Below are 144,179 nucleotides of genomic sequence, written 5' to 3'. Positions count from 1 at the left end.
ATAAAATTTGAATACAGTATATGTTGAAATATGAATATCATGTTAAACCAGAGAGATAGTACAAGGTGTAAGGTGATTCTATGCATATGGTCAACCCCTATCGATTGTGGAACCTCTGATGATCCCTCAAGTATTGCTAGGAGTGATGTCTGAGAACAGAGTCAGGAGTAAGTCCTGAGCACTGTAACAGGGACCTCTAAACCCAAATAATAAATTGGCCTGCAGTTATAGCTGAAAAAATGACATAACATTGTTAGTTTTCTATATGTTGTTTTTTGCAGTTCTAAGGATTTAGCCTGGGACTCAGGCACATAAGCTTTTTACCATTGAGCCTGGTTTAGTTTTCTGGTGTGATAATAATCTTTGGTTATATAAAATATTATTACTGATAGAAGTTGGGTAAATGATCCAAAGATATTCTAATAATTCCTTTTGGAAGATGCTATTTGAAACTAAATTTTTAATTAACTTATTTCTTAGAAATGTTCACATATTGTCTCAATGTTTTGCTAGCATATTGCAAGCCTTCCAATACCTGCATGCATGTTATTTCTCTCTATCCAATTATAATCTTCCCATCAAGAGCAAGTTCCTTAAATGGACTTCAATTTATAATTCTCTAGTATAGTAACAGTCTTATAAAATATACATCTTTCTCTCACCTGAATCCTTCCAGTGAGTTTACAATCCTGCTTAGAAAAATACCATCCTTTCCCAATGCCATCCTATTGCTTTTCCCCATTGTAAAAGGCAGACTTCTTGAATACATATGTACACACTCACAGCATTTACCTACAACTGGTATTTCAGTCTGCATCAGTAATCATGTGCATTTCACAACCATAGTGAAAGAGTCTGGTAGAGGTATCTCATCAATAATGCTCACAATAGTCAATTCAGTGTATGTTGTCATACAACTACTATTTATGTCTTTTGTAGTAATACTTACCTCCTGGATTTGAACAGATTATAGTTTCTGTACTCAAGCCAGTGAATACTTAATTATCTAAACCTAATAATAGCATCTAAACATAATCATGCAAAAATACAATTCTTCAGTTCAGAAGAGCTTGTTATTGAAGAGACAAACACATAAAATACATTCAAAGATTATATACATATGCATATATATGGTTACTACATAGTTTATATATATTCCTTTGATATCTAGTTGGTAATCTCAAGGACAATTAAAACTTGAGATCAGTCTTTCTCCAAAAAATATTCATGTTCAGTATGCCTATTAAAGGATTATCACTCTCACGTATTCAGTTATACAAGTTATATCTCAAATAGAGCAGATTTTTCTCTTGATTACAAGTCAGGGTGTTTGGTTCTCAAGTTTATGAGCGTTTAAGCAATTGCCTGACAGTATTCCACAAACTGTACTATGAGCAATGCAGAATTAACTGTAATTGACTTTTTTCACAAAAGTGGTTAACACAATAGGCTTCTTTTATTTGTTCTCATCAGCGAGTTCAGATGTTCATGTGTGGGGCTGTGTGTGAGTCTGTAGCCTCTGGTGACTGAGATGTTTACAATCAATCGGAATCAAACACCTCACAACAAGTATTCTCCAAATGATGTTCATTAAGTGAAGCTTTTCTCCTCTCACAACCTGAAATAATCTTGTTTTGTAGAAATAAACAAGAACCGTGGCCTCGGGATATTCAGAGAAGATTCCATCACAGAAAACAGAATGTGGAAGTTAGTCTTTTTTGTCTCTATGAGCTGTTATGATACCTCGAGTTTAAAATAACAGACTGACAAAATCAGCTTACCAGGAGCATGGGTACTGAATGCAACATCTTGGTACCCTCCCACTAAAGCAGCTAAAAGAGCTTTGTAGGGTTGATTTAAAGTTCTCACATATTTAATTTGTAATTAAGGGATTTTTTTATCAGTTCAACTCAGGCTTTTTGCTTGAAATATACTAAGATAAATTTTTTACCGCTAGGGTATTCTTAAGGGAAATTAAAATTTCCTCTCCATTAATGAAAAGCATCTTTTTCCACAGAGATTTTTTTATCTTTGCATATTAACCTAATTGTAAAAATATTTAGTATTTTGACACTTTGTATCATTGACCACATATCATATCTAGGTAAGAGAATACTTAGCATGTGGCCTTTAGTAACTGTAAGTCCTAAATCATTATCAATAAATATTATTTCCATAGGTTTTTAATCACTTTTTCATATTTCTCAACTAAGGAATACTGATTACTTCAGGAAAAAAAGCAAATAGATACACAGAGATTTTATTTCCATTTACAAATCTATTTTTATATAAATCATATATGTGGGTGGGTAGAAAAATGGAATAGATGGAATAGATGATTTGACAGGTAGTTAGATAAATATATATGTAGGTTTAATGTTCATAGAAATAACATTTATCATTGGAGAAGTTTGGAGTTTCAATATTTTTCTCAGATTGAGGAATTCCATGTCTCTCATCATATTTTTTCCTTACCATCAGTGTCATATAGATCTCTACCTGGTAGGAATTTTGCATCATATGTTTTGCAGGAGAATAATGTTTTCCTCTAATATATATTATATTGGAGTTATATTTTGTATGCATATATGTATGCTATGATATATATATTTAGAGACTGCCTTTATTAATAGAAGTAGAAGAGATAAAAATTTCCTCTTTTTGTGTGAAACAGTGATGGCAATGTTGATTCTAAAAGTTAACAGTTGTTTTATATATATGTATATGTACTGTATATATAGGCTGGAGCAATAGCACAGCAGGTAGGGTGTTTGTCTTGCATGTGGCCAACCCAGGTTTGATTCCTCTGCCCCTCTCAGAGAGCCTGGCAAGTTACTGAGAGTATCTCGCCCCCACGGCAGAGTCTGGCAAGCTACCCGTGACATAAACGTATACTTAGGAATACATTATTGAAACCAATTACATTTAATATCAAGAACATTTGCACAGACAAAAATATATTTCTTTATAGAAATACCCAGAAGAATTCTTTGTAACTATCATGCAAATTTTCTTAAAGGTTTTACTGACTATATTGCAGATACTTTACTGTATTTTCAACTTTCATGTAAACATAACTTAGATTGTTGATGATAGAATACAAAATTAGATTTTACATTTTATTTCTTTTATGTTCCCTTTTATAAAGAAAATTTAATCTACGTACCACCAAAGTTCCAGTGCCAGGCTATTAATCAAAATCACCCCTCTGGTGGGGAAGTACTGGTCTCCGCCCACCGCGGACACTTAAGGACAGTGCAGCCACGTGGGCTTCCCAGTCGCTGCGCCCGCCGCTCCAGTATGACCGAGGAGGCCAAAAGAGCTACTTTGGACACTAGCAGCTCACTGAAAAACTTGTAGTATGTGAACTGAGCGTTTCCGCCAGGCTGCCCCTGCGGGGGCCCAGCGTTCCTCTCTTTTTTAATCTCTCTCTCTTTCTCTCTCTCAACCTCTCCTGGGCACAGCACAGCCTCCACACCACTTCTCTGAGCACAAAATGGAGACACGGACCCAAATGCGTGGCGCGGCTTGCAGGAGATGGAGGGAAGGGGAAGTACCGGTCTCCGCCCACCGCGGATACTTAAGGACAGTGCAGCCACGTGGGCTTCCCACTCCAGTATGACCGAGGAGGCCAAAAGAGCTACTTTGGACACCAGCAACCCACTGAAAAACTTGCAGTATGTGAACTGAGCATTTCCGCCAGGCTGCCCCTGCGGGGACCCAGTATTTCTCTAGGTTTTCCCATCTTATGAGCACCATAAAACAGTAAAAGATTGTAGCGATAGAATTTCAGGCAGAATTTTCCCTGGACTTTATACAGAAACCCAAAACCGCACGGCTGCTGCCGTGGCCACGCGACCTAATATCATCTAATCATCAGAAATATGAAATGGTTCCTTTTTAACGGGTCGGACTTTGGTGGGAAATCTTAACAAGAATAGTAAGTCTTTTGTTGAAATATTGAAGGCAATCAAAGTGGTAGCCATCTCTCTAGATTGAACTAAGCCATATCCCCACGCCGGCTGAGAAGAAATATCCTTCTTTCTCGGGAAGAAACACGGCGTGGCGTTAACCATAGTATGATGTCCATTAAGTTGACATGGACCTGGTGGCATGGGAATGGGATACAAGGGAATAAAGTATTATGTACATGGAACAGCGGGACGCTGGTGGAATCTTGAGCCGGGGCCGATTCCAGCGCACTACTTTTGGTTCCAGAAACTGCTTGCAGACTTTCTACCAGACTATCAACTAAGCCAGAACCCCACGCCGGCTGATGACGGGAAATAACCATCTTTTTTGTTTTTTTTTTCCCTTTGTCAGGCAGCGTGGTGATTATTAAACAGGCGTGAACTCGGTGGCACAGGACGAAGGGGGAAAAAAATAGAAAAGTTATGTAACAAACAGCGGGACTTAATATCTCTACATTCTCAGCAATGGAGAACTATCAAATGCTTCCTTGACAGTAGGACTGTCTTTTTCCTTTTGGGGGGAAACCCCAGCAACAATAGCAAGTTATGTGTTGAAACATAGAATGTATCTAAGATAAAGCGTAAACGAAGTGAAACTTATCACTTACAAGTGCAGGGACGGGGGGCAGGAGGGGGCGGGAGGTATACTGGGATGGTTGGTGATGGAATAGGGGCACTGGTGAAGGGAAGGGTGTTTGAGTATTGTATAACTGACATAATCCTGAGAACTATGTAACCCTCCACATGGTGATTCAATAAAATTAAAAAAAAAATCACCCCTCTACTTAGTCTTCCAAGCTTTTGTTTTGAGATACCTTTTAAAACTCTTAAAAATTTTTAATGTTATTTTGTATCTTATTTGAAATGCTCAATTGCAATTTTTTCCCACTAGTTAAACATGATTGTTTACAAAGTTGTTTGTGATGATTTGTTGTAGGCATTCAACATTCCAGCACCAGCCCCACCATCACTGTCACCTTCCCTCCACCATTGTCTCCATTTTCCCAACCATCCCTCAAGTCTTACCCCTGTACCACGCCCACAACAATTTATTTTATATTGCACATTATCACTAAATGGCTAAGAGAATGGTCAAAAAATACTTCCATAGAATAAAATTTGTGAAAATTGTTGTATCTCACCATGGAGAGAGTAAGTCTTGTCTGAGATTTCACTAAGTTGTTGTTGGTGCAATTTTAGCCTTCTGTGTTAATATTTTTGCTAGTTGAGATTGGCTTATGTGTGGCATTCCACCCAGTTTGGTTGCTACTATTGGGATGTCAGTTTTGTAGCATTTGGATAGGTTACTATAGAACATCCAGAATGTTTAACTTGACATTTCAGCTAGAGACATGGTGACAGCTTTGGGGTATGAGACTGGCTGCCAGGGCTTTGTAGGTCAAGAAGTGAGCCTAGCCCCTCCAGAGATTGCCCTAGAGGTCACAGCTGGGAATAGTATCTGAGAAATTTTGCAAAAGAAAAGGTGTCCTCTTTTGAGATTTATTTATGGGACCTATGGAGCAAGGCTGGTAGATGAGCTTACATGGAGGTAGTGGGACATGAGCATGGATACTGGTTCTTTCAGAAGTATGGGGAAGTGGATAGAGGTCACACATTCTGACTCCGTGGAAGCCTGAAGTTTTCAGCCAACCTCCTCCCTCCACCCCACCCCATGTACCTTAAATTTTCAGCAGATTAGATTTTCTGTGGAGTTCAGACCTGAGATGGTGCGTTCCAGCCATAGGCATGTTGATGACTTTGGGGTGTGGGAGCATCTGCCAGGGTATTTTTAGGGCAAGAGCTAGTGGAAGTGCCCCCCTCCTCTATCCCATAATTGCCCCCGGAGGTCTCCACTGAAATATATCTTTTGAGGTCTATTTATGAACCTCTGGATCAAGGCCAGTGGGTCATAGACTCAAATGCAATTTCTCTATCTGGTCTGAATAATTCTTCTTTTAGTAGGCCAGTTAAGACATTTTATATTTGTCATGTCAACAGTATGATTTGTCTCAATTCTGTAATTATTTTATCATATTAACACTTTTCTTCTATTTTAATATTTTATTAAAACATTTCATAATATTTTCTACAATCTATTGTAATTTTCCCCCTTATTTTTGCTGTATTTTCTTATTCTGCAGTTGTGTTTATGCCAATAGTAATCTGCAGCATTGCCATTTGGTAATATAATTGCCCCTTCCCTTTTTTGTTGGTCCTTGCTTATTGTTTTACTAGAATTTACTAAATGACTGCCATCCTTGTGTTACATTTTTATATAGTTGAAGTAGAGAATCTTATATGCCAAGTTATTGTCTTGAAACCCAACAGCAAAGTTACTCTTCATTTATATGTTTCACTCACCTCAAATCTTTCAGTGCTTCTACATTGACAAATATTAATTAGTCAATGTAGAAGCGCTACATGGCTCTTCCTTTCTCCTTTCTCCCACTGTACTCTATCCCTTTTTTTAATTTTTTTTTTATTTTTTATTGAATCACCATGTGAAAAGTTACAAAGCTTTCAGGCTTAAGTCTCAGTCATACAATGATCAAACACCCATTCCTTCACCAGTGCACATGTTCCACCACCAAGAACCCCAGTATACCTTCCACCCACAGCTCCCGCCTATGTGGCTGATGATTTTCACTTTACTTTTTCTTTACTTTGATTACATTCAATATTTCAACAGAAAACTCACTGTTATTATTTGGAACTTTCCCCCACTATCAGACCTACCAAAAAGGCATCATTTGATAATTTATTTTCCATTGCTGAGAATGAAGAGCATATGAAGTTGGTTTTGGATTTCTTGTATTTTAGTAATTAAGTCCAGAGATATTTCTGCCAGAAGTCGCATCACTGCAAGCTCGTACATCTGTTTAGTGGGCCTGATAAGATGGCGGCCACCATGCTGCCGGGGAAAGGAAAGGCCAAGAGAGAAAAACCTTTCCTCTACCCGGGCTGCACAGGGCTGTAGCTTAATTCACAGTTTAGAGGCATTTCTGCAGGAAGCCGCTGGGTGCCAAAAGTAGTTAGTTGGCCTCCAGGATCATGGACGTTCAGAAACGGAGGAGCCATTCATGTGTGTGCGGCTGCTTGGGGTCACATCTGGGTGAACTGTACTCTACTCCTCTTATCCCCTTTGTTTGGTCATTAGTCTTATGGATAAATCTATAGTTGATAAGTTTTTATTGTGAGTTGTATTCACTCTGTGCTTTGGAGTTGGTCCTGAAAGTGCTCAAGGAATCATATGTCGCATCAAGGACCAAAACATACCAGGCATGCAAGGCGAGCATCTTAACCCCTGTACTGTCTTTCTCTGTCACTTGTGTCTTAATATATGCAAGATTCCGATTTCTTTGACTGTATACATTCTCAAGTAGGTTTTTCTTTCATATTTATTATAGTTTGTACACTACAATATTGTGTGTGCATCACAAATATCAGTTTACCTGGATATAAAGTATTTAACTCACATGATATTTTTGTATATATTAAAAATATCACCTTTTGTTATATTTAGTGTCCCTGTTGAAAATTCTAATATAGTCTAGTATTTTCTGTATTAATAATGACTTGATTTTTTTGCGTACATAAAAATATAATTGCTTCTGTTCTTTTTAATTGTCTAGTTATTTCTTTTAACATTCTCATTATTGGTTTCATTTGGACCAACACTTATGGTGGCCTTTAGTATAAATTTTCAAGGGTTTTACCTTTAATATTAATTTAGAAAAGTTTCTTTTTTTTGCAAAGCATTGAAATTTTCTATTAAAAGAATCAAATGATAGGAAACTATTTTTTATTTTTTTATATTAATTTTAATTTAATTTTTTGAAGTATTTATTTTATTGAATCACCGTGAAAAAAATACAAAGCTTTCAGGTTTAAGTCTCAGTCATATTATGATTGAACCCCCATCCCTTCACCAGTGCACATGTTCCACCACCAAGAACCCCAAAATACCCTCCTCCCACCCAGCTCCCACCTAAGTAGCTAATGATCTTCACTTTATTCTCTCTGTACTTTGAATACATTCAATATTTCAATAGAGAACTCACTATTATTGTTTGGAATTTTCCCCAACAATCAGGCCTGCTGAAAAGGCATCATTTAATAATTTATTTTCATTGCTGAGAATGAAGACTCTATGAACTCGTGTGGCCGCTGTTTTGGCCACGTAGTTTTGGATTTCTGATATTTTAGCTCAGTTCACAGTCTAGATGCATTTCTGTAAGAAGCCGTTCTGGGTGCCAAAATGGGCTAGAAGACCTCTGGGATCATAGTCTTTAGGAGCAGAGGGTCCCTAGAGAAGTTTCTTGAATTAAAGTTTTCTGTATTCTTTTTCTGATACTTTGTCTTTTAGTCTTGGGTCCACACTTGGCCATGCTTATAATTTAGTTTTGATTCTGTGCTAAGAAATTTGGGAAGTGGGAACCATTTATGGTGCTGAGGATTAAAGCCACGTCCACCACATGCAAGGTTGTAAAAAACTATGCACGCTGAGGGGCATGTGAGTTCACAGGCTCTCTGGTCAGCTCTGTCTCACCGCCCAAGTTCGGTGCTCTGGAGCCGCTGTGTGTGGCTGTTGGAAAAGGGCAGGCAAAGGAAGGAAGAAGGCCAAACCGGTTGCTCAATCAGTTGTTGTTGTTGTTGTTTTTTTATTTCATTTTATTTTTTTTATTTTATTGAATCACCATGTGGAGGGTTACATAGTTCTCAGGATTATGTCGGTTATACAATTCTCAAACACCCTTCCCTTCACCAGTGCCCATCTTCCACCACCAACCCCCCCAGTATACCTGCCGCCCCCTCCCACCTCCCCAGTCCCCACCCTCGTAAATGATGTTTCGCTTCATTTACGCCTTATCACGATTACATTCCATGTTTCAACACATAACTCACTACCGTTGTTGGGGTTTCCCCCAAAAAAGAAAAGCAGTCCTATTGCCAAGGAGGCATTTGATAGTTCTCCACTGCTAAGAATATAGAGATATTAAGTCCCGCTGTTTGTTACCTAACTTTTCTTTTTCCCCCTTGCCCCGCACCACCAAGTTCACGCCTGTTTAGTAATCGCCACGCTGCCTGACAAGGGAAAAAAAAACCGAAAAGGGGGGTTATTTCCCGTCATCAGCAGGCGTGGGGCTTTGGCTTAGTTGATAGACTAGTAGAGTGTCTGCAAGCAGTTTCTGGAACCCAAGGGTCCTGCACTGGTATCGGCTCCGGCTCGAGATTCCACCAGCGTCCCACTGTTCCATGTACATAATTTTCCCCTTATATCCCATTCCCACGCCACCAGGTCTATTTGCTTAATGGACATCACACTATGTTTGACACCACGCCGCATTTCTTCCCGAGAAAGAAGGGTATTTCTTCTCAGCCGGCGTGGGGATATAGCTTAGTTCAGTCTAGAGAGATGGCTACCACTTTGATTGCCTTCAATATTTCAGCAACAGACTATTCTTGATAGGATCTCCCACAAAAGTCTGACCTGTTAAAGAGGAACCATTACATATTGCTGATGCTAAGATGACATTAGGTCGCGCGGCCGCTAGTGCGGCTGCGCGGTTTTGGGTTTGTGTATAAAGTCCAGGGAAAGTACAACCAGAAATAACATCACTACAAACTTTTACCCTTATATGGTGCTCATAAGATGGAGAAACCTAGAGAGAGACTCGGAGTTGAGAGAGAGAGAGGTTAGAGGAATTGGGGGATGCCCGGCTCCCACTGTTTCAGCGCCGTGAGGTCTCTGGTCCCGTGCCGGAATTAGTTCAGTGGGCAGCTTAGAGTCCAAGGGCGCTTCCTTGGGCTCTTCCATCGTGCTGGCTCCGCAGCAGGTTCCAAAAGAATCAGTTGTTGTTTATTTCATTCTCCTGTCTCTTCCTCCGCTTCTCTCCTGGCTCCAGATCTCTCCCCCTTCACTCTCTGGATTCCTCTCTGAATTCAGCTCCTTTCACTAGTCTCTCCCCCTACTTGTCTCTCTCCACCTTGCCCTTTAGGCTACACAGTCAGGTAGCAAAATCAACATAAGAAAGCCCTTCCTCAGGGCCAGGCATTCCAAAGCCCTTCCTGACAGCAGCAGGCAAAATACCTCTTAAGGTTTTTCTCCTTCTTTAGTCCAAGAACTCATTAACATCTTAATACTAGTTATTTTTGTATGGACACAGTAAGAAATACATTGAGGCTTGTAGGGCAGCTCTCCTGGCAACATCTTGCTACAGACTCAGACTGCAGCATTCAGGCCAGATTAACCATTCTACAAGGAAGTGATCATTAATGTAAAGAGAGGGGTGCGGCAGGGTGGTACCATTTCACCGAAACTCTTCAGTGCCACCCTTGAGAACATCATTCCATGACTGAAATGGGAAGGAATGGAAGTGAAGATAAACGGTCGGCAATTATACCACCTCCGTTTCGCTGATGACATCGTTCTTATAACGCCAAACATTAGCCAAGCGGCACAAATGCTGGCCGACTTCGACCACGAGTGTGGAAAGGTCAGATTGCAGCTGAATCTCAACAAGACAAAGTTCATGAAAAGAGAACTTGTCCCTGAAGCTCCATTTGCTCTCAATGAAACAAACATCTCCGAATGCAGCAGCTATGTGTATCTGGATTGAGAAATCAACATGATGATGACTTGGTGCCAGAACTGCGCAGGAGGAAGAGAGCAGTGTGGAATGTATTCAAGAGCGTCGAAGAGGTGGTTAAGAGAACGAAGGACCTCTGACTCCAGGCACATCTTTTCGATTCCACCGTTCTTCCTGCACTAACATATGCCTCAGAGACCTGGACCCTATGCAAACAGAATGAGAATGCTATTAGGATATCCCAAAGAGGAATCGAAAGAGCTATGCTGGGAATATCATGTCTCATTCAAGTGAGAGAAGGAATCTGGAGTTCTGACCTCCGTTGACAGTCAAAAATCATGGATGCTGTCTCGTTTGCCAAGGCATCAAAAATCAGATGGGCCGGTCATGTAATGCGCTTCAGAGATGACTGCTGGACTAGAGCCGTTACCGACTGGATTCCACGGGATGTCAGAAGACCTTGTGGCCGCCCACCAACTAAATGGTTAGATTTCTTCATCAAATCCCTGAATGAACGATTTGAGGCTCTTCCTGTTCCTGGAGCAAGCAGATATCATTGGGCTGCACTAGCACTAACAGGGATAAATAGAGATGTTACTGGCGCCTGCTCGAGCAAATCGAAGATCAATGGGACTACAAGTGATACAAGTGATGCAAGTGAGTACCAAATTATGCCTTTTATCAATTGCATTAATATTCTGATTAATAATTATTCTTAAATATTAAGTAATTGGAAGCCAGCCACAGCCATGCTCAAGGCCACTCTCCACATGCATGAGCCTCATGCATGAAAAAAACTGGCAGACAAACCCAGGTGTGTGAAACCGGAGCTGAGTTCTCCAAGCCTGGTCAGATCTGGACTGTGCCTCTTCCACCCAGATCCCCCATTTTCCAGCATCTAGGCAGTCACACCAAGATGCTGCCCCCAGTGCTGTGTAATCCCATCAATGGCCAACATCCAGACAATATAAAACCAAGCTCCCAGAAGCACAAAGCCGCAACATCTTATAGCCTAGTTCTCCAAGAACCTGGAAAGCTACTGAGAGTTTTCTGCCCACATTGGAGAGCCTGGAAAACTCCCCATGGTGTATTCATCTGCCAAAACCAGTAACAATGATGGGTCTCATTCCCCTGATCCTGAAAGAGCTTCCAATGCGGCATCGTTGGGAAGAACGAGTAAAAAGAGGTTTCTAAAATCTCAGGGCTAGGATGAATGGAGACGTTACTGAGGCCTCTCAAGAAAATCAAAGATCAACGGGATGATGATGATGATGATGATGATGATGATAATGATGGAAATTAAGTTGAATAAAATTGGGTAAATAATGCCCATGATAAAATATAAGGAAGTATGAGACCAGTACATAATGAAGTTATTTGTTAGAAAATAAGCTAAATTACAAATGTATAAAACTGATCTTAACTTGTCATAACTCTTCCTTTAAAGTCCATACTTCTTTAACAAAAAATAAGCAATGTTGAGGATAGAGTAAATCTGATAGTCGAGATAAAATTATTCAGTTTAAAATTGCTGATATTTCCATTTGTCCTACATTTCCTTGTAACTTTAACTTAAACAGAAAACTGCAGAATTTTTACTGAAACCCTTCTGTCTCCAAGGCTGATTATTTTGTAATCTGATTATTCACAGTTTGCTAATTTGTAATTGGGTTATTACAACTAGAAAACCTTTAGATTTCAGAGAAACTAATTTATTTTTTTCTTTGGTTAATTGTAGTGTTCACACTCAAAACAGTAGAGTGGGATTACTTCTAGCGGATTTTGTGCAGTGTTCTGGAACCAATAAAATACATTATTGATTGTCTAATGAAAAGCACCATGTTCATACAAATTTACTGTTTCTGGGCAGGGATACAACTGCTACTTTTATTCTGTTTAAAAAAATCTCCTTCCATTTTACTCAAGTCTATGGCTACATATCAAGCAAGCTTTAAATTAGCTTAGGGTTACCTACAGGGCACTTTGTAAGGTGCCCTTATCCTTTCCTTGCCTGCAGAGATGCCTGTTGCTTCTAATTTAGCCAAAAGATCATCACAATTAATTATGATTGAATGGTATTAAAATTGAAACAAGGTACAAATTAAGCAACTTAGACACTTTTGAAATCATGGAATAGAGTCTTTTATTCTGCTCTGAAAGACAAACAAATGGACAGTATAGACAGATTGGCATTGCTAAGTTGAATTGGCATTGCTGAGTTAAAATAACACTTAGATAATACAAGCAAAGCTGAACTTTAAGATAAAATGAAATTGTTAGAAAATTTAGATCTGATTTAATCAGAATTTTTACCAATCTGATGAAAATATGATCATAGAATTTTCACAGTTAGGAGAAAAACAATTCATTTATGCCACATGTCTAATGTAAATTTACATGGAACATCTTTTTGTGAGTTAATTCAGAAACCTACCTACTGAGTGCTGATAGGAGGTATAAAGAGCCTAACATAGAGGTTGGCTTGGTGGGGTTAGGGGAATGTAACTGCAGACATTGGTGAAAGAATTGGTGTTGGAGCATTGTATGCCTGAAACGCAATCATAAATGACTTGGTAACTTTGTAACTAACAGTGATTCAATTTAAAAACAAAACAAAAAAATGTGTTATGAACTTAAAACAGTCTTGGCAGTCTTGGGCTGCAGCCCATACTAGCTTGCGCTCCGCCAAGATTCGACCCAGGTGGCCACGCTTTTGTGCGGCCGCTTTGCTGCTGATTGACCAAGATCCGGAGGCCAGCTAGACTACTTTTGGTCCCAGCAAGTGCTTGCAGTCATGTCTCTAGACTTTGAACTAAGCCATAGCCCCACACTGGCCGAGGAGGGGAAATATCTTTCTTTCTCGTATTTTGTTTCTGTTTTCGGGGAGAAGCGGTGTGGTGTCTGCCATATTATGAGGACTATTAAGCAGGTATGAACTTGGTGGCACGGGAAGGAGGAAAAAAATAATAAAAAGAAAACCAACAAAAAACAGGAAAACAAAGAAACCAGCCTATTGTTAAGATGTTGAGGGGCTGGAGCAATAGCACAGCGGGTAGGGCGTTTGCCTTGCATGCGGACAACCCAGGTTCGATTCCCAGCACCCCATATGGTCCCCTGAGCACAGCAGGAGTAATTCCTGAGTGCAGAGCCAGGAGTAAATCCAGGAGTAAAGCCAGGAGTAAAAAAAAAAATAAGATGTTGATATATTTTTGTGTATCCTGAGCATTTTTCAAATTATCTTATGTTGAGAATAGGAAGGTTGTAGAATTATGGGATTTGGGGAAAATAACTTTGTAGAAGTTAAAGAAATTAAGTTACAAACGGGATTTGTGCAATAGTAAATTTTCCTTTTATTAGTAATTTCTCCCTTTTTTATGATACTTTAACATAATGTGGAGAGGGGTCTCCAGCACAGCTGCAGCTAGATTCCGGTGGTCTTCAGCTGCGGGGAGCTCTGCTCGGCGTGGGGAGGGAAGCTGGAGCCTGTCCCCTTCGAGGAGCCCCAGGGAAGACAGCCAGGCATGTGGGCAAGAGACTCTCTGCATTACTCTCTTCTGAGAGCTTGCTTTTAAGTCTCTCTCTCCACACGTTCAGACAGGCCTCATGCATGAAGGTACCAGCAGAAGAACCCAGGTGTGTGTAACCCCATCAATGGCCAAAATCCAGAGAGACTTAAAAGCAATCTCTCAGAAGCGATATCTTTTGCCTACTTCTCCCTCTGGGAGAAACTGGCAATACTCTGAGAGTTTCCTGTCCACATGGGACAGCCCTGCAAGCTTTCTATAGTGTATTCATATGCTAAATCCAGTAACAAGCTGGATCTCATTCCCCTGACCCTGAAGACCCCCAGTGCAACATTGTTAGGAGGGCCGAGTCGAGATAGACTTCTAAGATCTCAGGGAAAGGACGAAATGAGATGTTACTGAGCTTGCCCCAGAAATCGGTGATTAACGGGATATCATGATCGTGAACATAATAACTTAGACTTCTAATGCTCTAAGTTAAAGGAAATTAAAAATAACCTCTGTAATGTGACAAGGTTCCAGTAACTCCTGAGAAGGCAAAGAAAAATCCTATCTTATAGTTTAGTGGAAGACAGAATTTCTGTAGATGGCTGGCAAGGATTGCCTACTGGATCAAACACAGACCCTTCAAACTTCCTGTTAACCAACAACCTCATAAATATGATCTATTTGCAATATGTTCTGATGTATTTAGTCAAGTTGATGACAACATTCCGGATTAGAGTGGCTCCTAAATCCAACGTGATTTGTCTACTTAACAGCAGAGTAGGAAATCCAGGAGAATAAAGAATAAAACAGTGGGGCAAAGCTTCTGAAACACTTTCCGGAAGCCCTAGGAAGCATTCAAATAGGTTAATAATTAATAGGTAGATATTTCTGGCTACAAGGTTTGTATAAACAAGAGACTACTTACATATTTTTAGTAATTTATTTAGCTACCTAAATTCTTTTCTAAATTCTGAGTTCTGAGTTAATTGATTGATTTATATAGTGAATATATAAATTTATATAGTAATTTATATAGTGAATGGATTACTGTAATGTGTATTGCCTGTAGCCATTTACAAGACAATGTATAAATTTATGGGGTACAACTAAACTGATGACTGTTTATGTATTATTAGATAATTTATCTGTGCGAGGTTCAAACTGGCATTATAAAAACAGATTTAAAAACAGATGATATAACAAAAGGAATTTCAAAGAATAGAAAGACTTGTTTCCAGTATGGCCACTTCATTTATAGTTGTATGACTTCTGGCTAACCTACACATTTTTTCTTGTTCAGTGATCTAATGGTCAATCTCATAGAATCATTCAGAAAGTAAACAGACCATTCCCATAAAATTTTAAAATTATATGTTCTAACACATTTATTATTGATTAGAACAATACTATTTTGAAATTACCTTATTTGCTAGAATTTTCTATTTGTCAAAATTTTTAAGAGGATACTCAAATATGTGCAATCACACTTAAAAACAATGTATTTCAGTATGATAGCAAATCACTGTTCAATAGAGTATCTATATTCAAGACAGAGAAGAGCTTATCATGGACTATATTTATATAATAATTTATGATGCTATTCTCATAACATTCTCTAGAACTATTTTGTAGACCTGAAAAGAATGACATGAGTGGCATATGACCTGTTCTTTGTAATTTACTGGCTTCAGAGTCTGTGAATATAGAACCTATTATTTATAATATCTGCAATTTACATGCACCCTTTTTGAAATATCTCTGAAAAGTTTTTTTTCTCAATAGTGACAGAGTATCTTTCCAACTTGCTTTTTTAGAAAGAATGTAGATGGTGTATATGCTTGATAACCATTTCCTAGGAGAACTGATAAGATGACAGCCTGGTCATCTGGTTGCTCTTGTGATCATGCAGAGATCAATTTTTCCTGTTCATATTTAGACTTTTATAAAACTCCATGTAAAACATGACAAGTAGAAAGGAACAATAACATCTGCATGTATGCAAAATTCACAAAATTTAGGAATATTGGTACTTTTCAAAAGATAATTTGTCTCCATTTCCATCATTTTGTGTGTACTACTAGCATTTTGACACCTGCAGATTTTGGCTGGGCCTGTACTGAGCAGATGTGCTCTCCATGGCACATGGGTGTGGTTTTCAGACTTGGCACTTCCCTTCAGAAGCACTTTTTTCCCATGGTGCAGAGATGAATATTGCCATTTAGCATGTGTATTTTTTAGATCATTCTATGTAATTTCTGTTCAGTGATATGATAATCAGGAAATATATCTTCACAACCCAACCTCTGTAAAATCTAGGATTTAATATTACTTATCCCTCTCCACAGTTATTCCTTTAATTTCACTGATAAGGATTTTAAAATATAACTGAGTGAAAAATACATAAAATACCTTTCAGTTAAGAATATTCTTTATTCTCTTTTAGATATATAGTAACACGGAGAAAACTAAGTGCCATTTAATGTTAACCTACTTTATGTTGAATGTAATTCTTTGTTTTTATGACCTTGGTTCAACTTTATAGATATGCTGTGCTACATGATTTATAAACTTAAAGGGTATATTTTAAAATAACGTATTATTACAATGTAAAGTGTTTTATTAAGTAAACCTTAATTAGAAAGAACTGTTTGGGCAGGCATGTATGAAATCAATGTTTTAAAATATTTAATGAAATAGAAGTACTTTGCAATTAATATGGTTAAAAAAAATTTAAGTTAAATATCATTATAACTATATTGTTTAGGAGTTATAAGTACAGAATATATACCCTTCGATTCCTCTAGATGATCAATTTTTTTTTCTTTTTTGCTTTTTGGGTCACACCCAGCACTGCACAGGGGTTACTCCTGGCTCTGCACTCAGGAATTACTCCTGGCGGTGCTCAGGGGACTATATGGGATGATGGCAATCAAACCTGGGTGGGCCGCGTGCAAGGCAAATGCCCTATCCGTTGTGCTATTGCTTCAGCCCCTGGATGATCAAATTTTAAGAACCTTGAAATAACTAAATGTACCTTGTGTAATTTTTTAATGCATAATTTTTCACTTTTTAAAAATTAAGCTGCTTTAATAGCCAGTGTGGTAAAAATAATATCTGAAAGTTAAATATAAGGAAATACAAAGGAGGGGCTGGAACAATAGTAGAGTGGGTATGGCACTTGTCTTGTACAAACTGTCCAGATTCTATCCTGGTATCCCATATGGCCTGAGAGCACTGTCAGGAATTATTCTTGAATGCAAAGCCAGGAGTAACTCCTGAGCATCTTCAGTGTCACCTACAAACAAAACACAAAACAACATAGAAATACAAAATAGATTTTTGGATAAGGAATATAATGTCTACTAAAGAAACCACATAGTTATAGTGAACTAATTTTTATCTTGGTGATGGGAGGAAGTTGGAATACCTTCCCCTGTGTTATTTCTGATTTCAGCTGTTAAAATGTGGCATGATATGTGAAAGAAGGGATTGATCATGATTACTACTGATGAATAGTATTTTAAACAAAAATATCACTTGTAGTGACTGGCTTACTTTCAGGAACAGCCTTGGAGATAGATGCTCAGATTATCTGCCAAGTTTAGATTCCTTAGGCATTTTTGTCAAGGATGTGATTCAAAATGCACTTAGCATCATTAACAGGCTCTCTTTCTGATTGCTCTGGATTCTGCAAGCAATCCTTTGGTAGAACAGGGATGCTACAGAATGTACAGATGGTACATGCTTTGACTGAGTACTCTGATTTAGGATATTTGGCTATGACTAGGACAGGCTGAAGCAATAAGGCTAAATGATTGAAAGGGCCCTCTCTGTACCCAGATGGATTTAAAACCAAATTTCCAATTCCTTATTTAGCCACCTGTGCAACCTGGGACAGTTTATGAACCTATCCATAACATATCATAAGTTTATTACAATAATTAAAAGTTTAACTCAGTATTTAACATAGAGCAAATTTTACAGAATTACTGACATTTACTATTATTTATTTTAGAATTTTTTTTTTGCTTTGTCTTTTTGCTTGTTTGTTTTTGTAAGCATTACTACTGGCTCCGTGCATCATTCCTGCCAGGGCTCAGGGGACCATATGTGGTTCGGAGAATCAAACCCAGGTTGGCCACATGCAATGCAAGGGCCCTACTTGCTGTACTCTTGGGCTGGTTCTTATTTTTCTCTGAAATTAATGCGCATATACATATTAATCAGATCATTTATTTTGTACAATTATATGTTAAGAACCAATATGCTCTATTAAGCATAGCATTAGGTATCATGTAAGCTATTGCAACAAGGCAATTTCTAGCTACAATACTCTTTTGTAAGTTTCTTGTAAGTTCAAAATGTCATAGTTGCATAATTTTGAGAGTCAAACTATCCTGGACTGTGTAATTACAGCTACTAAAGACAATGTTTATAAGTACTGAAATAAAGAACAGAGGAAACTAGTGTATCTTAAGGAAGCTCTGTTATATTCCAGGGAAACCTCTGAATGAAGCCTTGTTGTACTTCTAGATCCTATTCTAGAGGAATTTCTTAGAATTTTATCATTTATATACTCAAAATACTAATTACAAAGAAGATAGATGTCTATCATTTAAAATATGCGAATATAAAATGCATGTTTTATGTGCCTTTTGGCCATTCGTATTTCTTCCTTGGTAAAGTTTCTGTTCATTTCTTTGCCCCATTTTTTGATGGGGTTGGATGTTTTCTTCTTGTAGAGCTCAACCAGTGCTTTATATACCATTGATATCAACCCCTTATCTGATGGGTATTGTGTAAATATCCTTTCCCATTCTGTGGATAGTCTTTGTATTCTGGTCACTGTATCTCTTGCGGTGCAGAAGCTTTTTAGTTTAATGTAGTCCCATTTGTTGATCTCTGTTTTTACTAGATTGCTTAGTTCCGTGTCACCTTTGAAGATACCCTTATCTTCAATATCGTGGAGGGTTTCGCCGACCTTGTCTTCAATGTACCTTATGGTTTGTGGTCTAATGTTGAGGTCTTTAATCCATTTTGATCTGACTTTTGTGCATGGTGTCAGGTCAAGGTCTAAACCCATTTTTTTGCATGTAAAGTGTTCTACATCACTAATCATCAGAGAGATGCAGATCAAAACAACCATGAGATACCACCTCACACCACAGAGACTAGCACACATCCAAAAGAACAAAAGCAACCGCTGTTGGAGAGGATGTGGGGAGAAAGGGACCCTTCTTCACTGCTGGTGGGAATGCCGACTGGTTCAGCCCTTCTGGAAAACAATTTGGACGACTCTCAAAAAATTAGATATTGAATTCCCATTTGACCCAGCAATACCACTGCTGGGAATATATCCCAGAGAGGCAAAAAAGTACAATCGAAACAACATCTGCACATGTATATTCATCGCAGCACTGTTTACAATAGCCAGAATCTGGAAAAAACCCGAATGCCCCAGAACGGATGACTGGTTGAGGAAACTTTGGTACATCTATACAATGGAATACTATGCAGCTGTTAGAAAAAAGGAGGTCAAGAATTTTGTAGTTAAGTGGATGGGCATGAAAAGTTTCATGCTGAGTGAAATGAGTCAGATAGAGAGAGACAGACATAGAAAGATTGCACTCATCTATGGTATATAGAATAACAGAGTGGGAGACTAACACCCAAGAACTGTAGAAATAAGTACCAGGAGGTTGACTCCATGGCTTCGAGGCTGGCCTCACGTTCCGGGGAAAGGTCAACTCAGAGAAGCGATCACCAACTACATTGTAGTCGAAGGCCATGTGGGGGAAGAGAGTTGCGGGCTGAATGAGGGCTAGAGACTGAGCACAGCGGCCACTCAACACCTTTATTGCAAACCACAACAGCTAATTAGAGAGAGAAAACAGAAGGGAATGCCTTGCCACAGTGGCAGGGCGGGGTGGGGGGGAGATGGGATTGGGGAGGGTGGGAGGGACACTGGGTTTACGGGTGGTGGAAAATGGGCACTGGTGAAGGGATGGGTTCCCGAACTTTGTATGAGGGAAATATAAGCACAAAAGTGTATAAATCTGTAACTGTACCCTCACGGTGATTCTCTAATTAAAAATAAATAAATTTAAAAAAAAAAATGTCAAAAAAAAAAATATGAGAAAAGAAAAGATACAGAAGTGTTTAATATTTCATAGTGTAGGTAAATACTGCCATAAATTCCAGCCATAATGGAAATTCATTTTTATTAAAATTTTATAACATTAAAAAAAAAAAATGCATGTTTTAGAGTAAAATTATGTATTTAATCAAATTCTGTAATTTTAAATTTAAATTTAAGTTAAAAAATTGAAAAATCAATCAAGATTGAAAAATAATGAGCAGATTAAAAATTTCATTTTTTTAAATGTTTTTTATTTCCTTGCAGGGGTCACACTCAGCAATACTCAGCGCTTGCTCTTGGCTGTATGTTTGGGAACAATCCAGGCAGTGGTTGGTGGGAGCACATGTGGTGCAGGGGATAAAATTTAGGTGAGATGGTTTTTTTTTTTAATTTATTTGTTTTATTGAATCACCATGTGGAAAGTTACAAAGCTTTCAGGCTTATGTCTCAGTTATACAATGCTCAAACACCCATCCCTTCACCAGTGCACATATTCCACCACCAAAAACCCCAGTATGCCTCTCACCCCCCTGCCCTCCCACCTGCGTAGCTGATAAATTTCACTTCACTTTCTCTTTACCTTGATTACATTCCATATTTCAACACAAAACTCACTATTGTTGTTGGAATTTCCCCCCAAAAAACAGCGCTGCTGGCAAGGAAGCATTTGATAATTAGTTTTCCATTGCTGAGAATGAAGAGATAAACAATAGCGGCCGCGCGGTTTAGGATTTCTGTATTTTGGTATTTTAGTAACTAAGTCCAGGGAGATTTATGTTAGAAATTGCATCATTTCCCTTCCTGGGGCAGCATAGTTCACTGTCTAGAGACATTGCTGCAAGCAACTGCTGGTACCAAAAGTAGTCTAACTGGCCTCCAGATCATGGTCGATCAGCATCAGAGCGGCCGCACAAACGTGTGGCCACCCGGGTCACAGCTCGGCAGAAAACTGGGTTAGACGGTTTCAAGGCAAGCACCTTAAGCTCTGTAATATTTCTCTAGTCTGGAATTTTCATTTATTAAATATTTCTTCAAATGTTTAATGATGGCTTACTGAATGTCCAACTAACTGTCCTTTAGTTATCTGCAAATACACTAGTGAACAAAACTGATCAGTGGCATAAAGTTTGTGTTCTACTAAACTATGCAAATAAATACCTACGGAAAGTTCCAGAGTAGTGTTTTCAGAAAAATGTGTCACAAAGAGGGAAACAATAGAAGAGATGAACTTGGTTGTTTCAAAGGAAACAACCTTTGTTATTAATAACCTTTTCTATAATAACTTTTTCTAGTTATTATGGCATCCGATGTATATTCTTTACTAAATCATCTGCCAATAGTGATAGTTTAACATTTTTTCCTAAGAATATCCCTTCTCACCTAATTGCTTTGACAAGGGTGTCCAAATACATATTGAATAGCTGTGAATAAAGTGGGCTTCCTTGCCTTCTACATGACTTCAGAATGAAGAATTTCAGTTAATTAAGTTTATTAATCATGATGTTGCTTGTGTATTTCTTGTATATGGTCATTACCATCTTAATATATATTCATCTGTCCAAGTTTAGTTTAGGGTTATCTAAACATATTTATTTATTTTTTATATTTAAGACACCATGGCTCACAAAATTCTTCATGATAGTATTTCAGGCATCCAGAGTGCCAATACCAAACTAACTACCATGTGACCTTTCTTCCATCATATACATAGGTTTCCTCCAGTCTGTTCCTTGACAGACACTTTTTTGGTTTAGTTATTATAGTTTGAATCTCCTGCTTCAAGTGTTGTTGTCTCTGCAATTAGCACATCAGTGGTACAAAAGTGAGATATATGTATCTGTCTAAAATTCTTGGGTCTTGCTCATGTTACCTCTCATTTGCCTTGCCTTACACCTTCTATCTCTTCTCCTTTCATGTCCTTCTCATACTTATAATCTAGGGTCTAGAGTAATATAGCCATCCCTCTTTGATAACCTGCCTTTCCTTTTCTTGTTGCTCTATATACCACAGATAAATGAGATCTTCTGGTAGTTGCCCTTCCTCTGGCTTATATCACTTAACATCAGAGCCTCCACTTCCATCCAAGTCTTAGAAAATTACATTAGTTATTTTTTCCAGCTACAGAGTACTTCGTTTTGCATATATATATATGTATATATATATATATATAACAGCTTCATTATCTACTCATCTGTAATTGGATACTGGGTTGATTCCATATCCTAGCTCTTGAGGTATTGTGTTATGTGCTGCAATGAATAATGGTGTTCATATGTCCTTTATTATTAATGTTTTGTGTCTTGAGTGTTGAATTTCTAGGCCAGATGGCAGATTTTTACTTTTCTTACTTTTCAAAGAAAAGTTCCATATGTTTTCCATAGGGATTAAACCAGGCATCATTGCCACCAGCAACGGATCAACTTTTCACCACATCTCTAATTTACATACTTTGAATATTAAGCCACTATTTCATGGTTTCATGCAAATACTCTCTTCTATATGATTGATTCTTTTAGTTTTAGCCTGAATTTCTTTTACCATGCAAAAGCTCTTTAATTTGATGTCCCTTTTGTGTGTTAGCTTTCTTTCTTTTTTTTTTGAACTATATGCCAATGGAATCATATGATCGAAAACCTTTGTGGTCTTACCTTGGAATGGTCTGCCTATATTTTATATATTTTATGTATTGTGGTCTGAATTCAAGGTCTTTAGTCTACTTTTAATTAACCTTTCTGTGAGATATGGATGGTTTCATTTTCCACATTTTTACCAGATTTTACCAGCACAATTTTCTAAAGACACTATCTTTACTACATTTTGTGTACCGAGCTACTTTGTCAAAAATTAGTTGCTCATAATTTGGGGGATTTATCTTTGAGTACTTGTTTCTAACCCACTAGACAGAGAGAGTCTGTTCTTATTCCAGTTCCATGCTGTTTTTATTACTATTGCTTTATGGTATAATTTGAGGTTAGGTAATGTGATACCTCTCAATGGTGAAAAAATTATAGCAAATCGTAATAGTTTGTCTTCTTCATTTTACAATATATGCCCCTTTTATTGCTTTTTATTGACTGATTACTGTTTCTAGAGCTATTAATCTATATTGAATAATAGTGGAGATACTGGACATCCTTGCTTTGTGCCTGGTCTTGGGGGAATGATTTTAGTTTTTCACACTGAGAATAATGCTAGCTGTGGGTTTGTTATAAATGGACTTTACTATATCAAGGAAAGTTGCTTTAACTATATATTTTGTTGATGACTTTTATCATGAATTAATGTTGCATCTTATTGAAAGCTTTCTTTGTATAGATTCATATAGTCATATATGTGATTTTTTAACCTTTATTTTTATTGATTTGGTGTATTAATTGGGATATGATAAGCCATCCTTGTAAGTAAGTCTGTTTGAAGGTGTTATAAAACTTATTGGTAAACCCATCTGGATGAGGACTTTTCTACTTGGGGAAATTCTTGATTCCTGTTTCATTTTTCTTGTGTGTGATTGGCCTGTTTGATTTTTCTATTCTTTAAATCATGAACTTATATTCTATCTTTTCTCTGGGGCGGGACAGTGTTCAGGAGTTACTGCTTTCTCTCCACTCAGGAATTACTCCTCATAGTACTTGGGGGACCATACAGTTGCCAGGGACAGAACCCAGATCAACCATGTGCAAGGCAAGCACCCTATTACTCTGGTCTCTGTATATTATATATATGTATTTTAGGTGAAGTTTTGGTTTATTTCAATTGTGATAGGATTGCTTAAAAACAGGATTCAACAATTATATTCAATAATTATAGAGATTATTTGGTGAAATATAATAAGCTTTTTTCTTTTTCAAAAAATTTTCTTGAATATCCATGAATTAGTTACAAAGTTATTTTTCATCATTCTTTTCAAGCATATGTATGTTTTTTCTTAACTTTTGCTATTCCTCTTTCATTTTATTTGAAATGTGATTTGCAGTACTATTAGCGATTAATTCCTATATATATTGTTTAGACACCATACCCACTACCAGAATGTCCACTTATTTCCACCAGTGTCCCAAGGACCCTTTCAACCCACTCTCTTCCCCCTCCAGGTAAGCTCAGTTCTGTAGACAAACCTCCAGTTCTATCTCCATTAGCCACTTGCTATTCTCACATGATATATCATTTATTGAATGCTCAAACCCTTTTCTAGAACCCCACGAAACCCAAATCACTATTTTTACAAAACTGTTCAAATAACTTGTAATAGCATCCGCTGCCCAGGTGGTAATTACTAGGAAGTTATTACAGAACCAGAACCAGAAGGAGGCTCTACAAGCAGAACCATGTTTTTATAAATTGTATATTATATTTTGTCAGAAATTTTCTCTGCACCTATTTATATGATCATATGATTTTTTAAATCTTTTGTTAGGTGTATATTGTGTTAATCAAATTGGGACTGGAGCGATAGCACAGCGGTAGGGTGTTTGCCTTGCATGCAGCCAACCCAGGTTAGATTCCTCCGCCCCTCTGGGAGAGCCCGGCAAGCTACCAAGAGTATCTCTCCTGCACGGCAGAGCCTGGCAAGTTACCCATGGCGTATTTGATATGCCAAGAACAGTAACAACAAGTCTCATGTGGAGATGTTACTGGTGCCTGCTTGAGCAAATCGATGAGCAACAGGTTGATAGTGATAGTTATAGTGATAGTGATTAGTCAAATTATGTATATTGAACTATCCTTGTACTCTTGGAATATATATCCCTCTTGATCCTGGTTCATGGTCCTTTTGATATATTGTTAGATTGATTTTTGCCAAGACTTTGCTGAAGTTCTTTGCATTAATGTATATTAGTGATATTGGCATATAATTTTCATTTTTAGAAATAATTCTGCTTTTTATATTAGAGAAATGTTGACTTCATAAAAGCTATTAGTACAAATTTTATTTCTCAGGCTGTAGTTTTTCTAGTGGCATAGCTTTTCACATTAACACCTTAATGATCTTTTGTATTTCTGAGTGAGGTGTCTGTTTTAATTTCTATTCTTTCATCTCTTAAGTGATTTGTTTATTTTCATCTTTTTTTCCTCATGAATCGAACTAAGGAATTATTTTTCTTGGTTCTTCATTAGATAATGCAACTGCATGCTTAATTTAATGTTTGTATTGCCTCAGTGTTTTACATATCCTCAATTTCTTTTTTATTTTTATTATTTTCTTTCTTCCTTCTTCCTTTGGGATTCTGTGGCTATCTTTTTCTAGTGGCTCAAGCTTTGAAGTTAAATTATGAATTTTATTGTAAAACTTTCCTTATAATAGTATTTTTGCTGTGGCGCATAAGTTTTGATAGTTTGTGTCATTAGTCACATTTGTCATGAGGAATATTTTAATTTATTATTTTTTCATTGACACATGATTTATAGTTAATTGATTAGTTTCCAAATGTTATGAATGTTTCTGACTTTCATTTTATTTCAATTTGTACTTCCTTGGTTTTGTGGTGTGAAAAGATATGTGATATGCTTTCTATTTTTGTGACATGATTTTTGGAGACATTCAAACTATACTGCTGTATGTAGTATATCCTGGAGAATTTTTCTTGTGTACAAGGGAAGAATTTGTTTTCATTCTTTGGGTGGTGTACATTTTACTTCTAGTTCTTCCAGTTCCTCATTTGAGGCTCTTGTTTCTTTACTCATGTACTGTCTGGTGGACAGGAGTGATAGCACAGCGGTAGGGCGTTTGCCTTGCAGGCAGCCAACCCAGGTTCGATTCCTCTGTCCCTCTCAGAAAGCCCAGCAAGCCCAGCAAGCTACTGAAAGTATCCCACCCACACGGCAGAACCTGGCAAGGTTCCCGTGGCATATTCGATATGCCAAAAACAGTAACAATAAGTCTCACAATAGAGATGTTACTGGTGCCTGCTCGAGCAAATCTATGAGCAACTGGACAGCAGTGCTACAGTGCTACAGTTCTTCTGCTTGCTATGTTAAATAAGGAGGGTGGGCAATTAAAATCTCACTTTAAAACTATATTGTCATTGATACATAACCTCTGATTTATTATTAGCAATTGCTTTATAACACTTCTTCCCCTTCAATAGTAAATATATTTATAATAGTTAAGTGCTCTCCATCTATTGATCTTTTAATTAGTATGTAATTCCTATTAGTATCTCTAATTATTTTGTAAATTGAGTTTTATCTGACCAAACATGCCTTCTATTATGGAAAACTCCCTATGCCTTTGAAAGGAATATATATTTTGTTGATGTTGTATAAGTTTCCAACTTTGTTCAGCTACAGATCTTTGGGGGTTTTATTACAATGTAATACTTCCCCTTTCTCATCTCTGCCTTTGTGTAAAAGCATGTAGAACTAAGAACTTAACTGTGGCTAGGAAGATTTCATTTAGTGGTGAATATTTTATATATTGAGACAACTGCAACATACTCTTTGCTTGAAGATAGTTATTTGAGAAGACTTATTAACTTGCTCTTAGAAAATGAACAAATTACTCATAAAATAAATCAAGTGACATATATATATATATATATGTATATATACATATTTTGGGATATACCCAGTGATGCACAGGGGTCACTCCTGGCTCTGCACTCAGGAATTACTCCTGACGGTGCTCAGGGGACCATATGGGGTGCTAGGAATCGAACCCAGGTCGGCCGCGTGCAAGGCAAATGCCCTACCTGATGTGCTATCGCTTCAGCCCTGCAGATGGCATTTCTGCTGTGTAATTTGGCAGCATTATTTTTGCACAGATTTTATGTATCTTGTATAAAATTTAAGTGAAGCAGATTTTAATTTTCCATAAGCTGAAAGATAATTTAGTAGAAGTAATTTTACAGGTAGAAATTTGTATATTGTAGGTCCAGATAGCAATGTTTGCCATTTCTTCAATATGAATGCCCATGTTGTCATCCCCCCTCATCTCCCCACTGACTAGAGTACCTGCCACAGGAAGCTATTCAGAAATTAATCACAGACCCACCTTTTAAAATGGAGCCCTTGGTAAACATAATCTTAATTTAAATAAGGTGTTATAAAACCATTATGTTCTATTTAAGATGTTGCTTTAAAAAATATGATATCCCAGAACCATATTTACACCAAAGTTGATTTGAGTTATAATGATAATTAAAAAGTAAATGATAAAATAGGAGTTTAAAAAAGGTGGCACTACCCTTTCAACATTTATATATATATATCCATCCTAATATTTATATATAATACCCGTCCTAATAAATTTTTTCTAAAAATGTACATATGTTGATTTCAAAATCAAATGAAAATTTTATTGTTGAGCATTACATAATTCATTGCAGATTTTCAGAACACATTGGACTAATCCTTAAAAGAATAAACTCTCCATTGTTATTGTAATTAATCTCTATCTTATGAAAATAGTCACTGTCACTATCACTGTCATCCTGTTGATTGTCAATTTGCTTGAGCAGGCCCAGTAACATCTCCATTCATCCTATCCCTGAGATTTTAGCAGCCTTTCCTTACTTGCCTTTCCCAGCGGTGCCGCATTAGGGGCTCTTTCAGGGTCAGGAGAATGAGACCCATTATTGTTACTGTACTTGGCATATGGATACACCACGGGGAGCTTGCCAGGCTCTCCTGTGCAGGCAGGAAGCTCTTGGTAGCTTGCCAAATTCTCTGAGAGGGAGAACTTAGGCTAACTAAGATGTCTGGGAGCTTGGTTTTATATTGTGTGGATATTGGCCATTGATGGGATTACACGGCGCCAGGGCAGTTTGTGAGTATGACCGCCTAGCTATTGGAAAATGGGAGATCTGGGCGGAAGAGGCCCAGTTTCAATCAGAGTAGGCTTGGAGATCTCAGCCCCAGGTCTCGCACCCCTCAGTTCCTCCTCGGATTCCCTCATGCTTGAGGCTCATCCAAGCGTGTGGGGAGTGGCCTTGAGAATGGCTGTGGCTGGCTTCTGGAGGTCTTTGGTTGTCAGGGCTCTGCTCAGGGCGAGGAGGGAGACTCAACCCACCCCCTCTGAGGGACTCTGGTGAAGACAACCAGGTGTGGGGGCAAGAGATTGCCAAGCTGGAGTGATAGCACAGCAGGTAGGGCATTTGCCTTGCACGAAGTTGACCCAGGTTCAATTCCCACCATCCCAGATGGTCCCCTGAGCACCGCCGGAAGTAATTCCTGAGTGCAGAACCAGGAGTAACCCCTCAGCATCGCCGGGTGTGACGCCCCCACCAAAGAAAATAGTGATGGTCATAAACAAGATATGGCTTATTGAAATAAATAGAGAAAGGGAGGCAGTTAGCTTCAGGTGTTTTATTCAGCAAAATGGTACTCTAGTTGACTAAACAGGAAATAAAGATGGTTCAAACCTTCCAGAGAGAAACTACTCAAATATGGATTGAAAATCTACACAATTCTTAGTCCCGGGTAAGTGAATGCTATGAACACTAACACCCATCAGTTCCACTGAGCAGGTTAAATCAGTTAGATGTTTACAGATGTCAGAAACCAGTTATTATACCCAGGTTTTTTACAGTATATCTTTATGAAAGGGTAAGAAATGGAATTTGAAATATATTCCAGATCTAGAAGAAACATTCAGGATAAAGAGTTATCTATATTGTCCAAGAGAGGTAATAGATTAAGCTACAAGTAGCTGTAAAACTTCTACCACATTGAAAGTGGTCTGTACAAGTCACATGACTAACTAAATTGATAGCTTCATTATGAAAATTGACTGTGTAATTAATGGCCAAACTGCAGCAGATTTTAATGAAAGTCAAATTAATTATTATAAGTAATATTGAAATTATTATGATGTGATATATAATTAATTTTGAATTTTATTGAATTATTTTAGGGTCATCTTATAAGAAAAACACTAGACTCAGTGATAGGCATCATAATAGTACATTTAAAATATTAGTATTACTGCATATACATTTTTATTTAAAAAAATTCATTTTTCTAGAGGAAAAAATAATGGCCTTTTAAGGACATTCTCTATTATAAAATATGAAATATAAAATGGATTTTTAGTTCTGCTTGTGGAGGACAGGATAATGGTTATTTTACTATGGTGACATCGATGTATATTAAAGACTGGAAGGATTTTTTGAAACATGCAAATGTAAAATAAAATGTAGTATCACACACATAAAATGTTGGTGTTGAATTTTCAGACATGTATTTCTCTATATCCACAACCATACTATATTACGTGATGGTGTTTAAAAATATTGTCTAACAAACAAACAAAAAAAATCAACAACTAGTTTGGGTTTGGGGCTGGAGTGTTAGTACAGGGGTGTTGGCAGTTATCTGGCAAGTGGGCTATCCTGTTTTAATTCTCAGCATCACCTATGGTTTTCCTGAGCGCTCATAGGTGTGATCCAAATCCCTGTCACACTGTAGCACTGATATCCTATTGTTGTTCATAGGTTTGCTCAAGTGGGCACCAGTAATGTCTCCATTGTGAGACTTGTTGTTGCTGTTTTTGGCATATCAAATACAACACGGGTAGCTTGCCAGGCTCTGCCGTGTGGGCGGAATACTCTCAGTAGTTTGCAGGGCTCTCCAAGAGGAACAGAAGAATTGAACCCAGGTCGGCCACCGTGCAAGGCAAATGCCCTACCCACTATGCTATCACTCCAGTCTGACCCAAATTCATACCCCATCAAAACAGTACAAAGGAAAAACATTGGGCTTGATTCTGACTTTCATGGGAGTTATTCACAGTCTTCCATGGCAGAGTAATCTTGTGGGGGTACACAAAGACAAAGCCATTAGGGTGTCACCATCACTTGAGCTTAGGAAGTATTTCCAGGTAACAGTCAGAACTAAGTTGCTGGCCTGGTTGGGCAGAATGCCTGACAGCATCACCAGTTTTTCCCAGTGGCTAGAAAGGAACCAGCATAGAGAAAATGGTGTGATTCCTGTCCATTGTCCCTTTTCTCACTACCAAAATTACTTTTTAAAGGGTACACGTGGAATATTTCTTGTGCCAGAATTTGACAGCAAGACACATTCTATAAACATATTATAATTAATGATACACAGAATCCAAGTAGTGAAGTAGTCACTGTTCAAAGAATTCAAAAATTATTTTTCTGGTTACATTATAAAAATACACAGTTTCAACAGATACCCAGTTTGCTTTTGCTTTTGTTTTATTTCATTTAAAACCAGTAACTCATGTTCCTTCAATGGTGACTCCACATCTGCCTTTGAATTGCAAAACACATTACTGCATATTAAAAATCTCTAGATCAAGTTTAATAGCATTTCTCTCTATAATAGTTTCCAAATATGTATGTGTTTTAGTGTTCAGTTGCAGACTATAAATATGAAATTTTTTATATGTATGTTAGGCTCTTCTAGTTTCCTAAGTCCATGGCAAATATGTCCATTATTATTGATAAGTAAGGGCTTTAATTATTGCAAACAGTATTTATATGCATGCACTTCTTATTGTAAACAATGAAAGTTTCATTTATTTAATATTTATATACGGATTAAAGAAGATACTTGTCTGAATGATTATTAGATGTCTATAAGATGATCTTTTTAATTTTTCAATTGACTCAATTTGTAAAAGAAATCTATGAAAATAAAACCTCAAATAATCTAAAAAAATAAAAATAAAAATATTGTCTAAACTACAAATAATTTAAAACTGATCAATCATAAATTAGAAAGCCAACTAATAATAATGAGACTAAACTGTTGCTAAAATTTCTAAGAATGTAATTATAATTATATTATTTATTATTTTATCCATTTAGTAAAAAAATTCTTTTAAAATATACTATTGCCTAATATTGTAGTAATTGTCTGGAAATAAGTTATATTTGCCCTGAAATACTTTTGACATTCTTATTTGATGATTATAATTTATTGAACCTACACTATTTTCTGAGGACAAAGTAAATTGAAAGGTAATTTAAATTTTTTCTTCTGATTAAAATAATTTGGCTAAAATACTTGTATATTTTGTATATTTATAAATAGTGACAGTGAACAATATAGCTATGTCAAATAATTATAGCATCACAAAAGAAGAGGAAATGCTTTCCTGCTATAACTATTGCAAACTGAATCCATTACATTATCCTTTAGCTTCTGTCACAGAAGTTCAGAAAATTCAAATGAAATAAGCATTTGTTCAATCTGTACACTGTATCACTGTATCACTGTCATCCCGTTGCTCATCGATTTGTTTGAGCAGGTACTAGTAACGTCTCTCATTGAGAGACTTATTGTTACTACTTTTGGCATATCCAATACACATGGGTAGCTTGCCAGGCTCTGCCCCTCGGGCTTGATACTCTCGGTAGCTTGCCAGGCTCTCCGAGTGGGGCGGAGGAATCGAACTCTGCTCGGCCGCGTGAAAGGCGGACGCCCAACCGCTGTGCTATCGCTCCAGCCATACCAATGATACATATGTGTCATATTTTCAATCTTTGTCGTATTAATAACTATAAGCATTTAATTAAAGCTAAATTTTTTCATGAATAGAGATGCCTATTTTATTTAACATTTTAAATGATAAATGCTATGAAGACCTGATTACCTACAATGAATACTGGTATTTTTAAAATTTTCCTATCTTCAGAAATACTTTTTATGAGAGAACTGAGTAAAAGCAACAATTGAGATTAGATCCTAAGATAGTATCTCAATTTGAAATTTCTCATCTTGCTTTAAGACTGGACATTGTTATGCTTTTATCTATAAAAGGGTCCTGAGTCACAGTTAAAATATGTCTGCTACATAATAGGTACTCAAGTTATACGTTTTAAATGAAGAATGCCTTTAAGGCATGAAAAGGTGCTATTGGGGAGTTCAGCTAAAGAGAATATTTTATATATTTTAATATGTTACATATCACTAAATTTTCTATCTGAAAAGTAAAAGCAAATTAACCTTTAAGCAGTAGTAAAATATTTCTCTTTGAACTTAGAGTCAAATATTTGATTCAAAAACTTAGATTCAAATATTTTTCCTATATATAAATGGTCACTTTTACACCTATATTTTTTAGATCAAAGCTACATTTCAGTCACTGTTTTTTGCTTCTCAACATTTATGATATCTGAAATTCTACAGTAATTTTGAGAATTAGGTGTTTTCACCCCTGATTTGAAAATGAAAATTAGTATTCACTTATTTAGGCTCATAGCCAGACTTCCTCCAATGCCCACCCTCAAAGTAACTTATAAATTAAGCAAAATAATACTACCCTGAATAATCATAATGTATAAACACAAATAATAGCAATAGGTAAAAAGCAAAAGGTGGCATACAAATGAATGTTTAAAAGTGTCAGAGGAGTCTTCAAGGAAGAATTAAAATGAAGAAGTATTTAGTTGAAGATAACTGGTTGACACAGAGGCTAAATTTTTGAAAGTTTAAAAAAATACTATGGATGTATTTGATGGATAATGTTGTACAGCAAGTATAGAAATCAGACTTATTTTTATAGCTGAAAAGAGCCAATAACATTTTTTAAGCAAACAACTTACTAAACTTTAGAGGACAAGTGGTTTCTGTTTATGCTCTTATGAAGCAAGTTTGGAGGTACACCACTTTAAGCAGGGATACAAAACTAGACTAAAAAGGGAAGAATGGTACTATGGAAGGAAAAATGGTACTAGGGACTGGAGATAGAGATAGGAGTATGGTGGTTTAGAATTTGCTCATCCAACATACCTAAAAGCCTGAATATTTCAAACAGGTATTAAAGCTCTCCCTCCCCGCTAGTTGGCAGTGACATGTTGCCAGCTGCTCCCTAGATAGTTAGGAACTATGCCAACATTTTTGTCTACTGCAGGAGCAGTAATGAATTTATTCCAGGTGTTTATGGAGTGTGATGGAGTAGAAATTAAGGTACAGAGAATGTCATCTAGAATGGCCACATTCAGTGAGGTGGTCCATTGTGGCTTGGATGTGATAGGAATGCTTTCTTTCTCTGTCTGGAAATGGAATGAAGTGAAGAAAGATCAGAATGGCCATTGGTGGTGGAGAATGAGCACTGGTGGAGGGATGGGTACTTGAACATTATTTGACTGAAATGTAACCACGAAAGTTTGCAAAACTGTGACTGTATCTCAGGGTGATTCATTAAAGTAATAATAATAAAAAGAATGGCCATTGTATTAAGTGAAGACCAAGCAAGTGTGCCCTGAATTTGTTACAAAATAATCTAGATTCCATACCCACGTATAGATTCTATTGCACAGGAGAATAAAAAATTTAATATGTTTCAAGATTTTGTGGTTTTTGTCTAGATATTCAGTTTGATTTTGTTTTTATTTCCTAAGTTAGAAAAACATGCAATTGGGAACTACAGACACAGATTGTTTTGGTCATATGGGATTATGTACTTAAAACTTTCCTATTCTTAAATAATGACATCAAATTTTATGATCATGACTGAAACTTCTTTCTTTTCCTCACTCTCTAATTCACTATACTTAGACACACATGCCCCAAAGAAGTGGTTTAAATATTGATCATATCTACTATGAAACAAGACCACTATAAGTCATCTGTGCTCTGTTCCCTAAATGTATAGTCCTCTTAGCAGCCACTTTTACATCATCATAGGGACATGCCTGAAACTTCAGAATACTAAGCTCTAGAATAGTGACCTGAATCAGTCTATGCTTGGAAAGATCCTCAGGAATTCATGTTTATTTTAAAACAGATGCAGGACATTCCTTAGGTTACTTTACTCATCACTTATTTCCAGCTTATATTCTCAACCAACATTCAGTGATATCAACAGTTTAGTTCACTTCTAACTTTCCTGAACACATTTTTAAAATTTTACCTTATTTTATTTAAATAAAGATGTAAGCTACACTTAAATAAAACTTTCATGTTTGAGTGTCAGTCATACAATGATCAAACACCCATTCCTCCATCAGTGTACATTTTCCACCACCAATTTCCCCAATATTCCTACCCAAACCCGCCCCATCCCTCCCTCTGCCTCTATGGCAGATAGTTTTCCTCTTTACCTCTACTTTATGGGCATTATGGTTTGAAAAACAGATAATGAGAGGCATCATGTTTGGTCCTTTATATACTTTCACCACACATCTCTCGTTCCAAGCAATCGCTTTAACCATTATTGGCTTAGTGATCCCTTCTCTATCTCAACTACCTTCTCCCCCAGCTCATATGGCAGGCTCCAGCCATGGAGCAATCTTCCTGGCCCTTGTCTCTACTGTCCTTGCGTGTTAGTCTCATATTATGATATTTTATATTCCACAAATGAGTGCAGTCATTCTAAGTCTGTGAGGTCCCTTCTTGAGGTATTTTACACTCTTATGACAGGTTTTATAGTACCGTTGCTGTGGTAACTCTATACTACCAAGACTACCAAGGATTGGGGCATAAGTTGCTTTTCTTCACACCCTGAAATGTCCTTAAATCACTAGAAAACTAGGTGCACATTATATGTAATTTTCAAAATACTTTATTTATAGATCTGGATTTTTAATATAGTAAGTCTCATAATTGATAAAATTGGAAATTTCTTTGAAGTATCAGCTAGATTCAGTGAATCAGCCCAGGGTATTTTATAGAATCATTTCTCAAAAGTAAAATATTTAACCTAAAATTATTTAAGAAAAAGTTATAGAATGGCTGGATGGATATGGATTGTGGTTAAATTAAGGCCCTCTTAACTACTAGAAGAAAAATACTTAACATTGCTTGTGACATCACATTAACAATGAATAATTCAACTGCATTCAGTGTAAGAAAGATGTTTAATTTGAAGCTTTGCACATGAAATAAAAATATGTGTCAAGGAAGTCAGTTCCAAATAGCAAACATCAAAACTGATCATTTTCCTAAAAGACTGTATAGAATTGGAAGACAATGCAAAATATATTAAAATTGATTAAATATGTTTCATATATATCAGTTATACATATTATTTCTATGGAGTTTTTAGCAAGCAGGAGTTTTATGCTATATTGCATATAAATCAGTATTTAAAGAACTATGTATATAGACCACAGAATTATGCATATAAACCACAGAATTACCAAATATATGTAGAACCAAATTCTAAACCATAAGACCCCACATTTCAAAACCGGCTGCTGCTAATTTGACTAGTTTATATTTCTCTGGCAACAGCAGCAGTTCTGCTAAGGCAAAGTAAATGTCATAAAATGTTTTGTTTTCCAGCAGCCATTGGCAAATAATTGGCATCTGTTTTCTGTTGTCTAGCTGCAGTTGTGTTTTCTGAAACAGAAGCTTTCATTCCTCATCTAATAACTTGTTGATTTAAGACCCTCTAGGGAAAAAAAATTCAAAAAAACTTGTGTGAAGGAAAGGAAACCATGAAAGCATGTGGGCTTTCGAAACATGGAGTGATGCGTAAAACATTCTACCATAAGATTATTTGGACTCATCCATGTCTTTAAAAAATTAACAAAAATAGGAAATGAGTACTTGATTTCCTCTAAAAATAAAACAGTGGAGATTTAATATTTTGAAGTTGAAATAAGGGAAAGCGTCCATTTCAATTACTTTTATTCTTATTCACCTTCTACTACTTTGATGACAACCAACCCTACTAATTGTTATGAAGAAAAGAAAGGGACAAAAACCTCCGCGTATAAATTGGTTTTACCCTGAATTTAAACATTTTTAAAAGCTCACTTAAGTGGGGGATGTGATTATTTGTAGAGCAGGAAAGGCACTTACAAATGCAACTGTAGGAGGCTCTGTTTTAATGTTGAAGAGCAGATAAAACACTTTCACTGACTTCAGGCATTCTCTGGCTGAGGACTAGGCCATTAATAGTCATTAACACTCTTTCAAATGTATTGCCAGAGTGGTAATGAAATCAACACCTTCTAATTTTTATACTGAAGCTCTGCCAAAGCGCATTTGGTCTTGTCACTACATAGCGATGTGCAATGTGCTTGTTACTTAAGATATCAACATAAACACTGAATAAAAACATAAATCTTTTATGATGTTGAGACATGATGCTATTTTATTGTAAATCAATGGGGATCAATTATTCAACCTTGCCCACTCTTTACTGAATAAAGAGAGGACAAAGCACTAGCAATGTAAAATGGGGTCTGTTATTTTGAGTTGACCATTTATTTGGATTTTTCCAACAAATCAGTAGCTAACAAGCTATACATAGAAGTTTGATTCAGTAACTTGTTGCCACCATTTGTCATTTAGGGGAAATTCTCACAAAATCACTTACCATTGTGTACATTTAATTTTCTCTAATACAATACCTTATGTAAAGTATTCATATATAAAGTGAAATGAACAAATTTAGCAGTTGATGCCCAAACTTCCTTAATAATTATGTTCTATAAGTAATTTATTTGAACTTATTTGTATCTCTTTCTGATAGAAGTAAAAGATAGATGTAGAAAGACATTAACAGGACAGATAGAAGGATGGAAAGAAAGATGGTTCTTTTTTAAGTAATTTTATTTGCATTTCATATTATTTTGTGTTGTTATTTTGGTGCTGGGGATCAAAAATAGGCAAGTACTCTACCACTGAGCCATAGCCCAGAACCCTAGTATTTTATATTTTTTCCTTCCTTCCTTCTTTTTTTCCAAGCTTTATTATTGAATCATAATTACAGGTTGGAGATATTTCTTTATGGAAGTCACCCTCTATGTGTGACTGGTAGAAAAAAGAAAAACAAGTTAATTATCAAGTGATATGTGTTCACCCCTTTACCACACTGATCAAAGGTACTTAACAAATTGTGATATTTGTACTTATTTCTTTCTGACCTCTTCTTCCCTCATTTCACCCTGGAAACTCCAATATCCACCTCTTTTAAGGAAAAATGTTTAGGATACTCCACATATTCGTATTGTCCTTAGAAGAAATTATGTTATCTTTTTTTCCTAAACTTTGCTTTCAAAGGCTAATAATCAGGAAGACTTTGTGCAAGCATAAAGTTTATCTCTGCATAGAAGGCTAAAAATTAAATAGAAAAACTCCAAGAACATAATATGAACGTTTTTCCCCCTCAACTACTATCCTCTATAGTAGATACAAATAATAACCTTAAGAAAATTGTTATTCTTATAGGTCATTTCTATTTATTCTTATTTCACCCTGAATGTTTCCAGGGTAAAATGAAGGAAGAAGAGGTCAAGAAAGATAGGACCCTTAACCACTGTCCTATCTTTACAGGCCTAAAAGTAAGCATTTTTATACTAGAATTTCATATTCTAGAGAAAAAAAATCAGTAACAGATTACAATATTTTAGAATTTAATATATAAATTCTAAATTCTAATTCTTACTGGTTTACTCTTACCACAGTAAGGAAGCAGTAAGAAAGGCAAAGGTCTCTTATGATATTTAACTATTCTACTGCTTTTAAATACTGATTAATGCATACATTGTCAGAGTCAATGAGGAGCGAAAATAGTCAGCTTTGAGGGGGGAGAAAATTGTTGAATTAGAAATATGAAGACATTATTTTTTGGAGGAACTTTATTGAGAAAAACAAAGTCAAGCATGGAGAGGACCTGGTAAAGAGTTTACATGCACAATTAAACCCTGTTCCATGAGTCTGCCACTAAACCAGGGTATAAAGTATCAATGATACAGGTTGACAAATTACTATAAACTTTTTTGTACAACTAGAGGTAGATATCAAAACTCATACCATGTTCTTACTTTATGGAAAGCCTGTAGTCACTATGCTACATGTCTTTAGAATTAATGCACTTGGGAAATAATTATAATAAGATTAAAGAAAACCTCTTCAGTATCTGTACTAAAAGGAAATAAGTCCCTTAAAGATTGATTATTAACTCACCAGAATATTAATTGCTATGATAGCTGGTCAATAGCATTGTACAATCTCAGACTGAAAATATTTTTAAGAGCAAATCTGTATATATGTCCTGTTCTAACAAGTATTATTTTAAAATATTATTATTAGTCCTCCAAGGTTTTCTAAAACATAAAAATAAGAAATATGAAACTAAATTGATTTTCTCTATAATGTAATATTTACTGTTTCCCTGTTAAGTAAAATAGATTTAACACAATGATCCCTTCCAAACACAGTTTTCCTGATTCCTCTTAGCTTTGATTTCAAGTATGTGCACTCTAAGTTAGAGTTTTTCCTTTTCTTGAACTGCCTAAGTGAGCAGAAGAGAAGAGTCCTTCAGGATAATCTTAGAGGATATCTACTTAAGTATGAAAAAGAGAATATAGCAACTCTAATATATTTCCTGTAATTATTAATACATGACTAAATTTCAAGGATCGCATAAAGATGTTTTCCATAGTCACAATATTCTTGTATGAATATTAGGTATATTAGATAATAGATGGATAGATCAATAGCTAACATTCTGGAGCAAGGGAGGGGACATGTGAATAATCACTATGAGTTATGCATTTGGCTACTTATCTAAACATTCTTATGAAAACATGCTGAATTTCATACATGTTTGAATGTATTCATGTGTGTGGTCATATTGTAGAGCTTATTTCAGATAAAACATTTCTATTTCATTTTTTTTAGAGAATACCATATTTAGAAAAATATTTTGATTTTTAATCATTCCCTGGTAACATCGTCAAAGTTTTAGACTAATCTTAATATTGATAGTCAATGATCAGAAATTGATATAAATTTTGATATAACAGAACACAATATAACTATTTTCAACTTTTACATTTCTACTACAAAGAAGCAGAACACAATTTCTTGCAGTTGTAAAAATGTTCCATATTATACTCATAATGCTACAATGCAAACCTATTGATCAATGAGATGATTTTTTAATCTTATTTTGACCATATTTTTTATTTTTTAATCTTAGTGTTTTTTTTTTTTTTGCTTTTTGGGTCACACCTGGCGATACACAGGGGTCACTCCTGGCTCTGCACTCAGGAATCACCCCTGGCAGTGTTCAGGCAGGAGACCATATGGGATGCTGGGAATCGAACCCGGGTCGGGCGCATGCAAAGCAAACGCCCTACCTACTATGCTATCTCTTCAGCCCCTAATCTTAGTTTTTTTAATGTATTTAAATTAACCTCGATATGGCAAAATGTAATGTAAAGTAAAAGAAATACAAAATGAACAAAAAAGGAGAGCTAGGGTATAATTTTGAATTATTTTGTTATTTTGGGGGGACTTTGAACATTGGTCAATGGATACTTTAAAGTTAAGGATTTTCATTTATGGATGTTCAAATGTCAATACAAGTAGGTATTTCTGACATCTGAAGAAGCAACACCAATTTTAGTCAGAATATAATGGAAATGCTATAATTTGCATTGAAAACAAAATGCTTTTACCATCTATCTTTGACTTTTATTTGTGTTTCTTCCCATTCTACGCAAGTTATGCGGTATTACAACATCAAGAAAACAGTGACAATTTAACAAGCAATAACAAAATTCTTGTTTAAATGAAATGAAATAGGAGTATGTGGTCAAATTCATCAACAGACACTTTGAGAAGCTAAGAGTATAAAGATGATTCCAGATATCTCCTTGGGGTATGGGATGGGGTGCCTAACAAGAGGTGCTTAGTCTAACAGATGGTTTACAGCAAAGGGCTGGAGGATGCAATGCCTCTGGGGTCCTTGTTGCCGGAGTTACCCATCAATCCTAACTGTGCTGGAGTTTCCAAGCTGTGTTGTCAGTGGCTACAGAACTGCCTTTAGTAATGTTGGTTTTATCAGATGGGGCCAGAAATCTAACGCAGGTTATTCGCAGGCCAGCCATTCACCCCCTCACAGTTATGTTATCTCCTAGACAGATGCCAGATTATTTTAAGGTAACCTTTAGCGCCACATTCAGTTATGTGAGTTTGTTCTTAAAGTCTTGGGCAAATTCTTGGTGGGTTCTAGAAACTAAGAAGACATAGTGTATGCTTAGAAGGATCTCATCCACAGCTAGTTGGAAAGGAAGGACTAAATCAGAATCACAAGCTGGCCTTGTGGGTATAAGCAGCAATTCTCCAAATACAGAGAATAGGGGCCTGCAACAGTGGTAGAATGTAGAGTAGGGGAAAGGAAGAGAGCTTAAAGAAGTGTCTTTTAAAATTTTTATTTTAGGCTCTGTAATTTGCAATATTGATAATGCAGCATTTCATTCATAAAATATTCCAACACCACACCCTCCCGAGAAGGTCAGCTTCCTTCCACCATTGTCCCAGTTCCCCCCACACCCAAGTCCTTCAATGAGATGCTTTTTACTAAGGATCAATTCTCTAAGTGTTATTATGTGATTTGTATATATCTCAGATACTTCATAGGAAAAATAGCATAAAAAATTATTTTATATATTTTCTTGGTGACAGGCATGGCCAAGTGTTATGTGACTATATAGATTGAGTTTCTCAGAAAGTATCTATATCTTTCATTGATTTTGTCATGTTTTTATGTTTTAATGTTAAAGGAAATTTAGAATGTTCAGTAGTGAATAATTTTGTTTAGAAATCACCAGATCATAGATAGTAAATTTTAGCTTAAGATTTTACACTGAGAATAGCCCTCAAGCACCTCTGGGTTGTGGTCTCAAAACCAGAGAAAAAAAAATTGAAGGCCAGAACCCAGATTTTTCATGCTAGAGGCCTGAGTTTAATCCTTTACCACATGGTTTCCTTGAGTATCACAAGGCCCCACCCCTGAGCACAGAGCCAAAAGTGGTCCAGCTTTAAGCAGTATGGAATGGAGTGTGACAAAAAAACCACCAAAATCAAAATAAAGAAAAATAAAATGTTATAACCAAATCTTCAGTTTCACATTTTTATATAATATTAAACTCAAGCTTGATAAATTTGGGGAGAAAATCATGAAGAACTGAAAGTATTCCTTTTTAGAAAAAAAATAAAACAAAAACAAGAAAGACTTTTTAGTGTAGTATGCTCGCTCAGTATTTCTAGGAATATACTATTTTATTATAGAATCTTAACTCTACTAAATTTAAGTTTTAGAATTATTTTCAAATAGAAACTGAATTATATTTTATATTATCTGAAGATTATTTTAAATGTCCTCTTTGCCTTTGCTCACATGTTTTCAAGCTTATGAAACCTGGTTGATGAGCAAGTTTCATTTATTGTGACTTTATATTTGTTCCTCTGTAAATATTGTGAGTGAAGTAGCTGGTTTTATTAAAATATTTTTATTGTGTAGGAAATTTAGTGTTTTATTTATTATGTCTAAAACTGATTTATAAATAATATGCTAATGAATGATTTGCTTCTCATTAGCATAATTTAGCCTGAAGGTTGTCTCTATTTCAAGACTTAAAAACTTTGGTTAAGTATTTATTATTTTACCCAAGGACAGTAGATACAAGGGCCAGGAGGATTGCCCCATATCTGGAAGCCTGCTTCATGAGCGGAGGGGAGAAGGCAGATAGAATAGAGAAGGAATCACTAAGAAAGTGATGGTTGGAGGAATCAGTCAGGATGGGAGATGCGTGCCGAAAGTAGATAATGGACCAAACATGATGACCTCTCAGTGTCTGTGTTGCAAGCCATATGCCTAAAACTAGAGAGAGAGTATGGGGATTATTGTCTGTCATGGAGGCAGGGGGAGGGTGAGAAAGGGGCACATACCAGGGATATTGGCAGTGGGGAATGTGCACTGGTGGAGGGATAGGTGTTTGATCTTTGTGTGATTGTAACCGAAACATGAAAGCTTGTAACTGACAGTGGTTCAATAATTTTTTAAATTATTTATTGTTTTGTAAATTTTTGTAGTTTTACCAAAATTTTCCTAAATCTACATACACAATTATTTATGTTCACTTTTCCAAATAGTTTCATCTTTGATAAAAAAATAATTATTTAAATCTATGTTATTTTACTTGTTAATTCCAGAAACTACTTGGGCATATAATATTAGAAACTATAATTGGTATTAGACATATAGTATTTGTGTAAATAATTTTTTTTATCAAGCAGGTAGCACACATCCCTGTCTGTCATCTTGCATAGATACTTCATTGATTGTACAAATATTTAAGTAGAAACTTTGAATTGGTGAAAAGTTCATTTAAGTATATTTGCCATCACGAAATTTATTCCAGCAGGAGAGAATTATACACATAAACATAATATATTCTATAACATAATTGATATAATTAAAATATGAATCATCATTATAGATGGTTATAGGTACCATGCAAAGAGAACAGGTTAAGAATAATTGAACATATTGGAAGAGTAGGCAGGAAGAGTAGGAAAGATATAGTATTAATAGAGTATGGAGAATAACTAATTGGAATAATACTTTAGACTTGACTGATGTGAGAGCTAAGAAGTTGTCATCTGAGAGATAAATATTTTAGGCAGAATAAATGGTCAAAGCGAAGAATTTTAGGTAGAAATAGTGACATGGTAGAGTAATATCAACGAAATCAGATTGTCTAGAGGAGAGTAAACAAGGTAAGAGTAGATGAGAAATCAAAGCCAAGGCCAACAAAACAAATCAGAATGAAAACCCTACAGGACAGTGTATACCTGTTTTTCCCAAGATCTCCTACTATATTTTATTTCTGTGTCTTGCATTTTGATCAGAAAAGTTGCTCTCTAAAGTGTTAGTGTGTTTCCTATTTTTGACTCTTCCCTCAATACAATGAACAACATGTTGCAGAGATGCCACTGATCACAAAGTCACCATCTAGTTAAAAATTTAATTCTAGCTGTATCACCCTATTTAAATTCTTAGAATTTCAAGAGCAACATCTCATAGTCTATTGTATAGACTTAATGACTCCAGTGTGATACAACAATCTTGACACATTTTACTCTTAGGAAACTTTTTTTGATCGTTTTTAGTGGATTATTCATAATAACAAATACAAAATAAATTATTTAGGCCCTGCTTTTGGGGAAGGATTTGGGGATAATGGTGGAATAATTCAAAATATGGTGGTGGGAAGGTGTAATGTTGGTGGGATTGATGTTGGAATATTGAATGTAGTAAATTATTGTGACCAACTTTATCGAAATAAAATTTTTAAAATGTTGAATGAATTTACAACATTCTTCAAACCTATGTAATCTGTAAACACAGAGTCACTGTCTAATAGTGTCTACTATTTGGTAGACACTAAATCAAAAAATCAAAATCAAAAAAATAGTTTGAATGAAATTAAATTAATGTGATTTAGTTTTAATTGTGCTCTCAGAACAAAATAGTTGTCAGGGTCTACTTCAAGAATCTATTTGTGCTGCTTCTCTTTTATTTGTTTCTTTGATTGGCCTGAAAACCAGCCAAAATGATAGTAGTTTCCAAATAGTTACAAAATAGGTAACTGATTTTTAAAAACCATGGATTTTGTGTCTTGCTAAGTCTGAGCCAACAATGACAAAGAAAAAAGATGATATATTGTCTGAAAACCTAAATAACATATTCTGGAACTTGGACAAAGAAATATTTTAATTCACTAATTTTTGAAAAAAAATTCACTGAGAGTTTATCCTCTTGGAGAACCCAGCAAGCTACCAAGAGCATCCTGCCTGCACGGGCAGTGCCTGGCAAGCTACCCATGTCGTATTCGATATGCCAAAAACAGTAACTATAGGTCTCATTCCCCTGACCCTGAAAGAGCCTCCAATCATTGGGAAAGATGAGTAAGTAGAGGCTGCTAAAATTTCAAGGCTGGGAGGAATAGAGAAATTACTGGTGCCCGCTCGAGTAAATCGTGAACAATGGGATGACAGTGATACAGTGACAGTGAGAGTTTATAGTAGGATGCTTAACAGAGTATCCATGGAGAAGTTTCTAGGAGGAATCACCTTACAATAATTCTCTAATCTCTTATAAACATTTCTTTAATTAGTATAGCAGAGTAACTTGTGGAAGAAAATCAAACTGGCCTTCACTCCAAGCTCTCAGTCTGGCTCTGAGGGCTATCAGAGCCTGCGTCAGGGTTGACCCAAGTTTGTCTTTAACTTTGACTTCCTCTAGAGCTTTTTAACTAACTCCTTCCTTTATGGCATAATGCAGTTCCTTCCCAAGTCCCTGATATTTCTAGTGAGGGTCACTGTATTTATTCAGTGCCAATAACTGAGGAATAAATTCTTACATGTGGGGTAGGATCTTCACTATTGTTTTGCAAATTAACTGACTGAAACAAAATAGTGATAATGTGTTATTATGGTAAAGGTTAATAAGCTGCTGATTACCTCTAAAGGATACAATTGCAGACACATTATTTAAAAGGCCTATTTTGTTGAGCTAACTGGTAAATGAGCAAAACATTGATCTGAATCATATGGTAATAGAATTTTGAGCCAGGTACAACTAGCTCAATTTCTTTTTTACTCCTCTCTACCCTCTCTCTGATGTCAACTTCATCATGAGATCTGGAACATTCATTGTTCATCTTTCCCTTAAAATTCATGTGATAACCAGCAAATTACTTTACCGTTCTGAACCTCAGTCAATTTAGTTTCCTAGTTTGGTAATATCTACCCGTTTACTGCTAATAAGAGAAATTGCTCTTTTTATGTTTACTTATAAAAGAAAATTTCAACTTCTTCACATTGATTATAATTTATTTGATATAACTAAATGATACCATCACCAGAGAAATCCTGTCTGTTCAATGTAGTCAAGGTGTGGTAAGTTCTTCCGATTTCTTTGGAATTTCTGTATTTTTTGTGTTTCATATCACAATTTTTTTCCTTCAGAATATAGTACTACTTCAAGTATTCTAGTGTACTTCAAATCTGGTCATTATAAGGTGAAAATGCATTATTTAATTGCCCCCAGAATAATCTTATGCCTACTAAATAATCTGTGCAAGTGACTTTTATTAACAATCAAATTTAAATTTGTGATGACATTGTTGCTCCAATAAATGAGCAACTGTTTAAGATCTATGAAAATAAAGAGTCAATAGGAAGTGTATCTACCATTGACCACCTTTAGTTTGGCAGAGAAACATACAAAGATTTCTCCTGAGTTGAAGGTAGATGTAACTATTATCTTTTGCTCTATGCTGTGTTGGAAGGATCTGTGAGGCAGGGGCATGCTTTAAAAAAATTTCCTAACAACTTTTTTTTTTCCATTTTGCTCACACCCAGCAATGCACAGGGCTTACTCCTGACTCATGCACTCCGGAATTACTCCTGGCGGTGCTCAGGGAACCATATGGGATGGTGGGAATCAAACCCGCATCAGCCATGTGCAAGGCAAATTCCCTACCCACTGTGCTATCACTCCAGCCCCAGCAAATACTTTCTTTTTTTTTAATTTTATTGAATCACTGTGAGATAGTTACAAGGTTTCATGTTTGGGTTACAATCACACAATGATCAAGCACTCATCCCTCCAACCAGTGCATATTCTCCACTACCAATATCCCCAGTATACACCCCCTTTCCCACGCTCCCACTGCCTCTATGGCAGACAATATTTCCCATACTCTCGTTCTACTTTTGGGCATCATGTCTTTCAACATGGACACTGAGAGGTCATCATGTTTTGTCCATTATCCACTTTCGGCACACATCTCCCATCCCGACTGATTCCTCCAGCCATCATTTTCTTAGTGATCCTTTCTCTATTCCATCTGCCTTCTCCCCTCCGCTCATGAAACAGGCAATGAGGCAAAATGGGACAAAGCTATGGGGCAATCCTCCTGGCCTTTGTATCTACTATCCTTGGTTGTCAGCTTCATGTGATGTTACTCTATACTCCACAAATGAGTGCAGTCCTTCTATGTATGTCCCTCTCTAACTCATTTCGCTTAACATGATACTCCCCATGTCTATACATTTATAAACAAATTTCATGACTTAATCTCTCCTAACAGCTGCATATTATTCCATTGTGTAGATGTACCAAAGTTTTTTTAACCAGTCATCTGTTCTAGGGCACATGGGTTGTTTCCAGATTTTGGCTATTGTGAACAGTGCTGCAATGAACATATAGGTACAGATGTCATTTCTATTGTGCAAATTATTTCTTTCTTCCTTTGATATATAGGCCAGACATCATTTATAACATAATGTCTATTGTTGAACTACACCTAGAATCTACTGTATCTCTTCACTTTAATATAATTTGGGGTTTCTCTTCACATATTCATCTTACTTAGATACCCTCTCTATTTCTGAAGATTGGCTTGTTGCTTTAAGTCAATCAGTTCACTCCATTTGCTGACCCCCATAATATCAAGTATTGACATGTCACTTAATTTATGTAGTTCATGGGCATAAATAAAGACCATCAGGAACATAAAATATAATTTAAAAAAAATTCCAACAATTCCTTTATGTGAACCTAAAGCAGCATAACAAATCACACTTTAAATATGGTCTGAGACAGAGAAGAGATTGAGATAAAGACCAAATTATTGATGATTTCTAGAGCCTATGCACCTTCAAACATCGAAATATACTATTATTCTAAAATTCCAGCAAGAAAATCACTTTAATTTCTTGAATATAACTGAACACATTTATTGGGACTTAAAAGCAATATTTGGTGTTATCAAGATTCAAGGGAAAATCCACCATCTCTCTGAATTTTTCTTAGGCTAAACAAGTAAAATAGTATCTGATGGATTAAGCAAAAGGAAAATCTATTTAATAACATATATATGTAAACTAGCTGTAAGTTCTGAAGTAAATGTAACAGGTGTCACAAACCAGAAAGGCTATATAGAGATATTTATATTAGCACAGACATATAATACTCTGAGGAAATATAAACATCATGTTTAGGCACTTGGGCATCAAGGAGAGGAGGGAGACTACAAAATGGAAAAACTTTATTTGTTTGCTTTTAGAATAAACATGAGTGTCTTGGTGTCAGAGCAATAGTACACTGGATTGGGCACTTACCTTGCATGTGGCCGACTCAGGCTCTGTACCAGGCATTCTATATGGACATCTGAGCTCACCAGTAGTAATTCCTGAGTACAGAGTCAGGGGTAACTCTTGACTACTGCCGGTGTGGTGCAAAACCAAACAAACAAATGAGTGCTTACTCAGCAAAGACATGCTCATGATAAAATTATACCTGGATGAGACTCCCCCAAGTGTGTCCTTCTAAGTTAAATATATATGTGTACATATATATATATGTATATATATATATATATATCTGTGGGGTTATGAGGTGGGGGAACAGTGGTTGCTAATTCAGTTAGGCAAAAGAAAAAAGGTAGAGAAAAGAACAGATTTTTTTCAGACCCCACAACGATCACTGCTCTTAAAATATCCTCCCTTTATCGAGCAAAAGTAACATTTCCCTGGCCAATTGCCATTCTTTCCCAGTAGCTGGGTGAAATGATCGAAGAGGCTTAGTCTAGGACTTTTGAGTAAAGCTGCTTTAACCATTTGTGGGAGACTATGGCATGGGGAGTTGTGCTTGCGCATGTGTATCGAGTGTGTTGGGGCAATGGTGTGACTGTGCAATGTAGGTCCTCCCATGTCGATAACAGTGTCCTCATAAATTCTCCCTATGACTTATGGAAAAATTATTTGGGAATATCATCGAGATTCATCAATGATTTCACCTTTTCCGGAATTGGGAATTATACAGCCTGCTTCCACAAAAAGCAACTCCATACGAAGATGAAAAGTGAAACCTCAGCACAATTTACAGAATTTTCCAAATCATTAAAGTGATCCTATTCACACAATTGTCATATTATTTTCATGAACACTCATGACATCAATATTTATTGAATTTCTCCTTATAAAAATAAGCCATGGCTTAGTAGTTACATTTTCAAACTGACCTGTGACTCCCGATGCAGCTGACACATCTTCATTTAGACAGATTCTCTGTGTGTTGCAACAGTGGCAACATCTGGTTTAAGGATTGGCCTGGATCTGTCTGCAGATAGAGGAATAGTAAGATTTAGACAATAATTGTAGCACAATAATCACCAAATTTGAAAAAAAAACTTACGACTTGTTAGTAGGTCAAATTTTGATAGCTTTTGTTATTAGAGCATCATGCACTACTCTTTCTTAGCATATATTTTGTGTAATTATGGTAATAATGCTTTAGTGACTTTTATCAACTAATTCTTATCTTCTAAAGTAAAAACAGTTATTTAGAAATAACCATCATTGGTTTTCCAAAGTCTAGCACAGTGGAAGACATTTCATAGACTTATTAAATACATAGGTTGAATAATAGGAAAAGGAAAGACTATACAGGAGTGTAGAATTTACTATGTAAATGTAGGAAGCTTACAAATAACAAAAATATTGTGCAAGAAGCAAATGTCAAGTGATAGATTCGTAACATAAAAAACCTGAATTGCTTTAGTTTAATAATTAGAACAATAACAATGTAAGAAAATACATTTTACTAATGATCTAGGTACAATGTGAGACAGTAACTATGTTAGTTTTAATTTCATGTGAATCTATTTTTCTTTTCTATTTTATATGTAAGTAGCAGTGATAGCTCTATATGGTTTAGTTTCACAGGTGTTATATTTATATGCAGTCCAATGGTCTTTTGAAAATTAAATCAAATGTGAAAACTGCATTTCTTACTAAAACTAATGCTGAAATTGAGCCAGAAGTCATTTCAAATGTAGAGACCGCTAGGTCCTTCCTTGATTCTTTCATATTGCAAAAGATTTATACTTTAATACTATTCAGGATCCATACCCCCCACCCTCTTCCTCCCTCTATCTTCAGCACACATCCAATCTAGATAATGTGCTTATTGTTTGGTTGGGGAGAGGGGACATGTCTACTGGTGTTTCGTGGCCCAAGGTTAGTCTCAGAAATATTTGATGTAAAAGTGAAGATCTTGTGATTTGGAGACTCTGTAACTGGGACAAGCGGTAACCAGCAAGACCACAATCAACAGCACTCAGAAACCATGAGAGCTACACCCATTGATACAAGATACAATTTACTATGATGTCAGGGATCAAATAGAGCACTTCTTGCGTGCAAGACAAATGGAAAACTCTTTGAACTTAGTCTACTCAGCTAAATCATTTATCTCATTTGTATATACAAACTAGTGGGAAAAGGTGAAAAAATAGTGAAATGAATTTTTTTTTTTTTGCTTTTTCGGGTCACACCTAGCGAGGCATAGAGGTTACTCCTGCCTCTGCACTCAGGAATTACCCCTGGCGGTGCTCAGGGGACCATATGGGATGCTGGGAATTGAACCCGGGTTTGCCGCGTGCAAGGCAAATGCCCTACCCACTGCGCTATGGCTCCAGCCCCATGAAATGACTTTTCAAATGTTACAGCAGCACTGTAGCACTGTTGTTTAGTTGTTCATCGATTTGGTCAAGCTAGTACCAGTAATGTCTCCATTGTGAGACTTACTGTTTTAGGCATATCGAATACGTCACAGGTAGCTTGCCAGTCTCTGCCATGCAGGCAGGATACTCTTGGCAGCTTGCTGGGCTCTCTGAGAGGGACAGAGGAATTGAACCTTGGTCGACTGCATGCAAGGCAAGTTAAAATACTTAAATAATACCCCAATTACAAGCCTCACATGGAGATGGGTAATTTCTCTTTTCATTAATTATTTAACATTTTTTATTGTTTAAACTTGAATTAAAAACTTTCCATAACAAGGGCCAGACAGCAGAGACTGGACTGATTAGATAATCCTTAGGCAAGAAGTAACAAATGTAACCTTGATGAACTCAAGCCCTTATTTCCTCATTGCAGTCACTCACTGTAATGGTTTTCACACACCAAGTCTATAGCGTCATTTCTGTGGACTATCTCAACCTCCAGTGAGTTGTATTTACATGGGCATATCAATGGGTTAAAAAAAATCTCACCAAGCTAGACATAAAAGACTTGTACAATGCCCTAAAAAGGAACTTGTTACAGTAGTAATAATGATACAGTAGTAGCTAAAAATGTTTCAATTTCCCTTGAGTTAAATTTCTCATTAGTTTTTTGTTTAGAAATATTTTCATCACAATGTCTGTATGTGTGAGTAATGATAAAAATAAAATTTGTTGCTGCTTGTATATGACACAACAAAAGTTGACTTTTAATTTGAGGTAGTAGTTACTGTAGTATAGGATTCCTTCCCATGGTAATTCTATATTTAGACATTTAAGAAGTACTCAGGTTCTGCAAAGGAGAAGGAGAAAGAGGTGGTCACAGAGAGTCTTTTATTCCTTAGATTAACATGCTCTATTCTCTTGTTACTGCCATTTACTTGTCAAAGCAGATAGTGACTACGCTGAATTACTGGCAACAGATTTTGAAACATCATTTGGGTTCCAAAATCTACCTTCCTTACTGTGGTTGCTATTATTTGTCTATTCTTGGCTCATAATTTTGATGTTTTGTTGCACAATTATTTTTATGCTTGATTTATAATGAAAGTTAATCTATTCATAATTTTTGGCATATTTCATGGGTTTTATATTTACTCAAATATATTTACTCATATATATGTAATACATATTTGCTTCCTGTTGTTTCTCCCTCTGGACGATTTCAAGTTAAATTAAAAGAAACAGAATCACATGCTTTTTAAATTATGGAGTAACTTTGCACTTTATGCACACTTAAGAAATCTAAACTATCAATAATGGCAAATATAATTCAGAGGATCCTTTAGATAATCATTCAGTATTCAAGGTATTTCTCAGATTAGAACTTTATGCCTTTTCACTTTGAGGTATCAACGTTTTTATAATTAAAAATCATTTCACCCTTTACCTGTCATATGTTTTAGTAATCCTTCTGTCAGTTTATCTACTTATGCTTCTATGCTAATTAACTATGGTGCATAAACATTATTCTATGCTGAAATAGGTATTCTTACTGACTCAGTTACTAACAGATTAGTTTTTTGTTTCAGGCTTGTCATAGGTAGCTAGCTTGCCTGTGGATTGACTTCTTTTATGACATATCCTTATTCCTCGTTCAAAGTGCATAGAAAGATCAACATTGCATGACTTTTTTGAATTGATCTCTAAGAGGTCATGAAATTGTACCCCCTCTCTCCCTCCCTCCCTCCCTCTTCTTTTCTCTTTCCCTCCCTCCCTCCCTCCGTCCCTCCCTCCCTTCCTCCCTTCCTCCCTCCCTTCCTTCCTTCCTTCCTTCCTTCCTTCCTTCCTTCCTTCCTTCCTTCCTTCCTTCCTTCCTTCCTTCCTTCCTTCCTTCCTTCCTTATTTCTTTCCTTCCTCCTTTCTTCCCTCCCTTCTTTCCTCCCTCCCTCCCTTCCTCCCTCCCTCCCTCCCTCCCTCCCTCCCTCCCTCCCTTCCTTCCTTCCTTCCTTCCTTCCTTCCTTCCTTCCTTCCTTCCTTCCTTCCTTCCTTCCTTCCTCCTTTCTTCCCTCCTTTCTTATTTCTTTCCTTCCTCCTTTCTTCCCTACTTCCTCCCTCTTCCCTCGCTCCCTCCCTCCCTCCCTCCCTTCCTTCCTTCCTTCCTTCCTTCCTTCCTTCCTTCCTTCCTCCCTTCCTTCCTCCCTTCCTCCCTTCATTCCTTATTTCTTTTTTTTATTTCTTTCCTTCCTCCTTTCTTCCCTTCCTTCCTTCCTTCCTTCCTTCCTTCCTCCCTTCATTCCTTATTTTTTTCCTTCCTTCCTTCCTTCCTTCCTTCCTTCCTTCCTTCCTTCCTTCCTTCCTTCCTTCCTTCCTTCCTTCCGTTCTTCCTCCCTTCCTCCTTTCTTCCCTCCTTTCTTATTTCTTTCCTTCCTCCTTTCTTCCCTCCTTTCTTATTTCTTTCCTTCCTCCTTTCTTCCCTTCTTCCTCCCTCCTTTCCTCCCTCGCTCCCTCCCTCCCTCCCTTTCTTCCTCCCTCCCTCCCTCCCTCCCTTCCTTCCTTCCTTCCTTCCTTCCTTCCTTCCTTCCTTCCTTCCTTCCTTCCTCCCTTCCTTCCTCCCTTCCTCCCTTCATTCCTTATTTCTTTTTTTATTTCTTTCCTTCCTCCTTTCTTCCCTTCTTCCTCCCTCCTTTCCACCCTCCCTCCCTCCCTTCCTCCCTCCCTCCCTCCCTCCCTTCCTACTTTCCTTCCTTTCTTCCTCCCTTCCTTCCCTCCCTCCTTTCCTTCCTCCCTCCCTCCCTTCCTTTCTTCCTTCCTTCCTTCCTTCCTTCCTTCCTTCCTTCCTTCCTTCCTTCCTTCCTTCCTTCCTTCCTTCCTTCCTTCCTTCCTTCCTTCTCTTCCCTTCATTCCCTCCTTCTTTCTTTCCCTCCCTCTCTCCCTCTCTTTTTCTATCCTTCTCTCTGTGGTGTTGTGAGCTACCCAGCTGTGATGAGGGCAGAAACAGGAGCCAAATCAAGCAATATTCAAGTGGGATGAACCACAAAGATACATATTATCATTTGTTTAAATTACAGACTTAGTATCTATAACACAAATTATTAGCAGATTCAAAAGAATGGAAGTTTATATTCCTCTTTGCAAAACATTTTTGCTAATATGTGTCTTTCTTTTCTTAAACTAAATTTGTTTTTTGTTTTTTACCTTGCTTTATCTTTTTATTATGCTCCTTAGAGTCAATGTTAAGTGAAAATTCTGATTTAAAAAAATTATTTGTTTTTTTAATGTATCACTGAGAGGTACAGTTAGAGACTTACAAACTTTCATGCTTATGTTTCAGTCATACAATGATTGAGTGGCCATCCCTCCACCAGTGCCCATTCTCCACCACCAGTGATCCCAGTTTCCCGCCCATCACCACCACCCAATCCCCAACCCCACCCTGCCTCTGTGGTAGGTGCATTCCCTGTTGCTCTCTCTCCTTTTGGGTGTTGTGGTTTGCAATACAGGTAGTAAGTGGCCATCATGTTTGGTCTATAATCTAATTTCAGCACACATCTCCCATCCCGAGCAAGCTCTGCAGGCATCCTTGACTTGGTGGTTCCTTCTCTTGTTAAGTGAAAATTCTGGTATAAAAATATGATAGTAGAGTTCACAGATGATGGTATGGGCAGATATATGATAAATAAAGAATAAGGGGCTTTCATGCTAATTCCTTTTACTGGTAGGCACAATAGGATCAGCCTACTTCTATCATGCACCTGGACAGTACCAGGTCTGATAAATGATAAATCTTTGAAAAATGGTTTTTAAATTTCTGTATAAGGGGCTTTCATGCTAATTCCTTTTACTGGTAGGGACAATAGGATCAGCCTACTTCTATCATGCACCTGGACAGTACCAGGTCTGATAAATGATAAATCTTTGAAAAATGGTTTTTAAATTTCTGTATAGACATTGGAATATCATTAACTTGTTTTGATTCAAGTAATACATTTTTACACTTAAAGAAATAATTTAATGTTCTAGTTCTTTACTTCTTTAGAACCAGGATGTTTTCACTCAGGGCGCCCCAGAAGGGGGCAGGTGAGAGCCCTCCCCACCCCAAGGGACCCAGCCCTGGCAACCGACCTCCACAACCCAACTGCCGCCATGCTCCAGGCTGCTTTCCACACCCTGGGGCTTAGCATCACACATAAGCTCCACTGGACCCAGGTAATGCAGAACTTTGTGACCTTGGACTCTGGGCTCAACAAGACCCAGGAGAAGAAATCCTCTGCCTGCTTTCCCCAGTCTCCAGCGGCCCAGTGGTCATGTTCATAAGTCACCTCCTGCTAGCACCAGATAATCTCATCATCGGCCACTGTCCAGAACTTGCATCTGCTTCTCCTGGAAAGAAACATAAAACGAGGCTCCCATAACCATGCCACCAGACTCTACACCAGGCTATTTTCACTCGGGACACACCAGAGGGGTGTGGGTGAGAGCTCTCCTTGCCCCAAGGGACCCAGCCCTGGCAGCTGACCTCCACAACATAACCACTGCCATGCTCCAGGCCTCTTTCCACACGCTTGGGTCGAGCTTCATGTATGAGTGAACATATTCCTAAACACATAATAAGACACTCCCTACTGATTTCCCATAATTACCACACCATATTTGATTGGAGGCAAGATGGCACTGATGCTGCCTGAACCCCTTGCACTCTCCCAAACCCAGCTTACCATCTCGCTTTAGACAACATGTGGCTCAGCATGCCAGGCATGAGTGATCCCTGCTGGAATGCTACACAAGATTCCTGATGGACATCGTCAGCAGTTTTGCAAGATTCAGACAGAATCATGTCACGGGCATGAGGAAACTGCAGCAGCGGCTGCAGAATCACTACCTGCACTGGCCAGGCCAAGTCGCAGCACTGTCAGGCATAGAGATGTTGCATCAGTGGGGTGCTGTCAGCAGAACGCCAGGTGACCTGGGACTTTGCACAGGTGTTTGACCTGGCACAGACCCTCTTTGATAGGGTCCTGCCAGCTGCTCAACAACCTCCAGATGCATTGCATCAACCTCAAGGATATCAACCTGAGGCTGCACATGTCCCAAGTGCTGCCCAGAGATGCAGTCAGGTGTGTGTTTGTCAGTGTGCAGATCATTACAACATGCCAGTGGACCAAGAGCTTATGTTCGTTAGACTGAGAACACCAGTAACGGCGATTAGAGGCCACCCAAAAAGCCTCTGTCCCTTTTGGAGAGCCCGGCAAGCTACTGAGAGTATCCCGCCCTCATAATAGAGCCTGGCAAGCTACCCGTGGCATACTCAATACGCCAAAAACAGTAACAATAATGGTTCATATTCCCCTGACCCTGAAAGAGCACCCAACATGCCATTGGGCTACACTAGCACACAATAGGGACAAATGGAGATGTTATTTGTGCCCGCTCGAGCAAATAGATGAACAACGGGATGACAGTGATACAGTGATACAGTTCTTCAATTATCATGGTCATGTTTTCATATTTGTCAATTCCTTCTTGTTTAAATGAATTAGTAGTCTTTTAATTTATCCTACCACTTCTGGGTTTTAAGATAGTATGGTAACTTGTATTCAGTAATTATACCTACTATTTTTATTATGAATCACATAATTTAAATGTTATTAATGAATGATTTCTAGAAATATTGTATTCTGCTCTGAGAGATGTTCTCATTTACCAATTACTTGGTACGCTATAATTAAAATAAGTAGATTTAGTTCTATGACCTAGAATATTTGAATCAGAGATTCCAAAACTGATTTTGTCTACTCTCACACCTTTGCAGAATTAAATGCTATCTAGATGTTGCTATAAAGTTATTTGCTGAATAATCTAATAAAACAGTAATAATTAATAATCCAAACTAAGGATTTTTGAAAGGACTAAAAAAAGGACAAATATTTCTTAAGAATAGTTGTAAAAAGAAGAAAACCCAAAATTTTGTAATATAAAAGCAAGAATCTCTAGTTAATGGAATTATACTGAGAATTATAATTCAGCTTGTTTGCATAGTTCTAGCAATTTGGCAATCATGATAAATTTATTTTTATTTAAATGTAAATCATCTAAATTGATCTAGTAAGTTAGAAAATATAAGTTCATCTATAAACATAGTGCATATTGATGAAGGGCAACAGGACCAGATGGATTTCCAATTCAGTTCTATTTGATCTTAAAGGACAATTTTTAATTGGAGTCATTTCACAACAAACCTTAAAAAAATACTTAGAACTTATTCTATTGAGCAATGTAACTTCAAAATAATAATAATTTTAAAATGGACAAGACAAAAATAATGACAATATTTTTAGCTTTAGAATTTTATTTGAACTTCTAAAATATTATCATTTCAACATAAAATCTAAGGCTAGGAATTAGTAAAATGATTACAGTTCTAATTAGCCTACCAGGTTCTCTTCCAAGAATCCTATGATCTCTCAATATCTCTAGTTGCAACCTTGGAGGCCACCATCACCACTGGGATTGTCCATTAATATCTGATACCTCAGACCCAAGCAACATTATATTCATAGGATCTTGAACTGAACCCTAGGACTGGTTGGCTAAGAATCTTTGATGGGACCCCTGGATCTCTTGAACGTCACTTGATAGGCAAGACCAAAATGAAATTACATCAAAATGGTAAGTGGGATATGATCTATCTTTTTCTTCTTTATGAACCTCAAAATACTTTGTTTTTCAGCTATAGGACATTTCAATCCAAGTTAATTATTATACATTATTTATAGTTACACACTATATATATATACTAGGATTTTATAATATTTGACTTTATCAGAGAACATTAACATAACCATGTTGTCCAAATAATATTTAAAAATATTCTAATAGCTGAATCAAGGATTAATTTTATAGTAGAATTAATAATAGTTCAGATAAATTTAGTAAAAAATAAAATCCCATCACAGATAAAGTTGAGTAGTATTCCATTATTTGGAGTCAACACTTACAAACAATTCAGTCTTTGAAAGACATTTGTGTTCAATCCAACTTTTTACCATTATGAATATGGCTGTTAAAGATCATATTTCTATTTTGTGGTAATAAGTTTTTCTTACATAGACTAAATTATCTCAGCAGCCAATCTCATGTTTGATTAATATATTAAAAATAGTTAATAGAATTCAACAATAATATTAAGCCCAATGATTATCATCCAAAACAGGCAAGGGGTGTTCAAAATTAAGATATTAGACTTGCAATCAAGATTGAAGAGTTATATACATATCAAGTGTCTTGCTCCAACTCATTTGTGGAAATAAAACAACATAATATGAGACTGATACCCAAGAAAAGTAGAGACAAGGACCTGAAATATTGCTCCATGGTTAGAAGCCTACCTCATGAGCTGGGAGAGAGGCAACTGGAATAGAGAAGGGATCACTAAATCAATGATGGTTGGAGGGATTGCTTGGGATCAGAGACGTGTGCTGAAAATAGATAAAGGACAAGTATGATGGCTTCTCAGTATCTGTATTGCAAACCATAATGCCCAAAAGTCAAGAGAGAGCATGGGGGAAATTGTCCGCCATAGAGGCAGGGAGAGAAGTGGGATTGGAGGTGAGGATACTGGGGACATTGGTGGTAGAAGATGTGTACTGGTGGAGGGATGGATGTTCAATCATTGTATGACTGAAACTCAGTCATAACAGCTTTGTAACTATCTCAGGATGATTCAATGAATTATTTTTTTAAAGTGTCCTCCTCAATACTTTGCATATAAGTGGATCAACATGGAAAGTATCATGCTAAGTGAAATGAGTCAGAAAGAGAGGGACAGACATAGAAAGATGGCACTATCTGTGGAATATAAAATAACAGAGTAGGAGACTAACACCTAAGAATAGCAGTATATAATACAAGGAGGTTGGCTCCATGGCTTGGAAGCTGGCCTCACATGCTGGGGGAATGGCAGCCCGGATAGAGTAGGGAACACCAAGTAAAATGTGGTTGGGGACCCGGCGAAAGAAGAGAGAAGCATACTGAAAGTAGACTAGAGACTGAACACGAAGGCCGCTCAATACCCCTATCGCAAACCACAACACCCAAAAGGAGAAAGAACAAACTGGAATGCCCTGCCACAGAGGCAGGGTGGGATGGGGGTGGGGGACAGGAGTGGAGGGTGGAAGGGATACTGGGTTCTCTGGTGGTGGAGAATGGACACTGGTGGAGGGATGCGTTCTCAAACATTGTATGAGGGAAACACAAGGACGAAGATGGGTAAATTTGTAACTGCACCCTCATGGTGACTAACTTATTAAAAAATAAAATTAAAAAAAAAGAAAAAGATGTGTCTTGCTCAAATTAAAAATGAAACATGAAGAATAAAACTATTTGCATCCTTAATGTTTACTCAAAGTCATAGTAAATGTAACAAATGAAAATGGCATCACTAAATAGATAACTTGTGAGGAAACCTCTCTGAATTCTTAGAAGTTAAAAGTTTTATCTTAAAATTTTGTTTTCAGTTATTTAGTGTTAGTTAAAGAAGACACTTGAAATTCCATTTATACCAGGAATAAAATAATTTCTTATTTTAATTGCAAAATAAAATGGTTTCTTCTAATAAATATGAGTAAGTGAGTAAAAACATGAGCAAATAGAGACTGTTTAGAATTTGACGTGAGAAAGATAAGACTGGGTACTAAACACATGATATACACTCAGCAAAAGTAATAGAGGAAGAAAATATACAAGAAAAGGTTTTCCAAAAAGTCAAGGGCTAGGCTAAAGAGAAGCAGAAGTGGCAGTATTATCACTGTGGAAGATGAATGTAGTGGCACTTCTAATTTATTTAGTATTCAGGATTTCAACCTTAATTAGGATTCCTTTGTCACATCATTCATCAAATATACTTGAAGAAATGGAAATTAACCTCAAAGTTTCTGTCGCCTCAGGCATGCTTTTTAATACTTTTACTCATTTCAGTGTATTGCAAAGTATAGTGAGTTGACTTGGAAATGTTTTAGTTGGAGTAAGTAACATCCAAATGAAGAAATCACACATTATAAGCAATTCTGGCAAGGATATGAAAATGAAAAAGCAACCATTTAAATGGTTACTAACTTGTCTTTCTTTCCAACGGTGCTAGAGAACATTAAATTTTGGTTCCAAAATAGTCTTCTTTCACCATCTTGATAATTTGGTTTTTCAAAGGTTTTTTTTGCTTATGATATTCTAAAAATATTTATTTATTAACAAGACTTTATATTTTTACATTTTATTTTTTTTTAATTAGTGAGTCACCGTGAGGGTACAGTTACAGATTTATACATTTTTGTGCTCATGTTTCCTCCATACAAAGTTTGAGAACCCATCCCTTCACCAGTGCCCATTCTCTACCACCAGTAAACCCAGCATCCCTCCCACCCTCCTCAGTCCCATCTCCCCCTACCCCACACTGCTACTATGGCAGGTATTCCTTTTTGTTCTCTCTCTCTGATTAGGTGTTGTGGTTTGCAATAAAGGTGTTGAGTGGCCATTGTGTTCAGTCTCTAGTTTACATTCGGCACACATCACCCTTCCCCCGCATGACCTCCGACCACATTTTACTTGGTGTTCCATTCTCTGAGTTTCCCAGAATGAGAGACCAGCCTCCAAGCCATGGAGTCAAACTCCTGGTACTTTTTTCTACTATTCTTCGGTGTTAGTCTCCTAAGGACTTTATTTTTTTTAAGGGAATGTGTCTATTTAATTTATCAAATAATGTAAAATTAGTATCATTAAATTAATAAACATCTTTATCATATACAGAATTATTTCAGACACAGGGATAATTCCCTTTTAATTTCTCCTCTAGCATAATTCCACCTGTCCATATATATTTTTTGTTTGTTTGTTTGTTTCCCTCTTTGATAACTCTGATCAAGCAGAATGGATTATTGTAGACAATTAGTGACATTACTCTTTAGTGCACACATTTTATATGATTCATCCACATGCATAAACTAATGACACATTTGTTCTGTATGTGGATCCACACATAATCTAAACATTAAAAAGGTAGAGAGAGTATGATGCACCACATTCAAATCACCAAAACTAGAACTTCGTAAACATTCAATATTTTTGTCATCTTTTGATTAAATGAATGTAATTAAATTCTTAGCACTCTCAACCATTATTAGCATAGTAATACCATACTTGTTTTTCGGATTGATGTAGATCAAAAAAAATTTTGGTCATTTAAATTTTATATCAAATTTTGTTGGTTTCATCCTGAGTGTTTTTGAATTTATGCTGTAATCGCATAATTAATGCAACAGTTGTCTTATGATTAAGTGCAGGTTCAGAAACAGTCTGGAGCCCTGGTTTGCTATTCACGAGCTATGGTGTCACCCTGAACATACTTTCAAACTTTTCTGCAATTAGTTTATGTGGACAATATAAGCAATATATTTATGTGGACAACAAGCAATATATTTAACAAAGCTATTTGTTAAAATAAGGGAGATGTTTCACTTATTGTAAAAGCACTATAGCACTGTCATCCCATTGTTCATCAATTTGCTCACGCGGGCACCAGTAACATCTCCATTGTGAGACTTGTTTCTGTTTTTGGCACATTGAATACTTATTAAAATTAGTAAATGTGTAAAATGTTAGATATGTAAAATGTTATTAGTTTTATAACAACTAATAAGAATATTAGTTGTTATTTTTATAGATTTAGCAAGTACTGCTAGGTAGATTCCTTCTTTCACCTGTATATTAGATTAGATTACTAATGTCTAAAACATAAGAAATGGTATTTCATGTCATTTTAGAAAATATGAGAATTCTTTCCCTCCTGAATTCTTACATTTTGTCCCCATAATTGATAAAATCATAATGGCAAACAAATTGACTAATTTTCTTAAAAGAACTCTGGAGCCTATGTGATTATTTCCAAAATAGAATAGAAGCTTTATGTATATGATTATCTAGTGGAGAAAAGCTCTTAACTAACTTTGTGGGGCTCTTAAAAACTTTGAATATTGGCTTAAGAAACTCTGAGAATATTCTCACTCCTCTGAGAATATTCCCTGTGTCTTATACTTCAGAGCTGTCAGTCAGTATTTTTGATCATTAGCCATCTGTGATTATTTTAATTTTTGCCAGCAGGAGAAGGAACTCTTTGCCACCCAGGAGCTCTGTTATTACAATTTAATTTATATGTAAAGAGCTCATTTCATCAGTGAGAGAAACTTTTACATAGTTTTATTTTTTTGAGGTTTGACAGAATTTCATAGCATTTTTTTTCCTTTCTCCAAGTCTACATTGCTGCATTCAGCCATGCTTCACATTTATTCTAGCATTGCTCCAGATAGAAAATTTCCCTCACTGAGCTAACAGTTAAGAGAGCAAGATGAAGCTAAACTGATCTCCATGTGTTTAGAAATAAAACCTCATATTTATTATGAGGTCACTATGATTTAAAATGTTCCAAATGCACCAAGAAACTGTTTTTTCTTGAGATCATACTATAGGTTATTAAGAATTACAAAAATGATGCTATAGGTAAAATATGTAACAAGGACAGGCTTATAGGAAGGAGGAAAAGATACATTACTTTTTTAATTTTGATTTTTCTTTGTTGTAGTTAAGAGTTAAAATCATGGAATTACATTCATACCTCATTTTCTTCTAATTTCAGTTTGACCTTCAGCAAGGCAAAAAACTCAATTACTTTACCTATAATGTGAGATAATAATATTTAACTGAATATGTTACTGGAGAGATTAATGTGTTATTGGTCATAGGATGCAATCCATGACTCAAAATCTTGAAAAGACAAATCTCTGCATCATTATTACACAGTATTTTGCGAAGTGAAGTGTATTATCGATCAACTACGCACAATTTTAGGCTTGGGTTTTTGAACTTTGTGTAGCAACTTTCAAATATCAGAATAGATACTTACTAGAAACTAAGCCATCCGTTAGGTTCCATACTAGTATCATGGAATCAGAAAATATATAGTTGTTATATTTTCTGGTAAAGAACACATTACATACTTAGCAGAGTTGATTTCTTAGGAAACAATTAATGATCTGTATTTTTCTTCTCTTATATTGACTTTTTCCTTTCCCATTTTTTAACTAAAATTTGATTACTTCTTTGTCTATACTTTTATTCCAGAAAATAAACTTTCAGAACTTACACAATTTCAAAGCAGTAATCTCAGTGTACTACACAAAAAATACCAAGAACAAAATATATTTTAGGGGCTGGAGCAATAGCACAGCGGATAGGGCATTTGCCTTGCACAGGGCCAACCCGGGTTCGATTCCTAGCATCCCATATGGTCTCCCGAGTACCACAAGGAGCGATTCCTGATTGCAGAGCCAGGAGTAACCCCTGTGCAATGCCAGGTGTTACCTAAAAAACAATATCTATCTATCTATCTATCTATCTATCTATCTATCTATCTATCTATCTATCTATCTATCTATCTGTTATTTCTTCATGAACTCAAATGTCGAGTTTAAAAATTAATTGAAAAGTGGCAGCAAGGGGCAAAAGTATATTATAGTGGGTGAGTTGCTTATCTTCTTCTCCCACTAACCTGGGTTCAATCCCTAGCACCCCAGATGGTTTCCTGGGGATCACACTTCAGAAGTGATCCCCAACCACCTTAAAACACACAGACACACACACACACACACACAAAGTGACATCAAGTGTTTCAGGAAATTTTAGTTTTTGTGTTTTTGTTTTTTGTTTTTTGGCTAATTGCTTCTCAGATTCATTCATGAGTCTCTGGATCAAGGCCATTAATGTGCTTAAATGGCAGAGAGTCTCTCGCCCCCATGCCTGGCTGTCTTCACCGGAGCCCCTTGGAGGTGGTGGGCTTCAGTTTCCTTCCCTGCCCAGAGCAGAGGCCCCACGGCTGAAGACCTTCGGAACCCAGCCACAGCCATGCTCAAGGCCCCTCTCCACACATTCGGACAAGCCTCACGCATGAAGGAACCGGCAGAGGAACCCAGGAGTGTGGGACCGGGGGCTGAGATTTCCAAGCCTGCTTGGATCAGAACTGGACCTCTTCCACCCAGACCCCTCATGTTCCAGTAGTTAGATGGTCAAACCCAGAAACTACCCCCGGCGTTGTGTAATCCCACCAATGGCCAATATCCAGAGACTATAAAACCAAGTTCTCAGATGAACTTATAGTATAGTTCTCCCTCTGGGAGAACCTGGCAAGCTACCGAGAGTTTCCTGCCCATATGGGAGCGCCTGGCAAACTCCCCGTGGTGTATTCATATACCAAAACCAGTAACAATGATGGGTCTCATTCTTCTGACCTGAAAGAGCCTCCAATGTGGCACTGCTGGGAAGGACAAGTAAGAGACTTCTAAAATCTCAGGGCTAGGACAAATGGAAATGTTACTGAGACCTCTTGAGAAAATCGACGATCAACAGGATGATGATGATGATGATGATGTTTTTTGGCTATTTGGGTCACACCTGGTGATGAACAGGGGTGACTCCTGGCTTTAGCACTCAGGAATTACTCCTGGCGGTGCTCAGGGGACCATATGGGATGCTGGGACTTGAACTGGGTTGGCCGTATGCAAGGCAAACGCCTTATCTGCTGTGCTATTGCTCCAGCTTCTATTGAGGAAGTTTTTACCAAGAAGCTGAATCAGTTCCAAGAATAGAGTATCAATATATCTTAGTTCATTTGTTACCTGCTACTAAAATAATGCCTTCCTCTTAATCAAAATATTAATTTCTAAAAGAGTGATCAGTTGGTGAGGAAGCAGCAGCAAATTCTGAGAAATAACTAGGAAGGTAGCTAGGAGACTAAATAACCCTAAGTTACTAGGTCCACTCCCCTTGAAAATTAACCTAATCTGTATCCAATTTAACATCTGAACTTAATTTTCTTAACTCTAATTAACCCAAAGCATCTTCCCCACAGAAGCCCTAAAATAACTTGTATCACTGTATCACTGTCATCCCTTTGTTTGTCAATTTACTCAAGCGGGCACCAGTAACGTCTCTTTTCCCCCAGTCCTGAGATTTTAGCAGCCTCTCCTTACTCGTCTTTCCCAACAATTGGAGTCTCTTTCCAGGGTCAGGGGAATGAGAACTATCGTTACTATTTTTGCCATATCGAATATGCCTTGGGTAGCTTGCCAGTTTCTGCCCCTGCGGATGGGATACTCTAGGTAGCTTGCCGGGCTCCTGAGAAGTGTGTGTGTGTGTGTGTGTGTGTGTGTGTGTGTGTGTGTACATATATATATGATTTGTTGCTTACTCTCTGAACTCAGTCAAAAGTCAAATATGGTGTGGTAATTATGGAAAATGGGTAGGAAGTGTCTTATAATTTATAATGTGGCCGATGAGGAGATTATCTGGTGCTGGCAGGGTGTGACAGGGTGTGGCTTATGGGTGTGATCCCTGAGTCACCAGATTGGGGGATAGCAGGCAGAGCATCTCTGCTTTCGGTCCCTTTGAGTCCAGAGTCCAAGGTCACAGAGTTCCGCATTTTCTGGGTTCTGTGGGACTTCATTCATACATGAGGCTCAGCTGGAGCATCCAGAAAGTGGCCTCGAGTGTGGCAGCAGTTGGGCAGTGGAGGTTGGCTGCTCAACGGCTGCTCCTCCCACACGGGAGTATAAGATGAGGCCCCCATAACCATGCCACCGAACTCTGCACCAGGCTGTTTTCACTCAGGGCACCCCAGAGCAGGGCAGGTGAGAACCCTCCCTGCCTCGGGTGACCCAGCCCCGGCAGCCAACCTCCACTACCCAACCACCACCACGCTGCAGGCTGCTTTCCAGACACTCTGGTCGAGCCTCATGCATGAATGAAAATTACTTTTAACACCCAGAAATGTCAAAATAATGGCAAATAATTGGTAGATAACTGTATCACTATCATCCCGTTGTTCGTAGATTTACTCAAGCGGGCACCAGTAATGTCTCTATTATACTCAGCCCTGAGATATTAGCAGCCTCTCCTTGCTCCTTTTTCCCAATGATTGGAGGCTCTTTCAGGGTCAGGGGAATGAGAACTATCGTTACTGTTTTTGGCATATTGAAAACGCCACGGGTAGCTTGCCAGGCTCTGTCGAATTGGTAAATATATCTTCAAATAAGTTGCTTCTTAGAAGTGGCTTCTTAATTAAAAATATGAGAACCAAAGCACGGGCATTTTATGTGGCAAACGTAATATTTCTATATGGCAGTCATTTAAATAAGAATGGGTGTGGAGTCAGTGCTGTTTTAGAGACTTTTGTTCCACTCACGGAACTAATGGAGTTGTTATTTAAAATCAAACATACTCTAGCATACATAGATGCTGTAAGATTAAGATAGTTTTGCTCACTCTCACAGGAGTTTTCCTGACCATATCTGGGACTGCTAAAATTATCTGACTCAGATAAATTGTCAGGCCAGCTAGCCCAAGAAACAATGAGACATATCACTGTCTCCTAGAAACTTCACTTTATGGTCTGGAAAACAATTCCACCACAAATAGTAAGAATTATAAGAACAACTCAGTTAAATGTGCCCTCCTAACCAGAGGTGAGAGACAATCAGGTCAAATAACAAATAAACTATAATTAAGCTTTGGAAAATTTAAAAAACAAATGAGTTAATGACATTATTTCTATGCAAATAGCAAGTCTTTGGGACAGATAAAATGCATTTTTTACTTCCATATTGACAAACTTTGATTTGATTGATTCTATATTTATCCCCATGTGGCAGCTGGAGCACTCACTTTACAGGGAAACTTTACTAATTCCAATCTATCAAGGAAAATCTGCAAGTTAAAAACTCACTTTTATCAGCAGGCATTCAGAGAATGGCAGGTGGCAAATAAAGCTCTTAGTGGATTATTCTAATTGCATTTTCTTTTACCTTCATGTCTTAAAAAGTTGTAAGAAAAGTGAAAGGGCAACTTTCTATGGTTTTGACAGTTGTGCTGCATCTTCCTTTAATCAACACTGTTTGAAGTTTTCACAGACTCTAAGTGGAAGCCAGTTTGAGAGTGTAACTTGTATAATGATATAGAAAAAAGAACTAGAAATAATTGGATGCATCACATATGTAAAGGTTTTGACTAGTTCATTACAAATTGGGTGCCTTTTTCAATTTGTATTTATTTATGAAAATTTCTTTACTGATTCATTACTCTATTTCGAGAACTAAGGAGAAAAACACAAAACAATAAAATAGAATCTAATAAGAAAGTGAAAAGCTAAGATGAGTAAATCTTAGTGTATTTAAGTCAAGCAATGACATTGCATTTCTTTTTAAAATAAAAATGTTAAAATTTAAAAGACCTTAAATCTCAGTTAATACGGTTAGTCGATTTTTTATGTAATATACCTGAAAATAATTATCAAATACATTAATTGGTTAAAGTATTTGAGTGTTTCTGAGAACCATGGGCAATATAAAACATTACAGAATGTTTTATACATATATTTAATAGTATTTTATGAGATTTTTTTAATTGCTTTATAAAATGAAGAAAGTTTTGGAGAAATGTCAGAGCCAAAATGACCAAATAGGGAGAAATTTTGCTTCTTCTTTTTACAACCATGACAAATCTATACCAAAATTTGAAGTAATATACATAGAAACTGTCCTGAAGTCTTTTTTTTTTAATTTTATTTTATTGTATTGAATAACTGTGAAAAAAAAAGCTTTCAGGTTTAAGTCTCAGTCATATAATGATCGAACCCCCATCCCTTTACCAGTACACATGTTCCACCACCAAGAACTCCAATATCCCCCCTCCCACCAAGCCCCCACCTAAGTAGCTAATGATCTTCATTTTGTTCTCTCTATACTTTGAATACATTCAATATTTCAATAGAGAACTCACTATTATTGTTTGGAATTTTCCCCCAACAATCAGGCCTGCTGAAAAGGCATCATTTAATAGTTTCTTTTCATTGCTTAGAATGAAGATTCTATGAGCTATGAGCTGTTGCGGCCGTGCGGTTTTGGATTTCTGATATTTTAGTTCAGTTCACAGTCTAGATGCATTTCTGTAAGAAGCCGCTCTGGGTGCCAAAATGGGTTAGAAGACCTCTTGGATCATAGTTTTTAGGAACAGAGGGTCTGTTTCGAGCGCAGCAGCTCCAAGGGCGTGCTGGTACCGCCCCCTTCCCATGATCGCCTATGAGCCATAATATTGCAAAGTTCCTACCTCTGGGTGGAAGTCTTAGGGGGTGGCTTTCGCCACATGGATGATGCTGCCACTGCCATTTTCCGCGCAGAAAAACAGGGTGGAGAGGGAAAATCCCTCCCCAGGTGGCACATAGACGTAGCACAGCGCACAGAAATACAACATGCATTTCTGTAAGAAGCTGCTCTGGGTACCAAAATGGGTTAGAAGACCTCTTGGTCTGTGAAAACTTAATGAATAACACTTCAATAGCAAGGGTTAGAATAAAAGCATCTAGATAAATTGAAGACAGAAATAAATGTGCTTTCCCAAGGGAAAACGGAACAAAATAAAGCAAAAATCCAATGGGGAACAATAAGCTGCGATTTTAGTAGAAACTTCTAATGTCTCTATGGGTTGTCAAATGTATTGAGAAGTCAGTTGGAGGAACTGGCTCTCATACTGATGCATGCATCAAGACTACATTTTGTAAATAACTTCAAATACAGTAGAGTTATATAAGCTATCTAAAGACTCCAAAACTGGAGTGGACAAATGAAGTAACTGGGACTCTCTAATTATATTCATTGAAATTAGATGAATAAAGATAGATAAAGTTTAAGAGGTTAAAATATAAACTGAAAAATTTCGCTGAGGTAATTCATTGGGCAGAGTGCTTGTTTTTGTATGCAGCCTACCCAGGATCCTCCGCATCCCATATGGTCCCCAGAGCACTATGTGGAGTAATTTCTGAGTGCAGAGCCAGGAGTAACTGCTGAGTATAGCTGGGTATGATCCCAAAATAAAATAATAATAAAATAAAATCAGAAATCAGAAAACTAAAACTTACTGTAGCAGAGCTAAAATAAGTGTCAAAGAGAGTCTCAATGGTAAGATTAAAGAAGATAAAAATACAAATAAGTTTAAAGATAATGTAATGAGGAAGACACTGAAAACAACCAATGAAAGAATTAAAAACAATGCAGATAGCATATGAACTAAATGGGAAATCAGAAAATAGGGCAACATTCTTATCATAGGGGTTTCAAGAGGAGAAGACACAATACAAAGGGGAAATTTTTTCATTTGCTTTTGTTTATTTGGTTTGGGTCCATACTCCATAGTGCTCAAAGGCTACTTCTAACTCAATGCTTGGGGCCACTGATGACTGTGCTCAGGTGTCCATGGATAGCCATCTGAAATAAACTTCCTGCATTGTTTGCATCCAAGGACAGAGCTTATTTAAATAAATAATTGCTAAGAACTTCTCTAAACTGAGAAAGTAGTTAGACACTCAGATCCCAGAAGCTCAAAGATTTCCAAACAAAGCAAACCTAAATAGTTGGACACTAATATAGAAAACTAAAATGACAAAAATTAAAGATAAGTAAACACTAAAATCTGCAAGAGAAAAGCTTGTCAAATATGAAAACCTCGTAAGACTCACAAGAGAAAGTTCTACCAAAATTATACAGGCCAAAATAAAGACTGATATGGAGTATTGAATGCATGTCCTTCAGTGAGGAATACTTTATCCATCAGCTAGATTATCACTCAGATTTGAAGGAGGAAAAAAGAGATTTTCAGACAAATAGCTAAAGTAATTCATTGCTATTAAACTGACCCTTCAAGAAATACTCAAAGAACTTCTGTAAAAGAACTGTAAAATCCACTTGGATGTAATAAGATACGTAGAAAATATAAGATACGATAGGGAAAGAACATTAATGGGGTATCTGTATTTTCAAGTTTACTAAGTGGTTCCTTCTCTGTTCTGTTAAGAGAATTTCAAGATATGTGTATTTTTAACTTTTAAAAATCTGTGTTTGATACTATAAATTAGCTCTAATGTTTCTGTTGAAATTTCATGTGTATTAATTTTATTATTGTAGTTTTCCATTCCATCATTGATTATAGTTCTAAAAAGTATTTGGTGTCACTTGTTTAATATGTGGCTGAAAATAGTATTGGCTTATATTGGTTCTATTTACTTTTAGAAAAGGTCATGATGCACTAATTTTTCTTTTGTTGAATAATTTGGATTGCATCCCAGGTGTCTTCTATGTTTTAGGCTGAATCTATAAATTCTAATTAATTCTAAAAAACAATGCATTTTGTTTCTTTACTTTCAATTTCAACTCAGTTTTTTTAAGTTAACTTTTATGTTCAATTATTTTATTCCTTATTCAGATGAAATAAGAGGTATGTATGACTTGTATACATGTAATTTAGTGACCACTAAGATTTTTAGGTCTAGTTCACAAAATTTTTAAAAGATTTGTTAAAAATCTTCCCATTTTCCCTGATTCCCATATTTCAAATTGTTGAAATACTACCCTAAATTATCAGTTGCTCCGTTTGTCAAGAATTTTTTTTTTTATTTCCTAAAGCCAAGGAAATGTCAAGTTTGCAACTGGAGTTTAATGCACTGTGTGCTGAATGTGTCCTGCCCTTAGCTGAAAACTTTAAAATGAAAAGACCACCTTGTACCATTTTTTAAAAAAATTTTGACATCTTTCCAAAATCTACCTGCATTTCTATATACTACAATGGTTTCATATAGTTGTAGTATTTGTTTTGGTTTATAATTTGTGCAGTTCACATTTGTGGAAAGTGAAAATGCAATATGACCTTATTTTATCTCAAAAGTAGGGCTCTCAGTTAAAATATTAATCCCCTAAAAAACTGGCTGGTAATATTCTTGTTATACAATGACAGATTTTGTGATAATAGATAATTTTACCACATGACTGAAAAACCATCTCAATCTGCCAAAAAAGGTCTGTGTTAAAGTTGCTAAAGGTAATATAACATCACAGGTTCTGAACAAAGAATATAGGCTTGAATCCTGACTTTAACATTTATTTGTGTGACACCGGGGAAAATTATTTAATCTTTGTGCTTCTGTGCTCAGATTACTTATCTATAAAATAGATAAATTGATAGTTATCCTATTTACTCAATAATATTGTGGTAAGAATAAATGGCATAAATAGCACATATGTGTATGTATACCTACACACAAATATGTACACATACATATTTATATCTATACACATGTATGTATGTTTATATATACACATAAAAATCAGAAAAATGTGTATATACACATGTGAGAAACATATATAATGTGTGCATATATTTGTATATGGAATGAACATCTCCGAATGCAACAGTTATGTGTATATACGTCGAGAACTCAACATGACAAACATCCTGGCACCTGAGCTGTGCGGGAGGAAGAGAGCAGCTTGGAATTCCTTCAAGAGCATCGAAGAAGTTATTAAAAGGATTAAGAACCTCTGGCTCTGGGCACAAATTTTAGACTCCACTGTTCTTCCTCCACTAATATATGCCTCAGAGACCTGGGCCCTACGAAAACAGGATGAGAAACCTATTTGGGTAGCCCAAAGAGGAATCGAAAGAGCTATGCTTGGAGTATTATGTTGCACTCCATATATGTGTGTATCTACACACACATATATATATATATATATACCTATATGACTACTGAAAGAACTAAAAATAGTGGCAATCATACTGTGGATAAATAAAGCTAATTTTGCTCTAATTTCCTATACTGTCTTAAATTTTATAAAAATTAATCAATGTATAGAGAATATAAAAACTAAACTTGAAGGTTTATGTGGGTGAAAACTTTAAAATGACCTGCTATCCCATAAATGAATTCTTTGTAAAATCAAGAAGTTATTTATGCATTCAAAAATAAGCAGTCCTATGTATTTCTCTATTAGCTGGAATAATCTGAAAAGAAATTAACTAATCTACTTTAGGTCAAAATAGGAAATGAAATTCCAGTAAAAAAAAATTTGCTTCACATTGGATTTGTTTAGGTACCTCACAATGTATTGGGCTTTATTTATAGAACACATTCCCCCTTAAAGTTATATTAAACTTGTTTTTTATTCATCCTTAAACAGTAATTAAAGGCCTATATTTTCAGATTTTAAGAATATCTACTTTCTGGATGGGCATGAAAAGTTTCATGCTGAGTGAAATGAGTCAGAAAGAGAGAGACAGACATAGAAAGATTGCACTCATCTATGGTATATAGAATAACAGAGTGGGAGACTAACACTCAAGAACTGTAGAAATAAGTACCAGGAGGTTGACTCCATGGCTTCGAGGCTGGCCTCACGTTCCGGGGAAAGGTCAACTCAGAGAAGCGATCACCAACTACATTGTAGTCGAAGGCCATGTGGGGGAAGGGAGTTGCGGGCTGAATGAGGGCTAGAGACTGAGCACAGCGGCCACTCAACACCTTTATTGCAAACCACAACAGCTAATTAGAGAGAGAAAACAGAAGGGAATGCCTTGCCACAGTGGCAGGGTGGGGTGGGGGGGAGATGGGATTGGGGAGGGTGGGAGGGACACTGGGTTTACGGGTGGTGGAGAATGGGCACTGGTGAAGGGATGGGTTCCAAACTTTGTATGAGGGAAGTATAAGCACAAAAGTGTATAAATCTGTAACTGTACCCTCACGGTGATTCTCTAATTAAAAATAAATAAATTAAAAAAAATAAATAAAAAATAAAAACTTAAAAAAAAAAAAAGAATATCTACTTTCTACATAATCCTCACAAAAATTTTCTCAAAATAACATCTACGTTCTCAAACATTTGCAAGACAACATTGCCATAGTAGTGATAAATATGGTATGTGATAGAAATATGAATTTTTAAAACTCCCACAAATAAGTGAGATTTAAGAATAGTTGAAAAAAACAAGCAAAATTCAAATAGGTTGCTCTTTTGCTAAGTCTCTCTGTTCTAACAAAGGTTGACAGAAAATTTCAAGTAGCAATGTCTAGAAATATAGAAATGTAGTGTTATGAGGACTAAAACTAGCTCTTTATTATTTGATTTATCTTAAATTACCATATTTTGTTCATTAATAATCTTAAAACCTATTAAATACATGCAAGAATTTTGTGTCCAGAGGGGCATCTAAACATCTATGTACTTGTGTAGCTTGTAAAGAGATTCAGTCTTATCCGTTATTATTCTTTAATTCCTTCCCTCTATCATGCCACTTATGTTTAAAAAGCAATAAATTACATATTAATCTATAGAGATTTTCTGTCAGTTGGGTCTCTCTCAAGTGACTCACATCCTTTAGTATATCTTTCTTCAATAAAATGCAATTTGTTGTCCTCCTGTGTCTAATTTATTCATCATAGAACAACCAGGTTTGTTCATGTAGTTGCAAGTAACAGAATTTTTTCTTTGTAAAGAGTGAATGACGGCTGGAGCGATAGCACAGTGGGCAGGGCGTTTGCCTTGCATGCAGCCAACCTGGGTTCGATTCCCAGCATCCCATATGGTCCCCTGAGTACCGCCAGGAGTGATTCCTGAGTGCAAAGCCAGGAGTAACTTCTGAGCATCGCTGGGTGTGACCCAAAAAATAGCAAAAAAAAAAAGAAGAGAAGAAGAGTGAATGACATTCCATCCACTGTGTAGGTATATAACATATATTACTTAAAATATTTTTATACATGAACATTTTTGTTGCAACTATTCCTAGAAGTAGGAACATTTGTAGCTTCATTAATTTTATTTTTAGTAATGTCTTACCATTTTCCCACAAACGGATTCCAGTTAATTTCTAACAACAACATATGTTTTAGCATTGATGTGATAATACTTTATAGTTTCAATTTATATTTCTCTGATAATTTGTGATGTTGGGCACTTTTTTAGCATACCTATTTGTCATTTGCATGTTTTCCTTGGAAAAATGTTTACTCAGTTCCTTTGCCTATTTTTAAAATGAAATTACTTTTACTACTGAATCATTGGTTTTCTTATATAATTTGGATATAACTTTATCAGAGCTTAAAAATATTTTCAGCCACTTTGTATGTTTTTAAGGAACTTTTTCCTAATTTTTTTGTGAAAAAGTCATTAAATTATAACAAAGATTATTATATTACTTTAAGGAGTATGAACATTTTCAAATTTTTAGTTATTTTACTCTATAAGCATGGGAATCTTCATTTACTCATGTGATTTATTTATGTTCTAATTGATAAAATTAATTTTTTTCTTTCATTCAGCTCTGATTAGCTATTTTCCTAAATATTTTAATACTAGTATAAATAATGGCATGTTTATTAAGCTATCAGGATGCTTAATAGTATTAATGTTAATCTTTTAGTCATATAGTCTTACTTCACCATACTCACACTGTATCAGTATAAATGGACATTTTAAAATTTTTTGCATAGTTGCTGATATATAGAAGTTGTGCATATTACATATATGTACATCTTGTATGCATATTATACTGAAATTACTCAATTTATTTAAGTTAATACATTGTTGTATGATCTTGATGCTTTATCATCATCATCATCATCATCATCATCATCATCATCATCATCATCATCATCATCATCATCATCATACCATTGATTGCCGAATTTCTTGAGCGGTCTTAGTAACATCTCCATTTGTCCAAGCCCTAAGATTTTAGAAGCCTCTCACTACTTGTCCTTCCAACGATGCGGTACTCGAGGCTCTTTCAGGGTCAGGCGAATGAGACCCAGCTTGTTACTGGTTTCGGCATGTTAATACACCATGGGGACCTTGCGAGGCTCTCCCATGTGGGCAGGAAACTCCCAGTAGTTTGCCAGGTTCTCCCAGAGGGAGAAGTAGGCTATAAGATATTGCGTGGCCACAAAGGAGCCGTGCACTTCCGGGAGCTTGCTTTTAAGTCTCTGGATGCTGGCCATTGACAGGATTACCGGCGCTGGGGGCAGTCCTTAGGTGTGACTGCCTAGCTACTGGGAAATGGGAATCTGGGTGGGGCAGGCTTGGAGGTCTCAGCCCCGGGTCCCACACACCTGAGTTCCTTTGCCAATTCCTTCATGCGTGAGGCTCATCTGAACGTGTGGAAAGGGGCCTTGAGCATGGCTGTGCCTTGGCTCCAGAGGCCTTCAGCTACAGGGAGCTCTGCCCGGGGTGGGAAGGGAAGCTGTAGCCTGTCCCCTCCGAGGAGGCCCCGGGGAAGACAGCCAGGCATGCGGGCGAGAGATTCTCTGCCCGTTTATACATAAATTATATTGTCTGTAAACAGATAATTTTTGTAAACACATAAAAATTACTTCTTTCATGATTCAATTGACTCTTATTTTTGCCTATTTGATCTGTCTAGATTTTTTACTATGTTTAATTGCAGCTGTAATTGTGTAAATCTGTGTTGTTTTTTTTTTTAAATTTATTTATTTTTAATTAGAGAATCACCGTGAGGGTACAGTTACAGATTTATACACTTTTGTGCTTATACTTCCCTCATACAAAGTTTGGGAACCCATCCCTTCACCAGTGCCCATTCTCCACCACCCGTAAACCCAGTGTCCCTCCCACCCTCCCCAATCCCATCTCCCCCCCACCCCACCCTGCCACTGTGGCAAGGCATTCCCTTCTGTTTTCTCTCTCTAATTAGCTGTTGTGGTTTGCAATAAAGGTGTTGAGTGGCCGCTGTGCTCAGTCTCTAGCCCTCATTCAGCCCGCAACTCCCTTCCCCCACATGGCCTTCGACTACAATGTAGTTGGTGATCGCTTCTCTGAGTTGACCTTTCCCCGGAACGTGAGGCCAGCCTCGAAGCCATGGAGTCAACCTCCTGGTACTTATTTCTACAGTTCTTGGGTGTTAGTCTCCCATTCTGTTATTCTATATACCATAGATGAGTGCAATCTTTCTATGTCTGTCTCTCTCTTTCTGACTCATTTCACTCAGCATGAAACTTTTCATGCCCATCCACTTGACTACAAAATTCTTGACCTCCTTTTTTCTAACAGCTGCATAGTATTCCATTGTATAGATGTACCAAAGTTTCCTCAACCAGTCATCCGTTCTGGGGCATTCGGGTTTTTTCCAGATTCTGGCTATTGTAAACAGTGCTGCGATGAACATACATGTGCAGATGTTGTTTCGATTGTACTTTTTTGCCTCTCTGGGATATATTCCCAGCAGTGGTATTGCTGGGTCAAATGGGAATTCAATATCTAATTTTTTGAGAGTCGTCCAAATTGTTTTCCAGAAGGGCTGAACCAGTCGGCATTCCCACCAGCAGTGAAGAAGGGTCCCTTTCTCCCCACATCCTCTCCAACAGCGGTTGCTTTTGTTCTTTTGGATGTGTGCTAGTCTCTGTGGTGTGAGGTGGTATCTCAAAGTTGTTTTGATCTGCATCTCTCTGATGATTAGTGATGCAGAGCACTTTTTCATGTGCCTTTTGGCCATTCGTATTTCTTCCTTGGTAAAGTTTCTGTTCATTTCTTTGCCCCATTTTTTTGATGGGGTTGGATGTTTTCTTCTTAAATCTGTGTTTTGTTCAGATCTTAGAGGAGTAATTTTTAGAATTTAGCACTGACTTGTATGTCAACTATTAACTTGTCATATGATATTTGTTGTGTTAAAATACATTCCCTATACACATAGATAGTTAAAAGTTTTAATTTTTAATGGTTTTTAGTTTTGTATATAATTTTTCTTCTTCTATAAAGTTAATCATATAATTTGGAGACTGGGTGTTTGGGCCACATCAGCCAATGCTCAGGGCTTTCCCCTGACTGCTCTGTGATAAGTCTTGGCTGTGCTGTTGACTATATAAAGGCAAATACCTAAACTCCTGTTCTCTCTCTGGTCAGATCATATGATTTTCTTACCCTTAATACTTTTGATCCTTGTTAGCATATTGATTAATTTGCATATGTTAATGTTCCCTTGAATTCTAGGAGTAAATCCCACTTGGTTAGGATGTACGATCTTTTCAATATGCAGCTGAATTAAATTTGCTAATATATTATGTACATGATGATATAATTGGGCTGGAGCGATAGCACAGCAGTTAGGCGTTTGCCTTTCACACGACCGACCCGAGTTTGATTCCTCCGCCCCTCTCGGAGAGCCTGGCAAGCTACCCGTTCATATTGGATATGCCAAAAACAGTAACAATAGGTCTCTCAATGAGAGACCTTACTGGTGCCCACTCGAACAAATCGATGAGCAATGGGACGACAGTGATCATATAATTAACCATTATTATTTAATAATTATAAATGATCACTGTATCACTGTCATCCTGTTGCTCATCAATTTGCTCGAGTGGGCACCAGTAACATCTCCATTGTGAGACTTGTTGTTACTATTTTTGACATATTGAGTACGCCACAGGTAGCTTGCCAGGCTCTGCCGTGTGGGCGAGATACTCTCGGTTGCTTGCTGGACTCTCAGAGAGGGATGGAGAAATCAAACCTAGATTGGCCGCATGCAAGGCAAATACCCTACCCCCTGTGCTATCACTCCAGCCCAATATAAATGATAAACTATGAAAATTATACAAAGATTTTTCTTCCTTTATTGTCTAGAAATCATAGTCACTTGTCAAATTGATGAAACTAAATTGTCTATGACTATATATAAGATTTAAACAGAGAGATGAGTCTTCAACTTTACCATGTAAATTAACACAATTAAAAATGAAGGTATAGTATCAATAAGATATGCAGGTTGCTAATAGAAATTCAACTGCTTATTCATTTCATTCAGTTAAGCAACATATCTAACATGAATCTAATAAATACAAACAAACACTTAGACCTCAACAAATAAGTATTGATATTTATTGATACTTGGGTAATTTCTAAAATCTTTCACCTAATATGTTACAAAGAAACTACCAAAAATTAAAGAATTTGATGTAAAATAACATTAAAATCAATGAGATTAGGGGCTAGAGCCATAGCACAGTGGGTAGGGCATTTGCCTTGCATTCGACCAACCTGAGTTCGATTCCCAGCATCCCATATGGTCCTCCGAGCACCGCCAGGAGTTATTCCTGAGTGCATGAGCCAGGAGGAACCCCTGGGCATCGCCGGCTGTGACCCAAAAAGCAAAAAAAAAAAAAAAAAATCAATGAGATTAAATTAACTCAATGGAATTAAACTCAATATTGACATTTAAATAACAGTAAAACAATGAAATAAATTATAAAATCTTAGCAATCAAAATAAATAAGTCTAAACTTATTTATATATGAATATGTTAATCAGAAAGTTTATTATAGTTTTTATAAATAAAGCAAAGATATATCACATACTAATTCCTATGGAATCATGCTGAGTTGCTTCTCAAAGGTGAATGTACAATCAGAGAGAATAAAATGACAAAACCAGATATTCATCAATTAAATAATAAGGTATTTAAAGAAAAACTATTAAATAAAGAATAACCATTTCAAAGAAAGAAGGTAAGTTGGTGAGACTTGCTTTACCAAGCATCAAGATACATTTTAAAGAAGAATAATTAAGACTTGATAATGACATATGGTTAGACAAGTGAGAAATAGAGTACAAATTTATTATTCAAATTATGCTATGAAAATTAACAAGGAAAAATTCTTATCCAAATAAGTGTCAGATCAATCATCTATTCAATAAATCAATGGATATGTATCAAATAAAAAGAAAATGTGTTTAAACTAGAAGTACAAAATTTTCTTCATCTAATAATCAAAAGTTCTTCAAACAAATTTCTGATGAGTACTTCACTTGTATCACTTGTTGACCCATTGATCTTCGATTTGCTCGAGCGGGTGCCAGTAATGTCTCCATTTGTCCCTGTTGCGTGCCAGTGCAGTCCAATGATATCTGCTCGCTCCAAGAACAGGAAGAGCCTCAAATCGTTCATTCAGGGATTTGACAAAGAAATCTGACCATCTAGTTGGTGGGCAGCCACAGGTTTTCTGACTTCCCGTGGAATCCAGTTGGTAACAGCTCTAGTCCAGCGATTGTCTCTGAATCGCATTACATTACCGGCCCATCTGATTTTTGATGCCTTGACAAACAAGACAGCGTTCCTGATTCTTGACCGTCGTCGACGGAGGTCAGAACTCCGGATTCCGTCTCTCACTTGAGTGAGACGTGATACTCCTAGCATAGCTCTTTCGATTCCTCTTTGGGATATCCGAATAGCATTCTCATCCTGTTTGTGTAAGGCCCAGGTCTCTGAGGCATATGTTAGTGCAGGAAGAATGGTGGAATCAAAAAGATGTGCCCGGAGTCGGAGGTCCTTCGTTCTCTTAACCATTTCTTCAACGCTCTTAAAGGCATTCCACACTGCTCTCTTCCTCCTGCGCAGTTCTGGCACCAAGTCGTTCCTCATGTTGATTTCTTGACCCAGGTACACATAGCTGCTACATTCGGAGATGTTCATTCCATTGAGAGCTAATGAAGCTTCAGGGACTTGTTCGTTTTTTATAAGCATTGTGATGAATACTTAGAAATAAGAAATAATCTATATCTAATTCTTGAATTTTTGGTAGTTTCTTTGTAACTTAATAGGTGAAACATTTGTGTAAATTATTCAATTATTAATAAATATAAATATTTGTGATGAGGTGTAAGGGTTTATTATCTCTATTAATTCCATTTTAGATATGTTGTTCAACTGCTGTTGCTGTTAGGCAACTGTGACCCAGAACCTCTAGTCACACTCCAGGTATGATGGGTCTGCTATCACGGCATCATATCAGGTACCAGCATTGTGAAATCTGAGAAGTTCACAGTCTGCCCTGAGAGAGGAAAACAAAATACTCCTAACACATCAGAGCCTAGTAAACTTTCTGATAAAAACTCTAATAAACCTCATGATGCATATTGAAGTAAGAAAATAGATGGAAGAGTACTTAAAAAAAGCCAGAGATCTGGTGTGGTGCTGCCAGGTGGTCAACCTATAACTGAGTGCATCAGCAACCTAAGGGTGCCTTCAGGCTTCCTGAAACCCCCAAATTGCTATTGTGCCCCTGTCTGGACCCCAACAACTTGGGACCAAGTTTTCTAAGCGATTAAATAGCCAAAAAGGTATGTGGGAGTAATGCCACAAATCACTTTGGTTCAGCTGGAAAGCTCATTTATGGGCCTTGTGTCAGAGACACATAAATAAATAAATCTTGAAATTGATTAAAATCCATAGTTAATCTTGGACCTATGTAGGGTTGCTCTTTCTGGGGAAGAAAGAACCAAGGCAATTGAAATACCAGTCATGGCAGAGACTTTCCATTCCAAGCCAAAAGACCATCCTGCTGGTTGAAGTCAAGTTCTAGAGCAAAACAAAATAAAACAAGCCCAAACAAGCTAACAAGAACAAAAAACAAAGACCAACTGTGTTAGGCTTGCATTAATACACTTTCTATATATCTTTCCTCTCTCCTTCAGGAAACAGCATGGCAATAAGTTGGTTATCCAGAAAAGAAAAATTACTAAACATCCTTTGGGCGTAAATAGATGTGGGGATTGTGAATCAAACCCACAATGAGATATCAACTCACATCTGCTAGAATAAATTGGGAAAAAATGTTGGTTACATTGTAGAAAAAAAAAGGAATGTTGGTACAATCTTGATGGGATTGAAAATTGCTACAGCCTGGAAAAGGGTATAAGATACATTTTAGAAAATCAAGATCGAAATTTTGTATTTTCCAGCAGTGCCAGATTTAGGCATATATCTAAAGAAAATGAAATTAATGTTTTGAAACACTATTTGTGCCCTTTTTCTCACAGTAATATTTTTCACAGTAGACAAGCACGGAATCAACCTTAGTGCTTTATTCTATAGCCCATCACAATGGCAATGACTGGATAAAATGATAAAAGCTGTGCTATAGTCACTCAATGAAACATTACTCTGCTGTTTAAACAATAAATTTTGCTCATATTATGAATCCTATGCTGAATGAAATAAGCAAAAAATGACAACTACTGAGAGTTTTTACTCAGGTAAAATATGAATGATTATGGGAATAAACTGGTAAAACCCAAAATACTACCTCCTAGACCCAGCAAAAACTATAACTTTTATCAAAAAGGCACTGCGGAGTGGGAGGAATGTATTGAAGAATACTTTGGGTCCTAGGATGCCCCAGGAAATTTGGCAGTAGTTGTGGTAATTATTACTTTGTTAGAATCACGATCACGATCACAAAATCCCGTTGATCATCGAGTTGCTCAGGTGGTCTCAGTAACCTCTCCATTTGTCCTATCCCTGAGATTTTAGAAGCCTCTCTCTTCTCGGCCTTCCCAACGATACCGCATTGGAGGCTCTTTCAGGGTCAGGGGAATGAGATTCAGCTGGTTACTGGCTTTGGCATATAGATACACCATGGGAAGAGGCTATCCCATGTGGGCAGGAAGCTCTCAGTACTGCAAGTTTCTCCCAGAAGGAAAAGTAGTTCGAGGCCACGCTTCTGGGAGCTTGCTTTTAAGTCACTGGATGTTGGCCGTTGATGGGATTACACACACTTGGGTTCCTTTGCTGGTACCTTCATGCATGAGGCTTGACCGAACATGTGGAGAGGGGCCTTGAGCATGGCTGTGGCTAGGTTCCGGTGGTCTTTGGCCACTGGGAGCTCTGCTCGGGGTGGGGAGGGAAGCTGGAGCCCATCCCCTCCAAGGGGCCCAGGGGAAGATAGCCAGGCGTGCGGCCAAGAGACTCTCTGACTTTGTTAGGATAACCCTTGAAATTCCATTGCCTTTTTAACCAGTGATAAATAAGTACATTCAAAAGAAAGTAAAAAGAAGTGTCAAAAATATTTAAATATTAGGAAACTTACAGTTTCATGCAAATACAAAGTAGAACCCCATTTAATACTAGTCACAAAAATTAATTATAAATAAATTAAAGACTTGAATGTAAAACCTGAAATATAAAATATCACATATGGGATATGTTCTTTAACATTGATCTTTGTGGTGTGTTTGTGGAGTTGATTGTAAACAGCAAGGCAAACAAAAGCAAAACTAAACAAATAGGACTACATTAAAGAAAAAACTTCTGTTCAACAAAAGGAACTTGTATAAAAATGAAATGAAAGCCTGCTGAATGGAAGAATTTATTTGCTCATAATTTACATAAGGGGTTAGTATACAAAAATACATAAAAAACTTTTAAAAAACCTAAAAAAAATAAATAAAATAAAAACAATGAAACAACATGATTTTAAAAATGGACTGAGGATCTAAAGCACATATTTCCACAAAGAAGACCTGCAGATGGCCAAGAGGCATATGGAAAGATGTGCTTCATCTTTTATTATTAGAAAAAGCACACAAATTAAAATAGCAATGAGATAATACCTCACACCTGTCAGAATGGCTCCTATCCAAAAGAAAAGAAACAGTCCTGTTAAGAATGTAGAGAGAGGGGAATATTTGTAAGAGATTCTTTAGCAATTAAAATTAGAGATTGCACATAATCTAGTCATCTTCTGTATTATCTTTACCCAAAAATATTCTAAATAATATATGTACTCTCATATTTATTATGCATCATTTACAATAGAACTAAATTGGATTAAGGAATTACTAACCTCGTGTCTGGTGAATGGAAAAAGATGTGCTATATATGGGCTTAAAGAAATACTATTCAACTATATGCAAATATGAAAGTTTTTCATTTGAATAGCACAGATTTACCTAGGAGATACTACACATAGTGAAATAAGTCAGGCAGAGGTATACCCCATATATAATTGCATTCATGAGGTTTATATAGAAGACAAACATGAAATTTAAAAATAAAGCTTTTAGACATTCATAACCAGTTAGTAGTCACCAAAAAGAAGACAAAATGAAATGGATCTATTAAGTAAAAGGGGTCAGTTTTCTGGTAAAGGATAGAATTTGAATTTAGTGACAAACTAAATGTATTTATACAGGGTAATTTTAATGAGCCCAAAAACTTCTGTTCAGTAAAAGGAACTTGTGTACAAATGTATAAAAGTATTGCATTATATACTATTATACAGTATTGTCAGCAGAGCCTGGAAAGCTACTTGTGGCATATTTGATATGCCAAAAACAGTAACAAGTCTCACAATGGAGACGTTACTGGTGCCTGCTCAAGCAAATCGATGAACAAGTGCTATGTACTATATGCTTTTGCATAGTATTAATAATATTATTGTATACTATGTACCACTATATACACTATACACTATAGTATATATACAATATACTATTGCTATATACTATGTAATAGTACATAATAATGATATTGTATAGTGTTTGCTATTATATAGTAATAGTAATACTATTATATATACTATATATTACTGTATAGTATATAATATATATTAATGCTATATATTGTATATAATTGTATATAGTATGCATAATATAACATATGATAATATATAGTAACACTACACTATATAGTAATCATATATAGCATATATAATAGTATATAGCAATTATAGTGTATACTGTATACTATTTTTTATTGTAATAGTAAATAATACTGTATTACTGTATTACTACAATAGTAATAATACTGTATTACTATCATTTACTATAATAGTAAATACTATTATGTAATATACTATTATATGGTATTATAATGCAATGTTCACTCAATGAAACAAAATATTTTGAAAGTGAAAATGAAATGTGTATCAGAAAAATAAATAAATTATACAATATATTGTTCCAACCAAGATATCACCTTTATAAAGTTACATTGACCAAGTTTATTGTTATTTTAATAGTTTTATACATAAAAATATTGAACATTTTGCAAAATTATAATTTAAGTGAGTTCTTTTTAGTTTTCTTCAAATTTTTTGACCCCAAAACTTTCCATTAGTTCATGGTTTATGGCTTCATAGGCATTAACGACTAGAATCTCACTCACGCATTGTGAGGATCACAGTTTCTGTCTGAACATATGCTCGTGTTGGGAAATTTATACTATCAGATAAAGTTAAACAAGTAATGATAGCCTAAAATTTGGCTGGGGAATATTTTTATTCTTTTGCCAAAGTTCCGTTGACATTTGGAAATAATTGTAAGGTCATGCAGTGTTAACAGGACCTAGAGTGAGGAGAAGCGTACATATCTGTCAGTACTCTGGGACAAAGTCATGTGACCTCATGAAGCTTGTATAACCTGTGGGACGGATGTTTCCTAACCATGGAAGTCTTGCTAAAAATGTACTCAAAAAAAATAGCTTTCAGCTTTCTTATATATAAGTAACTCTTATTTTTCCTTTTTTGGGGCACACCCGGCAATGCACAGGGGTTACTCCTGGCTCTACACTCAGGAATTATTCCTGGCGGTGCTCAGGGGACCATATGGGATGTTGGGAATCAAATCTGAGTCAGCCACGTCAAAGGCAAATGCTCTATCTGCTGTACTATCACTCTAGCCCCTACATCAGTAACTCTTTAAGAGGATGTGTCCATCTGTTTATGATGTTTATGATTATGTAAAATATATGTACACTGATATACTTTAGAAATCCACTTCAAAAATTCTACAAGAAGCAAGCATAAGTTATCTATCCATGTTAAACTTTCACCATTTAACATGGATAGATTTAGATTTCAGATCCGAAAACTTTAAAGTATATAGATTCTAAAAAATTAGAATATAAAAGGACTTTAAATGTGATGCAGATCAGCTTGAGAATATCTCCACGTCTAGCCACTGACACGTTATTTTTTAAAGAAAGCAAACAAATCTGTAACAGGTTATAAGCATAGTGATATAAAGTAGTTCCTTGATAGAAATTTGTCTCCTTTTCCAAAGCACTACAAAATTTAGAACGGTTGGCAGTCCTTGCACAATAGATGCCAAGTCATATAATAGTAGGGATGTCACAGATTTGATGTGAAGGCATATATGTGATGAGGAGGAGGCACAATCCTGGAAAGTAGTTATGTACACTTATCTGACTGTGCCAAGATTATCAGTGTCTAAGTCTTGTGAGCACCAAATTTTATTAAATTTATTTATGTTATAAAAATATATAGTTAAATATAGACTGGAATAAACATCTGTGATTACTGAAATCAACACATTTCCTTTATTAAATATGCTTTCCCTAGAGAACACTTCCCTACAGAGCAAGAAAATTATTCCAAGGACTCTTTAGTGTTGCATATGAAGAAAGTCTCTTTTATGAAAGATGCTTGAATGTCTGTCAAAAACATTATTTGTTTTTAAAATAACAAATATAATGTGATGTTTCCAAGTTAGAATTTGGGCAGTGTTGCAGAGAGAAATATGCACAGTGTTCTTTTCTGAAATTCATTATCATATTACATCTACTTTTAATTAACTTTTATCAATTGGTATAAACAAAGGAATCTGGATTAATATATCAGTTATTCATTAACATTTAGCGTTCATCTGCTCTCTGACTTGCTTAGTTTTTGCCATTTGGTTAAATACTGCTTTTCAACGTGCTATACCCCCACTTTCCAAAGTCTATGCAGGGTTTTGTACTGATTGTTTAGAATCACTGGACCTACAGCCCATTAAAACCGTGTCCTTCAGAAAAATAATGAACAGGACAAGCGAGTCACATAGAAAAGTTTTTTGTTTTTTCCTTTTTCTTCTGAAACTTTTCAATATTTTCAGAATTTTTGCCAGATTAATTATTCACATCCTTTTCCTCCCTGAAATGATAGAAAATCAGCCTTTCATGATCTGAAAAGTCAGAATACTGGGTGTGTCATATGTATTAAACTACAGTATTATATATAATATTATACTATGAAATATATATAATACTGTAATGTGGCTAAATATGTTTAATGAGATTTTACATTATGTATGGGCTTTGTATGGTTAGAACCAGAAAAGATGTATAGCTACACTCAAATCATTTTTGATAAGGTTCTGTTTTAAAGTTAAATATTGTTATTTAAATAGAACATAATCATCCTAGGGCCAGAATGATTGTAATAATGCAAATAATTTTTTAAATAATGTGCTTGCCTTGCATATGGCAGACTGGATTCAATCCCCACCATCCTAAATGGTGCTCAGAGTACAGCCAGGAGTGACTGCTGAACACAAAGCCAGTAGTAAATGCTGAGAAAAATAAGGTGCAACCCAAACAGAAATAAATCATTCCATCCATCATTTTAAAATGTTAATCTCTTTAAATACCTAAAGTAATTGAATTTTACAAATGGGGAGATAAAAAGGGGAAAATTATGTGTTTCACCTAAATTTCCAGAAAATGGGTTATGACTTGTTCAAGAACCAACTGCAATTAAGAAAATATACAAAAAATTTAGTTTGTAGTAATTGATTATATGACCTTGTTGTAATTGATCACATATTTATGTAATTGATTGGTAAAAGACTTGCAATTGACTACATATAAAACATCTGCACTGTAGCACTGTAGCACTATCATCCCGTTGCTCCAGCGGCACCAGTAACATTTCCATTGTGAGACTTGTTACTGTTTTTGGCATATTGAATATACCATCATGTAAAATATTAATATAAAACATCATTAAGCAGAAATCAACAGATAATTATAAAAATGGTTTTTTCCTGCTCCTATAGTTGAAGAACTAAATATTTAATTTTGATAAATGACCAATTTTTAATATTTAATATGTCATAGATGACCAATGAGAAGATAATGATAAATATTTTTGTGTGATCGTATACTCATTTAGCTAATTATCTAAAATAAACAATGTCAAATCTATTTTCTTTTCAATAGATATGAGTGGTATCTCACTATGGTTTTATTTGCATCCTTCGCCCCTCTTGGAGAGCCTGGCTAGCTACCAAGAGTATCTTGCCTGCATGGCAGAGCCTGGAAAGCTACCCGTGGCATATTTGATATGCCAAAAACAGTAACAAATCTCACATGGAGATGTTACTGGTGCCTGCTCAAGCAAATTGATGAGGAACGGGATGACAGTGACATGCAGTGACAGTGACCTAACAGCTAGTGGTTGGGTGTGTTTGCCATCTATACATTTTCTATAGTGAAAAATATTATAACACTATAGCACTGTCGTGCCATTGTTCATCAACTTGCTCGAGTGGGCACCAGTAATGTCTCCATTGTGAGACTTGTTACTGTTTTTTGGCATATAGAATACGCCACGGGCAGCTTGTCAGGCTTTACCATGCGGGCAGGATAGCTTGCAGGGCTCTCTGAGAGGGACGGAGAAATTGAACCCAGGTTGGCCACATGCAAGGCACATAGCCTACTGCTGTATTATCATTCCAGTCAAAAAAAAAAACCCCTATATCATATATATTTACATTTCACCAAAATATTTATATATTTATATTTTATTAATTCATTAATTAGCATTGTTGAATTTTTTATATATTCATTATACAAGATCATTTTTATGTATCATTTGCAAATTTTTTTCTCTAAACTAAAACATATTATTATTCTCTAAATTTCTTTTAGAACATTTTAGTTTTGTATAATCCATTTTATTATTTTTAATCAGATATTTGGTCTAATTTCATATCTGAGACCTGAAGTTAAACATTCTATTTCATTCTAAAAACATATTTTTTATTTTACATTTCAATGACTAATCTATTTTGACGTAATTTTAATATCAAATGCGAGTTAGCATTCATTTATATTTTATTAATGTGAACATAAAACTATCTTAAATATACATGGAGGCGCAGAAAAAAATTATACAATTTTTTTCCATTTTCATAATCTAGGTTTAATACATCTTAATATCATGTAACATTTGAGTTTATATTTAAAAAAGATATACATTGTCTAGATGAATTGAAGATATATTTCCCACCCTAACCTCATTGCCTGAGAGGTAACCATTTTTCAATCTAATAAGTGTTAAAAATATTTTGTGACAAATATGTGTTTATCAATTACTATTTTGCACTTAAAACTATAATATGCTATTCTGCAATTTTATGTATTTGCTGAAAAGAGGACATTAAATTTGCCAGTGGATTTAGACCCAGTTAGTTCCATTTGCTATTATATCAAAATTTAACCATTTTCCCAGTAACAAATAATTTTTGTTTGCATTTTTTAATCTAAGAAATAGTATAATAAGGAAAAGTTTTCTATATGCTAGCTTGTTCATATTCGTAAGATTTTTATCTAGGGGCTAGAGTGATAGCACTGCGGGTAAGGCGTTTGCCTTGCACACAGCCGACCCAAGCATCCCATATGGTCCTCTGAGCACAGCCAGAGGAATTCCTGAGTGCAGAGTCAGGAATCACACTGTGCATCACCGGGTATGACCCAAAAATCAAAATGAAAAAGAAAAGAAAGATTTTTATCTAGATCTTATGCTCAAAATTAGAAATTCCGAATATCTTTATTTTGATGTTATTGACAAATTACATCGAAGATCAATGGATCAATTTACTGTCTTACAATCAGAACACAATTTCTACACAAATAAAATAATATATAATATCTTAATTATAATCATAAAGAAGTATTTTTAATGGGATTTAATTTATGAGCACCTTTACAAATGTTTAGTGGTCATTTATATTTCCTCCACTATTAATCATTAATAAATTTAATTCATTTATCTGTTGAGTTATTAAGTTGTTTTGGGGAATGTTCTTCACTGTCATCCCATTGCTCATCAATTTGTTCGAGTGGGCACCACTAACGTCTCTCATTGAGAGACTTAACTGTTTTTGGCATATCAAATACGCACAGGTAGTTTGCCAGGCTCTGCCGTGTGGACAGATACTCTTGGTAGCTTGCCGGGCTCTCTGAGAGGGGCGGAGGAATCAAATTCGGGTCGGCTGAGTGAAAGGCGAACGCCCAATCACTGTGCTATTCCTCCAGCCCAGGCGAATGTTCTTAAAGATACTAGTTATGTTCCAGTAAATGCTTTGCAGATATTTTTTGTTGTGTATTACTTTTTAACCATTTCTTTCCTTATCAGTCTTTATTAGTTTATAATATTACATAATTCAGGAATTTAGGGCCATGCCTCTCACTCAGGTGTTAGCACTTACCCATAATTAAAGTGTACCCAAATGTACCCAAGAACCAAAATGTACCCCTTTACATACTACTACACTACCTTTTTTCATTTCCTCTGTTAATTGCCAAGTTTTCTCTCAGTCTAAGAGTAAGTGATCTTGTTTCTTTGCAAGTTTGTTTGCTTCAGTTACTGATATTTCACACAGAGTGAAAAATATCTAGTAATTCTCTTTGATTTCTCTACCTTAGTATGACTGCAGGAACCAGTTGGGATGGGAGATGCATGCCGAAAGTGATAATGGACCAACCATGATGTCTTCTTAGCATCTGTGTTGTAAACCATAATGCCCAAAAGTAGAGAGAGAGTATGGGGAATATTATCTGCCATGGAGGCAGGGGGAGGGTGGGAAAGGGGGGTATACCCGGGATATCGGTGGTGGGGAATGTACACTGGTGAAGGGATGGGTGTTTGATCATTGTGAGATTGTAACCCAAACATGAAAGCTTGTAGATATCTCACGGTTATTCAATAAAATTTAAAAATAAATAAATAATAAACTGTCAAAATAAACATAGTCACCTCAACATCCATTTCTCTCATGCCAGTGATTCATAAGGTGTTTGAAAACATCAACTGGTTGACCATGGTATTGGGGTGGGGTCCAGAAAATGAATTTGAATCTGATCTCCACTGCCTGCTGCCACTTTCATCCCTGGTATTGTCAACAATTTGCCTTATACCCTCCTCCCAGTCCAGTGACTATTAATCAAGAATGGATTTTTGTTTTGGATGGCTTTGTGTGTGTGTATGTTATGTTTGTGTGTTGTGTGTGTGTTAATCCTTGAGTTAGGATTTTTTCTAGACACAAAGTCTTTGAACGGTTAAGTATTATTTCTATACTCTTTTTCTTCATGACAACAGTAAAAATTGTGATAGTGGCTGGTGTGCATTATGTTGTTCTTGGATCTTTCCAGTTTCTCCTACCCCTCTGATTCCATTTTCTGCCACAATCACCCAACACCAGATAAATGAATACATGTGCCTCTCAGAAAAAAAAGACAGTAGATAGTCGATGTGGCTTTTTCTATAATATATTGCTGAGTTCTAGTTGAACTTTAGAAGAAGCTTTGTTACCAATTTGTTTTTTACCATTTCATCATAAGTTCCAAACATTATTTCTTGAGTGAATTATTTCCTTCTGATTTGCTTTCTCCTTCTCAGTTGCCCATTGTCATTTTGTTGTCTTCCTAGTAGCAGATATACTCTCAGTGTGTCCTCATTTTAAAAATATTTCTTATTTTCTCTCTCTACCAGTCATTTGCATACTACTATTATTATTTTTTATCTCACTGATTCATTTCTCCATTTGGTCTGATTTTTTAGATATGTCTGAAAATTTTTATATCAATTATTGAATCCTTTTTATACTGAATTTCTATTTTTTTCAAATTTGAAGATTCAATTTTCTATAGTTTACTATCTAATTTTATATCTGATTTTCCTGATTTGTTTCTCTCTTGTTTGTTTTAAGTTCGATTGGTTTTTCAGTTTTCTTATTTTAATTTAGTTTTGCAGAGTCTCTTGACCCTGTGCCTGCTGTCTTCACTGGGGCCCCCCGGAGGGGGTGGATTGAGTTTCCCTTCCCACCCTGAGCAGTGCCCCAACAACCGAAGACCTCCAGAACCCAGTCACAGCCATGCACAAGGCCCCTCTCCACACAACATCTTATAGCAAAGATGCCACGCTACATCTTATAGCCTAATTCTCCCTCTCAGAAAACCTGGAAAGCTACGGAGAGTTTCCTGCCCTCGTGAGAGAAACTGGCAAGCTCCCCGTGGTGTATTCATATGCCAAAACCAGTAACAATGATGGGTCTTATTCCCCTGACCCTGAAAGAGCTTCCAAGGTGACACCGTTGTGAAGGACAAGTAAAGAGAGACTTCTAAAATCTCAGGGCTAGGACGCATGGAGACGTTACTGAGACTGCTCAAGAAAATCAATGATCAACGGGATGATGATGATGATGAGTTTAGTTTTAGAGGTATTTTTCTGGAGCCTGGCAACATTTTGATTTTCTTTATTGGTGCAATTTTGAACTCTAACTGATGGAGAATATAATCTTTCATGTCTTTCAGATTGTGTTCTGGAGAGCTTTTCTTTCCCTATGATGTTCTAGATCCCTGAGATCTCAGGTTGATTGCCTAGTTTGTATATTCTTTTTCCTTGGATTTCTTTTTTTTTCCAATTTTTCTCTTTTCTTCCTAATTTTTGATGGCAAGTAGAAAACTGAACAATTAGAAAACTAAACCAATGTTTTTCTTTTGTATTTTCAGCTTGTGGGACTGTGGCATTATTTTATACTGTAGCACTGTAGCACTGTCCTCCCGTTGTTCATCAATTACTCGAGCGGGCACCTGTAATGTCTCCATTGTGAGACTTGAGGGTAGGGCATTTGTTTTTCACGTGGCCAAGCTGGGTTTGATTCCTCCATCCCTCTCAGAGAGCCCGGCAAGCTGCTGCCTGCACAGCACAGCCTGGCAAGCTACCTGTGGTGTATTCTATATGGCAAAAACAGTAACAAGTCTCACAATGAAGACATCACTGGTGCCTACTTGAGCAAATTGATGAGCAATGGGATGACAGTGATACAGTGATATTTTATACAATTTTTAAATTTTTATTTCTCTTGGTTCCAGCTGGTTCCAGCTAGACTCTTTAGGATCTTTTGTGTTAACTGTTATTTTGTCAATTATGTGAGAGAGAGAGTTAGGGGAGCCGGACGTTGCCATGAACCGGTTTGGGCACCTGTTTCATGTTTATGGCAGTGCTAACATCTCTCCTGTATTGGATGTAGAAATGAAACTAATTTAGTCTATCAGATGTCAGTACAAGTTCTTAGGATACAAAAGGAAATTTTATTTAAAAGAAATTTCTTTGTTGTCCTCTTTCCTGGGATGCCCAGCTGTGTAGAGCACATCAGTCAGACCTTCCCCTATGAGTTTCTCCTAGACTGTGAGGTGAGAGAGGGAAATGTATTATCTTATGGGCTGTATAAGGCTTGTGAAATCATGTTCTTTGGCCTTGCTATATGACAGGATTGACACACACATGCTTTTTGCAGACTGCCTGCAGCCTGTGTGCATGTATTACAATATTTGACAAACAACATTATAAATATCTAAATAACACCCTTGGCAGAATCAAAAAGTTCCCTATCCCTAACCTAAAAAAATGTTTAGCCATCTTTTAATAAGGTTATTTTTGTGGGGTAGGGGCATTGATGCTGAGTGTTACAAGCTCTTTTATTCTTTGGATACGTGAGTCACAGATACCTTCTACTATTGGATGATTTTTATTCTTAGTTTTAGTGCTGTTAAAAATATTAGATTAGTGAAGATTTATTCAGCATATATTTTATTGTGTTCCTTTTTATATATCTATGAATAAAACATTTTACAAAAATGTTCCATGAAAATAGTAGAAAAAGTCTGGATATATTAAAAAACCATAATACATTTCACATTGTACTAATTAGATTTAAAAAAGCAAAGACACATTAGCAGTTATAAATATAGGTGATTATTATCAAAATAGGAGAAATGTAGTTTTTTTCTTTGTTGATGAATATTGGTTTATTTTCAGCTCCCCCAATTACTAGAGGAGTCAATTATACTGATTGATTTACAAATCAACATTTTTTTTCTGAAATTACTTACCCTAATTGATGATATTTAATAAGAATGGTGTTTCAAAAGAAGTGTTGTCATTCTCAATTTTTATTTGGTATTCACCACAATCCAGTAGTTTAACAGTTTTGAGAGAAATAAAATATCTTTGTCACCAAGTTAAATTTTCTTTGTTTAAATGTTAAAACAGTAAGTTTGCCATTAAATTGCACTCTACTGAACAACAGATAGGAAGTCATCCAAAATAAATGAATATTTATAGTTTCTTCTCAATTTAGTTTTAGTAGTAATTTCATAAATGATATAGAAAATATATAAAATGAATCTTTAAAATTGCAATCATTTCTAGAAGTGGTAAATGATTTATGGACTTTAAAAATTTATGATTGAATATTGCATGATGCTAGGATTCTCCCAGTTATTCCTTACTATAGCAAGCAAGGTAAATAACAACCTATACAATCATTCAGTAAAGGTTAGATTCAGTAAAGCTTAAATTTAGTAAAACTAGATCAATTTGGGTGTCAGATAAAGTTTACAATAAAATTTTTATATTTTAACTCTAACCAAAAGTAGTGTTAAATCTACCATTTAAAAATGCACTTCTAAATTTCTTTGCAATTTTTCCTATTTTGTTTTCCTCTCTATTTACTCACAAATTGTAAATTGGTGAGCTTCTAAAAGAAAGTAAAATTAAAATTGTAGAATAGAGAGGAACAGAATCACCTTAAAAGCAGTTATGAAGGTCTTGGCTTCATTTGTCATCACATGTCAAAGCAGAAAGTGTTTATTTTAAATCATAAATTATGGACTCTGACAAATTTACTTTATCTTGTATTCTTAACAAGACAACTGTTCATCAGTGTTTGCATTTTTCTGTTTAAAATGCCCCCCTCTTTGCTCCTTTTATTTGTTTTTGTGTATTTGGTTTGTGGGGGGTGGGTGGGAAGAGAACACCCGGTGGTGCTCAAGGGTCACTCGTGGCTCTGCATCCAGGAATCACTTCTGATGGCTCTGGGGACCATATGGGATGCTGGGAATAAACCCCAGGTTGGCTGCATGCAAGGTGAGCGCCTTAAACACCATTTTCTCTCCGCCTGTCCTTTTTAATGACGTTCTCCTTACAAGACTGCACAAATGTCATGTACTCTGGTTCTTTTCAACATAGAGTGAATATAGACTTATTTTCAGCCACATCTTCCTGATTTCTTCTTACCTGGTGCTCAGGATAATTTGTTCAGTGTAAATGAAGACTTCAGCAGTAACTTAGGGAAATGTTACAAACAAGATATTGTTGTACAACATCTACTATAAGCAATCTGTACTTAAAAACAGGTCAGCTGGGGGACCAGAATGATAGTACAGTGGGTAAGACACTTTCCTTGCACACTGCAGACCCTGGTTCCATCCCTGGCACCCCATAAAGTTCTCTGAGCCACTAGGAGTGATCTCTGAGTGAAGCACCAGGAATACATCCTGAGCACCACAGGTTGTAGCCCAAAACCCCAAAAGGAAACAAACAAAAACAGTCAACAGAATCAATGTACCCAAAGATTATATGAGATATTTGTGGTTTCAGAATTCTAACTATACCCACCATATGTAAATACCACAATCTAAAAATGCATTTGTTTTGACTGATTTTGTGCTATGGTTGTATTGGGCACCAAAGTTCAGGTTCTTGTCAAGCAGTCCAAATTGAAAGCAAGGTACCAGAAAACAAGTGTCTGAATTCAGTTAAATACTTTGTTTAGGGAAAGGCAAAGGAAGGGAATGGAATATAGGAAAGCTCCCAGATAATAGAGGATGTTTCTGAAAGCAGGACTGTGGAGAAATGCTGGTCTTTACACTTTTATATGCTTTGTCCAAAGGTGGGTGGGTGGGCACTTCTTTATTATGTTTCAAGAACATTTGCCACTAAAGAAGGGAAGTGGATGCTGAGATGATTCTTTTCTGGGCCAGAACCTAGCAGTGTCTGGGTCGTTTAGGTCATCCAGGTTATCAGTTTACCACCTAGGCCTCCCTATTAACATTCCATTCTGCTACTTCTCACACTTCCAGCCATGTCCCTAGTCTCCCCTGCCTGTTTCCTTTGGTCTCTTTTATCTTCCTCTTTATCTGATCAGGAAACCTAGAAAACTGTTCTTACTTGTGGAAACATTGTTGAAATTTCACTTATTCAAAAACAAATATAATCTCTGAAAAGGACTTAGTGTACAGTGGTGAGGTAATTATTGAGCTTGGTAAATTCTTTGAAGTATCTGAAAAAATGTATAGAGATTCTAAGTCTTTAGAAACAATAAAGTCATATTTTTAGTCAAATGCAAAATCAGATTGGTACGTGGAATATTCTATCTCTGTCTCTATTTCTGACTTTCTCTCCCTACTTGAACTCACCCTTAATCTCAATAAATAGTATAATTGTAATCTGACTAAATCAGACTGCATTATTCGAGCTCAAAAATATTTTATATATGCCAGCTCCACCCAGCCTGGGGGACTACAAGGGCGGGGGTCCGGGTCCTCGGGCCACCTGCGTCTGTGCCCGCCGTTCTAGTCAACCACTTCCCTCCCCAGATAATCCTGGGATCCAGCCCATTGGCTGGTGGGGGAGTGCCCTCTACGTCAGGGGGCATGGCCTCAAAGGGGCGTGGCCTAATTTCAGAGGGCTGCAGTTATTTTTCCTCCTCTCCTACACTTCACACTTAGCTCACAAATCTCTGTGATCTATGTACTCGAAGAATAAGCTGGCCATCTCAATCACTATATGCCAATAAGCCATTAACCCATCCTAATTCCAGAAAAAGTGTCAGGAATACAAGAAGGTACACAAAGCTCTCATAAACAGATCATAGCCTCAAGCCTTGACTAGAAGCCCTACACAAACCAGGAATATCACAGTAATGTAAGGAACTATTCTAGAAGGGGGAAAAGATTACCATTATGGACTTAGCTAATGTATAATCCCCTCCTGGAGCAAGAGGAATAGTGATATAGAATCGAGAGGTTTCACCTGTGTTGTTCCATAACAACATGAAGAAACATCGGAAAAACACACCACAAAGAGAAAATGAAGAGATTCCAGAAACCTCAATAGAGGGCACCCACAAATACAACCTCCTCTCACATCAAGATTTCAGAGAAGAAATTGTGAAGATGGTCGAGGAACTCAAAGCAACCATGGAACAGACAACCAATAAACTAAGGGAGGATATGAACACAACCATGGAACGAACAATCAATAAGATAAGGGAGGATATGAAAACAGCCTTGGAAGGACCACCAAGAAAATACAGGAAGAAATAAGAGCAAAAATTTCACAGCTACGAACAGAAGTCACACAATTAAAGGAATCGGTAGATGAAATAAAAAGCTCAGTAGTAGCCCTCAACAGTAGAATGACTGCAGCAGAAGACAGAATCAGTGAGCTTGAAGATGAGCTACACAAAGCTGACAAACAACAACAAATAATAGCAAAAGACCTCAAGATGGCTCTAGGGCAAATCAGAGTCCTAGGGGATGACCTCAAAAGGAACATAAGAATCATGGGAGTACCAGAAGCACAGGGAACTAATCCCAATGAAAAAAAAATACAGTTAAAGACATCATGCTAAGAAATTGCCAGAGCTGGAGAATGCGGGCATCCAGATCCAAGGAGCCCGAAGGGTGGCAGCTAAAAGGGACTTCAACAAAAAAACTCCAACGCATATCATAGTCACAATGATGGATGTTGCGGATAGAGACACAATACTGCAAGCAGCAAAGTCAAAGAAGGAAATCACATACAAAGGGTCACACCTTAGATTTATAGCAGACTTATCACAAGAAACCCTCCAAGCCCGAAGACAATGGTGGGATATAGTGAAAAAGCTCAACAAAATGAACGTGTCACCAAGATTACTCTATCTGGCTAAACTCTCACTTAAACTCAAAGGAACCATAAACTATTTCTCAGATAAACAACTCAGCAACTTCATAGACTCAAAACCAAACCTAAAAGAAGGTCTAAAGGGGCTTCTGTAAGACAAAGAAAAACACTAACAAGAACAACAAACCCTACAGAAAGATGGCACATAATCCCATGACAATAATCTCTTTCAATGTCAATGGGCTAAATGCACCAATCAAGAGACACAGAGTAGAAAAATGGATTCAGAAACTAAACCCAACTTTCTGCTGTCTACAAGAAACACACCTGAACAGTCAGAACAAACACAGGCTCAAAGTCAAAGGATGGAAAATAATCCTACAAGCAAACAACTCTCTCAAAAAAGCTGGGGTGGCCATACTAGTATCTAACAACATAGATTTCAGGCTGAAAAAGATTAGAAGGGACAGTGACAGTCATTTTCTATTCATCAAGGGATAGGTAAAACAGGAATAAATCACATTCTTAAATGTATACGCACCTAATGAGAGACCAGCTAAATATTTAAAACAACTCCTAACAAACTTTAAGGAGGACATCATTAGCACAACAATAGTAGTCAGAAACTTCAATACCACCTTATCACCTCTGGATAGGTCAACAAGAACAAAACTCCGCAAGGAAACAATGGCCCTGAAGGAAGAAATAGAAGAGAGAGAGCTTATAGACCTATACAGGGCTTTACATCCCCCAAAGAAAGAATATACATTCTTCTCCAGTGCATATGGATCATTCTCCAAAATAGACCACGTGCTGGATCACAAAACATACCTCAATAGAATCAGTAAGATAGAAATTGTATCAACCATCTTCTAGGACCATGATGCACTGAAAATAGAAGCTAAGCACACACAGACACAAAGCACCAAATTGAACACCTGGAAATTAAACAACTCCATGTTGAACGACGAGTGGATCAAAAAGGAAATCAAGGAAGAGATCAAAAGATACTTCGAAACAAATGAGAATGAAGACACAAGCTACCAGAACCTATGGGACGCAGCTAAAGCTGTGTTAAGGGGAAATTTTATAGCTCTACTCTACAAGCATTCCTCAGGAGGGAGGAATGGGACTACATAGAGAGCTTGACCTCACAGCTCAAGATCTTAGAAAAGGACCAACAAAAGGAACCCAAGCCAGACCAAAGGAAAGAAATAATAAAACTTAGAGCAGAAATTAACGATAGGGAAACCCAAAAGACAATCCGAAAGATCAATAAAACAAAGAGCTGGTTCTTTGAGAAAATAAACAAGATTGATAAACCGCTAGCAAGACTCACAAAGAAAGAGAGAGAGAGAGAACCCTAATAAACCAAATCAGAAATGAAAAGGGGGATATCACAACAGAAACCAATGAAATTCAAAAGAATGTCAGAGACTACTTTGAAAATCTCTATGCCATGAAACAAGAGAACCTAAAAGAAATGGACAAATTCCTTGATTCCTACAATCTCCTAAAAATGAATCAAGATGACTTGGAATACCTGAATAGACCCATCAATATTAAGGAAATTGAAACTGTTATCAAATGTCTTCCCAAAAACAAAAGCCCAGGCCCAGACGGATTCACTAGCGAATTCTTCCAAATATTTAAAGAGGACCTGCTGCCAGTTCTCTTCAAGTTATTCAAGGAAATTGAAGAAACATGGACTCTACCAAACAGTTTCTATGAAGCTCATAACTCCCTAATACCAAAAGCAAACAAAGATCCCACTAACAAAGAAAACTACAGGCCAATATCCCTGATGAACACGGATGCGAAGATTCTCAACAAAATACTAGCAAATAGAATCCAACAACTCATAAAAAAAAATCATACATCACGTTTAAGTAGGATTCATCCCGGGGATTCAAGGATGGTTTAACATTCGGAAATTAATCAACATAATCCATCATATCAAAAAAAGTAAAAATAAAAACCATATGATCATTTCAATAGATGCAGAGAAAGCATTTGACAAGATCCAACATCCATTTATGATGAAAACTCTCACCAAAATAGGCTTAGAAGGACTTTCTTCAAGATAGTCGAAGCCATTTACCACAAACCCATGGCAAGCATTATCCTCAATGGAGAAACAATAAGGGCCTTCCCTCTAAGATCAGGGACAAGACAAGAATGCCCACTCTCACCACTTCTGTTCAACATAGTAGTGGAAGTAATTGCAATAGCAATTAGGCAAGAAAAAGACATTAAGGGTATACAGATAGGAAAGGAAGAAATCAAGCTCTCACTATTTGCAGATGACATAATTCTATACCTAGAGAATTCTAAAACCTCCACCAAGAAACTCCTAGAAACAATATACTTGTACAGCAAAGTTTCAGGATATAAAACCCATACCCCCAAATCCATGGCCTTCCTATACGCAAATAGCAAATCAGAGGAAAGTGACATTAAAAAAAATCCCATTCACAATTGTGCCCCAGAAAATCAAGTACCTAGGAATCAGCGTAACTAAGGAAGTAAAGGATATCTACAAGGAAAACTACAAAACGCTACTCAACGAAATTAAAGAGGACACAAGAAAATGGAAACATATTCCCTGCTCACGGATAGGAAGACTTAACATCGTCAAAATGGCAATACTCCCCAAAGCACTATACAGATTCAATGCGATCCCTAAAAGGATACCCATGAAATTATTCAAAGAAATTGATCAAACACTCCTGAAAGTCATATGGAACAATAAACGCCCACAAATAGCTAAAGCAATTCTTGGGAAAAAGACGATGGGAAGCATCACCATCCCCAACTTCAAACTTTACTACAACGCGGTAACAATTAAAACAGCATGGTACTGGAACAAAGGCAGAGCCACTATCAATGGAACAGGGTGGAATATCCCTACATGCAACCCCAAATATATGATCATCTGATCCTTGATAAGGGGGCAAGAAATGTGAAGTGGATCAAGGATAGCCTCTTCAACAAATGGTGCTGGCATAACTGGACAGCCACATGCAAAAAAATGGGCTTAGATCTTGACCTAACACCATGCATAAAAGTCAGATCAAAATGGATTAAAGACCTCAACATCAGATCACAAATCATAAGGTACATTGAAGACAAGGTCGGCAAAACCCTCCACGATATTGAAGCCAAAGGTATCTTCAAAGATGACACGGACCTGAGCAATCAAGTAAAAACAGAAATAAACAAATGGGACTATATTAAACTAGGAAGCTTCTGCACTGCAAAAGACACAGTGACCCAAATACAAAGGCAATCTACAGAATGGGAAAGAATATTCACCCAATACCCATCCAATAAGGGGTTGATATCAAGACTATACAAGGCACTGGTTGACCTCTACAAAAAGAAAACATCAAACCCCATCAAAAAATGGGGCAAAGAAATGAACAGAAACTTTCTCAAGGAGGAAATATGAATGTCTAAAAGGCACATGAAAAAATGCTCCTCATCACTAATCATCAGGGAGATGCAGATCAAAACAACTATGAGATACCACCTCATACCACAGAGAATGGCTCATATCAAAAGAACAAAAACAACCGCTGTTGGCGTGGTTCTGGGGAGAAAGGAACCCTCTACACTGCTGGTGGGAGTGCCGACTGGTTCAGCCCTTTTGGAAAACAATATGATCGCTTCTCAAAAAATTAGAAATTGAGCTCCCATTTGACCCAGCAATACCACTGCTGGGAATATACCCTGGAGAAGCAAAAAAGTATAGTCAAAATGACATCTGCACCTGTATGTTCATTGCAGCACAGTTTACAATAGCCAGAATCTGGAAAAAAACAGATGACTGGCTAAAAAATCTTCGGTATATCTACACAATGGAATACTATGCAGCTGTTAGAAAGCATGAAGTCATGAAATTTGCATATAAGTGGATCAACATGGAAAGTATCATGTTGAGTGAAATGAGTCAGAAAGAAAGAGACAGACACAGAAAGATTGCACTCATATGTGGAATATAAGCAGCAGAGTGGTACGAGCTAGCAATGATGCAACCTCTGGCAGAAAGCCCTCTGGACTTAGTCACTAAAATACTAAAATACAAAAATCTAGAAACTCGAGGCCGCTACGGTGGCCACACGACCTCATATCTCTTCATTCTCAGCAATGGAAAACAAATTATCAAATGCTTCCTTTCTAGCAGGTCCGACTCTGGGTGGGGGGGAGGGAACTCCAAACAATAATAGTGAGCTTTTTTGTTTGTATGTAATCAAAGTAAAGAAAAAGTAAAGTGAAATTTATCAGCTACACAGGTGGGGTGGGGGGCTGGGGGGGGAGGTTTACCGTGGTTCTTGGTGGTGGAATATATGCACTGGTGAAGGGATGGGTGTTCAAGCATTATGTAACTGAGACTTAAGCCTGAAAGCTTTGTAACTTTCCACATGGTGATTCAATTAAAAAATATATATATATATATTTTATATTTCAAGCTCATAATGCATTGTAAAAACAATATTAATTACAAAATAATTTTATTTTCATTGCATTTAATCTCAATATTATATGCAAAAATCAAAGCCAATATATTTTGAAGAAACTTTCAAAAAGCCAACATAATTTGAAAGCATCAAAACATATACCATTAAAGAAAAGCAAGTGTCTTTAACCTAAATTCACTGACACACAGTATGAGCTTCAGTGATTGGAAAGACAGAGAGGATCCCCAAATTAGTTTCCTGGTTCAATTTTCAACATACTTGATTTTGTATGAGAGTGTGCACATCAAAACCCTGAAGACTAAGTAAGCTATACTTTTAATAGTAGAAATACATTTTCTAATAAAATCAAATGTTGTCTATGAAATGAATAGGAGCAGAACTGAATCTTTTTGTAATGGCCATTTGACTATATTTTAAGTCAAATATCAAATAATTTCAATCAGTTTCATAGTCCTGCTTTTTAGTTTGTGTTTATTTAGAGACATATATGAAGGTCAATATGATTTTATTTTAGACAAATACTTTTTAAAAGTATTATTTGAAATATTGTGTCTAGTGAATCTAAATACTGCGACTTTATAAAATCACACAACTCGCCAATTTTAAAACTGACAAGAACTTAATTTTCACTAAGTACTGGGATAGAAAACTTAGAACTTCATGACATGTTTCAAGGACTTTTTTCTTTTGGTGTTCTTTCTCCCTTTTTCCCATTCATATTCTTATTTATTGCTGCTGTTACCTTGTACTGTCACTGTTGCATCATTATTTTGAATGACTGCATATATTTACACATAAACAGCGCTAACTCTCTCTCTTCTCTATGTATCTTTATCAACTTTCAATCTTTCTTCTTTCCTTGATATTTTTCTTTCTCTTTTATCTCTTTCATTATTTTTCTTTTTCTATTTCTCATTTGTTCTTGCTCTATTTTTCTTTAACTTTCTCCTATTCTTTCCCTTTCATTTCCTCTCCTCCCCTCCTCTCCTCTCCCTAATCCAACCTGTAACTTTACACATGCCAAGCATGAACTCTGTCACCGAGCCACATCTCTGGCCATAGTTAAACAATTTCTAACCTGGAGGCAAGAGGGGCTTAAAAATTACTTATTTATTTTTTGTTTTGGAGCCACCTCTGGCAGTGCTCAGGGGTTACTTCTGGCTCTGCACAAAGGAATCACTAGTGTCGGTGTTTGTGGGATCACATGGGAATCTGGGTTGACAGTATGCAAGGCAAATGCCCTATCTGCTATAACCATCACTAGGGCCTCAGTCCTCAAAATGTGATATTTAAATTTACTACTGAAAATTGCCCAAATGATGAAACTATCAATGATTAACAATTTTATTAAGCATGCTAGCTACATTTTAAGCCCCCAGTAACTACATGTGGATCAAAGGTACCATACTAAAACTTAACTTGAATAGTAACATTTTGATAAACAAATTTTAGAAAGGGAAAATGTCCTTCTTATTGAGCAACAATAAGCCAGTATGCCAGATCTTTTCTGTTTATTGTTTTGCTTTTGTTTTTTGCAAAATCTTCACCTAGACGATGTGGTTCTAAATATTAATTTAATGGCATATGTATCTCCTTTATGCATTTTAGAAGACCATGTTCAATTTTTTTTTTTTTTGAGTGGAGGAAAGGCTATGCTTAGGCTGTACTCTTGGCTTTTGGCTCAGGTATTACTCTAAGAGGAACTCAGGAAACAATGGGTGTGGTAGGGATCAATGGGATTAGCCATGTGCAAAGCAAGTGATTTATTCACTGTACTATATCTCCGGCACAACCATACTTATTCTAAATAACTAACATAAGACACTCAAATTTGCTGAGACATGTGTTTGCTTTGGTCTTCATAGCTTAGGTTTGGCCAACATGAAACTAATTATAAATACTCCTTTTTGCTTGTCTATTTTTCAATTTTCAATGTATCTAAGTTACAACAATATTCATTTTTGTGATCTTTCTAATGTTGTTTTGAATTTATCTTTCTTCTAATCTCTTATAAAATTGATCGCTCATATTCTTTTTCTTCATTCACTTAATGGATATTACATCTTGTTTTGGTGAAAGCATAAAACAATCAATTAAAGAAGGACATTTATATTACTCATTCTCACAATAATGTAAGATGATTAGCAGAATGGATGTAAATTAATAGAATCTTTACAAATAAATTTACATCTTTTTTAAAAAATTTTAATTTATTTATTTTATTGAATCACCATGTTTAAAGTTACAAAGCTTTCAGGCTTATGTCTCAGTTATACAATGCTCAAACACCCGTCCTTCACCAGTGCACATATTCCACCATCCCCCGTATACCTCCCACTTCCCCTACCTCCCCACCCCCACCTGCATAGCTGATAAATTTCACTTCACTTTCTCTTTACCTTGATTACATTCCATATTTCAACACAAAACTTACTATTGTTGTTGGAGTCTCCCCCCAAAAAACAGCCCTGCTAACAAGGAAGCTTTTGATAATTAGTTTTCCATTGCTGAGAATAAAGAGATACAGCAGCTGTGCGGTTTGGGAGTTCTGTATTTTAGTATTTTAGTAACTAAGTCCAGGGAAATTTATGCTAGAAATTGCATCATTTTCCTTCCTGGGGCAGCATGGGGCTATGGCTTAGTTCACAGTCTGGAGACATTGCTGCAAGCAGATGCTGGTACCAAAAGTAGTCTAGCTGGCCTCTGGATTGTGGTCGATCAGCATCAGAGCGGCCGCAATAATGTGTGGCCACCCGGGTCGCATCTCAGCAGAGAGCGAGCCAGTATCGCCCCAGTCCCAAGATGGCCCACGCGTCCTGCTGTTGCAAGTTCATACCTCTTTTTTTTTTACTTCCCGAGCCACCAAGTTTGTACCTCCTTAATTGTCCTTATAAAATGGCAGACGCCACACCGTCTTTCCCCAAAATTAACCCTTCTAATACTAAACATAAAATAAGCTGGGTCAAACTTCCCTTAAAAGTATAGTACACAGGGGGCTGGAGTGATAGCACAGTGGGTAGGGAGTTTGCCTTGCACACAGCTGACCCAGGTTCGATTCTCAGTGTCCCATGTGGTCCCCCGAGCACCGACAGGAGTGATTCTGAGTTCAGAGCCAGGAGTAACCCCTGAGCATCACCAGATGTGACCCAAAATGCAAAAAAAAAAATATAGTACACTGAAAATATTTTTAAATTTACATGAAATTTGTAACAACAAATATTTTATAAACAACTTAAATATTTTCACTCTAATTCTAAAAATCATGGCCTGAAACTTATAAAAGTAAACAGAATATTGTAACATGATACTTGTAGGATGACATTACTTTGTCCACTCCCCCCTTGCCACGAGGAGCTTGTCCGGGTTTTTCCCGGAGTTTAGGCTTACCCCAGTCTCACCCATCAAGGTGTTCCAGAATCACTCCTATCCCTTTGTTTAGCTTGTAATCATTTCTCTATGCTCTCTTCCCCAAAACAATTAATCTGCTTTCCCTTAATCTGACTCTGCTAATTTGTAAGGTCAGACCTTCCTAGGACACTGAATATTATAACATTACCTTTCTCCCCTCTTTATGCCTTTTGAATAATTTACTTTAAAGCTATGTCTTTTTTGTATAGACACAAGAAGACAATATTATGTTTTTGTGACTTGGGACTTAATTGGCTTCAAATATTATTCCCTCCCGGGCATCTGCTTTCTCCACTTAAGCCTCAGTTGCCCTCAGTTCCTAGCACCCCAAAAGCAGGGTCCCGATGAGGGAAAGAACGGATCCAGGGCAAGCGGTGAGTTATGTGCTACCCTGACATCGAGATGGGCCTGGCCAAAGTGCCTAATTCTTAACTATAAGTTAAGAGCTTGATCATAGACAAATGCTGTCGTGATCCAAAAGTAATGATGAGATTAGGACTCTGCTAGGGATAAGAAAGACTGATCTGGCCTGAGCACTGTAGTCTGAGATCGAGATGGCCCCTGGAGAGCAATTCTATAAGCTTTACTGCATTTCTTATTATGTCCATACAAAATTATTAATATTATGAATTCTTATATGTTTGCTGGCTGAGGAGAGGAGAAACACACTCATGGGACTCCACCCTTGGGTGGATCCTCCTGCTGAAATGGAGTCAGTACTAGGAGAAGCATCCCCTGAGGTTAAGGAACCTCAACCCTATTGATGGTGATCACACGTATGTGGACACCCCATCCCCCTCATGCTGGGGGGATTTAACTAGGCTGTAAGAGTGCGTTGGGGGGCCAGATCCAGAGATCCAGAGAGAGATCCAGAACCGGGAGAGAAGCAGAGAGAGAGAATGAAACAAACTGATCAAGCAACCAGTTTGGCCTTCTTCCTTTTGTCGCCTGCCCTTGACTGACAGCACACACAGCAGTTCCAGGGCACCCAACGCAGGTGGTGAGACAAGCCACCCCGGAGAGCCCATGAGTGCACACGCCCCTCGGCATGCTTTTTTTTTTTACAGATACTGATATTCATATTTCCAACTTTACTATTTTCCTGTATTATTGCATTCATATATTGATTAAAATTTTTAATTATATCAAAGTGTTTAAGTTTACTTTGATGAATAACATATAAATATAGCTTTTACTAGCCATTTTCAGATTAATTGATAAAGTTAACAATGTAGTCATATCAGTAAAAGACAGCTCTAGAGAATAAAGGGTAGAGATCAATACATCTACCCTTGTTTTACAATTGTTTTAAATTGCCTGTAAATTAGAAATAAAACTTATGGGGCTGAAGCAAAAGGATATTAGCAGCAAATAGGGCATTTGCCTTGCACACCTTGCTGGGAATCGAACCCAGCCATCCTGGGTTCGATTCCCAGCACCCCATATGGTCCCCTGAGCCTGCCAGGAGTGATACCTGAGTGCAGAATCAGGAGTATGCCCTGAATATCACTTGGTGTTGCACAAAACTCACAAGCCCACTGGAAAGGATGAGTAAAGAGAGGCTGCTAAAATCTCAAGTCTAGGACGAATGAAGATTTTACTGAGACTGCTCGAGTAAATCAAGGATCAATGGGATGATGATGATGATGATGATGATGATGATGATGATTGTTCTAATCCTTTCTTCTCCTTTTCATCTCCCTTATCTCTTACTCCTTTTCACTCTGTGCCTCCTTTTCCTTTCTTTCTCCTTATTTTTATTCTAACTTTAAAATGTGTGATAATATTCTTTTTCAACTTTTATTTTAAGGCACCCAAAAAGGTATTTCTATCTATTAGCTGATTATCTTCTCTCTTTCACATTACTGGGTATTTATTTATTTAATTATTTGCTTTGGGGCCACCCCTAGTGGTGCTCGGGGTTTTGACTCTACACTCAGATATCACTCCTATATATGGTGCTCATATATAGTACCAGAGATCAATCCAGGTCATCTGCATACAAGATAAGTAAGTGCGTAACCAGCTGTCCTATCTCTCCTACTCTTATAATTCTAAGAATTTTACAGAACTTATAGTCAATGCTAAACTGTGTTCATTCATATATTCACTTGGAAGACTCATAATAAGGCCTATATTTAGGCCTCATACTTAGACTCAGTTATATTGATGTAGCTAAGCTGAATATCAGTTCTCAAATTCAGCTTCATATTATAAAGTAATTTTTACTGAAGTGCATAGTAAATTCAGTCCAGAATATAAAATTTGTTTCAAATAGCTTGTTTGGACCAAAAGATGTCAGCTTCTTCTGGAAAAAGGAAAACCCAAAGCCAAGTTCAAAAAGACAGAGTCATATAAATACTCTAGTCTATCATTATTTCAGATCAAGACCAGGTAATGATTGAATTGCTTTCCCTTTTTCTTATTTGTTTTCATAATAAAAACATGAGAACAGCTTTGTTAATTTGATTACTTCCAAGACATGTCTGGAAAACCAAGTTGCTGTAGTTTGAGAAATTGGGAAAAAATTGGAGCTTATGGGATGAAATAATCCCCCTTAGAGTAGATTTAATAGGTGAATTCCACAAGAGCCTAATAGAGGTGTTATCCTTCCAAAAGGCTAAAAGAAAATCGCACTCCATGTCAATCATTGAGCAGAGAATATACTTAAGACTATTTACTATCTGAAAATTCAGCTCTTTGTATTGCCAGAATTTTCTTTAAATCTGTTTAAATTGGATTTCAAGTATTTTCTAATGCTGGCCAAAATGCTATCTAGTTTTCATAGAAGGTTCCCTTAGGATTCTTGGGTTGGCGGCATGCAAGGTTAAGCTCCCTACCCACTGTACTTCCTGGCCCCTCAAAAATACTTTTCTGTATATAAAATATAGCTGTACATAAATGTGTAATAAATATATAAGAATAAGAACTAGGTAATAAGAACACAACACATCCAAGGTTATAGAGAATTAAAACTCTTTTCCAGGAATATTTAGTTTTAAGTTACCTTTGTAAGTGATCCAAAGAATGTTTATGTAGAAAAAAGTGAAATTTTAAGTTTTATATAGTCACTTGCAAAGCATGCTATAAAGCAACCAATTGTAATCTTAGAATTGCAAGTCTACATATGGTTTGGTAAAAACACAGACACATAAAATTTGCTTTATCTGTGAAGCTGTTTTCATCTTATAAATGTTTCATTCAAAATGTCATAATTCCTGTTTAAGGTGAGATCTAAAGAGATATGGAAAGTATGCTTAGAAACTCTGAGCAAGGAACCGAGATGGAAAAAAATGTGAGAATAAAGAAAATAAATTATAGAATCCTTTTTTAGGAGACCCCTCCCATATTATGAGAGTTTCCCTGCCTTTCTTTCCTTTTCCTTTAATCATGTGAATTGTCAAAAAAAAAGGAAAAAGAAATAAAAATTATTAAGAATTAGACTTACCAAATTATTTTTGTAAATATGATGAATAAATAATCTTCAAAAAGTATTTTAAAATTCAGAGTCTTTTAAATTTTAAAGTGATAAACTTAAGAAAACAAAATGTATTTCTAAAAAGATAGATATTTAAAAAACCAGAAGATAAAAATGCATGCACCCAGCTCTGTTTCAATCCCTGGCACTGCATATGGTGTCCCAAACAGTTTCAGAGGTTACTCCTAAGCACAGAACAAGGAGTAGCCCCTGAGTACCAGTCCATGTACCCTCTCAACAAAAGAATTTTATACATATATTTTTATTATATTTAAAACATATTATATTGTAATATAGATATATGGTATTAAGACATATTAAATAGTAATACTTTTGCAGCACAAAGGAATTATTCACTAGTAAATCATAAAACAATCATTATTCACGATTTTGTGCAGTGTCTTTCTTTCTAGTCCCTGTATTTTAATAGCTAGAGTAATAAAATTATGCCCAGAATTAGAAAGAAGTGGATTTTCTTTGCTAAGTCATGTAATGTGCTAAACTATGCTCTTAGATGAGTTTTATATATACCAAATAAAGTCAGTAGGGATGATAAATGCCCAGCAAGGAATCATTAGGCCTCCTGATTCTAGGATCCACTGGTATTCACGTTAACAGTCAAGAAGAATGATTACATTTATAGAAAATATTGTGAAACACATGAATTATATGACCCAAACATTGAGAAAACAAATTACGTAAAATGTTACAAATACACACCATGCAATTTGTAGTTGAAGGATATATCTGGGCAGTCATGCTGAGTGAGGTTAGTCAGAAGGAGTGGTACACAGAATTATGTCTCTCATATGAGGGACATATAGAATATAATAGGTGAATAACAAATCGTCAAAGGCAACAGAAACTGAGTACTGGTCTTTAGTAGGAAGCAGGTGGGGGGTCAATATTGAAGCAACACTGGGACAGTGGTGGAGTGAAGCAGACACTCTAGTGGAATGTGTGGTACAGGAATATTTTATGCATGAGACACTATCATTAACAATTTGTAAAACACAGTATAATATATGTTCTGTATTCTATATGTATCACTGTATCACTGTCATCCCATTGATCATCGATTTGCTCGAATGGGCCCAGTAACATCTCCATTCATCCTAGCCCTGAGATTTTAGCAGTCTCTCTTTACTCATCCTTTCCAATGGTGCCCCATTAGAGGCTCTTCAGGGTCAGGGGAATGAGACCCTCATTGTTACTGTATTTGGCATATGAATATGCTGCGGGACGCTTGTCAGGCTCTCCCCCCTGCGGGCAGTAAACTCTCAATAGCTTGCCAGTTTCTCCAACTAGTCTATCAGATGTTGGGTGGCCGCATTGTGAAAACTTATATCTTATAAGTTATATCTTCCAGGAGCTTGGTTTTATAGTCTCTGGATGTTGGCCATATTATATTATACATTATAATATTGTTATTATTGATATTTCCATACATTATATTATACATTAATATTATAAATATTCTATATGTATAAGGTATATTTATTACAGAGGCTCTATTATTGACAAGAAAAAAGAATGAATAGAGCTTACCATAGAAGAAAAAGGTTACTTTTATACCTATAAAGCCCCATATTGGAAGCCAAGACAATGAAATTAATTGACATTGAAATAGTATCACGGGGCTGTGTAAGTAGCTTAAAGGCTTGGTGTGTATGCTCAGTATGGAGCACAGAGTTCAATACTCAGTTCTGCATGCTCCCAGGCACTGCCTGAAATGATTGGAGTAGTGGGCTAGGAACAAATCCTGAGCACCACCCTATATTGTGTGGGGGGGGGATGGGAAAAATAGTCGGAGAAATAGTAAAGTAGGAAAGGCACCTTTATACTCAGTTGACCTAGGTTTGATCTGTGGCACTACATATGGTCCCGTGAGGTTGCGCCAATACAGGTTGCTGAGCAAAGAACCAAGATTAAGACCTGAGCACTGCTGGGTGTATCCAAAACAACACACAAAAAATACTCTAAGAAAATATTTGTTTATAATATTAGTTACAGTTAAAATTCTATTGACAATGTCTAAAATGATGCTTTTGAGCATCTACTTTTTATACCACTATTTGCAGCTAGAATACAAATGCTACATATTAGTGGTTAGTGAAAAAAAATGAACATCATATTTGAAATGATGGCAGTGCTAAGCAGGCTTGAATGTGTGGCACCCTGGTTTCAGTCTCTAGCAATACCTATACAAAAAGTACAGTATATTAAGGACCTACCACATAATCGTTTATAAATTAATCTTTTCTAAAATCTAGTTACCCATATAATGAAACATATACTTTATCTGTCAATTTCAACTTCTGTCACTGTCAGAAATTATAGATTGCCATGTGGTGATAGGTACTTAGGTACTATTTAAGTAATAGTACTTAAATCTAATATTTTTGTATCTTATCATTTTTCCTTAAGTGCTAAAATATATTTGAATAGTACAATGATTAATATGTAATGAAAATAGATTCATATAATCAACCCTTAAAATTTGAAATTATGAAAGTTTACAAAAACATCAAAAGTATGAAACATTTCTCTGGTATGGTGTCAAATTTGTAATTTATTAGTATTATTAATTAAAAGTACCATAAAAGAAAGATATAAGTGAAAATATAACTAGAGTAGTTATATACAGGAAGATCTTTTCTTCTATATATTAATTGACTGCAAGTTAAGTTATTTTTTATGCTCATCATATGCATCTTACCTACTATCCTCCCTTTTAGTCTTAACTTTCCTCTGTCTATTGAAATGAAAATTTTTTAAAAATTAAAAAAATTAAAAATTTTAATTTTTAAAAAATTTTATTGAATCACCGTGAGATAGTTATAAGCTTTCATGCTTGGTCTGCAGGAATTGAACTTTAATTTTCTAATTGAAAAAACATTTTTAATTTGCTAATAAATCTAAAATTAAAAACTCAAGTCAATATAATACTAATACACCTGAAATATTTATTATAATTAATGAGATTTCCTTTTTTTCCAGTACTTACTGTAAAAGAAATGGAACACAAATAGCAAGAAGAAACAATAGCGCGCACACACACACACACACACACACACACATACACACATGCACATAACATTCTGCCACACATTTTGTGCTCCTCTCCTGAAGTATGAAATGTAGCCAGCTATATTCATGTGTATTATCAGTATAGTGAGTGGTACAAGACCTATACCTGTTACTGTTGCTATTTTTATGCTTCTTCTAGTAAACCCCATTTCCAAAGACCTAGTGAGTGTATTCTCATGTTATTCATATCTTGACCGTTAATACAGTAAGCAGAATATACGGAATCTCACCAAACAGAATCTTATGAAAGGTTAATATCAAAATCTAGAATTATGGAAGAAAGCACATTCTTTTTCCAAGAGGAAACAATAAGATAAATATCATAAATAGCTATTTCAGGATTCTGAATATTGATCAGATGTTTAAAGCAATACATTGCTTTTATTCAGGAGCACTAACTGATCCTCCACTTAAAGCAAACGGTTTATTTGGTGTGTTAGTGTGGAGTGGATCCCATTCTCTTCCCCATTCCCTTTAGTTCTGTCAAGTGTACTAAGGTGTCCTCTTTCATATCAGTTCAGGCCATGAAAGCTAGAGTATCTCTGCTAGAGAGTGCTGAATGAACCTCAGGAGAGCACAGAAAAAAATAAAACACTTATATCCCTGGTGTTGTTGGAAACAGTATGATAGCAGCAGCAAACAAACTGGAAGTTCCATTATAATTAACTGTCATTGAAAACCATGTAGAAAAACAACAAGTTGTTATACCAACCACAAATTTAACAAGTTTATCTTGAAAATGGACTGATAAGGTAGGATTGATAACCTCCCAATAGCTGTAGGGGTCTGGAAATGGCTTTGAGAAGGAAATGATTCTAGGTATTCCTACATCCCTAGCTAAATGTGTATTTATGTATATTTATAAGAGAAATGGAAGGTCTCAGTGGCAAATGAGAGCTAGAGAAGGCTTATAAATCATTTGAATTATGACTGTGTTCCTCAACTAATGCACACATCCTTGAAGAAAAAATAAATATCTCAGTAACTCTGGATATTTGAACATATTTCTGATCAGTAATAACACATATAAACACTAATCTATGCTGATACAGAAAAATCTCCTAAGATTCTCAGTTTGAAAATAAAATAATTATCTTTTGTTTTTCTTTTGTTTTTTTTGCTTTTTGGGTCACACCCGGTGATGTACAAGGGGTTACTCCTGGCTCATGCACTCAGCAATTACTCCTGGTGGTGCACGGGAGACCATATGGGATGCTGGGAATTGAACCTGGGTTGGCTGTGTGCAAGGCAAATGCTCTCCCCGCTGTGCTATCGCTCCAGCCCCTAAAATAATTATCTTAATTAAAATAATTAAGAGAGATTGTACAGAGGTTAAGGCATTAGCCTTTTGTGTGGTCAACCCTGGTTTGATCCCTGACATGGCCTATGATGCCCTGAGCACAGCTAGGAGGATACCTCAGAGCAGAGCAAGGAGTAGACCAAGAGCACCACCAGCAAAGAATATATATATGTATATATATATATGTACATATGTATATATGAATATATATGTATACATGTATATATATACACATATATATGTACATATACCACAACGTATCCATTCATCTGTAGACAGACATTTGGACTGTTTCCATATCCTGGTTTATGCATTAAATGCTCAGCCATTGTTGCTAGAAGTGCTTACTTCGCACAGCACAATATTAGGACAGGTTTTTACCTGTCCTTTTTCCTACTTTTTAAATAAATCTTTCCTTCATCTGAACACTGTATGAAGGCTTTAGATTCCAGAATGCACATTGCCAAGTATGAGAATACAAACTTGGAATCACTGCTAACTTTATTTGGCAAATAAATGGCCAACACAACCACAAAAATTATTGTGCCCAACTCTAGTAACAGAGGTCAACAACTCTGGAATATCTCTGCTGAAGAGATGATTCAGGTCATGAACCAAATGTTCTGTTTATGATTAAACACAGAAGTCTTTTTTCTTATGAGAAGACAATACATGAAATGACTGTAGGTATAATATAGGTATAGATTAGTATCTTAACATTAGATTCTATCAGAAGGATTGCTACTGAGGCTCTCTGACTTGTTTGATGGATTATTTTTTCAGATGGTGACTTCCATAAATAATCTTTTAGCATTACATCTTTTAGAGATGAAATTTAGTTCTGGATGTTATATGGGGAAAGTTGTTACCCTCCCAAGTGTCCATTATGTCTGTGCTGGATTGTCTTCAGAATTAATCATTGTATTCAGAATTACTCCACAAAGCAATTCTACAAATCTTTGAACTGCTTCTCTGTCTTTTGTCTAAGACTAAGTCAAAGTATTTTCTAATGAAATTACTGTCATTAAGTAACCTAAGCACCACTAAGTAGCAGAACAAATTCTTAAATCTTTTTTAAAAAGTTTTCTTTTATATCCTATTCTTAGGCATTTTTAAAACAAGTGTTATATACAACTTAGTTTAGTTATTTCTTTGTCTGAAAAAAAATGATCAGCAAACCTATTTATGTCTAGAAGGTAATAGAATGTGAAAATACCTGAAAGAGTAAAGTTCCTATATGAATTCTTATTATTAATAGATCTACTGATTTGCTGATAAAATCTCAAAGGGGAGAGAAATGTCACGAATAAAGAAAAAAACTAATATCTCACAAGCATCACTAGAATTACAAAATATCAAGAGAAATAAAAAACTAATAAGATGAGCAGAGAAAAATATCAAGGAAGACAAAGTGGTAAGAAAATAACATTTGAGAATTTATAATTAAGTAGGAGGAAAATATGTATTTATGAAAAAGGAAAAATTGAGAGAAGTAGGTAAAGAGATGAATTAAATTTGTAAGACCGATTTTTGAAATATAGGAAAGTAATAATTTCAAGATTTAGATAGACTTGAAAAATGATGGCTATGATTCATTTGCCGTTAAGTTTGAATATAAGAATAGTATAGGAAGTTAAGGAAAGTGAATTTGAAAGTGGACTTAGATACATGAAACTTGAATCATTCAAGGATGATGAATAAATAAATGGGGAATATATACATCTTTTAAAACATATTTGCAAATTAAAATTTGAGTCTTATGATAATTTATTGTTATATTTGCAAATCAAACTTCTCAGTTCTCTGCATTTTTTAATGTTATCTGACAATGCTGAACAGTTTTAATATATTTCCTACTACTAGCAGAGAAGGAATTAACTTCAATATAAAGCACAGGCCACTTGTTTCTCCATTCACATTTCTTTAAAATTATATCTTAAAACTATCCCTGCAATGTGAGTGGAGAAAGGAGTGGTCTGTGTTTATTAAAAAAATTAATATCAGCATTTGTGTATTAACTCATTCCTATTTACATTAATTTACATAATATTTGCACTTGGACATTAATTTCTCATCTTATATTTCACATAAATGCTTTTAAATAAAAAACTTTATTTTAGAAATGCTATGAATTGTTAGTGATGAAATATGATACAATTCTATTATATCTGTGACAAGACATGTCAAGTATTGTGAATTTAACTCTGCATAATGCAGCATTTTTTCCTTCTATGCACACCAGAAACAACACATCACAAGTCATGCCTAGCACTAATTTAAACGCGACCTTAGAGTCACACTGCATGTTACAAATATCTGGGAGCTGTGTGATTAGTTAACATCTCGTGCATAACTCTTAAAATTATAGCAAGTTCTCAGGAGATAATTAGCTTGCTCTGTTTCTATAATAAAATGAACTGTGTTTTAGCAATGACTCTCAGGGATAGTCAAAGTCATATGCCTTTACATCAAATAAATTCAATAATTACAGATGATAAAAATGGAAAGAAAGTAAGCTATTATAATTGAACATTTTATTTTTCTGTAGAACCAGCCTTTAAGCTTGTCAGAGAAGCAGGCCTGCAGCATATATGAAGTATGGCACTCACTGCCAGCAACTCATACTTGACTCCACTGCAATATCTTTTGCTCTAGGAAGAGAAAGCTAAGAATATATGAGTGCTAGGGGTCTTTTTTCTATAGAGCTAAAAAATGTCAGGATTCTGCATGTGACTGAAATCACAAAGCTGAATGTTACATTGAGTTTACAGAAGAATATGATTCAAATAAGAGGAACATTGGATTTGAAAGAAGAAACAGGCTTCAGATTTTACTTCATCACTCTAGATTGAGATCATGGTAAAGAGAGTAAGTAATTTTCTCCAAATAAATAAAATAGTACTTGAAATAAATTAATGAATAAATAAAAAATAGTTAACAATATTTAAAAGAGGTAGAATCTTGACTAATCACTTGTCATCCTCTGTATTAACATTATGGGTACATTAGTTTGGGACCTAAATAAAAATCTCATGACCCACAACAATACCGACAAAAGCAAACTCTGTAATGTCATATTACGTAGATATAATATAAGTATAGTATAATATATAATCGGTGCCGAGATCTCCAAGGCTGCTCGGATCGGGACTGGGCCTCTTCCAACCAGGTTCCCCATTTCCCAGTTGCTAGGCAGTCACACCCACAAACTGCCCCTGGTGCCATGTAATCCCATGAAGGTCAACATCCAGAGCCTATAAAACCAAGCTCCCAGAAGCTGAATGACATCTGATAACCTAGTTCTCCCTCTTGGAGACCCAAGCAAGCTACGGAGAGTTTACTGCCTGCACGGGGGAGAGACTAGCAAGATCCCCGTGACATATTCATATGCCAAATAACAGTAACAATGATGGGTCTTATTCCTCTGACCCAGAAGAGCCTCTAATGCACCACCATTGGGAAGGATGAATAAAGAGAGCCTGCTAAAATCTCAGGGCTAGGACGAATGGAGACGTTACTGGGCCCGTTTGAGCAAATTGATAATCAACGGGATAACAGTGATACAGTGATAATATAAGTAATAAAGGCTCAGATGAGGCAACCATGCATATGTGTTAGACATAATTCAGAAAAAAAGTATGATTGTCTAAATTTTTTTAAATCCTTAATCTTAGGGTAAATCCTCTAATGATAAAGACTTTCATGTAATGTATATGGATTAAACACTCGGTAACATCTTTATAGTTGGAATTCTCATTTTTACGTAATGAAACAGAATTAATCAGGGGGTCCTTTAGCATTAATAGGGTGAATAAAATTTGCACTTAATGGCATAACACACTTAATAGTGTGAGATCTATCTACAACAAACAAGCAAGTAGAAAATCTTAACCTAAGGGCTCAAGAAACATGAGAAATCAAGTTATCACACAGATTAATTGCAAAAGCCTAAAGGAAGAATATATACTGTGGTGACAGTGTATTTAATTTCTAACCAAAAGCTTAAACCTTTTTGCTGATGTCCCTAATCCTTAAAAAAGAATTTTTGGACAACCTGCCATTATATTGACAAAAGATACATGTATATATATCCTTGACAAAAGAAACAGCTGTTAGTAAATAGTTGGAGAATAAAAACACAAAATGGTGTTCCAGGAAAGCATTGATTAAAATCTTGTAAAAATGGTCAAGAAATGAAGGTGACTGGGCTGGGACATAGGAGGGCAGCTGGGCTGGCAGCTGGCGGGTAGTCAGGGCAGGCATTCAGACTCTGGAGGAGCTATTTGCCTCTCATAGGTATCCCCCTAACCTAGAACCAGCTGTGAAGTGTGGCTGCTGCACTTCTCTCTGTGACTGCACATTTCTCCAACATTCTGTGACTCATCCTGCACAGACAAAGATATCTTAATGTAAGCTCCTAACACAACAACACACAGGAAACAACCTAAACTGAAAAGGTCACTTTGGTAATGCAACACAGAAACTTACCAGGCATAGTGAGTGAAGATGCTAGCTCAGGTGACACAATAAATAATAATAAGATATAAAACCTCTCTGATAAGGAATTTAGAATAGAACTGTTAAGGAACTCAAAGAAACAATGCTATGCACTGCCAATAGAATACAGGAGGATATGAGAGCAGAAATGAGGAAGATACAAATGAAAATAAAAACAGAAATGACAGATCTGAAAAACCTGGTTGGTAAAATATAAAACTCACTGGAAGGCATCAGCAGCAGAGTAATAGTTGCTGAGGACAGAATCAGTGCACTCCAAGATGGGTTGTAGAACAACTCCAGACTACAGCAGAAGATGAAAAAGACCCTCAAAATAAACCAACAGATGATAAAAGAAACCAACAGGATGAAGCCAAAAGAAACAACATGTGAATCATTGGAGTAACAGGTAGGAAGAAAACCCTGGTGAAGTAATTTTCAAAGCTGTCATTGCTGAGAAGTTCCCAGAGATGCACACAGAGAATGCACCCAAATCTAGGAGTCCCAAAGGGTAACAACTAAAAGAAATTCAAATAAAAATAGATCCAAGATAGAACACATGCTGGGCCACCAAAAAATACCCCAAAACATTTCCTAATCAGAATGACAAAAACCATAGATAGAGGTAGAATATTAAAAGCAGAAAGATCAAAGAAGGAAATTGCTAATAAAGGAACATCCCTAAGATTCACAGTAGACTTATCAGATGAAACCCTTCTGGCTTAAAGACAGTTGTGGGATACAGTGAATAACTCAATGAAATAAACACCTCACCAAGAATACATTACCCAGCCAGACTCTCATTCAGATTTGAAGGAAAAAATATACAACTTCACAAGTAAAGAACAACTCAGGAACTTCCTAGACACAAAACCATTGTCATAAGAGGAACTAAAGGGGCTACTTAAAGTAAGACAAGCCCCACAAGTACACTAAACTCCTATATAAAGATATCACAAATTCCCATCACGATAATCTCCCTCATTGTCAATGGACTAAATGCATGAAATGAAGGCACAGAGTAGCAGGATGGATTTGAACCCAATACTCTGCTACCTACAAGAAACATACCTGAACAAACAAAGCAAGTGCAGTTTCAAAGTCAAAGGGTGGAAAACAGGTCTCCAGGCAAACAACCCCCTCAATAAAGCTGGTCTGGATGTTAGGAGGACCATTTGGGTTGAAAACTGCTGCGTGCTGAAAGTAGACTATAGACCGAACATGATGGCCATTCAATACCTCTGTTGCAAGCTACAACACCCAAAAGGAGAGAGAACAAAAGGGAATGCCCTGCCAGAGAAGCAGGGTTGGGTGGGGGTGGTGGGAGGGATACTGGGAACATTGGTGGAGTAGAACGGTCACTGGTGGAGGGATGGGTAAACAATCACTGTATGACTGAAATGCAAACACGAAAGTTCATACGTTTATAACTGTACCTCACAGTGATTCACAAATAAAAATATTAAAAAAAAAGAAAGCTGGGCTGGACATACTAGTTTCAGATCACAGAGACCTCAGGCTGAAGAAGTTTATAAGGGACAGTGAAGGTCGTTTCTAAATGATCAAGGGATCAGTATATAAGGAAGAACTCACACTCTTAAATGTATATGCACCTAATGAGGGACCAGCAAAATACGTAAAAAAACTAATAGACTTGAAGAAAAACATTAATAGCACCACAATAGTAGTTGTAGACTTCAATGCTGCTTTGTCACTTATCAATAGATAGATCAGATCTATTGAAATATTGAGCAAGGAAATACTTTATTTGAGGGAAGAAATGGAAGAGAAGGGATTAGTAGAAATATACAGGATATTTTGCCCCCTCCCCAAAGCTGAATACACATTCTTTTCCAGTGCACATGGGGATTCTCCAAGATAGACCACATGTTGGGCCAAAAAACATACCTCCATAAAATTAAAAGATAGAAATCATATCAGCTATCTTTTCAGACCATGGTGACTGAAAATTGAAGTGAATCATACACAGAAATGAAGAATCAAATAAAAACCCTGGAAATTAGACAGTTCACTATTGAACCACCAGTGGCATTAGAGAGGAAATCAAAGAGGAAATTGAAAGATTCTTGGATACAAATAAGAATGAGGACACAAGCTACCAGAACTTGTGGGATACACAAAAAGAGTGCTAAGAGGAAAGTTTGTAGCTCTGCAAGCATTTATCAGGAAGAAAGAAAGGGCCCACATCATTAACTCAACCTAACAGCTTAAGGTCTTGGAAAATGACCAACAACAGGAGCCCAAACCAGGCAGGAGGAAGGAAATAATAAAACTTAAAGAACAAATCAATGAGCTGGAATAAAATAAGCAAACAAACAAACAAACAAAAAAACAGTCCAAAGATTAACAAATCCAAGAGCTGGTCCTCTGAGAAAATAAACAAAATCAGTACTCCACTATTGAGACTCAGAAACATACACAGAGAGAAACCTAACAAACTGTATCAAAAATGCAAAGGGATCCATCACATGAGAAATTGCAGAAATCCATAGGATAATCAGAGATTACTTTGAAAATCTTTACAGCACTAAACAAGAGAATCTTAAATAAATGGATAAAATCCTCTAACCTCCTGAGGCTGAGCCAAGAAGATCTGGATTACCTGAACAGACCTATCACCATCAAGGAAACTGAAATAGTAATCTGAAGTTTTCCCCAAAACAAAAGCCCAGGGCCCAGGTAAATTCGCTAGTGAATTATTTCAATCCTTTAGAGGACCTATTGCAAATTCTTTCCAAGCTTTCCCAGGAAATTGAAGAAATAGAAACACTCCCAAACAGCTTCTATGAGGAAAACAACACCCTGATACCCAAAGCAGAGAGAGAAAACACAAAAAAATTATGGACCCATATCCCTGATGAGCACAGATGCAAAGATCTTCCACAAAATAATAGCAAATAGAATATTTTGTTGTGTTGCTTTTTGTAGGGGTGGTGGTTCAAGCAGTGCCCAGATCTGGTGACTGTGCCTGGAGATAAACAGCCATCCCCAGGGCCAGCAATTTAGTGCTGGGACCCAAGGATGTGTGCTTGGGCTCTGCAATCCTTTAAATGACTAGAGTCCCACTAAAGTATAGGGGCCTCAAGGGTCACACTAAGAAATGCTCAGGAGGCTATATATTACCATGGATAGAACTCATGCAAGGTATGTGCCCTAACCCCTGTGCTAACATCCTGGACTTTGTCTTATTTTATTTTTAACCATATTTTTTTTGTTTTATTGAATCACTGTGAGATAGTTATAAGCTTTCATGTTTGGGTTGCAATCACACAATAATCAAACATCCATCCCTTCACAAGTGCACATTCCCCACCACCAATATCCCTGGTATATGCCCCTTTCCCACCTTCCCCCTGCCTCCATGGCAGACATTATTCCACATACTCTCTCTATACTTTTGGACATCATGCCTTGCAACACAGACATTGCGAGGTCATCATGTTTAGTCCATTATCTACTTTTGGCACACATCTTCCATTGTAGGATAACATGGGGTTTGTCCTTTTAGCCTTGCCACAGGGAACTTAGTTTACCTTAAAGCAATGTCCTTTCTGTATGGACACAGGAAGACAGTTAATGTTATGCTTTGTAACTTGGGAGCTGATTGACTCCAAATAATATTTACTCCTGGGCATCTGCTTTCTCAACTCAGTTGCCCTTAGTTCCTAACATCCCAAAAACAGGGTCCCGACGAGGGACGGAATGGACCCAGGGCAAGCTGTGATCTACCCTGGCATAAAAATGGGCCAGGCCAAAGCGCAACAACACCAACTATAAGTTGAGCGCATGATCCAAAGGTAACAATGAGATTAGGACCCCTCTGGGGTTAGGAATATTAACCTGGCCTGAGGACTGTGGTCTGGAATGTATAGTGAGATGTCCTCAGGAAGAACCAAACTTTAAGGTTATATCTCTTACTGTGCTCATACAGAATGACATTGCTAGAAATATTAGAAGTAGATTTACTACAACTATGTAAGTGGATTACTAGCTGAGGGAAGAAGAATTTGACATACTCTTGTTTGGATCCCACCCTTGAACAGATCTTCTAGTAATCCTCTTAGATGAGATTTTGTTCTTGAGGAGTGGTCTTACCTCTTTGTTGATGTATTAATGTTCTGACCCACCTTTGTGTTACCGCCCTATGTGATTGCTATATAAACTAAGACTGTAGGAGAAGTAAGAAGACACAGAATTAGGGGGAACACACAGAAACGCTCCCGAGAGAAGCAGAACGGGAACAGAGATTGGAAAAAACAGCAACTGATACCGACCAGCCTGGCACTCATTCCTTCCTTTGCCTGCCCATCTCCATCAGCCTCCCCGGGGTGGGGGAAGAGGCTTAAGACTGCCGAACTAAATGCGGGCGGCGGGAAAGATAGAGCCCCGCGCTGCTGGCCTCTTTTGTGAACACACATCCCATCCCGACTGATTCCTCCAGCCATCATTTTCTTAGTGATCCCTTCTCTATTCCATCTGCCTTCTCCCCTCCACAAATGAAGGAGGCTTCCAGCTATTGGACAATGCTCCTGGCCCTTGTATCTACTGTTCTGAGGTGTCAGTCTCATGTTATGTTATTCTATAGTCCACAAATGAGTACAGTCCCTCTATGTCTGTCCCTCTCTTACTGATTCATTTCACTTAGCATGATACTCTCCATTTCTATCCATTCATAAGCAAATTTCATGACTTCATCTCTCCTAACAGCTGCATGTGGGGAAAAAGGGACGCTTTTTCACTGTTGGTGGGAATGCCAACTCGTCCAGCCTTTATGGAAAACAATATGGACAGTCCTTCAAAAGATAGAAGTCAAGCTTCTATATGACCCTGCAATATCACTTCTGGGAATATATCCCGGAGATGCAAAAAAGCACAGTAGAAATGACATCTGTATCTATATGTTCATTGCAGCACTGTTCAAAATAGCCAAAATCTGGAAAAAACCCAAGTGCTCTAAAACAGATGACCGGTTAAAGAAACTTTGGTACATCTACACAGTGGAATACTATTTTTAACTGTATTTGAAGTAGCGGCAAACAGTCTCTTGCCCGCACACCTGGCTGTCTTCCCCGGGGCCCCTTGGAGGGGATGGGCTCCAGCTTTCCTCCCCGCACACCCTCCCCCCCCAGTAGAGTTCCCAGCGGCTGAAGACCACCAGAACCTAGCCACAGCCATGCTCAGACCCATCCACACATTCAGACAAGCCTCACACATGAAGGTACCAGCAGAGGAACCCAGGTGTTTGTAATCCCATCAGCAGCCAACATCCAGAGACTTAAAAACAAGCTCCCAGAAGCTAGAGAAACTAGCAAGCTACTGAGAGTTTCCTGCCCACACAGGAGAGCCTTGCAGCCTTCCCATGGTGTATCCATATGCCAAAGCCAGTAACAAGCTGTATCTCATTCACCTGACCCTGAAAGAGCCTCCAACGCGGCATCGTTGGGAAGGCCAAGTAGAGAGAGGCTTCTAAAATCTCAGGGATAGGACAAATGGAGACATTACTAAGACCGCTAGAGAAATTCAACGGTCAACGGGATTTTGTGATTCGTGATTTGAAGTAGCACTCAAGCACTGCAGCATTGTTGTCCCATTGTTCATCGATTTATTCGAGCGGGCACCAGTAACATCTCCATTTTAAAACTTGTTGTTAACTGTTTTTGGTATATCGAATATGCCATGGGTAGATTGCCAGGGTCTGCTGTGCGGACATGAAACTCTCAGTAGCTTGCGGGGCTCTCTGTGAGTGATGGAGGAATCAAACCCAGGTCAGCTGTGTGCAAGGCAAAACGCCCTACCGCTGTGCTATCACTCCAGTCCCTGATTTATTATACTATACATGATAAGATTTCATGCTTACAACATCCCAGTACTAAGTGTCTGCTTCCCTCTGTCATATTTTCAGTGTTTTCCTTCATCCACCCCATCTCCCAACCCTTTCCCCTGTCATGGTAAACTCCATTATGCAGACTAGTTTTCACTTTTTGTTGCCTCTGATAATTTCTTATTGAGTGACTGACAACTTGTACATTCTGGGCCTGAGAATTTTAGATAGGAGTTATAATTTTTCAATTAACCAACATGGTTTATATGTCTTTTATTTTTCTGACTTTTGAGCCACACCTAGCACATCAGGGAGTTACTCCTGGGTTTGCACTCAGAAATTACTCCTGGAAGGCTGCACAACCATATGGGATGCCTGGGATCAGAAGCAGGTCAACTACATGCAAAGCGAATGACCTACCCACTGTACTATTGCTCTGGCCACAATTTATATCTCATTAAAAAAACAATTATTAGGTCACTACATTTCAAAAAAAAAAGAATTTACCTAATTGTTTTCTCTGAATGCTTTAGTTCAGATCAAGTGTTGTGATCTAAAATTCCAGAAATCAGTTTTATATCTTATAAAAATGATATTGATAATCATAAGGGGTTAAAATCTGATAAGCTTGTCATTTGACATAGTTGTTATAAAATATATACTGAATATAATAAAATAATAATGACAATTCTGGTTGGGGGATAAATTTTCCCCACATAATAAAATATGAGAATTTATTGAGTAAGTTTTAGCAAATTTGTACAGCAGTAGTTATTTTCTTTTAAGTGATGCTTATAGTAAAAATAATATTTAAGTCTCATTTAGTTACTTTCTAAGGCAATTTCTGGAATATGATTAGGACATGTAAAAATATTTCCTGGCAGCTATGTATTTGCATATAAATGATTACATAAATCTGACCAAGTATTGTTTAAATGGTACAAAAAGGAACTAGATGTCTTGGAAGAAAATTTCTGATCATCATAATTCCTAGGACAACAATGTTAAACAATTCTAAATAAGTGTTCAAATATGCTGATCAGTAGTGAGGTTTCAGAACTGCACATATATACAAGGCTAATAACTTGGTCACAGACAAGTTCAGTTGAACAAATATTGTGTTTAGTAATACCATAATAAAAATATAAATATAAAAACATAATTTTATGCAATGAAGACAGAAATAGGAGAAAGGTGCTAAAACTGTCTTTAATTATTATGTAGGATTTTAAATTAAAATTTCCTGAAATTTAACTTGAATGAAAATGAGTTTTATTGAGTTTTGATGAATAATGTGAAAGATTATTGTTTCTATAATGGAGTTACTAAGAGTTACTACTTTAGCAGATTAAAATCCTTGGTTTTCATGTTGTATACCTTTGTTACATGTTAATAAAAATTTTTGTTAATAAAAATTTTTGTTAATAAAAATTTTTACATGCAAATAATTACCCCTATATTGCAAGTGATAAAATTATTTTGAAAATAATACATTTAAATTCAGTGAATACTGAGATTACTCTCACTTCATAATGATGTAATTGTGAATGTCAAATTCTTTTTATCAAAATATCCTCATTTTCTTTAGTAGTTGTCTTATTATTTGAAATATTGACAATGTTTTTTGAATTCAAGATTACTATAGAATGCCATCATTAGTCACAAATGGCATGTTCTAGCCAATCTTTGTAATCTACTCATGATCTACGCATTCATATAGATATAATTTCTTATAATTAGAGGATTAAATATTTCCATTTTGATTTTTTTTTAATTAACAGGAGATTGGATGAATAACCCCAAGGTAGACAAAACCCCAGGTCCTTTTGTGTGTATGTGTAGTAGTAGGGGTGGAATTAGAGATAGTTAATTATTTCATTTTTTGAATTATTAATTAAAATTAATTAATGAATATAAATAAATCCATTTTAGAGAATCCGTTCCATCCTATCAACCTCCACTGCCACCTAGGTAATCTCAGTCATGTTATTAGAGTCTGAGTTTGTTGTTTTTGAAACTCACTATCCCTTTGTCCTGTTTATGTGCTTAAGCTACCCGTAAGTGAGATGATTGTTATTTGTCTCTTTCTGGCTTTATCACATAGCAAGATACCATCCGGTCCCATTCACAAGGAAGACCAACTGTGAATTTGTGTGTGTGTGTGTGTGTGTGTGTGTGTCTATGTTTGTGTGTACGGGAGATTTTGGGGCCCTATCTGCCTGTGCTCAGAGACTACTCCTGGCCCAGGGATAAATTATCATTTTTTTCCTTAGTTATGAAACTTTAAAACTTTAAGACAGTCTTCACTCACTAAATCTGCTCTTCCATATTGTCTGGAAGCATTTTTTCAGATGCTTTGCATCATTAAACCTTAGCCATAATTCCAAGAGCAAATGTATCTTTTTTTTCATCTCCCATTGACTATAGGAATAAATGTAGATTGATCAAGTCTTTTCTGACCTGGAATAGCAACAGAAAGGAGAAAAAGGGGAAACAGTTACTTGTTATTAAAATAACAAATCAAATTCATTTAAAAAAAAACAACATAAGGAAAGTACTTACTCAAGTAATAGATTCATAAGCAAACATTATGCAAATGATTTACCAGTAAATAATGTCTAGTTCAGTAACAGAGTATTTCATGGTTCCTTTTCTGTGAGTATTGTCTAAGAAATGGATTTCACTGTGTTATGTCATTGAATATAGTCCACTCTGTTGTCATCATCAATGAACAAAGGGACTCTGCAAACCCTTGTCAGGTTTGGTTGTTACTATGTGACAGTACTTTTCTAAGCAGCATTTGCTGGAGCAAGAACTGGGTGTATTTATGTAATCAGAATTTCGCCAAAAGCAAAAAAAGAGATATTTGAGACATATCAGTAAATGTTATTCCTAGAGATGATTTTTAAAATGTATTAGATTGCTTTCAAACACATATTGATACATTCATGGTCAAATCCATTTGGAGAAGTACCATTGACCATTGTATTCAAAATCACAAAATCAGCCTAATCACTGTACATCACTCACCACTCATTGTTCAGATATTATGGCGAAGCTGCTTAACTTTTGTATTTTGATTTTTAGTATGTATTAGTCAATCATCTCGCACCTCAATTTTAACTTTTTTCCTTAAAATTTTGCTTTTGTTTTTTGACAGGTTCATATATTTTTGCCTTTAAAGAAAACAAGTTTGAGAGAATGGAAAAATTAAACTAGCATTCAGACATAATTATATATTTTTATAGTTATATAGCTAAAATATCTAGGTAATAAATTTTTACATTTTCATTTTCAAGTGGGGTCTAGTATATAGATCAATACTTCTCAACATGGGGACAAATAGCTCTCTTTGGACCAACAGGATACTCCAAGGGGGCTGGAGGTGAAAATTTCATAATGAGAGATCACAATTTGGCAATAGGTTTCAAAGACAGGCATGTCTCAGGAATGAAACAAAGTTACAAGATTAAAGGGGGCCACAGTGGGAAAATAATTTAGAACAACTGGCGTGAAATAATATGAAAATTACATGTTAATTTTTTCCTTCCTCAATATTCACATAATGAATAAAACTTAAACAAATGGTTTCCCTCCCTCAAGTCATTGAACAAAATGAACCCAGTATCTTATTCAAGATTTAACATAACAATTCTTACAATGACAACAATAATGAGCATATGAGCTCAGAATGGGTTTAATTCTGGGAAATTTCCTTATTTCAGAATATGTGCTAAGTCTAAACTATTCCTTGACAATGCCAAAATTAGTTATTTTCTACTTTTTATTCATTTACAAAAGATAAACAATAATTTAGAATTAATTTGCTAAAATCACATCAGTATGGTGATGCTAATACATTAAATTTTGTTTTAAAATTTCAGAAGAATATATATATATATATAGTTTGCTTTTTGGGTCACACCCGGCAATGGTTAGGGGTTACTCCTGGCTTTGCACTCAGGGATTACTCCTGGTGGTGCTCGAGGGACCATATGGGATGCTGGGAATTGAACCCGGGTCGGCTGCGTGCAAGGCAAACGCCCTACCCACTGTGCTATCTCTCCAGCCCCATCAAAAGAATATATTTTATAGAATTAAATTTAAGTAGTTCTATGCAAGGACTGGAGCCATGGCACAGCGGGTAGGGTGTTTGCCTTGCAAGCGGCCAAATTAGGTTAGATTCCTCTGTCCCTCTTGGAGAGCCCAGCAAGCTACCGAGAGTATCCCACCCACATGGCAGAGCCTGGCAAGCTACCCGTAGAGTATTCAATATGCCAAAAACAGTAACAACAAGTCTCACAATGGAGACCTTACTGGTGCCTGCTCGAGCAAATAGAGGAACAACAGGAGGACAGTGCTACAGTGCAATACTATGCAAATTAATAATTGGTTACAGGGAAATAAACCAAATATCAAACACGAAGGTATAAATGTATGGATGTTAAGAACAAATACTTTAGGAAACATTGTAGCATTACTCTGTGTGTGTGTGTGTGTCTGTGTGTCTGTGTCCATGTCTGTGTCTGTGTATGTGAAGCGTGTCAGACTTTATTCAGGCTCTTTGGCTTTTCTTTGAGCTGCCTGAATCTCAGATCCACATATTGGGTTGGACCATTGACTTACACAGAAATTTCAGCTCACAGGGTTCTGCCCCCGCCCCTCCATCCCCCCTACTTTATTTAAACACTATAGTTTACAAAGTTGTTCATGATGATTTGTGACAGGCATTCAATATTTCAACACCAATCTCACCTTCTCGCTACCATTGTCTCCATTTTCCCAAACACCCCTCAAGCCTGCCACTACAGCAGGCCCACAATAATTTATTTAATTTGCTTGTCATGACTAAATGGCTAGAGGAAGAATAAAAAAATATTTCTTCAAAGTAAAAGAAAACTTTGGAAAAATTGTTGGACCTTACCATAGGAATATTAAAATCTTATCTGAGAATTAAGCTGTTGTTGCAAGTTAAGCCTTCTGTGTTAATGTTCTTGTTAGTTGAGGTTAGTTGGCCTCTACATTTCATTCCCATCCAATTTGGTGTGCTCATACAGGGATGTTAGTATTGTAGAGTTTGGAGATGTCGTGCAGTCATGAATGCTCGACAGTTATTCAATTGGGCAGTCTGGCCAAAGGTATGGCGACAGCTGTTGGGGTGCATGTAAAGATGTCAGGGTTTTGTTAGAGTGGGAACTTTGCCCTCCCATCTCATGAGATTGTCCAGGAGGTCTCAGTCAGGAATGGATATCCAAGAAAGTTTTGCAGCTAGTTGATCTCTTTCGAGATTTTTTATGAGTCTCTGGGATAGGGCCAGTAGATGAGCTTACATGGTGGTGGCCATAGGATGTACTTGCAGGGCTTCCGAAATTACAGAGAGGTGTTGAGGAGGTCACTCATCACAACTGCAAGAAGGCCTGAAGATTTCAGCCCCCCAAAGTCCTGTGTACCTGAAATTTTCAGCACGTTAGCATCACTGTGGAGCTCAGTCATGAGGTGTTGGATTCCCACCAGAGGCAGGGTGGTGGTGTTGTGATGTGAGTGTGGCTGCAGGGGCTTTGGTAGGGTGGGAATTTGGCCTATCACGCTCAGCGTTCAGTTCTGATAAGTTATATTCTCTCTATTTGCCTGTTGATCTCTCCAGTGTCTCCCGCAGGCAATGGTTTTTCCTATAACATCCTCTTACGAATCTTAGAAGAGCTGTTCTTTGTTCAGTTAACTATTAAAATTGTTGTTAGAATGGGGATGGAGAGTGACAGCTTCAAAACTTCTTGCAAAATGAACTGGAAAACTGGAAGTATTTATCTGGAATTACCAAAAAAAAAAACATATTTTCTCTTGGCAGTATCTTATAGTTTAGTGGTCTCAACCAACAGGTCACAGACTGGTGCCAGCCTACAAGTGTAGGAGGCTAAAAAACACTGAGTTTTCAATATAGAGTCTTTTTTCTCCTTTTTCTTTTATTTTCCCTTTGCACCTAACATAAACAGTGTGGTTTCCAAAGTTATTCATGAGAAGGTGTTACATTCAGTATATCAAGACAAATATCACTAATATTGCACCTTCCCACCACCATTATCCCCAATTACCCCAACCATTCCTTAAGCATGTCCCCATAGCATGCCCTCAATAATTTATTTTATATTTCTTGTTATAATTTGCTAAAAGAATTATCAAAAAATGTTTCTCAGAAGAAAGTTAGTGAAATTGTGTATCTCACCATGGAGTTATTAAGCCCTTATAGAAGAGATTACTAAAATGTTATTACGGTAACATTAAGCCTTCTATGTTGATATTTTGTTAATCAAGATTGGATGCCTTCTACATTACATACCATCTGATCTGGTGTGTACTCCTAGTTTATCAGTGTTGCAGAGTTTGAGGTGTCACGTGGGCTCAGTCTCCAGGAAGTCCAAAATTTTAGAGAGGTGATACAGTTGGAGTTAAATTTTTAACTGGGTGGCATTTAGGTCTCTGTGTGTGTGTGTGTGTGTGTGTGTGTGTGTGTGTGACTGCCAGAGCTTCTGGAGGTACAGGAAGATGGGGGAGGTAGCCCATTCTCGACTCCATTAAAGCCCTGAGATTTTAGTCACAAAACCCACATACCTGATTTTTTCAACAAATTGATTTCTGCATGAGGCTCATCCCGAGCAGTGGCGTTGTCTGGGAGCAGTGTGGTGATTGTGAAATGTGGAGGTTTTCACCTGCTGGGGCTCTGGGTGAGTGCTGGGCTCACCTGCCCAACTCCAGATATCCCAGACAAATCAGTCTTGTGCAGGATCTGGAAGTATCTCTGCATCTATTGATCTTTCTGAAGACTTATTGATCATGACCAGTGTAGCATTATTTTATAGTGTTTAAAAATAATGCTACACTGTGATTAAGCTAATGCCCTTGAATGTACCTTAGAGGTGTTCTTGCATTCGTGTACCGACAAATGTATGTATAGAAATATTTATAGAAGTTCTGATTATACATTGTTAATATATTTAATAAATTATAAAATTACATAAAATTTAAAATTTCACTTAAATTATGGACAACTTTGCTGAGGCATGCTCCTACAACAAAATTTTATAAGACTTGGAAATAAATACGCTATATATAATTGCAGTTTAATATAAATAATATTGTTGGAAAATAGCAAATGTAAGAAACCAAATAAATTATACCACTTTTAAATATTCCCTTAATAATTATGTATTACTTCTGTATATTTCATACTAAGTAGTGGAAATTATAAATTCAAAGAACAAAATAGTGGTTACTTATCAAATGAAAGTAAAGTGATAGAATATAGTGAAATTAGAGGCAATGGGAGATGCATTCTGATCTACATTTTTACCTGAAGAATTATGTTGAATAGGTTGATTATTATATTTTCTTATTAATAACATATCTATTTCCATTATTAAATGTGATATTAGATATATGTGAGGTAGATGTGGTTCAGGGTGGGAAAATTCCATGATGGAAAATTAAAAACAGGGAAATATCAAGAAACTTTGGAAATTATAAAGGAAAGAGTAATAAAAGAGGGTACAGCTTTGTATCAATATGTCAAAAACTTCTGAACTTAAAAAAATTAAAATATTAGTAAGAAATAACAGGCAAGCGAGTTCAGGAACAGGTATAATATGGAAATGTAAATCTGAAGAGCTTTGTTGATAAATCTAGTTATTTATATGTGAAATAAATGTTATGGAATATATCACTTAAATATAAAATTAGATCATGCCATCTCATATTTTTTGAAAAGTATGAAAATGGGAACTGTAAAGCCATAAAATGAAAATTAGTGTTTTATAATCTCAGGAAGTTCCAAGAAAACTAAAAACTCCGCATCTATTTAAAAGAAAATACTCTTAGCTTTGAAAGTATGTCTATAGGGGGCTGGAGCAATAGCACAGCGGGTAGGGCATTTGTCTTGCACGCGGCCGACATGGGTTCGATTCTTAGCATCCCATATGGTCCCCTGAGCACTGCCAGGGGTAACTCCTGAGTGCAGAGCCAGGAGTAACCCCTGTGCATTGCCGGGTGTGACCCAAAAACCAAAGAAAAAAAAGTATGTATATAAACAAAAAAAGACAAATCAGTGAAGAAATTAAATACTATTGTTTTATAAATGAAAGCAGTAATTTTTCTAAAATATTTATATAATGACCTATTTAAATAACTATTTCTAAATCAATAGATTTTGTTCTTATTAACATGGACATGTGTGTACTTATCTGGTTATATCAAAAAATTTAATCTATAAAATTAAGCAATTTTAGTTTTGAGTATGAGCATACTTGAGTGTAAAATGTCTCACTTTTCTTGTAGATGTAATCAAATGAGCTCTTAGTTTTAAAAGGCATAAGTGTAAATGTATAAGATCCACCAAACTAGACGCTAATAAATGTTATGGAGATTGAGTCCTTTAAGCATAGATCTATCATACAAACAACTAATTCTAAAGAATTGTCATCTTAAGAGTGAGTTAGGTCTACATATAAAAAATGAGGGCCATAAATGGGATAATTGTCAGAAGAGAAAGAGAATAATGAAAGTTTTCATCCAAAATTTATTGCTTGATTTTGGAAGGACAGAATGAAAACAAATAGAGTAGACAATGATACCATCGGTTCAAGCTGTGCCCTTACAAGGAATACCCAAATTTCTAACACCTTCTTTTTCACAAGTCAGCTGATTAAGAATTAGGATCGAAGTCTTTTACTTGCAATGATTTTGCTGCTGTAAATTAATGATCAAAGTGATTTATTATTCAGTTGTTCAACTGCTGCTTTATTTCTGTTGATCTTTGTTTTTCTGCTTAATTTCTATAAATTACTGTACAGTTTCCCATAAGGTATAATTAAGCAGAATTGCTTAAGTTTTAATTATTGTGTATTATAGATGTTGAAAGCAACATTAGCACTTGGCTTTTAAAAATGTGATCGTATATTTATAAGAGAGCATTTATAAACACATTTACATATAGTTAAGATGAAAAAGGTATTTGAATTGTAGTCATTAGCATTTCTTCAAACATATGGCAGAGCAGCGGAGGCCATGGGCCATGCCTTCATTAACTGAACACTGTTCCATCAGTGTCTCAGCTTCCTGCTGTGCCACCCTGTGGCGTCCCCTTCTGTCCCTGAGGTTTCAGTGACAAGGGACAATATGTCCCCAAGGTGAAAATCTGGAAAATATAGCAGATTAGCCTTTAGAGAAGTTCTTATAATTATTTAATAATACTTCGAGAAGAAACACAGCACTGTTAAACCTGTTTCAACATTTTCCTGTCAGTCCCCACTTCTCAACTGCCATACATGGGCTCTCTGCAATGCATAGTAAACACAAGTAAGGTAAAATGTCAGACACTTTTGCTCACATTGGAAGGCTGACCTCTTTCAAACTCACTGCGGTACTAGTGAGAGGTTTTTACAAACATCATAAATTATAATTTGGTAAATACAATGCTTCTCAGATGATAGATCAAGATAATTTTTTACTAAATAATGTAATCCATAACCATTTTATTCTCTATATACAAACTAGGAAATTAGTAAAGATCTTATAAATGGCATGAGTATTATTTGTGCATTTCTCTGGTACATAAAATACTAAATTTGAGAGGCAAAGGTGTCTATCTCAAATACAGGTAATATACAGGTCTTAGCCACCTGTATGTTACATTTACTAAAAAGCTGTCTTCACTGTAAGATATGCATTATATCCTATTCTAGAATACATGTATAGTATTACTAATAATTTAGTTTGAGTTATAAATTCTAATATTAGGCACAAAATATAACTGAATATATTTTTAAGCATGAATTTTTATGTTATTAAGTAACCAATCAGTTTAATTAGTTGCTAACATGATATCTTAGAAAGTTATTCTGATTTTTCTGTGATTAATGACTGGTTATAAACTTGGGAGGCTATTGAGGAATTTAAAATAATATCAACAACATCAGAATTCAGAAGTACCCCAAAGTTTAGACTCTTGAAAAGTGAAGTAGTAATAGAGGAACCATTTATTGAATAGAGGAACTCGAATGAAATAGGTTTTTAGGAAAAGAATTGCCACCAGAAAGTTAATGATAATTTAGGAGACTATATAGGATAATTTAAATTAATTGTTCTCTCAAAAACACAGCTGGGACCAGGAAAGTAACTTAGTGGTTGAGAGCATGCCCACAGGTGTGAGGTAATGGGTTTGATCCCTGCCATCATATAATTGTCACTGTCATTCCATTGCTCATTGATCTGCTCATCGATTTGCTCTAGTGGGCTCCAGTAACGACTCCATTGTGAGACTTGTTGTTACTGTTTTTGGCATATCAAATACACCACAGGTAGCTTGCCAGGCTCTGCCGTGCGGGTGAGATACTCTCAGTAGCTTGCCGGGCTTTCCTAGAGGAGCAGAGGAATCGAACCTGGGTTGGCCTCATGCAAGGCAAATGCCCTACCCGCTGTGCTATTGCTCCAGCCTGTGAGAAAAACATCTCAGTTGCATGCACAGTATATGTAGACCTTCAGTATAATGGAATTTTTTTCTTTTCAGTGTGCGCATGAGTGTGTGTGTGTGTGTGTGTGTGTGTGTGTGTGCATATGTGTGTGTGTGTGCGCGCGCGCGCCGGCCTCTCTCTGTCTGTGTTTCAAATATTTAAATATTTAAAAGTTTCTCCTCTGATCTGTAAAATTGCTTCCTACTTTACTAATGAACTTGCACATATTTATTTTTACTTAGTTTTTAGGCTGCATATTGATTTTAGAAAAACAAAATATATAGAAAGACAAAACTATAACACAATTTCCTTTAAGGAGCTACTCTTCTATAAAATGATAAACCAAATACACACATCTTTGTTGATCAAAATCAGATGATGTCAATTACTACTCTGCTCTTCCTTTCAGATATGGATTTTTTGCTTTCTTGTTTCTAACATAGTAAGATGCATAGTAGTTAGAGCACAGATTCTGAAATTAAATTGTCTTAGTTTGAAATCCAACTCTACCACAAAACATGTCTGAAATGTTTTAAGGTCGCATATATCTCTTCAACAACATTACTATCATCTTTTTCATTGGTTTATTCAGAGCTTTAAATAGATTAATTTAGTGAAGTGTTCAGAATAGTACAAAACCAGTAAATAATTTATTATTAAAACTTTGTATCATTGAAAAAAACACCTTTTATATCATCCTCAACTCCACCCCCCCAACCTCCAACAATACACCCTGTTTTTGAACACATCTTCTTTCTTCTTTCTACAACCAAAGTTTTGGCAGAAGTCACTCCACAGCTACAGGCAGTTTGCTGGATAGAGGATTAGAATGGATAGTGTGGTATGGACTCTAGTAAAAATTTCCAGAATATTCCAAGTAGGGACAATAATTTTCAGTTCATTAGATGAGAACTTCATAAAAGTCACATTTTAGTTCATTTTTGTATAATCTTTGGTTTCCTATTTTAGTGAGTACAAGTTTCTAAGATTTTTCTGTCTGCATATAGTGAGCAAAAGTAAGGGTAAAAAAATAAGCAATCAATGATAATATTATCATTAACTACCAGAGTTTAAAATGTGTGTTGAATGCTATTGCTAATATTTGCCAAAATTTATTTAAATAAAACATGACATGGGATATATATCTTTTTGTGATGAATCATTAAGATATAGTATAAAACAATACAAATATATTTGCTTTAGGGAATTCCCTTTTGAATCTTTTTATTTTTCATCGTCTCATAACATATCACAAGTCCCCAGAAATATGCCATGCTAATATTGCCAACTTAGTTCTTCCAAGTAGAGATGACATCAGCCATCTGTCACACAGTATTAATCCTGGGAAGCAAAGCCAAGTATAGAGAAAATAAATACCTTTCATATCGATTAGCCAAATATTTATGTTGAGAATGAAATGATTAAAATCTCACTATACAGGCTAATTACCCTAAGTGAATATTTGCCTCCAAGTGAATGACATACCAGCGCCGTGCTTGCCTTATTACTTTCCTGAAACCAAATTGTATTGGAACTTGTATAGAGTGTGAGGGGCTTGTGCTAGACTTCACAAATGTTGCAATACCTACACCACCAAGCAATTTTTCGGCCTGCAGGTCTGTCTCCTGCTGCCAGGTAGATTCAGTCTTTACAGTATGCTGGCGAGGCTTCCAGATGGCTTCTTTCTCCTTCTTTTAATTTACTCTGTGATAAAGTCTGATGCTTTGGAGCCTATCATAGAGGGTTCTAACCAGTATCTGCTAAGTTGATTTCAAAGCATCTATTTTTCTAGAAGTACTTATTTAAAACCAGACTAAATATCTACCTGGCTTGATTACAATAGGTTACATTATTTTCTAAATGAGATGATCGTATTCAAAGACCTTCATTTTTCCAAATTCAGTCATTGCTACTATGATTACACAGATTTATTAATTGTCAGTAGGAGAGTCATTGACAAAGTACTATGTCAGCTTTTATAGCAAACAAATATAAATATAATGTATCTATTTACATGCCGATGTATCTACATTTGTCTAGGGATAAATGAGCCATTTCATAGTATCATAACATTTTTCCCTGGGGAAAGAAGTAAAATTCAGTGTTTTATAACTTTATTAAATAAAATATTTCTTTAAGAACTCTTCCAGGTGACTAAAAGGTCACAGTATAGAATGCTTCTGTAAACTCAAATATTTCCATTTAGTTTGGCCTGAAACAGCATTTTTCTAAAATAAATAGAATATGATGATGCAAAAATATTTTGGGAAAGTCTGTAGCTTTATATAGTAACCAAAGTCAAAGGGTTATGTAAGTAATCTAAGAAATCAATTACTTTTAAGTCACTCTGAATTGTTACTCTATAGTTTTCAGGGAGCCTACGGTACAATTGAATTGAGTAAACACCCATCTACTATTTCTTTCCAAATATCACATTCTTTATGTATATAGAAAACATAAGCAAATGGATCATTTTCTTAGTCATGTAATATTTGTCCTGATCATGAAAAATTTCAAAGAGAAAATTAATGGAAGGAAACTTAGATATGTTTGTAATTTAAGAAATATTATGGCATTTGCCTAACAAAAACATTGCTGAATTTTATTATATGATCATTTATCTCAAATAGAATATATTTAAAAACTGTGATATTTTCACTCTATTACATTTTTATAGTATACTACAACAAAATTATAGATATATTAGAACCAGTTGGAAGATAAACATCATTGTAACATGAACCGCGCAATTACCACTTTTCTTCTTATTAGAGAGTGTGTTGGCTTTTATGTATTGAACTGCTGTTTAGGAAAAGCAACCTTCATAACCATGGACTCCTATCTACAGTCTTCTCATTTACAAATCTGTTATTCATAGATTTAGGATCTTTCCTTAGTATGCTGATTGCTTTCAGTCAGCCAACTTCAAAATGGGAAACAGAACATCTCTGCTAACTCAATCTTATTCTTCAGAAAATTCACTTATTTCCTCAGAGTCAGAAGAGAGCCCCCCTCCATTTGAACACTCTTACATAATGGAAACAATAAAAAAAACCAGTGATTATTCTTCCCTGACTTACTGCTTTTTAAAACATCATTAATTTCCTCAGCAATATATAGATGGATTAATTTGCTCATCCTTTAATTTAGCATCATACAATTCAATATAGGGCCAGAGCAAGACTAGAGCAGGTAGGGTTTTTACCTTGCATGCAGCTGATTATGAGTTAGGTCCCTGATACCACATATGGCCCTCTGAGCACTTTGAAGCGGGAATCCTGAATAGAGAGTAAACCCTGAGGCAGGTGTGCCCCCTCCAAACCAATAAATATAATAAATGAATAGAATTGTATAGACCTGTGTTATAATTTTTCTCCAGAAAAATGTGGAGGAAAAATTACTGCTACAATACATACATTTTTCTGGAGAAAGATTATAACATAGGTCTATACAATTTAGAGGACCACACCTGGCACTTGGCCTTTCCTGTTTAAATTCCAGGGTATCTCACAGCTTGTCCTGGGTCCATCCAGTCCCTTTGTAAGGACCAATTTTGGGTGCTAGGAACTGAGGGCAACTAAGGCTTAAGTCAAGAAAATATGAGAGATGCCCAGGAGTAAATATTATTCAGAGTCAATTAACTCCCATGCTACAAAAACATAGCATTAATTGTCTTACTGTATCTATACAAAAAGGGCATTTGTCTAAAGTAAACTATGCAAAGAACATAAGAAAAAGAGAAAAGTGATATTTCACTTACAAATACAAATCCAGAAATTTCTGAGGAATTTGACTTTACAAGTCATAGGTACTACTTTGGGGATAAAGGTGATTAACTGGTTGGGGAAGCAGAGCACAGAGAAGAGGTCAAAGATAATCACAGAGGAATGGGAGTGCCTCGGGAGCACTGTGATGGGTGTAACCCAATAAACCTAAGCTCTCTGTGGCCGGGGGGGGGGGGGGAAGGACAAACCAATGTAATCCTACAATAGAAAGTTCCATTGTGTGGCATGGAAACATTTCAAGGTAAAACAGAAGTGAGGACTAAAAAGGAAGGGAGAGAAGAGCTAGAGGAGCTAGAGTGACTGAGACAGAATGAGAATAACTGACTATAAAAGACTGGAATATAATTTAATATTTCAGCCTGCAGGCTCTGAAGCCACATAGCTTGCATTTTAGTTTTAGTGCTTAATGTATTAGAATCTGAACTATTTATTTATCTTCTCCATGTATTAATAGTCTTATATGTGAAATGATAATAGTCTTTGGGTTGTTTTGAGCATAAAATTGCTTAGCATGTATGATGTTTAGAATTATCTGGTATATTAAAACACATGATAACAATATCTTTCTTAAACTTTTGCACAACTCTCCAATAAAAATTTACTTAAGTGAACGATATTATTCATATTCAATTTTCAATTTATTTGGAATTAACTTCCTATGGTAACTGAAGCGATAGTGGACAGTGGATAGGGAGTTTTTCTTGCACTCAGCCAACCTGGGTTCAATTCCTCCCTCCCTCTTGGAGAGTCTGTGGCGTATTCGATATGCCAAAAACAGTAACAAGAAGTCTCACAATGAAGATGTTACTGGTGCCCGCTCAAGCAAATCATTGAACAATGAGATGACAGTGCTACAGTGCTAACTTCCTATTTTAAAATAGTTCTGGGTGGGGCTGGAATAATAGTATAGATGGTAGGGTGTGTATCTGGTGCAAAGCTGACCTGGGTTCTATCCTCAGCATCCCATATGGTCCCCTGGGAAACCCCAGGGATACTTCTTGTGTGAAGAGCCAGGCATAACCCATGAGCATTTCTAGGTGGCACCAAAATAAACAAATTACAAAGGAAAGATTTATAACAGAGTTTGTGGTCAAGAAGAGATTGTTGGTTTTTTGGGGGGCGGGGGTTATTTTTTTTTAACAACAGAAAATGAAGAAAAAGCAAGAAAGAGGAACAGATAACACTAGAATCTCAGATGAATAGAGAAGTTAATATCTCCAGGTAAAAGCAATTCCTTTCTATAGCTACATGCAAAAGTTGGGTTCAAGAGCTAAAAGCTAAGATAAAGTTCTACTGACTTAAGTAAGTTTTGCTCTGATCTAAAGTAGATCAAACCTTTTCTGTTAGCACATAACTTTTCTTGAAATTAATTTCAAGAGTTACTAAATTCTGGGGCCAAAGGGATAAGACAGTGAATTAGATGCCTGCCTTACATGCAGTTGACCTGGATTCAATCCCTCCCTTTATATATATATATATATATATATATATATATATATATATATATATATATATGGTCCCCTGGGACCACCAGGAATGATTAATCCTTAAGCTTAGTAGTAAGCCTTGAGCATAGATGGATATGGTCTCCCCAAACAAAACTGAACAAAAACATTATTAAGTCCTTATAAGATAAAAATCCTGTATGATATATTCCATTAAAAATAAGAGACATTAAAAAAATAAAAGCATCTTATGAATCTTGCATCAACCTATAAATAAAAAAAATTTACTGGACTATGTCTATGGCACTAAAGTGCTTATCAAGTCACTGAAGTAAAATTCCAGACATCTACTTCTAAATGATTAAGGATATGAAGCAAGGAAAGGCCAGATTCTATATTGTGTCTTTGTCAACATTGTTTAGGTCAATTCTTGGAATAAGACATATTTGTCATTGATTTTTATTACAAGTAACAGTAAAATAAACTGTTTATTGCTCTTGCTTAGAAGAATTGCTACATGTTTTAAATATATGTAGTCTGACTTTGACTTTGACAGCCCTGAATTCATAGCATACCTTTACTACATCTCTCCTTCCACATCTATGAAAAAGAAACAATTTAACCACTCTTCAGCACATAATTTTTTTATTATTACACCTGTCACTATAGGATAGGTTATACAGTAATAAAAACTCTTGAACTCTCAGTGATTGAACACCTTATGTTTACTTCTCTTACCTGCAAATCCACTCGGGGTTTGAGGAGTTCTCTAGAACAGCTCTCCTTCGTGCCTACACTTAGCATTCCAGGTTTCTTAAATACTTTGACCATGTGACCAAGACCTTCCAAAAGCTCCACACAAAGAGGAAAAAAAGAACTGGGGATTTACAATTATACACAGCCACCTAGAATGTCATAGAGAATCTTAATATACTACTTTAGTGAAAACAAAGTTCAACTCTAACTTCGGTATTTTCAAAGTACTGTCTTAAAAAATAACTCTTCTCCCATGTGACCAAAAAAATAAAAAAGAAGAACTTTCATTAGACAGGGAAAGTGTTCATTAAATTAACATTCAAGGTGTCAGGGAAAAGAAAATTTCAAATCTTTGAAACCTAAGGATCATTAATTGTAGTGATGTTTATGGAGGCAGGGATATATAGATAATACTGTAGATTTAAGGGGAAAGAAGATGGACTTTACTTTGACCATAAAAGTACCTGGAAAATGGATAGACTCTATGGAATTTTATGTTCATTATTTCATGAATAAAGATGTGGCTCAGATAACCTGGAAATTGGCTCAGAACAGAGCACATGCATGTATAAGCCCTGAGTTCTACTCCTGACATATAGATACATAGATATATCCAAGTATATTTATGTATATATATATAAAATCTTTGATCATGGAATGAGAATATTTAACCTAAAAGTGATATTTAAGCCATTTTTAGAAATATTACTATTGTGTTAGATATGGAATCATTTGTTAAGCCTTTACACATTTAAACTATTCCATGTCAACATGTATATTACCTACTGATTAATCAAACACTTTTTAAAGAAGATTGTTTCTGTTCTATTGAGACACTATGAAACTAGTTGATCAATGGTGGAAAATTTTAATTGATTGTTAATAGTCAAAGAAAAGATGTTAACAGATCAGTCCTTTATTTTAAGAAAGAAAATATTTTAAAAAAGAAATAAAATATTGGTGTAGTATAAAACTTAGGTGAGAAATTAACTGTCTCATAAATAAATGAAAGGTCATATTCATAATAATTTTTTTAAAATGAGAATTTCTTCAAATATAGAAATATTCCTTTCATATAATACCAGTATAAAATTGATCTCCATAGTTATTAAGAGGTATAATCCATCTGTTTTAAAACTTAATTTTATCATTGATGAACTTATTTCATATGTCATAAATAGGATATGTATTTACTTTTTGCTTGAAGTAGGATGGTTCATATTCAATTTATGGTATAATAAAATTAGATCTATAGAATACCTCTAAAATTGATGAAGTATACCAGTTTATTTTAGTATTAAAGTGATTATTCTGCATTATATTAAATATCACTTGAAAATGCAAATGAATGCAAGAGTTTATTAGATTTGGGGCTTTCAAGGGGTTAGAATGTATTGAACATTTCTCTCTCCCTACACATACACAAGAATACAAATATAAACAGACCTACACTACATACTTATGGAAATATTAGATAGTCCGGAAAATACAACATACTTAGAGTGACGGGAAATACACAGTTTTTACCACAACTGCAGCATTGACGCAAATACAAAACAAAACGAACAACAGACTTTTGGTTTGAGGTCAACATTCATATATACTTAGTTCTCTCCCTAAGTTGCTCTGTGAGCTCATTGTTGTGGTTCACACTAACTGAATTTCCAAATGGCTCTTGCGTCTTGACCATTTCTTAGTTTGGGGTTCAGTTGTCTGGGTAGGCACAAGCATAACTATACCAGCTTCTTTTGCCTAAGTCAGTCAGTATTGCTTTCTGTTCTTTAAAACTGAAAATTTCAACTTTAATATTATGTAGCTAAAGCATTCAGGTTATTTGAAATTCCATTGAAAACTAAAATATGAAGAGTCTGATATAAAAAAAAGTTTTAAAGAGTTATATTATAGAAAATCACATTCCATACGATTCAGGAAAATTTTCTCATGACAGAAGAATATTTTTTTCAATATAAAAATAGATTACTGTTTACTCTTACCATGTTAGAAACTAAATAGGGGGATGAATGATAAAATAAATGGGTCAGCTACTACTATTCAACTTAAGCTTTTTAAACGTATCTCCTGAAATTGTGACTGTATTATTCTCTATGAAGATCATTTTTATTTGGTATTAGTTTCATAGCTGAGGTTCTGATTGCTTTGGAGCTTCAGAGGTTCCTTGGCTATTTACAAAAGTCTCAGAATGTTTGCTTTAGAGAATTAGGAAGATTTGGCAAAGAGATTGTATCTAAATACAAATTATTTTCTAGAGAATTTTCTGAACTTTCCCTTTAGGCAAGATTTTTTTTTCTTCCTCTTTTCTTGAACTCAAATCTATAAAGGAATTATATGATATTTCATTAATTATTATTCATAGTAATTCATGTTAAATACTGAGTAACTATTAATAGAGCACAAATTAGTCACACACAATCCTGATGGTTCTTCATAAATTTAAAAAATAATACAATTCTACAGATAAAGGCATAATTACATTTTTGCCTACAGCACAAATTTTCATTCCTGTGTTTGAGATCAAAAATTTTTATCTTCTAGGGTGTATTTGGGGGACTGTGCATAGATTTTGCACCTTCAGGCAGAATTTTTTGTACCAAAATAAAATGATCGTATATTTATCTTAAAGCATAAAGTACAATCATGCCTACATAAAACACTTTCTAAAATAGTGGTAATTATTTTGTCCAGGTTTGTTGATCACATCAGAAAGCTGCTAATAACATCAGAGCTGCAAGTAAAGACATTTTCATTTGTTCATGCAAAAACTAAAGCTCATCAGAGAGTGTCCTTACATCTGTATTGATTTGGAGAAGGTAATTTATCCCAAGTGAAAAATAACCAGTCTATATAATTTTTTTTATTTTGATGCTCTGTTCCCAGACTGAATATTTCAATCAACTTTAGCAGGTTTCTGAGCAACAAGGGCTATACATAGAGATAAATTTTGAGATATGCTCTCTTTATTGATAATTTAAAATGGTTTATAAATACTCTAACATATATAATATTTTTGACTAAAATATTTTAGTTTTAAAAATTTGATGTAACATTAATTATAGACTTAAACTTCAGTCTTTTGATCACTTCTCAAGAATACAAATTTTGCAACCAAACCATATTCAAATTTGAGTGACTCGTTGCACAATAATCAAACTCTGAAATCTCAGTATCTCAACAACTTCTTTTGTGAAACAATGCCGGATTATGGTCCATTGCTTCTCTTGAAGGAAGTGAATGTCCATGCTTGTCTTAAAGGAAGCATAGGACTCTTAATTGACTCTCTCCAGAAGTGTCAATATCCTTTTGACCCATTCTTCATTGGTCAGAATATTTCTATGGTCTCAATGTAACTCCAATATTCCTGGGGAATACAAAGGGGTACTTGCAAATTTTACTCGAACATCAACTTTTTTTTTTTTAATTTTAGAGAATATCAACATTAACCAAACCTCTCTCCAAAAGAATCACATCATTGATGAGAAACTTTCATCATGAGATGATTTGGTACCTAATTACACATATGCAATTACAATTTTTTATATAATGGGGGCACATAGGAGAGAGATATAAATACTAATCTTAAACTTTAAAATATATTGCAGTCCACTTGTTTTAGTCAGTAAAACTAACTTTTTAGCACTTAAATAGACAAATTATATTAATATAATTTACATTTCAAAGTTCAATTATTAATAAAATACATTATTACAAACCATCTGCTCTTTATCTGAAAATCACACATATAAAAATGTAATTAGATATCAAAACTAGCTTAATTTCTGGGATGAACTATAATCTGAGAAATTTATTTTCTCATTTGGAAGATTCTCAAATATGTTTGTTATTTACATTTTCAGTCAATTCTTTTTAAAATTTTAATTGGTCAAAGATTTTCTGTTCATACATACAAAAGAAAATAGGCATTGCCGAAGGCTGCAAGAATAATAATAGATAGTCCTAAATCAAAGACTTACCATCAATATATGAACCAAAGAACTCAGAATCAGTTTTTCTTATACTAACTTACTCAACCCAGGATTTTTGAATCATCTATATTAAACATAGACTTTTTCTGTTTAAATCCACAGTATGAAAATAAAGTCAATTACAGATCACAATCATATCCTGAATACTTTCCCAGTAACATGGGAGATTTTTTAAATTTTCTTTTTCTTGAAATAAACTTCACATGTGTTTTTATAAATGTAAACTGTTTATTAACTGTTATTATCCTAGTTTTATTTTAAAAATCATATTTACTATACCTACAAATAGTTCACATAAAATAACAAACCTAATATTTATGTTTTATAATAAATATTATGAATATTCCTCTCAGAAAAAGAAACTGTTTAGATAATCTGCTTTACACATAGAAAAGTCTAGCTTCTAAATTGACTATCATTTTTGTCTTAACTTTTTTATTGAGACAGTTTTTATTGTAAAAGTAAAATAGTGCCTTTTAACTAGAGTTAAGAAACTTATTTTTTTTTCCAAAGGGGGAAAACTATGGAAGCTGTAAATAAGTAATGATTGCCAAAGATCAGAGGAATTTTACATAAGACCAAAGCAATTTAATCTAGTGCTTTGATACAAGTTTGTAAATAATTCAGCATAATGATAATAATGGCATCTTGAGAATTCCCAGCAACAGAATCACCCTTGAAGGCATTACAGTATGATTAGGAATTAAATAGTTTTAAGACATGAATTTATTTTTGACTTTATTTTTCAGTGTGGGACTGAAATGTATTGTTTTTAATAGTTGTTACCTAATGTCTCTCTCTCTTTTTTTTTTTTGTAAACACACACACTAAAATCATATACTACTCCTCACTGCTGTACAATCAACTTAGCTAGAGGCAGAATGGTCATTTCCCTAGCAATCAAGAGTTCAAAACTAGTTGTTCTTTTTTTTTTTTTGTGTGTGTGTGTGTGTATGTTTTTTTCTACTTTACTTACATGGTATTCTTCACCATGTATTCTAAATTTTTCTGTCTCCTTAGAATATACCAGCAGGTATATTCTAGGTATATCAAAAAAGCTCAATGAGTCAGTTTTGCTTTTCTTCTTCTTGTAACTAGTTTAACCTTAGTTGACTTTCCTTCCCCACCTCGAGCCCATCCACCTCGCACCCCGCACCCCAATGAATTTGTATATCCTCCTGGGTAGCACTGTAGCACTGTCCTCCATTGTTCAACGATTTGCTCAAGCAGGCACCAGTAACATCTCCATTGTGAGACTTGTTGTTAGCACTTTCTTTTTTGACACATCGAATATGCCATGGGTAGCTTGCCAGGCTCTGCTGTGTAGCCAGGATACTCTTGGCAACTTGCCGGACTCTCTGAGAGGGACAGAGGAATCAAATCTGGGTCGGCGCCTGCAAGGCATATGCCCTACACACTGCACTATTGCTCCAGTCCTCCTGGGTAAAATAGAGAAATTGGACTCTGTGATCTCAAAGTTCTCTTTCCATTCCAAAATTCTCTAGGCCTATTTCTTCTAAATAATTTCTAAATTGAAAAAGAATAAGAGGGAAAAAGACCCTTTATTAGCAGCTCCTTCCTATTTGTCCAGTCAGTCTGTAGACCCCAGATTGCTTTAAGACTGTAGTGATGCTTGTCTAAATGGAAAGTTCTTATTTTACTTCCCAAAGGAAACATTTACAAATCCTTCAACATCTCATTCAGTTGTCTCCCCTTTAAGACATCTTATTACAGCCTTGCGGAGCATATTACTTTCTCGCTTTAATTGTCATTTTTTAGAGAAATGATGGGAACTACAGCACCAGAGAGATGATTTGACCTCTGGTGGACAAAGCAACCATTTGGGCTGGTGATTAAGGTAACCAACTTGGTGACCATGGGCAGCTCTGATCTAAAGAAACTGAGCTAGGAGGAAACGGAGACAACACCTGATTGTGCACTAGAGGGCAGAAAGAGGTATAAACTGGTCACACGGAAACAAGGGCAGAAATTAAGTACCACTGTGGGCTAGGCCAGTCAGTAGGCCACCATCTTGGTCACTAAGGGAGCTGTGTTGAGGCTGAAGGAGTAGGAAATGGAGGCCATGATGAATAAAACAGCCATACAGAAGTCGTTGGGATAGTCCTGTTGAGTAACAGAGATTATACTGGGATATGAGAAGGGAAGAGCAAGACAAATTCGACCTGCCACAGTAAGATGGCAATCAGCTTAGAAGTCCTACAAGTAGCTCAATTTCTAATTTTTTGAGAATTGTCCATATTGTTTTCCAAAAGGCTGAACCAGTTGGCATTCCCACCAGCAGTGTAGAAGGGTCCCTTTCTCCCCACATCCTCTCCAACAGTGGTTGCTTTTGTTCTTTTGGATGTGTGCTAGTTTCTGTGGTGTGAGGTGGTATCTCATGGTTGTTTTGATCTGCATCTCCCTGATGATTAGTGATGTAGAGTACTTTTTCATGTGCCTTTTGGCCATTCGTATTTCTTCCTTGGGAAAGTTTCTGTTCATTTCTTTGCCCCATTTTCTGATGGGGTTGGATGTTTTCTTCTTGTAGAGTTCAACCAGTGCTTTATATACCATTGATATCAACCCTTTATCTGATGAGTATTGTGTAAATATCCTTTCCCATTCTGTAGATTGTCTTTGTATTCTGGT

Source organism: Sorex araneus, chromosome 1 (genome assembly GCF_027595985.1).
Source record: "Sorex araneus isolate mSorAra2 chromosome 1, mSorAra2.pri, whole genome shotgun sequence".
Lineage (NCBI taxonomy): Eukaryota > Metazoa > Chordata > Mammalia > Eulipotyphla > Soricidae > Sorex > Sorex araneus.
Note: the sequence above shows the minus strand (reverse complement) of the source record.